The sequence below is a fragment of the Mauremys mutica genome, chromosome 9 (assembly GCF_020497125.1).
Source record: "Mauremys mutica isolate MM-2020 ecotype Southern chromosome 9, ASM2049712v1, whole genome shotgun sequence".
NCBI classification, from domain to species: domain Eukaryota; kingdom Metazoa; phylum Chordata; order Testudines; family Geoemydidae; genus Mauremys; species Mauremys mutica.
Genome location: NC_059080.1, coordinates 67799620 through 67921515, shown reverse-complemented (window position 1 = coordinate 67921515; position 121896 = coordinate 67799620). Strand labels below are relative to the sequence as shown.

Genomic DNA, 121896 nt, shown 5'->3' with positions numbered 1-121896 from the left:
ACCATAACAGGTCTACCATGGGAGTTTACAGGTTTACTGCAGATGGAGGTGGCAATGGATTGTGCAGGTAATGGATGTTTCAAACTTCAAGCCATTCCCCTTCTATGTCAACCAATTTCAAAGATTAATAAAGATGTGACAAGCTACAAAGTAAATAAAACCCACCAGCTTTTGGAAATAAATTTATTTTAAAGTTTGAAGTAAGACTTCTGGAAGAGAACAGTTGGTAGGGGTTGCATAAATCACATGCAATGGAATGCTACAAAAAATAGAAATGTGCACATACTTTATAAATCCAAGCTTAGATCTATATTATAAAAGTTTGATAGCACAGAATAGCCACAGTTCAGAAAAGCAATATTTTAACTAAAACTGTATGAAAGACCCAGCTAAACTTAAGCCACTTTTTGAGTCTAGTTGACTTAGTGTTATGAGTTAAGGAAGCTTCCACTTATTGTACCTTTTTTCTGCTTTAGTCCCTTTTGCTATGACATGAAATAACACCTCTACAGGGCTTCAGATCTTTGCCTTCATGCAGCCCTATATTATAAAACACCTTTATTGGAAGGTGTTTTAAGGTATTTCTTCTGGTGTAGTGGTGAAGTGCAGCTTGATTTAGCTACGGTCTTCTATACATTTTGGTACTGAAGTGTTCATATTTACTAAACGGCTATTAAATTTTGGGTCGGCTGTATGTGTGTACTTAACGCTATATTTGAAATGTCAGCTTGTATCTCGTATTCTCCTGGAGTGGTTCCTAACTTTTTCTAAAAGCAAGCATCTCTTCCAAATCTGCTCAATGGCGAGCAGGGCAAAGCCATACTGTCTGAATACATGAATCTAAAACTAGCCAACACTGGCAATTCACCCCATTTACATTCTTCTTCCACATTTAACGCTGCTCACAAATTAAACATTCATTTTACAGGGGAAGATGGTAGCCTTTGTAATGGCCTAGAAGCTCAAACCTACACAAATTTAAAAAAAAGCAGTGGCCAGTAGGAAAGAGTGATGGCTCTACTTCTTATAAATTATCTAAGAAAAAGGCTCACAGGCCCTGCTTTCAGCTGTAAATGCAGCAGTATAATATATAGATTGGCACATTCATAATGTGATGGGGAAGTGTAGGAGGAGTCAAGGTCTAGCAGCATTACCCATTCTTTTTTTTGTTGTTGTTGAACTACAATCACAGCTGAACTTCTAGCAGCTTATTGGTGCAATTGCTAATACTTTTTAGTGTCCTGGAAGTCACAGCAGCAGCAGCCACCCTTAACTATTAATGGTTAAGAACATGACTATTCTTGTGTACTGATGCATAGAAGACAAATCATAGTGGAGCTTAGCACCAGAAAATTATGGCCATTGTATCAGTGTGTTTTATGGTCACTTGACTATTAATACTCAGCACTTTCCATAATACACTTCAAACACTAATTAGTCCTCACAACATCCCTGTGAGGTAGGCAGAAATTATTGTTGCACTTTTAGGAATGGGGGAGCTGAGGCAAGGTGGATAAGTGGCTTTCCCAAGAGGGAATCCATGGCAGCTGGGATATTGATTTAGGAGCACGTGGCTCCCCATTGTGTGCTCACTTCCCTAGCTGAAGCATAGCCAAGCAGAATTTTTAGTAATACTTCAGTCAGATTTTTGGTATGAAACACAAAAGAAAAAAGTTAGTTTTCTGAAGAATTCCGATAGGTAAAACAAGTCTTAACAAGGCCAACTGTCTGTGTACTGAGAAGACAGATTACATCAAGTAACAAGTACAAAAAGTGTCATAAAATTTCAACGTTTAACAATTAAGAGCAGTCACAAGGGAAACACATACATGTAACCTTATCTCGGTTTATGGTTTCTGTGCATGTTAGTTCCCAAGGGCATCTATTCAGAGAGCCTGACATCTTAGTCAGCAGGACACGTCCACTGAACGCAGGCCAGTTTTAAAGCGCAGCTTCATGGCAGCATCAGGCCCTATGTCATTTCAAGCCATTCTCATTTTGGTTTTGGGTAGCCACCCACTTAGCCAGGCTTACCTCTTTCTGATCACTTCTCATTTCCTGCTGCCGTCCCTGTGGATTTGCCCCCCTCAGCAACTTCTTCCTTTGGCTGCCCAGTTACCCAGGAGAACACAATATTGAGCTGTGATAGGCTGGAGAGTGGAGCTTTAATACTAGGTTGGGAGCTTCTTCCCCACATGAGGCCTCCTCAACCCTGCTGCTCACACATGCACACTTATTTACACTAACCCCACTTCCTGACCACTGTGGAGCTGGTTCTGTCCCGGCAGCAGAATTGCTCTCTTGCATCTGCTACACACTCCATGGCATGCATAAAACAGAATCCCTTACTTGAAGTGTGGGAGGCCATCGGAGATTGCAGGATGCAGTGAGGGAAACCTACCATATCTCCAACCGTGTGAGCATCACCTTTGTGATGCTTCCAAAACGGAGGAGTGAAGTACTGAGGCTGAACCGATAGTGACACAACACTGACACTGTAGCACATGCTAACTTTTTGGAAAGTAAACAAAACACACAGGAGTTCTTGTTTTTGTACTCATCATACTAACCACCTGGATCACAGATCTGTAGCTGTTGGTACAGACTAGCCAGTAATTTCTAATCTTAAATTATTTACATTCAATGATTCCCTGGGATAGTCAATAGTAGATATTTTAGGCCAGTGCAGAAAGGCACAACACATTTTTTGGTCAAGTCTTTTCCTTTGAGTAAATTCTTTGCATCTCCAACATGGTTTTGCAATAAACTATTTCTAACAAGGCATCACACTCATATTAATCCTAATAACTCATGTACTAATGGCACAAGCGCTGTAGCACTGAAGCCAACAGAAGAATATGTTATAAATTTGTAGGGCACTTCTATTTCCAGTCGTCGTCTGGCTTCTAGATCGTTGAGAGAAACCTGGTACCTAGAACACAACACACGGAGGGCCATGCCTTTGATGAAATAACGTGTGACCAAAAGAATAAAAATCCCCACTAAAAACTTTGCCAGCACCACCATCATCATTTCACTGATTGGAGGAAGGCTGAGATGAAGACTTTGGTTGGGATAGTTTGGTGCTGCACATAGGTTATTTAACCAGAATCCTACGGTTGCTCCAGCTCCTGCTCCAAGGACAGTTGTTGTGTCTGCTCGAGTAGGGCTGTAATCCTCTAGTTTGGGATAGTTGTAACATAGGAGAAGGGGCACGACTATGGAAAGTATAGGGCAGAATGGACTGGTTAACATCAAGTGGTCTATGATATCCCATGCAGGATATGTGAGTACAATTAACGCAGCTGAAATCAGAGTTCCACCAATCACATCCTGTAAACATGGGAATTAAAAAAATAACTTGTTAAAACATGGAAGTATAAACAGGTTATCAGACTATCAATCCAATTTTTCAAAAGTGGGGAGTGAATTAGGAAGATGCAGTCTTTACATTTAAATTATCTTTTTTTATTTTTAAATGTATACTCTAAGATTGAACACATTATGGTTTTTTCCACCAAAATACAGTTAACTATGAAGTAAAACATTAATGTAGTGAGAAACAATAGGAACATTAATAGCATCAGGTATCTTATTTTTTCAAATGAACATGTAGCCTGTCCTTCCTCCTCCTCCTCCCCCCACTACAGTGCACTAATAATGAATTACTTGCCAAAAAGAGAGGTGTCAGAATGTTCAGCTAAAAGTGTGATCTAACTGGCTGCAATTCCCTCAGTGCTTCATAAGACTTTATATAGCAAAACAGAGCTTTTATCCTGGCCACATAAAGATTCTACTACCCAATTCCCTCTGCAGTGTCAGTTGGCTAGTGTTTTTCACTTATTGCCCAATGATAAACTAGCATTTCAGTACTCGCTGAAGTCAAAACTGCTGACTTCCAAATTCAGACCCTAAGTACTGAGCTTGCTGTCTTAACCAGCCATCTTATATGTTTTTACTAGACATTTCTGGTCTCCACTGCGTAACAGGCCACCGACTTAACTTCTGACAGTCAGCAATTATTTTCTGAGTTTACTTTCCGTTAATTACTATTTTTCAGTTACTCCATGATGAAACAACACTGCAACATTTAACATTGTTATTCTGGACTTTCTTAGCACACTTCAGACATTGCCATAACCCTGCAAAAGCCCATTGATTTGTGCACTACTTTTTAAACAAGGGAGGTAGGAGAAGCGCTGTAAAGGGCCAATGTACTCAGTGGACAGAGCTTTGCAGGCCCTACATTCTAGAACACTGCTACAGGTGATCTGGATGAACCAGGCTGGCCACATTCAGTGCACATTTCAAACCCCATTTCTTTAGATATGTTTTCCTGCAATACTGAAGTAAGTCAAAGAAACCTTTCCCTGAGCAAAGGAATGTATTGGCTAAAACAGTGTCCCTCTTCAGGCTTAATTCATTGTTGTTTTGTAGCCAGAGTCTAGATCCTATGCTGATGGGTGGATGTATAAACACAGATTAGATACATAGATTTATGAGAGACAAAACAAAGTATGCATTGGCCCTGATCCTTGCCTCACACATGTGAGTATTCCTCTGGATTTCTGAGAGGATTTTTTCCCCTGAGTAGGATAAGCAAGATTTTACCCCTTGTAAACTTGTTTTTTGAGGGCCAGTTAACTTCTGATAATTAATTAAATGGGAGAAACTATTTGCATGACTTAGTTTCAGGGTCTCTATTAAAACAAGTTTAAACAGCAGATTTCTATTAATGCAAACCTTTCCCCACCCATAATCCCAAAGCTAATTTCATTCCATGGCAACAGGATTATGATTTCTTCGTTTGCACAAGCAGGAGAAAGGTTATATGGTTCCTTTAACAAAAGAAACTTTATATTATTAAATTTGAGGGAGGAAACAACTGCAGAGATATGAGACAATGTAAAATATTTAAATGATGCATTTCTCTAGTTTGGCTGGGCACAGGCTCCTTTAGGCAATAACAAGGCATAAGAACTCTTGTTATAGCAGTAATTGAAGTCTGGATTGTTAGTTAATTGCCTGAGGCAAGACCATGGAGGTTAAAACCTAATTTATTAACTGAAATAAATAAGCTGCTTTGAGGACTTTTATTAAGCTGTTGTCAACAGTGATACTGGGAAAGGAGACACATGCTACCCTGTGACAAATGCTCTCACTGAAGTTTTTCAGCCCGCTGCAGGTAGGGAGGTCAAAAGCAATATAGAAACTGGTCTCCTCATAAACACAGTTCTATTATCATTATCTAGCTGAAGAACCTGCATAAATAGCAGACTCAGTGTAATATTGCAAAAGCTCTAGTCAAGTAAATACTAAAAATTCCCTGGGTTCACAAGATCATAACTTTCTGAAAAGTTCTTTATAATTGAAAATTTCTGTGCTTGGTCATAACCCATAGGTGAACTGTTTTTGAGCAAACTCCATTTAGAGTCATCAAGGCTGGATTTTTTTTTTCCCCCAGAAATATTTTGTGACAAGCATGTAATTCAAACAAGGGTGAATTTTAGATGCTGAGAATTTTCACGTGCTAGGTTCAAGCAAATTTGAAATTAAAAAAAAAAAGTAATTCAAAGAATCAGTTTTGCATATGATCAGTACAAGTTTCCCTTAAGGTTAGCATTACAATTACAAGAGAAAGATGTAAACACATAATATTGATGTTGCTTACCAAGATGCAACTTGGTACTGCTGTTTTACTACCAAGGATCCACAGTTCCGTAAGTGTAAACTGTTATCAATAAAGGGATTATTAACACTTAGTATGCTAAGGCTCTACTCGATCTAGCAAAGAGGGTCCTGGCCTGGGAATCAAGAGGCCTGGGTTACATACCCAAGTTCTGACTTGCTGTGTGATTTTCCTCAAGATCACTTCACCTCTTCATGCCTTTCTTTCCCCTCCCATCCTTTGTCTTGTGTATGTAGGATGTAAGCTGTTTGGGGCAGGGACTGTCTCTCATGTTTGTAAAGTACCTAGCACAATGTGGCCCTAATTTCTGTTGCTCAAAATATAGAATTTGATACTGAAATTGCAGCATTGTCTACTCTTGCAATTTTAGTCATCAGTCTTGCAACATTTGATGCTTTTCTAAAAGCTCCAGGTCCTGGAGTCTTGGAATTATCTTAGAATCTCAGCTTTCGTTTAAAAAAAAAAGTGTTTAGGGAAAAAAAGCTTGGAAAAACCAGAAAGCAAATAAAAAGAATCCAACATTTGCTTTAAAAAAAACAAAAAAAAACCCAAAAAAAACTTTTAAGCCAATCATGATTTTGGGGGCATGACTCATGATTTATTTTATTTTTTTTAATACTTGGGCTTGGCAATACCGAAGCAACCATAAAGTCACCAAAGGCATTCAGTAAATTCAATATTGTTGTTTTTAAATAGTTGTGGTTTAATGAATAGCCAAAAAGAGAATCAAGTATCAAAGGCAAACCCAAATTCCAGTTCATTTCAGTGGCATGCATCTCACTCCCTGACCTCAGGTGAATTACATGAAGTTCACGATCATGATCACTTATTGCTGTCAAAGCTCCAAAACTGAATGTATGTGAACACAAGTAAGTGGAGAGAAAATCACCAGAGGACCCCTTACTAACAGATCCTTTTATTAAACAACAATAACAAAACCAAGGTAGGTATGATCTATAAAGGTCTGAGTTAGTCTCGCTTGCCCATGCTCAGAGAGTCTCAGTAGTGTCTGCACAGGGAATGATTAGTCACAGTACTTGTCTGACAAACATGCAGTGACTTTCTGCAAGGTAATAAACACACGTCTTTCTGAGCCATTACGTCACATTAGGGGTGCAAGTCTCTGCTCTAAAGCTGGTGCTTTGGACTGCTATTAAAAGGTGGTTGATAAACTCAGCAATATTGGCTGATGTTGCATTGGCTAATTAACCAAATTCATAAACTGTTAACCAAGAGAATATTATTTACTCATTTGGAACATGGGGTTATTTCAGACAGGGCGTTCCAACTCAGATAACTATATGTGCACCAGCTGCAACCTACATAGTGGTGCAAGCCTAATCTGAACAATAGATGCATGGGAGGGGGAAAGGACCTAATGTGGTATTGACTTTGGCAGCATTCACACCATAAAAAAACTAAAACATTTGCAGTGAATAAACTTCCCTTCCCTCCATCCCCCACCAAAAAGAGAGGCTCTGATGTGGCTTTAAAGGATGGCTATAGAAATCTTAATTCTCCTTCACCTTTTCCTCCTACATTCATTTTATTTGTAGTTTTTCTTTTATGAGTAAATGCAATTTATTTTTGTCTCATTTGTCAACAGTTAACACTGCATAGAAAGCCAGCCCAGATACTAGATTTCAGGGGCTGAGAGGAAGGTGCTGATGGAGAAGGGTTTAACTGGTTGCTTTAAAAAAACTGAGGAAATACTGAATTCAGTTTCTGCATTCAGCTGCTGGTCATTCTGTTCAGAGCACTCTTATTTAGAAATTTCCCTTCACCAATGCCACATTTGATCAGCATCAAGCTGGGTGAAACATCACGGAAAAGAAATCTTAAATTTAAAGATAAATGAGGTACAAGGACAAAGTTATGCACCTGTTTATGGCTCTTCATTAACCCAGACTGCCTTTAATTCGCTAATTAGCTACTTAAACTGCAAATATTAAAGCTTATTAGCACACTTTTAAATCCAAAAAGCTTCTTATACTTCCCAAGGTACGTTTCTCCCTCAGATACTCAGTGGTGACTTCAAGGAATACCTTTGTAAATCTTAGTGTGGATTTCATTGCTGCTATGTGAAGTCAGAGAGTCATTAATTCTTAAATAATACAATGTAAAAAGGAAGGACTCAGCCTTAGTAGAAATAAGTATATGGTAAGATTCATCCATTTTGCATATGAATAGCTTCTCTTTCCAGTTAATACCTATTTTGCTACCTACACTATATGATCACTAAAGACTGCTTACATTTGAATAATAACTCCTGAACAGAGAACCTCTATTTACTGGGTTGATTAGTTAAAGTTTTCCTTTGTGCACATTTTTATTCTGTCAGTCATTTTATAATGGAATAAAAGAGATTTAGGTTTTGTTTCTTATGGGAAATTTGGATTTTTTTTTAATTTGGACTGAAATAATTTGGCATGCTGCACAATAGTGCACATACCAGATGTATTTTCTTCCAGTATACATTTTTGGTGGGTTTAAGTTTTTATGACTAACCTGAGATTTACATACATGCACGTGTGCACACGCGCACGCACAATTACTGCATGACAGACAAAACTGAATCTCCTCTAAAATGATAACAAAGATCTTAACTTGTACATGATTTTTCTATGTAAACAGAGAAAGTTTTAAATTTTGATCCCAAAGGCTAATAATACTGAGTAAAAAAATTTTAAGCACTTAAGTAACTTAGGAACCTTTCAGTGAGTCTTGGGCTCCTAAGTGCTTAAGTCATTTTTGAAAATGGACCTTATGCTCCTAAGTCATGTAGGTGCTTTTGAAATGTTACCTAGAGTCAACAGAAATTTCTTCTAAATATGAGCAATAAACAAGTGGAGCTAATCATTCAAATACATTCTCTAAAAGCTCAACATTGTATATTAAAAAGATGTTTATTACTATTTTGATAATTTTTTATTGGGACAACTTCTATTGGGGGGGAGAGAGATGAGCTTTTGAGCTTACACGGGGCTCTTTTTTCTTAGGTCTATCTTGTGGGGAAGACCCATGTCTCAAGGAAGCTAATCCTATTTCATTTTGGGATTCTTTCGCTTACTTTAATTCCTCTGATTGTTTTGTTTGGATATGATATTCTATCATACTGCCTATCCTAAACGGTTGAATAATATTTGCTGCATACAAATACTGGACTGCCTTTCCACGGTGGGTGAAATGACCCTGATATACAGTTTGTATGTCAGTTTGTAAGCCATTTAAAATCCCTTCAGGACTAATGGTGTTATTGGGGGGGAAAAAACCAAGATGTAACAGAGAAGACAGGTGCACATTGTGGGATGCATATTACAGAACATAATCTGCTTCTTTTCTATGTCTTTGTAATTGTATAATCAGCAATAAATGCAGCAATCCTAGATCTATATTTCTTACACAAATTATTTACTTTGTTTTCAGAGGACAATTTTTCAGAATTAAATAACAAATTACCTTTATACTTCTCCTTATATACTGGCCAATGTTTAGGGTAGTATAAGATATTATTGCTTTTTAAATCATGGCTGTATACATTGTGAACTGCAGTACTGATAACCTGTCGCAAGATTAAATGTGGCTCTCAAGCGACTGTCTGCCTCTACTGTCTCATGTAGCTTCTTGGAGACAGGAACGTGTGCGTTACAGTCAAGGGGAAACTGAGCTCTGCTGTGATCACTAACGCAAAATGGGTTAGTTTGATGCATTAGGAAATTCCCAATGCTGGGGGTTAAAAGGATAAAAGTCTTCCCACTGTGTATTTTTAGTGTCTGCAGTTGTGATGTGGTCAGTGATGTGATTCTTATGCCTCCATGTTATATTGTCCCACCAATGAAAGTCGGCATGCATAGTTTTCAAATCCTAGTAGATGCACATTAATTTTGTCCCCTTCCCCGCACACATTCTACTGATCTTTAGACTGTGCACCAAGTCCTGTTTGCCTCATTTCTGCAATTTAAGTAAGTGATCAAGGATATCAGGAGTTGGCTCAGAGTTTTCAGGCAAAGAATCTGGGGGAGATTTTCATAGATACCACTGGAGGTTGGCCCCAGACTCCCACTGACTCTTGATTGGAGCACCTAATTGCCCTTTATGCTTTTAAAAACCTCCTCCTAATTATAGAATCTCTGCCTCAAAAGTTAATCAAGAGTTTGGTTGTGCCTTTGAGTGACAGTTTCTCTGATTTACATACAGAATGTCACTAATTCCCACTTTGCTAGCTCTTCAGACCTTATAATTTGTAATCCCCCCAAATAGTGGCATCTCCCCACTTTTCAACCAAGGTTCATTATTAGCAGATGTTGTAGAAGGTTCTCATAATAGTAGGGGCTCTGGAACAATTTGTATAGTGAGGGTGCTAAGGGCCATTGAACCAAACTTAAACCTTGTATATGATGGAAACCACTTCAAGCCAGGGGGTGCGGCAGCAGTGGTGACTCTATGTATTTTGCCACCCCAAGCACGGCAGTCAGGCGGCTTTCAGCAGCATGCCTGTGGGAGGGCCGCTGGTAACGCGGGTTTGGCGGCGCGCCTGTGGGAGGGCCGCTGGTAACGCGGGTTTGGCGGCGCGCCTGTGGGAGGGCCGCCGGTCCCGCGCCTTCGGTGTACCCGCCGCCGAATTGCCGCCGAAGCCGCGGGACCGGCGGACCTCCCACAGGCATGCCACCGAAGGCAGCCTGACTGCCGCCCTCACAGCGGCCGGCAGGCTGCCCCCCACAGCTTGCTGCCCCACGCATGCGCTTGGTACGCAGGTGCCTGGAGCCGCCCTTGTGCAGCAGTACCTCCAGCACCCGTAATTCCAGCACCCATGCATATTAGCTTGTTAGTGTAGAGAAGCCCAACTATTCTAGTTAACCATACTAGTTAAAGCAGTACAACCCCCTAAAGTGTAAATTCATTTACTAGTAAAAAGGTGCTTTCACACCGGTATAGCTATACCTATTTTATATGGGGAATAACTATAATGGCATAAGTCACCATAATGGCATCCACATTAGTCCTTTTACAGATATAACTATTTCAATCAAATAAACACACACAAAACCACAGTGCTCCTAACCAAAATACTTCTACCAATAAAACTGCAAGTCTACATCAGACCTTAGATTTCCTTACTTTTACAGCCTATACTACAATATGTTTATTACATTGTGTGCTATTATTAAAACTCAAAGAAACCAAGTAAATGCTGTGTTGCAATATTCTTGCCAATTTTTGTAAATTACATGTGTTCATTCACTTGCTAAATTTGAGAAATTCAGTAAACCTCAGTGAATCAGCATGTTTTGTGTGACTATTTGCTTGAAGAAACTATTGATTTCACTACAGACGTGTTCATGCACCTTCAGTGTTAGTTTTCCATCAATAGTCTAGTGAAAAAATTAGGTGGACAAAATCTTTGAGGGGAGTAAACTGAGCTCAAATGTGATCATTTTGTACCAGAAACATGATTCTAAGAATTATTGTTTCTGCTTCCTGATGAGCATATGATGTGACCTGTGTCCAAACTTGGATTTAGAATACTGAATAATTGCACTGAACTGATTGAGGAGCAGTTTTCAGACAGTTATTCATAGACATTTGGCAAATTGTTTTCAATATTTTACTCATTATTCCATAAGAATCTTAAATTGCAAGTGGACAATTTGTGAACAGAAAGAGGTTTTATTTGTGAAATAATTATTCTATATGAATTATTTCCTCAGCTCCCCTCACTATGATGCCATTTTTTAAGATTCTCTACTGAAATATGTTTTTTGCTGTTAAACTAAGGAGTTGGGGGTTTAGAGGCAATCTGAGATAGGCACAAAGGGCTTTTTCTTCTTTACCCCAAACTCTGTCTGAATTTAGAAAAGTCTCTTTCATTATCATGGAACACCAACGGAAATATGCTAAGAATTTTTACTGATTGACTTAGGGTCACTAGTTAAATCTAGACTGGAGACATCCTCTCTTTTTTAAGACATTGTTTTGATCCAGTAAGGTTGGAAGGAAAGGTCAGGCCATATCTCATGGACAACCACCATTTTATTAGCAATTTCTTTTTTTTACAATGCATCAAATTTATGTCTTCATTACAACTAATACAATTACTTTATTCATAATTTAGAATATACTTCATTACAACTAATACAATATTTCATCATATACTATTAATGATGCATTATGCAAGTTGAAAATATTTTCTTACACTGAATTTCATATTTAGGAAAGTGCTGCACATCTCTGCTAATTACATGCCAATTACCATAAAGCTTCCTGTTATTATGGAGGCCACTAATGACTCCTTAATTAAGGTTTACATTGACATGTGTACTTAACAGAAAAGTGCTATTCCCCTTATGTCATAACCTAACTTAGCTCCACGTACACAAACAGTTTTAACTTAAGTTCTGCCTGCACTGGAGAAATAGAAATAGGTGTCCAGCATGCCTCACTGATTTGGCACTTGTGCACATTACATATACCTCCTGACTAATCAATCCCTACCTAATAGTTCTGAAATGCAACAGGAAACTACCACACACACAATACTGTTAACTTGCTTAAGGACATTTCCTATCAATGCAATCACTGAATGTCCAGGACATCAACAATTAAATCAAGATTCACATTCACACCAACCTCACCTGCCTTTTTACCTGAACACCATAGTACCCAACACTCCACCAGGCTCCTCAGCTGCACAACAAACTCCCTTTCAGTTACATATTTATCAGCCAAAGTGCACACATCCAGATTCTCAAATGCACTGAAATACACAAACTTAACCCCAACTTCAGCTACATTCAGATATCTAGAGGAAAATGTATAATGAGTCATTTGTACATGAAAAAGCATGTGGTCAGAATTCAGGTTGTGCATTTGTGTGTGATTATGAGAAACTGGATGTGTGTATTACGGTTGGTTAGGTATTGGAATTCAAAGGGAGTTTCTTGTGGCGCTGGAGAGTGTGTTTTTGGGGGGAAGGTATGCACAGTGAGGTTGGGTTGGGTGGAAATATTGCTTAACTAACAATTTCCTGGATTTTTAATGATTGTGTTTGATGAGAAATGCATTTGGGAAAGTTTTTAAGTTGAAGTTCCCAATGCTTTGTGCATGGGATAACCACGGTGACGAGCGCTGGCACTCCTCCAGAAGTATTAGCTATTGGGCTAATCTACAGCCACCGTCTACTCGGTCAAACTGTTAATCAACAGAAAGTAGCTTATGACCATAGGAGATAGAGCTTCATGGGAGCGGGACCAACAGTATGGAAGTCACTAGCAGTTAAAATAACCACTTGCCTTTCCACATTCAGAGTGAAATGCCAATCCACCTTTTTGTCCTACTGTTCCTGTAAGAGTACCATGTATGCACTGTCACTGCAATACTATTTCACACACCTAGAGTATGTAAAAAATACCTTTTAAACTATATTTTTACAGAAAAAAATCCCAACATTCCCTCTGGTTGGTAGGGAAGGAAGCCAGAAATATGATTTTTTCCCCCTGCTCATCAGAGTGCTTAGATAGTAAGGGGATGGGTGCCAGTAAAAGAACACAGACAGAAGGACAGTATATCTTTACCCTTACCAGTACAGTGTGCATTCCAGTGTAAAGTCTGCTGAGACACACCAGGGTAGAAAATACAAATGCTGCCATTAGTCCTAACACAAGTGAGTACTGTAGAAAGAAAGAGAAATGTTACCAGCATTCAAATTAAGTACATATATTGTCTGTCAGTACCTAAAATAAATTATCCAATGGCCATCACCCACATGGTAATCTAGAATCGGAACGCGAGTTCTAATGTTCCAGAGAGCTAATGTGTATCAGAGTTATGCATTCAGATACTCTCAGGCTGAATGTTGGCAGCACTGTATCATGCTGAAAGCTATGTTATTACTTGTAGCCTGTGAAGGTCTTAAGGTTCCATTTTCCCCACTGGAAGCTAGGTCTAATGATGGCATGAATGACAATATGGCATCTGTAGGGTTTTTTTTCCTTTCTTTATGTACAATAGAAGATCATCTACAAAATCTAGTAGTTCTTGCACTAAGTGATTATGCATTAGAGATAAAAAGCTTTTTTTCTTAAAAAAAATAGTACAGAGCAGTTGTTCAAGTGATTGCCTGAGAGTGAAATGTGATACCCCTACTGTCTGACACAAACTGTGATCAATAGTTTTCGGGAGTGGGGGAATGAATGGCTAGCCTAAAACTGTAATCCTGTTGTTATAGCAGTCTAACCATAATATCAAACTTTATATAAGGTTTATTCATTTTATTCTTTCTGAGAATTGCCTTACCAACATGGAATCAACTATTTTAAATTATTTGGTAAAGTATTTTCAGATTATAGAGAGGAGAGAAATCCTTGGTAGAGAACTAGGTTAATGTATTAGCCTTTCACCCCTTCTTTCAAATCCTGGCTTAGGTCATCCATGAAAATGAGGCCAGGTCTACACTATGATTTTAGGTCGAATTTAGCAGCGTTACCTCGATTTAAGCTTGGACCCGTCTATACGACGAAGCCCTTTTTTCCGACTTAAAGGGCTCTTTAAATCATTTTCTTTACTCCACCTCCGAGGGGATTAGCGCTGAAATCGGCCTTGCCGGGTCGAATTTGGGGTAGTGTGGATGCAATTTGACGGTATTGGCCTCCGGGAGCTATCCCAGAGTGCTCCATTGTGACCGCTCTGGACAGCACTCTCAGCTCAGATGCACTGGCCAGGTAGACAGGAAAAGGCCTGCGAACTTTTGAATTTCATTTCCTGTTTGGCCAGCGTGACGAGCTGATCAGCACAGGTGACCATGCAGAGCTCATGCAGAGCTTATCAGCATGATGTGCACATTGCCCGGCCTGTACTTTGTGAGAAGTCTATGACCATGTCCCTATTGTCACCACGCTGCTGTTGCCTCCTCGCCTGGTTTTGCTTTTGTAGCTTCTGGTTTTGCGCTGAAAAAAGGCGCGAAACAATTGTCTGCCGTTGCTCTGACAGAGGGAGGGGCGACTGATGACATGGCTTACAGGGAATTAAAATCAACAAAAGGGGTGGCTTTGCATCAAGGAGAAACACAAACAACTGTCACACAGAATGGCCCCCTCAAGGATTGAACTCAAAACCCTGGGTTTAGCAGGCTGTTAATTTCACAAAACAAATTGGGTCAATTTCTTGTTTTGATCCACTCCATCTATCTTTTACATCTTAGGCTGGCAGCAGATGGTGCAGTTTGACTGCTAGCCATCGTCATCTCCTGGCTGCTCGCCAGAAGACGGTGCAGTATGACTACTAGCCATTGTCATCTCCTGGGTGCTCAGCAGAAAATGGGAATGACCTGGCTGAGTCACTCCCATGTCTGCCCGGGCGCCCCTGACCAACCTCACCAAGGTCAGCTAAAAGAGCATCCAGGAGTACGATGATGATGACTACCAATCGTAATGCACCATCTGCTGCCAAAAGGCAATGAGCTGCTGCTGTGTAGCAATGCAGTCCCACGTCTGCCAGCACCCAGGAGATGTACGGTGACAGTGAGCTGAGCGGGCTCCATGCTTGCCGTGGTATGGTGTCTGCTCAGGTAACCCAGGAAAAAAGGCAAAAAAACATTGTCTGCCATTGCTTTCATGGAGGGAGGGAAGAAGGGAGGGAGAGGGGGGCCTGACGACATGTACCCAGAACCACCCGCGACACTGTTTTTGCCCCATCAGGCATTGGGATCTCAACCCAGAATTCCAATCGGCAGCGGAGACTGCGGGAACCGTGGGATAGCTACTCACAGCTACCCACAGTTCAACGCTCCAGAAGTCGATGCTAGCCTCGGTACTGTGGACGCAGTCCACTGACTTAATGCACTTAGAGCATTGTGTGTGGGGACACGCACAATCAACTGTATAAAAACGATTTCTAAAAAACCAACTTCTATAAATTCGACCTAATTTCATAGTGTAGACATATCCTGAGTCTGATGGCCTCATCTTAGCTACAACAGGACATTTATCTGTATAACAAAAATCATCACTCGATTGGCACAATTGACTCAGGAGAGTGCCATGACTAGGTGGATGGTATGGGGTGATTGTAGGTCAGGTCAGAAATGCTTTCGCAGAGCTATACGTTTGACAATTTACTTATGTGGCCCCACAGTCTCTGTTGTATCCAAGACCCTCCTGTGGAAAGCTTGATCTGTGACTGCACACACTGGTCTGATTCCCCTTAATGCTGTTTTCCCTCACCCTCCTGAGCCTCAGTTATCTCCTAAATAGAGTATTCCCAGTTTATTCCTTCCTCCTCACGCAGCTCAGGGGCTGATGATCAATTGCAGCTCTAGATGACATCAAAGGAATGTACCAGTAGATATTTTCTAATGGAAACAATTTAAAAAATTGTTTTATGGTGGTTTGTATTTTACAGTAAGTACAATAGAGCTATTCGGAAGATATAGGTTGCAATATTAGTGCACAAATTCATATATGGGTGAAAATAAATAACTGTAATGACTAAGCTAGTATGGATGTGTACTGCTGTCCTCTGCTGGGCAGGGTCAGACCTGCCTAACTGGGTGCCTTGGCCTGGTACTGCTAACAGATAAAGAAGTTTTCCTTTAGTTCAAGTAGTAGAGTTTAGCACAGGGGTGGGCAAAATACAGCCCGTGGGCCAGATCTGGCCCATCTAACATTTCTGTCCGGCCCGCCATGACTAACATTTCTGTCTGGCCTCTGCCCCCTCGCAATCTCCGAGTCTGGGACACTAAAAGTCCTGCGGCGCAGCGGGCTGCTCAGGCTGCCTGCCTGCCTGCCATGGCCCCACGCTGCTCCCGGAAGTGGCTGGCTGCTGCTGGCATGTCTCTGTGTGCCCCTGGCAGGTGGGGAGGCAGCTCTGCCCCCACCCCCAGCACTGTCCTCACAGCTCCCATTGCCTGGAAACCGGCCAATGGGAGCTGCGGGGGTGGTGCTTGCGGGCTTGGGCAGCACACGGAGACCTGCTGTCCTCCTTCCCCCAAAGGGCACGCAGAGATGTGCCAGCAGCAGCCACTTCCTAGAGTGGTGTGGGGCCACGGCATGCAAGCAGCCTGCCTGAGCCCTGCTGCGCCACCAGCCAGGAGCCACCTCTGGTAAGCGCCTCCTGGCCAGAGCCTGCACCTCGCACCCCCTCCTGTACCCCAATCCCCTGCCCCAGGTCAGAACCCCTTCCTGTACCCAAAGTCCCTCCAAGACCCTGCACCCCAATCCTCTGCCTCAGCCCAGAGCCCCCTCCTGCACCCAAACTCCCTCCCAGACCCTGCATCCCCTCCATTAATATAGTGGAAATGTGCGGCCCATGACAACTTACCAAAATTCATGGAGTGGCCCCCATGCGAAAATTCTTGCCCGCCCCTGGTTTAGCAGGAGTAAGACCAGAGCTCTAGGCATGCTGTCATTATGAACTCCTGGAAGCCATGTTATAGAGCACAGTGGCAAATGTGGAGTTCTAACTGGTCCTAAGTTTGTGACAGTTTCTTCATTTTTATAGAACAGTAGCACATGGCCTGCTTTTCTAAGGTGCTGTGCTCGCACGCCCCTTTGAAATCCATGTTCTGCAGCTTTGCCAATTGGGTCACTATACTAAGATTATGTCCTCAATAGAGCAAGAAGAAAGACATGTTGTGCCTCATGCTCACATTGATTGTACACCCTCACTATGCACTATTCGAGTGAGTTTCTCTAGTTCTTGTCAATATTTTAAAGGTACATGGTAACAAGAAGAGGAAAATCTACACAGTCTGACTCGTCAGACCTGACTTCCCCAATGAGTCTTTCTGATGAGGATTCTCTGAGTAGCCCCCAGTAATAGTGAGTGTGCAGTGAACTAGTAATATTTTCCAGTAATACGTTATAAAATATTTTAACAACTATTAATTTGAAAAGTGCAACAGGATCATTAAAGAGGTTAAATTTTTAGAGGAATTTCACAAAAATATTTCTTCTGCATCCGACATTATCATTGTCAATGGCAGTAGAGAGCCCTTCTGGTGTCCATGGGACTTTGCAATTCCTCATATGCAATGCTGAGCACTCTTAAAACATTAAATGTGTACATTGCAACTGCTCCAATGTAACTATTTCAATGTAACTGTACAGTACAAGACATACTTCATACTATGACTGTTGTGAAGAGTTCCTTCTGAGCGATGCAGTTTAAGTGGTCAGTACTTAGTGAAAACACACAACATTTCCCTGAAGCTTAACATGGTAACAAAACCCAACAATGACACTGAGCTAGTGCCATCCCAAATAAGTTGGGAAATTTTCTACAACAGTTCTTGTCATATCTAGTATTAACCCATTACAACAGTGGAAGGTAGGAGTGAGTGATGATGGAAGTCTTGGTGGGTAAAGGCATTGGACCTTTTCACGCTCGCTGCCCTTCAATGGGATCAGACACATGCTTGTTCCTCCTTACCTTGTTTTGGTTTATTGTTGCAATACAAAATGTGAAGGAAATGGATGTAGCTGCCATGGCATGGGTGGATGGCATTCCATATTCTGCTCTCATTTCCAGCTTCACCACAGGAGGTGAATGAGGACGAGGCCACTTCAGGATATCTTTAGTGACTTGGCCTATGTACATAACAATCTGGGGGGAAACAGAGCACACACTTAGCTAGACCTGTTAAGGCGAGGGAATTCTCACTCCACTCACACAAAGGCCTAATTTCAATCTCAGCTACATGGGCGACTATTGCAGCATATCATGTAAAATCCACTAGTCTGAGATCAGAATTTGTCCCTAGAGTAACTAAAGAGTACTTCATTGTACTCGCACACGAGAGGAACAGTGGTTTTACTGCACCGTGTTGTCAGTGGATCATATGTGGGACCAGAAGGATGTTACTCAGAAGAGGTACAGCATGGATACGCAAGTCACAGTATGAGACAAGTGACTCCCACCCTCCGGCATCATTTGTTTCCTCACCACTAACACATAATTAAACATTTATTTTAAATGTAGAGGTTTCTCCTCCTCCATTCACAACCACTCGACTCTGAGCAAACAGGCAGATTAGAGACTTCCTTATTACATATTTTTCAGGCCCATGAAATTATCATGTTTCATCTTTGAAACATACACTTAATTTTTTTTAAGTTCTCTGCAAGGATCAATTCCACCCTGATGTCTGGCATTTTTCAGTTCTGCCAGCCCTACAATGTGCCATCAAAACACCATCTAGAGGCACCCACAGGCAGTGATGGGTATATTGTTTTGACATCCTTGGGTGGACACAGTGGAGAAAGCAGGATGGGTAGTACTATGTTTGCAAAGTTTCTCCTCCTGCCGGACATCCTGGTAACAAAGTGCTTTCATGCACTGCTTGGACAATTCCAAGTAATTGAGCCACTTTGTAATACCAGAAAGAGTTAGGTCAGGGAACTATTAATATGTTATTAACCACTGAAGCACAGATGTTGTTTGAAATATTTTTATTAATCAAAGGGAAGAAAAAAGTTATCCTCTCAAGCAGTTATTGCTTGTAAGCAGGTAGAGAGACTAAAAGAAAAGACAGAGCTGCTGTCAGTGAAGTCCCCCATCTCCCCAAATGGATAGTACTTGTGATCAGAAAATAAAATAAGTTAACATAGCAGAAGACAAACATAGACTCCAACTTTAGTCTTCAGCTCAGCCCATGGTCTTGGGTGTGCTGTGTGCTCTTCCCAAAAACAGGATTATGAACCGCCACTCTTCAAGCCACCTGAGCATCTGTGTAAGAGGGAGAAGCTAAGCAGAAATTAATTCTTTATTTGTTACGGATCAGGTAGTGCTTCAGCACCCTTTCCCAATTACACTGATGGAAACCTGAAGGCCCCGTGCTCTCTGCACCTCTGACTATGAGGTTACTATATAAAATATTGCTTCTGAAACAAGTCTGTTTAGAACGTTAGTATGTCCTTTGCTGCCGGGTTATCAGCATTTTTAAAGAATGGAAAACAAACTTTCTTTAGCCTTTTTGCCATGAGGATGGTGCAGCTAGAGATATGCAAAGTAAGTCTCATAAAACAAAATAAAAACTCTACATAAAAATTAGATTCAGCTGTGACTGTCTATCATGGAAACTATTCAATTACCGTATATGATTTTTTGTTCTGCCTCTAGCACTGCGTGACGAGACGTTTTCTTAAAAGCATAATTTTTTTAAACTGGTCTTGGTCATGAAATATTTATAATAGTGCTAAGGTTGTTTTTATTTCATTTTCTATTTCAGAAGTGATTTCTCCTTATAAGGTGAGCCTTGAGACTCAGGAACCTGCACTCAATCTACTTTTGAAAACAAAATCTGCCCTATACAAGTTAGCTATGAGGCCAGACCATTATGTGATCAAAATGTCATAACCAAACATCCCCTGAACTTTGGGGAAATAAAGATCTGGGTCCTCTCTCTGTTGGAGGGGACAGACCCTAGTAAAAATGATTCCCTTGAGGTTTTATATCATTTAATCCCTTTGTTGTCTCATGAATTAGTATATATGGCCAATTTAATACCATCAATATGGCCCCACTGATCTTTTCTATTTCACAGTAGCATTCTGGGAGTGGGTTTTAAACAGTCTGTGCCCCAGACTGTTCACAGCATACAGTGGGTCAAAGGGAGATGAAATCTTAGTGGATTGCTGTAGTTTAAAATTCTGTGCCATTTCCAAGCAGCAGAGCATTTCCATGAACCAATTAAATTCCAGAACTAAAAGCAAAAATTCTCTCTGATGGGTCGGGAAATGTATTCCACTATTATTATTGAAGCTACTGTTTTTGGCATTAGCCTAGAGTTAAGGCAGGGCAAGCCATGCTGAGCTGGGTTATTATTGACATGAAATCAGAGGTTGGAAGTCCCATGCAAACGCAATATAATGAATAGAAGTATTAAGTTTCATCTCTAATGTTTTTTAAATGGCAGCATAGACTAGAAAACAAGTCATTTTAAAATTTAAAAGCTCATGCTGCTACCACTATATATTAGGCAGTGGAAGGCATACACTGAGCCTTTGGGCGTGTGCCTAAGAAGTCAATGTGCCTGTACTGCCTAGAACAGTGTAATGAGGACAACAGTGTATCGAGGGCAAAGATACTGCAAGTCTCCCATAATCCAAGCTTTCTTTAGGAAGGTTGAGGGTGATGTGGGTAAGTCAAGATAGGAGGGGTGAGGGGAACCTGGTGGCATGGGAGTGGTAGTACCAAGATAAAAATCTAGACAGCAGGGCACTTCATCTTCAATCCTTGACTTGAATCACTTATTTGCAAAGTGTCTCAGAACGTGATGGCTGTGGAACAAGTTTAGCATCGCTAGAGATGGCCACAACCATAGATCAAGTACTTTTGGGATTGGGTAAGGTCACAAGATCCCAGAAAAGTGTAACAGGTTCCTTTTGTGAAGGCTGGGAATTGGCATTTCTGTGGAGGCTCTCCAGTTGTAGTTCTTTTTTCACTCGAAATAGAAGACGTTTGCTCACACTTCCAGAGGCACCTCAGACTCCACACAAGGACAGCTCTTGTAAGAACTGTAGGTCAGGTTCTGTTCTTGGTTACACTGATATACGTCAGTGAAAGAATTTGGCCAAGAGACAGTCAAGTCTGAAAAATATTCTACATCAATGACCAGCAAATATAGATGACTGCAGCAAGATGGACACGTATGGTTGGTTTTACAATTAAAAAGTATACACCGTAAGAGTAAGCTTTTTATATACTTTCTCAGAGCCTTCCTATGAATTTTCAACATATCTCCCAGTTGTCTTCACAGGAGTGTAGAAAAAATTAGGCTGTTGGTGGGGCTGACTATAAAACATTTCTACTGTTCCTGATCTTGCTTATGGCAAAACTTCGCCAATCTCACAAGAATCTTTAGAACTTCTGTAAGTAAAATCCATTCCAACAGACCCCACATGCCTGCAAAACTTTCCACACAACAATCTCTCCTGGAAAATCTACCTACAGGCCCCCACCTGAAAGTTTAGAAAGGAAAAAGGAACAGGCTTTGAAAAGTTGGGTGAGAAGACAAAATTTGTCATTATACAAATATACAGAAAAAGAATTAGCCAGAGCCTCACAGAAAGAAACCTTTGCCCAAGTGAAGTATCATTTCCCTGCTTTGGTGCTCAATTTTGTTTCTTTTCTGTGTGGCTAGTGTTCAACAGGTAGCTAGGGAACTATGGTTTTGGCTTTAACTGCTTTGCTTCTAAGTTTATTTCTAGGATGCACTCTGTTCTGTTCAATTTCTGAGTGATGCAGATCAATTGCTTTTTTTCCTGCAGTTCTGGTGGAAAACAACATACAGGCAATTTCAGCATAAATCATTTTAATTTGCACATTAATAAGTTTATTTTGTTTGTCTTGGCGTGTGGAATTTGTCTGAACCTAAAGACTCCTCTTTTCCATTACTGAAGTAACAAAATCAAGAAACATAATGGATTGTGCAAGACATAATTAACTTGAGGAGACAGTTACAAAGCAATGCATGGGGATTTAAGTTGAGTGATTCATGAAATGTGGTGGGAGGAGCATGGCTAATTCCCTTTACGTTGTTTTGAAAACTTAAGGAAGTGTGTCTAAATACAAGGTACCTCACAGTATCGAGCTGTTTTGCTTTTACAGCATAGTGTTTTTTAACTCTTTCATGCCTGAATTATTTGCAAGCCAGGTTGCGATGCAAGTTCTTAAGGGGAAAATGGGACTGCTGAGGTTAGTATGGAAACAATAGAGATTGGATGTTGGCAGGAGGGAGGGATGAAAAGCAGAAGGAACTCTGAGGCATCTGGGAAGTGAGAAGGTTGGATGGAGTCATGTCCAAGATCACAGTGGAAGGACTAAGGCAGCTAACGGTTGGGCCAGGTGCATATTCAGAGGCAGAGGGGGAAGGCTGAGTGAGCGGAGTCAGGCTTTTTTTCCTCCTCTTTATACAGTAAGGCACACACAGTACCACTTCTCAGCAGTGTCCTTAACTGCCTCCCTCACAGGGGTGTCATGAGGCCTCATTAATGCTTATCGTGTACTTGAGAGGAAGGATTAGCTTGTGGTTGAGGCGCTGGACTGAGATTCAGGAGATCTGAATTCATTTCCTCTTTCTGGCACAGATTCCCAACGTGGCCCTAGCCAGATTACTTAATCTCACCATGCATCTGTACAATGGGAATAACGCACCTTTTCTGTCTGAGTTTAGCTGGTATGCTCTTCCAGGCCAGGCCAACTCTTACTATGTGTTGTACAGTTTGTAGCACAGGGCCCCAATCTATCATACTACCCCTCAAACTCCTACCCCTCCTTCTCCCAAATAGATCAGTTAAAGGTAGTAAAGAGCTGGACTGAAGAAGAGTATGTTGCAATTACAGCCAAAGAAAGTAGCTGGTCTAGCACACCTTGCAGGACTATAGTATTCTAGGTAGCTTGTTCCATAGTCAAAGCCCGAAGGGATCACAACAATATCCTAGTTCTAGATTTCAACAAGTGGTATCATGACTAGAGACGTACTTTGCCCAGTAGGTGAAATGTCAAATGGTCTGGCCTATATCTTCACTGAAGCTTGAGATTTAGCTTATGACTCCCATAATTCTACTGCTGCAATATTATAGTGTTTTATACTATTAGCACTGCATTTGTACATACTGCTGAGAAGGGGGCCTGCTGAGGGTTACAGGAAAGAGAGTGGTTTTCTCCCTCCCTCTCCCCCAAGTCAAAGTTTTTCAGTCCTCCTGTGAAAAGGAGCTCTGCTCTCTCCATGCTGCAATGCAGGTGTGAAGACACTGAGCACCACATTGCAGTCATTTTATTTTCCTGAAGTCAAAGCATGTTCAGAGTGTTCTTACTGAACATTCATCTCTGCTATTTCAAAGCCAAATTTCTTCAAACTAGCTCTCTCTCACACGCACACACACACACACACACACCCCCCTCCAGATTCAGGACTATGCATGTATTAGGTCTGCACTTTTTTTAAATGAAAGCTGTTTGAACTGGGTGCAAGAAATATGAAAAATTACTTAGGTGAAAGTTGTACCCTTCGCTTCCATTCTGCACTGAGAATTCAAATAGCTGAACTAAGTGAGAGGAACACTTGAAAACTTTCCCTGGCCCTGGGGCCCAGAATGTCTGTCGGTGGGCCTGCTTGATAATGAGCAGCAACAACTAAAGGATAGTAACAGCAAGTCATGCGTTGACACATCCATCACCTCTAGCAGTTCCTACCCCTTCATCTGAAACAGCCACCTGACCAGTGTCAAGAACAGAATGCAACTCCACCGCGATTTGCATTTTTAAATAGTGATACCATGAAGAGTAAATCGGCCTGGATTTGAAATTTGCATTGTTGTAGTCACATTAAGGTACTCTCCTCATCTACATCTGGGGACTTTCTTATCTATGAATGTCCCATTCCTCCACCATTTGTCAGATATCCCAACTGTGAAGTGACCTACTGGTCTACTCAACCCTTATGTGATATGATGAGACCCCAGGAACTCGTCTGCAGAACCATGCTGTTAGATTTTTCAGATGGTGGTTTAAACATTGGCCTAATTCTGTCCCATTTGAAATCAATCAAACTCCCATTCACTTTAATGGAAGCAGAGTAGGACAATGATAAGTACTCTTGAAATCCCCCACCCTTAGAATTTAGCAGTGCTCTAGGCTTTGCATTAATGCCATTCTGCACATACAAACCTTGGAACTCACAAGATCCTCTGCTGTTTTAAGAATTGCTACTTAAAAAAAAAAAGACTAGTGCTAGTTCTAACTAGTAACTGTGAGGTCTGTTGCAAAATACTCCCTATCTTTCAAAATTCAGTAATCAAACCCAGTTCAAACACGAATAACGTAACCCATAATGTACTATTAACTTTGACAACTCTTGTTTTAATACGCAGTGCCTCAGTGCATTAGAAATGGTATTTTGTCTTCAGTAGAGGTTATAAAGCCCTAGAACTCCCTTTATTACATTGCTGCTAAAATGGGAGATATCACAGTGTTTGCTTATGAATTGCTGAGTGTGGGTTTCAAGGCCTACCTCTGTTTTCATATATGTATGTTACACAAAAAGGCACTTATTTTGAATTTCTGTATAACATCCAACATATTTTCTACACTGTATTAAATATGCATTTTGGGGGGAAAATCCTGCCTTGAGATCACCCTTCCCCTTGATCTAGTGCAGCAGGTACATTGTGTGGGAAGACAGGATGGACCCTGAGGGATCCATTACTATGCAGAAGTACTGGTCAGTGCCACATTTTACAGGGGGAAACATAGTGGCTGAGAGAGCCATTACAGCAGCTTAATTTGCAGTAGCAGCTGTCTCCAAAGCTTGAAAGGCAGAGGGTTCCTCCCACCCATGGGTGCCAGAGTTCTCCATGGTGCAGCTGGCTGCTTGACCTTTATGTGGGACGAGTTTTACCACTTCTCATAAAGACAATAATGAGTGCACATCTTTCCATCATTATTTACTTGTAGGTTTTTTTGTGTTTTCAGCATGTATATCAGTGTTTATATCATTTCAGCCCTGCTTTATGTAACCAAAAAAAGGGTTCTCGTGCATCTTAAGTTCATACTCAACTAAATGATCCTGCATTTTAAATACTTCTCTCTCCTATGTCACCATGTCAGTCATTGCCTTTAACTGTTCTTCCTCTGCAGGATGCATGCAAATTGTATCGACACACATGATATCCGTTAAATACCTCAATGAGTGTGAAGTGCTTTTGAGATCTACTAATTTAAAAAGAAGCTATAAAAGAGCTAGGTATTGTATACACACTCCTACACATGTATACAAAGTGTGCGTGTTTGTGTGTGTGTGTGTGTGCGCACACGTGCACGCACACACAATATATGGTGTAGGAAGAGATATGGAGTCCAAGTTCTCATCCCTCATATTGTTACAGTGGTTCCTTAGAATCATCACGAAAGTCCCACTTGAGTAACTATTGAAGGAAAAAAGTCTGAGAATACAATAGAGAAAATAATTTGTCTAGACAGTGGCTTGGTACCTTAATATAATAAGTTGCACTATTTTTGCTGCAGTTTCTTCTGTGAGAATATGTAATTTCTCATTTGACAATATTTGCACGGTATTGCCAGGTTTCTGAAGTTGGTTGTTACATTTGCGAACTCTTAGGTGACTACATCTAATCCTAATCATTCTGTGGTGCAGGCCATTATCCTGATATAAAAACAGCAACCTACTTCTAATTGAGGTCCCCAAGAAAATCTACTGTGAGAACTTTAGTATGTGAGCTAGAAAGGCCCATTGTTCCTCAGATGTCTGAAGACTTGGCAGAGCACTTTGATCAGTCTTTTCTATTTTTATACTCTGAAATATTCTTTTGCTGTCTAACAAAGGAGCCCGAATGCAGCAATTATATTTTATTTATTTTCAGCTTTCTATTTTGAGTTCTTCTTATCTGATCTATTGATCCATTAATGAAAGTCAAGAGAATATACATGGGGTCAATGACATTGGTGAATTTTTCCTTGAGGCTTCTACTTACTCTGGCTGCCTGACTTTGAACCTGTGGGTTTGCCTTTCTTTCTAAAGCATTTGTGTAGACTGGCACCAGAAATCCTGCATATCCACTTTCTTTCCTAGATTAACACACTGCTATTAGCAATCAGACTGCTTTTGTTTTAACATGGCTGTTGTATCTGGACAGAAATGGCATTAGAGCATCAAACACATTGGAGAGTGAAAATGTAAGGACTGGCGTCCTTTGCAAGCGATATTTGTTACAAATAAGCTGTCTAGGAGAAGGAAAGGTAGAAAGACAAAACCCGTGAAAGCAGTATTTATTTTTCAGACTTATAAAATGGATGTCTGACTCTAGGTGCACATACAGAGATTAAAACAAAAATCTAGGATGCATTGTTTTACAGATCACATATCCAGCCTCCTCTGGCAAAAGCCTGAGTGAACAGACGAACCGTGCAACCTATACATTTAACTGCTTAATTCATTGAGAGGGAGACCTGAAGCTGTGGAGAGACTTAGGCCTGGTCTACACTAGGCGTTTAAACCGGTTTTAGGAGCGTAAAACCGATTTAACGCCACACCCGTCCACACTGAGAGGCCCTTTATATCGATATAAAGGGCTCTTTAAACCGGTTTCTGTACTCCTCCCTAACGAGAGGAGTAGTGCTAGTATCGGAATTACCATATCGGATTAGGGTTAGTGTGGCCGCAGATCGACGGTATTGGCCTCCGGGTGGTATCCCACAGTGCACCACTGACCGCTCTGGACAGCAATCTGAACTCGGATGCAGTGGCCAGGTAGACAGGAAAAGCCCCGCGAACTTTTGAATATTTCCTGTTTGCCCAGCATGGAGCTCCGATCAGCACGTGTGGCGATGCAGTTAAAAATCAAAATAAAGAAAGAGCTCCAGCATGGACCATGCGGATGTGATTGCTGTAAGGGCAGGCAAATCTGTTCTATCAGCGCTCCGTTACAGAAGACGAAATTCAAAATCATTTTTAAAAAATCTCCAGACAGACGCCATAGCAGGGACTCAGCGCACTGCTGCGTGACAAGCGTAACGGAAAGCCAAAGAATCAAATGGACGCTCATGGACTGGAGGACTCAAGCTATCCCACAGTTCCTGCAGTATCCGAAAAGCATTTGCATTCTTGGCTGAGCTCCAAATGCTTCTAGGGTCAAACACAATGTCCGCGGTGGGTCAGGGCATAGCTAGGCAATTTACGCACCCCCCCACCCACCCCCAGAAGTGAAAGGGAAAACAATCCTCTCTTGACTCTTTTACATGTCACCCTATCTTTACTGAATGCTGCAGATAGACGCGATGGTGCAGCACTCAACACCAACATCCTTGCTTCCCCCCCCCCACCATGGGTGGCTGATGGTGCAATAAGACTGATATCCATCGTCATCATCAGCCTATTGGCACATGGGGCAGTGCAAAAGGACTGGTAACCATACCAACTAGCATCCGTGAGGTCGATCAAGGGCGCCTGGCCCTAATTTTTCCTGGTAGATGGTGCAGTATGGCTGGTAACCGTCCTCATCATAGCAACAGGGGGCTGAGCTCCATCAGCCCACACCCTTCATGTGTAAAGAAAAGATTCAATTGCCCCTGGACTAGCAGAGGGATGCTGGGCTCCTCTCCTCCACGCTGCTTAATGTCCTGTCTGGACTATCATAGCAGCTGGAGGCTGCCTTCCACTCATTTCTCACTAACAAGTCACTGTGTCTTATTCCTGCATTCTTTATTACTTCATCACACAAGTGGGGGGACAATGCTACGGTAGCCCAGGAAGGCTGGGGAAAGAACGGAATCAACAGGTGGGGTTGTTGCAGGAGCACCCCCTGTGAATAGCATACAGCTCATAATTTCTGCTGGATCTGACACAGAGCAGCTGTGCTCTCTGGTTCTATGATACAGTGGTTCTCTAGTACACTTGCCCATATTCTAGGCAGGACTGATTCTATTTTTAGATACCAAAAAGGAGGGATTGACTCAGGGAGTCATTCCCAATTTTGGCTTTTGCGCCCCTGGCTAAGAGCAGCCAGGGGCACTTATGACAGCAACAGATGGTGCAGTGCAAAAGGACTGGTAACCATGATCATCTTATTACCAATTTACGGTATGGTAGATGGTACAGTATGGCTGGTAACCATCTCTGCTGTCATGCAAAAGCAAAAGCATGCTGCTGTGTAGCGCTACTGAATCGCCTCTGTGAGCGGCATCTAGTACACATACGGTGACAGTCACAAAAGGCAAAACAGGCTCCATGATTGCCATGCTATGGCATCTGCCAGGGCAATCCAGGGAAAACGGGCTTGAAATGATTGTCTGCCATTGCTTTCCCAGAGGAAGGAATGACTGACGACATTTACCCAGAACCACCCGCGACAATGATTTTTGCCCCATCAGGCACTGGGATCTCAACCCGGAAATTCCAAGGGGCGGGGGAGGCTGTGGGAACTATGGGATAGCTACGGAATAGCTACCCACAGTGCAACGCTCCAGAAATCGACGCTAGCCTTGGACCGTGGACGCCACCACCGATTTAATGTGTTTAGTGTGGCCGCGCACACTCGATTTTATACAATCTGTTTTGCTAAACCGGTTTATGTAAATTCGGAATAATCCCATAGTGTAGACGTACCCTAAGGGAGTATATTCTTTCAGGGGTATATCTGGTTCCTTGTGCCAAGCCCAAGAACAAGGGGTTTAGCCTAAGGAGGAAGCCTAAGGTTGTAGACCTGTTGTGTTTTGTGAGTGCACAGCTATTAGTCTCTGCACTGCCTACCGCCCTCCTCCTCAGAAAGGGAATGGCTGGTGGATCCACTTAGGAGTAGATCCACTGAATCCCCAATCATCCACCTACAGATCTCCAAAGAAACAAGCATGGTGTCCTTGTGGACATGTTCTCCATTATACCTGCATAAACCCTGGCATTCTTTCCCCTGCGTGCTTTCCTCTTCCCACCTGCACATCATTCACTCTGCAAATTCCTACATAGGCAGGGCCGTCAGTGGGTGCAGATGCAGCAGGATTGGTCCTTCAGTGCATTGTGCATAACATAAGATATATTGTAACACTAAAGCAGTTAGTTTATTTAAATGGACCAGATCATTTTAGAGACAGACACAGTACTTTGCATTAGGGCGACTAGGTGTCCGGTTTTCGACTGGAACACCTGGTCGAAAAGGGATCCTGGTGGCTCTGGTCAGCACCACTGACCGGCCATTGACTGTCCAGTTGGCGGTGACGCACAGTGGGGCTGGCAGGCTCCCTGCTATGTGGAGCCAGGGGGCTTTGTGACCAATGGGAGCTGCGGGGATGGCACCTGTGGATGGGGCAGCACACAGAGCCACCTGGCCGTGCCTCCACATAGGAGCCAAAGGCAGGACGTGCCACTGCTTCTGGGAGCTGCTTGAGGTAAGCGCTGCCCGGAGCCTGCACCCCTGAGCCCCTCTTGCCCCCCTGCCCCAGCCCTGATTCTCCGCCCTCCAAACCCCTCAATCCCAGCCCAGGGGGGTGGAGTGAGCAGGGCAGGGCCTCGGAGAAGGGAGGGGACATGGGCGTGGCCTCAGAGGAGGGGTGAGGCGGGGGTGGGGCAAGGGTGTTTGGTTTTGTGTGAATAGAAAGTTGGCAACTCTACTTGGCATGAGGGTTTCCTGGTACAGTGATTTCCACAGACTGGCTACTGGAAAAAGCAGTAGTTTCTTTTAAATCAGTTCTATATGCAATGCTCATTATTTTCCTCAGAGTGCCACAGTCGCCTCCACAAAGTTAATTATAATTCACTATTCCTCCTTATTGATCGTACCAATTTTACACACAACTCCCACTTATTACTTCATTCCTCTCTCCCCATCTCATCTCTTCCTTGTTGCCCAAAGCTTTACCTCCTTTTTAAAGGATGATCAGAAACCAACAGTTTTACTGAACCATGTAGCAGTCTCAGACAACTGTGTATTCATCTGCCATTTCCCTCATGCTCTTTTTAAACATGTGCCCTGCCTTACCTGCTTTTTACATGGATGATTTGCAACAAAGAAACAGAGTGCCTAGCAGTTGTTACAGCTGCTGAGACTGCTGGAGCCACATTTCTACAACTCACCCTTATTCATTATCCAAGTTAAAATAAAAAGGCCTGGAAAAAAAATCAAAGTAGAAAAGAAGGGAAAGCACCATTGACTCTTCCAGTAGCTCCAGTTCCCTAACCTTTGTAATAAGCATGGAGTTATTAAATATGATCATTTCATAAGAGGGCTATTTATCACACATAGTAGTCACCATCTAGAGAGGCGGAGTGGCAACCTTTCCATGACCTTTTTGCAAAGAATGTTTTACCACAGCTAACTAAGAGCTTCAGGGCAGTTAACCAGTTCAAACGGTGCAACTATTGCTCATGGTGTCTCTTGAGTTTCCCTATCCCACTGTGAAAGGGTGAACTGCTTTAGGCATAACACTACAGCTTCTGATGAACAGAAGATAAAAAACCAACCACCTTTTTAAGCTACATTCTTTTTTTGGATTCCTTTATTCATGAATCAGAGGTAATAGTTTAAGCAAACACTCTCAAGGGTGTGCAATATATAATCTGCTTCCTGTACACATTTATTATGTGCAGCACAGATAACAAAGCCTATATAAAAGGTTAGCTGACACTGTCCATTATACAACCCTGTTTTCAGTTGCTTATAACTTTGTCAAACCATTTGGGGTGAAAGTCTTCCTTGCTGGGTGTTTGCCTCAGGTATTTTGGTTTTTGTTTGTTTGTTTGAAAAGTTTCAGCTAAAATGGTTCAATTGTTTCTAAGGCTGGTCTACACTAAGAACGGGGGTCGAACTAAGGTACGCAAATTCAGCTACGTGAATAGCGTAGCTGAATTCAAAGTACCCTAGTTCGAAGTACTCACCCGTCCAGACGCCGCGGAACCGAACTCTGCGGCTCCAAGGTCGACACCACTGCAAACGGCGGTGGCGGTGGAGTACCGGAGTCGAACGAAGCGCTTCCGGAGTTCGAACTATCGCGTCTATATTAGACGCGATAGTTCGAACTCCGAAAAGTCGAACTCTCTGCGTCGAACTGGCAGGTAAGTGTAGACTAGCCCTAAGACTAAGTTTAGAAAAAAATGTTTTTGCCCATGGATGCATGTGAGTTTTGGGGTTTTTTAGTCTTCCAGCTCTTTCATTAAGAAACACTAGTATCTCTCTGTGTTTTGGAGTAGGGACTTGAAATTTGGCAGTGAGATCCACCCTCACCTACTCAAGATTTGCTGCAACTAGACAATAAAGGTGTGTCAACACGGGATCAGTTGTATCATTTAGATACATTCAAATTTTTCATCTGAGATTAGCTCATAGTTGGTAAATGTCTTATTCCCCATTTTTCCTCATAAAAGGTGGGAGGAGCGGGAACGTGGCATGCTCAGGGAAGGAAGCGGGGAAGAGGTGGGGCCGGGATTTGGGGAAGGAGTCAGAATAGGGGCGGGAGGGGTGGGGCTGGGGGTAGAGGGGGGTCGAGCACCCACCGGCGCCAGTGGAAGTCGGCGCCTATGAGACCAATGATATAGTTCTGATGCATTAGATCTTGGGTTTACCAGAAGAGCTAAACTCAAAGTAGGCAAGATAACCGGTTTATATATAAAAATAATACTTTTTAACAATCTAAAAGTAAAATATTTCTTAAAAAATACTCACTCTGAATACCGTTTTTATTCCTTAGCTGAGAAAGAGAAGAAAAAGCAGGAGCTATTTTGTGATTGTGTGAAGGAAAGACAAAAATAGAACCCTTCTGCTAAGGAGGCGTTTGTAACTGTTACACCCAAAGTACTGTCTTGGGAAGGATCCGAACAACTATTTCCCGGCTGTACATTAGGGTGGACGCCTAACTCCACTGCAGTCTATGAAAGCATCAACACTGTCTGCAAAAGGGCCAAGATTTCACCATAATGTTATAAGCAAGCAGCCACTACTTTCTGTCCTTGACTTTCCCCAGGGCGTGTGGGGGGCACAGACTTTGGAAGATAAAAGAAAAATACACATTTGCGATATTGCACTTCTAAATTGTGTGTGCAAGATCTGTCCATGACTGAAACAAAATAACCAACCCATTTAGAATCGAATATTTTCCTTCAGGTGTTTGGCTGGCTGGTTCTTGCTCACAATCTAACTGATTGCCATGTGTGGAATTTTCCCTCAGGTTAGATTGGTAGGAACCTTGGGGTTTTTCCCTTTCTTCTGCAGCATGTGGGTATGGGTCACTTGCTGGGATTATTTTGGTATATCACTACTGGTGCACCTTGCTCCCTCCTATTATCTGCCTATAGCACATAACAGTCTCCTGTGGGTAGAGGTGAAAGTAAGCCAGTCCAGTCCAGCGTACTAGTAAGAAAGTGCCGACCATACCGGCAGGGCTGCTGATGGAGGGGTGGGGGGCAAAAGGGGCAGCTGCCCCAGGGCCTGGTGATTTAAAAGGGCCCCGGGCTCCCAGCAGTGGCCAGAGCCCCTGGGCTCCCAGCCCCCACTATTACTACCCCGGGGCTCCAGCAGCGATTTAATGGGCCCGTGGTTCCAGCCTCTGCCGTGGTAGTGGCCAGGGGTGGCTCCAGGCACCAGCACGCCAAGCGCATGCTTGGGGCGGCAAGCCATGGGGGGCGCTCTGCCGGTCGCTGCAAGGGCGGCAGGCAGGTTGCCTTCAGCGGCATGCCTGCAGAGGGTCTGCTGGTCCCGCGGCTTCGGTGGACCTCCCGCAGGCATGCTGCCAAATCCGCGGGACTGGGGACCTCCCACAGGCAAGCCGCCGAAAGCAGCCTGCCTGCTGTGCTTGGGGCGGCAAAATACCTAGAGCTGCCCCTGGTAGTGGCAGCAGTGACCGGGGGCTCTTGCGACAATTTAAAGGGTCTGGGGCTCCTGGCTGCCACGCTTGTGATCGGAGCCCCGGGTCCTTTAAATCGCTGCCAAAGCCCCGGGAGGTGTGGGCCAGGCAGCACTAAAGGGTTGGCTGGGGGATTTTGGCCCCAGCCCTGCCCCTTCTGCCCAAGGCCCCACCCCAGAGTGCCCCCCTCACCTTGCACAGGACCCCGGCCGCCCTGAGTACCAGTAAGTCATTTAAGTTACTTTCACCCCTGCCTGTGGGCTGTAATACTTTGGTCTCATTTCAGTTGTTGGGTTTAGTGTGCACTGTGCAGGTGTTGGTGGTGGCGGCCTGTGATATACAGAAGGTCAGACTAGATGATCTGGTGCTCCCTTCTAGCCTTAAATAAGTTACACTAATTATTACTACATCTAATAAAGCAGGACAAAAGCCATTGTGAGACAAGAGTAAAAAAGCGGGATACCTTCCTGGTGTACTTTGGACAATTCTGAAGCTATCTCTTACTACATAACCCTCTAAAGGAAATTTGGTTTTTTTGAGTTATGCGTCATTCAGTTGTTTCACTTTCTTTAAGAAAGAACATCTTAGTTGTGAATATGAAAGAGTAATTTATCCAGACAATGTGCTCTAACACAGTTTACTCAAAATGAAGAATGTTTTTTAAAAATACAGTCAAACACTAGCAAACTTTGTGTTAAAAATAACTAGATTTCAGATTTGCATTAGATTTGGATATGCTAGTTTTCTTTAGGACACACAGAAGCCATTCAAAACAAAAATGCGAGGAGACTACTGAAATCTGTTAAACTCTGCAAAGACTTTTAGTCTTTAACATGATTTCTGACCTGTCTGATCTAGTAGTGTTTTTAAGCTACCTTGTCTCTGGGACCCTGTATTTCAAAAAACTTCCTCATTTAAACAAGCTTTTCTTAAGCAAAAACAAAAAAAACCCACCTCTTTTCCTAGCCACTCAGATGAGAAATTTAAACAAAGATGAGGAAGGCTGACCTCTAGCTGTGCGGATTTACTTTGTTTGATCAAAGGGAAGAGACAGCTGAGACTAAGTTCTATGAAATGTGCATGTGCAGATTTCTAGTCATGAAGACAGAGAGTCATTTTTCAGATTATAGTAGTAATTCTAAAGAACCAAAATTTATTGTGTGTGTGTCTGTGTCGAGGAGGGCAAAAATGGGAAACATCCCTTAATGTTTCACAGTGATTCTAAAAAGGCCAAACATTTTTGTTTGCAGCATATCCCCTTGGGGATTTTAAATTTAATGTTTAACCAGATCCAAAGTAGAGTCTACTTGGAACCAGGAAAAATCAAAAGAGGAAAGAGTGGCTCTGGTACGCAACTGTATAGCAAGAGCTTGTGAACGCTGCTATTCTTCTGTTCTTTGTTCATTTTAAGGCAGCACAGATCCAAAGTGAGAACTCACTCAAGTGCTTTGCAAGCAGAAGAATAGTCTGGTTCAAGGGAGACTTTTCAGGAGACTTTTTAAAAGGGCTTTCTGTAGAGGATGCCCAAAATCAGACACTCAGACGACAAGCTGAATTTTCACAGGAGGATATGGACACTGCTGCTCTTTGAAAAATACTCATAGTAGTAGATACCCAAGTTGTCTATCAGCTCATGCTTAGCTGGGTTCCCAGACACTGGGCTTTTCACTACCTCACTGGTATATGATGTTATGTTCTCAAGGAGGGTGACCAGACAGCAAATGTGAAAAATCGGGGGACGGGGGGGGATAGGAGCCTATGTAAGAAAAACACCCCAAAATCGGGACTGTCCTTATAAAATCGGGACATCTGGTCACCCTATTCTCAAGGTACTAGTGTTCTCCCCCATGTACCACTGTCTCCCTGTGGCACAAGCTCACCCAGTACTCCTAGAGGATGTCTGCACAATGCTACAAGTCTCTCCAGCATCAGAATGGATAGAAAAGTGTCAGGGCGGTGTGTGTGTTTAAATGACATTAAGGCTATGTCTACACTATGAGCCAAGGGTTTGATCTCCCCTGCTTGTGTACACATGCTTGTGCTCATCTAGTAGCTACTGTAGCATGGCCAGTGGCAGCAGAGACACAGCTTAGCTGTGTTGAGCACAAACACTCTGAAACCAGTGGGTACGTACTCGGCACAGCTAAACTATGTCTCCACTGCTACTGTCTGTGCTACTGTGGCTACGCTGCTATTTATACTCATGCTGGTTCGATGAGAGCTAGGGCGAGTACGTATACATGAGCAAGACAATCACACGCAAGCTCATAGTGTAGTCATGGCATAAAACGATTTCACACATTTGCTGGGCTGGAACATGACTGAGACTGAACATGAAGCAGATAAGGGGGGCATTTCTGCACAGAGAGGCCAACATTTTCAAAAGTTTGGCAGGATCAGCATCACTTAGGAGGCTGAGAGTTGGATTCCCATAAGACTTACAAACTGGCACTTGACCACACTCAAGTTGCCTCAGCACATACTGTTCGATGGGATTTTCAAAATTATTCATGCATTTTACATACGATAGCAAAGCCTGGACACCCCAATGTGATGTGCATTTTTAAAAAGCAGGCTATTTTCAGACACTGCCAAACAGATGATGTCAGAAAGAATGAGGAGGAGCAGTACCTGGAACAGCCCATGAGCAACCTTGGGATTTCCTGAAAATACTGTTTGGGCACCCATTTCTCAGACCACACCTCCACCCTGCCTCCAGTGCAGGGTTCTCAGACTTGGGCATGACCAATACCAACTTTGAAAATTCCCTGGACTGCCACAAAGCCACTTCCCACACTTTTGAAAAATTCAAATTCTTCCAGCTCACAGACCTAGAAATAAACTAGAGGAAAAATTAGGAAATACGGAAGAGAACAGACAAAAGTCTTCATCTATAGATTATTAGATCTGTCTTTCCTTGGGTCCTCTTGAGAACAAACTGGGGACTTACAAAGTCTTTAAAATTCCGTTGCAAAAAGTGATGTGCTACATTCATCCCTGGTGTATTTTGACTGGATTCAGTGGAGTTACACCTAACAATGAATCAAGCTCAACTTCAGGAGAAAGGCTACATAAGTTATTGTAAACCCGGTTTTGTATATTATCTGATCTCTCTCTCAAACTGCAAAACTCCTGCAGTTTGCAGCTCTGGTGAAACAGTGTCTTTTGTTCCAAGAAACTTTTTTTTTCTTTTTTTCTTAAAGAAAAACAAAGCAGGAGCCTGTTCACCAAGGTCTGAATCTCTAGCAAACAGCTTGCTGCACCTCAACACGCTGGACACGCAACATCAGGCACACATTGTATGAAGACAGATAAAGCATTATTTGCTTCAGTTGTGGGAACTTTCGTTGCACTTTCCATTGCGAGCAGATAGTAATTCTCACCACTTGCAGAATCATTTCCAACCCACAGCTTTTTACTATTTTGAAGATAATACTACTTTACTCTATGATCACTTATTTTGATCCCCAAGTACTATGGAAATTTAGTAGTTAACCCAAGCTTGGTATTACTTTATTTTTCTTAGACTCTTCACTTCTTTGGGGAGCTCAAATTTCAAATATGGGCACCAAGGTGGATGCCCAAATATCACATCTGGATGCTCAATACTGCATTTAAGGTATGCAAATGACTATTTACATGCGAGGTGAAGCACAGTTTTACACATTTAAATGCAGGATTTGGATTTCATGTCTGGGGACCCACATTTGAAAATTGGGCCCACATTGTTGAGTGGAAGTGTTTTTCAGTAGCAAACGCAGTTGCATTTATCTGCTTGTGAAAGAGTCTCTCCTATAATGCCGAGGACACATTAATACACAATAAAATGTGTTGGCTTGGCAGAATTCAATCTTAATTTTATTATTTTGACAGATAATACTGGTTTGTCTTTTTAAAAAATTTAAAAGTGATTTGCATCAATTTTACTCTTTCACAGTTGTACAAAATTATGAGTTTTAAGCATTTTTTCTGATTTTTATCTTTTTCACAGCTGTGTGTCTGAAAATAATTATTTAATGATAGTAGATGGTGAGATTCAAAAAGTTAAAACTTTATAACTGTTCAGACAAAAATGTCAGCATCACATGTCAAAATATACAAAGTAAACATCAAACTCTAAATTCTCAAGCAGCGTTTTTCTTACTTTTCCTATCTGTAAATTCCTATCGATGGAAATAAATATATATATGTCTGTGTATGGTGAAATTGACATTTACTGACCAAAACTCTAATCCTTCCAAGCCAAAACATATATCACAATGAAATCACAATTGATCAATAAATAAGTTTTCAAAACGGTGCCCAAGAATCCAACAGCAGTAATGTCAATTGGAACCACGAATACAGTTAAATTCCAGTTTGTTAATAAATATTTACCCTTAAAGTTAAAACACATCATCATTTACAAGTCTTGTAAAAACCAACAGCTTTCAACTACTGCTCCATTGCAAGGCAACATGTCATGCAAACTTTCTCATTAATTCAGAGTGGGAATCCTCCTACCCACCCATAATACCACACCCACAAACCAAGGACCTGGTCCTCTGATAGCATAAATCAGCATAATCTCACTGATTTAAGCATACAATTTGTACAAAATTCTCCAGATAAAAGCTATGTAAAACTAGAAGCAAGATTGAATACGTATCTCTAATTCAGAGGTAAAACATTACAAGGATGGTTTAATTATTGCAAACCCAAGCTTTACACACCCAAGCAATTCAGAGTTAAGGTTAAAGCTAAAAGGAACACAAACAAGTTAAGGTATGGAAATGCACAATTAAGGCACTCGAACTTTAATTCTGTTTGCCACCTTCCTCCTCCCCTCTACCACTTTCTTTGGCACTGCAACATTCTCCTATCCCCATGTTCCACAATGCAGACACTGATTCACCGTTTTCCTTCTCTCCTGTCTCCTGTATTCCTCTGTAGTTCTGGTGCAACAGGTGCTTTTTAAAAAGAAATGTTTCGGATTAATGGTTACTTTTTGCTTTCGGTTATGAAGACTGACAGAAAAAAGCTTTTTCAATGAGCGCTCACAAATATTCTACAGAGAATTCCATAAAGAATTATCTTCACTCCGATTGAGAGCAATAGGAGACAGAAGCAGTCTGAAAGAGGGCAATTCTTAATGAAATTCTTGCAACAAATGAACATTAATCCTAATTCCCCTCTTCATCCCCCACTCACCCCTCTGAAATGTACACAAGAGTTTAGTATACCGATCTGTATTGCTAGTCATGTTGCTTAATGCACTGCTGGAAGGTGCTCAGATACTAGTGATGAGAGCGGTATAAGAACCTACATACAGTAGAGATTAGGTTTGGGCGAGGGTTCAGAATCTGGGTTTGAAGTCAAACTGAGACTAATGGCTCAAGTGTCACATCTCTAAAGTCTCATTAACTATTTAAACATTATTTGAGACCCAAATTGTGGAAATATCTTGCAAGAAATACTGATCTTATGATATCTATACTGTTTTTGGCCCACATCCAAATCAGATATAAAAAACAAGACCACCTGGTTTCAGGCATGTTCAGATCAGGGTTTTGAATCCAAGCCCTCCTAAGTTTACCTAGGGACATAGTGGATTTTTCATCACTTGAACTCTGGATAGCTTTCTAATAGATGTATGCTCTAGTTCAAATAGAATGTATGGGTTTGATGCAGAAATTCTAGATGAGGTTCTATGGCTTGTGTTTTGCAGGAGGCCAGACTAAATGATCCCAATGGTCCGTCCTGACCTGAGAGGAAAATCTATTTTTTTTCTATTAAATTAAATCTATTAAATGAAAGATTTTATCAGGAATTCAGATCTGAAGTCTCAATCGCAACCTCTTATTATACTATGAAAAATAAGTTATTTAATCTAAATAATAAAGCAAAAACCATTTTAAAAAGTAAGTTCATTTTTAATGTGATTTTTGTGGATATTTTTGTTCCAATTTGGCATTAATGATCTTTATTTAATAATCAGTTTATATAAATATGAAGCAGGATTTTCATTTTTGGCAAGTCTGGTCCCAGTCTGCATTCCGAAGGCGCCCGGTCTTGCACCGAACTATGCCCCTTCTGAAAACTGATTCCATTTCTCCAGTTCTACTCATCATAATACATACTGTATACTGATCAGGAAGACCAGCTTGTTCCTGAAATGCCAGCTCTTCAGTAAATACCAGCTTATCTCTGTGACACAAAGGCAATCTCAAACACTCCCCTGGCAAAGTCCACATTGCTCACGTATTCTGTATACTGCCGTAGGTGTCAACATACTACAGGGTCAGAAAGCGAATGTAGTACGTGCACACACACGTATATATGCATTGTGTACATATTATACACCCACACAGGTGCGCACACAACACTCAAATTAAAACACAAAAATAAAAAGTACTAGGGTAACTGAGTTAATGGTCTTCTTTTGTTTTGTTTAAATGGAATCTTGAGCATACTGAATGACAAGCAGGAAGGGGAACGTGTAGCAAAGTAGTTTCTTGATCTGTCTCTGAATGAGCTGAATATGTACCAATATGCAGTGTTCGTGCTGCGAGTAGTGATGGGCACTTTCCCCCCTATAAACTCAAACCTGTGGTGAGACTCAAAGACGTTTAAGCAGGTTTGTTTGTTTGTTTGATATGTCTGCTTCAGCCAGGAATTTAATCTCACAACAAATGCCTTTCAGATTTCCAGCCCAAGCTGTGCAGATTCAAGAGAATTTGGATAAATCAGAGAAGGATTTCCAGGTGGTTATAGCTTAATAATGGAAGTCAAGACACCTGGATTGTTTTCACAGCTCTTCCAGCCTCTTGCTGTGTAACCTTGGGCAAATAATTACCTCTCTCTTTAAAATGGGGATAACACCTATGTATCTAATAGGATGCTGGTGATTAATATTTGTCAAGTCTTTTGAGATCCTCAGGTGGATGGTATTATAGCAGTGCAATGTATTGTTTTACCCTCCTAATGATTGATGGATCATTCAGATGGATGGGTGTCCAGCACATTATCTAAACCTTCCTGTCCTAGAGCATCTTGCAGAAGAACTCTTTGATTTTTTTCCACAACCACCATCAGCCTCATTGTTAATTGCTTGACTGAAAGAGGAGAATTGGTGGAGCTGCCAGGAAGATTTTATCCCTCACTGGCATTCAACTATGAAAAGTATGTTGAAAACTGCACTGCGAATGAGGATGACTTGTGATTAAAGCTGGTCAAAAAAAGAGGAGGTGTGGGGAAATGTTCCAAACATGTCAAAGTCACTGTTCTGCATGTCTCAAAAAGGGACAATTTTTCATTTATTCAAAACTTTTCATGAGAATTGCTGAAAATGTTTACTTTCAATATGTGTGTGTGTTCTTTCCTTCTCCCTTTCTCATCACTGAAAAAGGGAGGGGGAAAGAAAAAACTGAGGAGACCCACTTTTTTGTTTTTCCAATTTGTTGAAAAAAAATGAAATCTTTTTAAAAATTTAACTTTTTTTATGAAACGATTCTATTTTTTGTAAAAGGCTGTTTTTGACAAAATAATATTCAGTTGTAAAATGTCGACCAGCTCCGCTCTTTTGTGTAAAATGCACACTGTGTGGTTTCATCAGCAGGGAGGCACTACATTTACAAAAGACATTGATGATGGTTTTGCAAGATCTTGACACTGTAGGCTGATAACACTACTGTTGCACTCTCTCCACTGGAAATCATGTACAATCTTATTAACTGAGACCTGGAACCATCCAAGGGCAAAACTGAAAAATGATTCAGAGAAGCTACAGATCATTTCAATTTCTTAGCTAATGACTGATCCTGAATATAAAAAGCATAGGTTGGGCATAGAAGAGAAGATGAAATGCTGGAACACAATTCTCAGTGCCTTCCATCTCCTCTAGCATTCAGAATTGAAGATGCCCATGACTGTGTTTGGGAAGGAGGTTTCATCACAGATTGTTGCATCAAAATAGTGGGAAGTTTTGGCAGTAAAATCATGAAAGACAAGACAGTGGGATTTGAAGCTGTCAGCTTTTAAAAGATCTGCACTCCTGCCCAATTAGCTCAACACCAATTGAGTCTGTTTGCTGCATAGTCAGAATGGTTTGGTTAAAACGTTGTAACAGGCCCAGTGCTGAAGGGGATAGTAAGTAGGTAAAAATGTACCATTATCTAGAAGCTGATACAAAAGAGTGATAATCCTAACTAGTTAACTAGGGCTGGAGTCTCAATTAGCATGTCTCTGTTTTACTTACAGAATTGAAAGTGTTACATTTTGGCAACATATGCATCGTTTTTGTGGATTAAACAGGTGGACAAAGTGAATCACATAGTATGTGTATTCTGCATGTCATTTAATAAAACATTAATGTGCTTTTTTCCCTCCTACGAACGGAAATTTATTTTTTTTGGTCCAGTTGCGAAAAAGTAACAACCCTGGTATATCCCATTCCTCTAGGCTACCACAGGCTACAGGAACAAGCACCCCTAGGACAGGTTACAAAGGCTGCAATGAACGTTGTGTATTGTTCAAAAGCTGTATGGCTTCACCACAGACCATCCAGTTGCATCTGCCAAATTGAATATATAATAATGTTCAGTATTCATACAGATATTTAACTCTTCAACTAAATAGAATGAAAATGTTTAAAAATAAAAACCTGTGAAGATCCTTATTTTAAAAGTAAGCTTCCTTTTCCCTTTCATTGCCAAAGCCACTGTGGATCTCACTTAGCAGCCAGAAACAAGCAGTAATGGTAGCCATACAACCTAGCATTCTGACCTTGAATTATCTCTTGAATTCCACAGGGCTAGACCTGGTTAGTACTTGGACAGAACCTGGTTTTCTTTAAAAGCGTCCCATGAGAAGAGATGTTAGCACTTCAATAGGAATCACTCTTCCCTCTGAATATCAAACCAGTACCTATGTGTGGTGTTAGAAAGTATTGTGATGCTGGAAGTGTCATCTTCCAATTGGAGCAGTGGGGGCAAAAAATCTAACTGGCTTCAAGACTCAGCTTAATAAGTTTATGGAGAAGATGGTATAACAGGACTACCTATAATGGCATGTGGCCCATTGGCGACTTCCAGTAGCAAAAATCTCCAACAGCCAGAGATGGGCCACTAGATTTGGAGGGCTCTGGGTTACTACAGAGAATTCTCTCTCTGATATCTGCCTGGTGGGTCTTGCTCACATGCTCGGGGTCTAACTGATCGCCATATTTGGGGTCAGGAGGAATTTTCCCCCAGGTCTGATTGGCAGAGACCCTGGGGCTTTTTTGCCTTCCTCTGCAGCATGGGGCACAGGTCACTTGCAGGTTTAAACTAGTGTAAATGGTGGATTCTTTGCAACTTGAACTCTTTAAACCATGATTGGAGGGCTTCAGTAACTCAGCCAGAGGTCAGGGGTCTATTACAGAAGTGGGTAGGTTCTTGGTCTGCAATGTGCAGGAGGTCAGACTAGATGATCGTGTTGGTCCCTTCTGACCTTAAAGTCTGAGTCTATCTCTTGAGTGAGATGTAAAAAAGAGGCACTAATTACTTATTACAAGATTCTATGGCACTTTTCCAAAAAGAGTGGGAGTATTTCTGACCAGAGCCCAACTCTAATTATATGCTGTCCACCTACTCCTAGTTCCAGTTGGAGAATTTATTTCTTAACTTGCTTTCATAAAATTTATCTATAATTATAGGCAAAGAATGGCTGTTGTCTTCCACTCCTGAAATGGTTGTGTTTTAGTGGAAGACATACATAAGTCAAATTACTTCAGATGATATTTTATGGTGCCTTTCATTCAAAAAATATCAGACTGCCATGACAAAGACATGGAGAACTCCCATCACAAGGGACTTAAACTATATCAGTGGTTCCCAAACTTTTCAGGGTTACACACCTCCTCCCCTCCGCCTCTTACTCCTGTTCACACACCCCTCAGCCAAGGCCAGGAGCGGGGAATGTGGATGGGGTAAGGGAGCCGAGGCTGGGGGCAGGTCTGGGGCTGGGAGCGAGGCTGGGAATGGGGCCAGGTGCAGATCTGCAGATGGTCTGCAGTTGGGGACTGGGGCTGCGGCCAGGGCCGGGACCGTGGCTGGGGGCGGGGACGGAGCAGCACAGGGAGCACAGCGGGCTGACTTGGGCCCTGCTGCACCCTCCTCCAAAATGTCCTTCCATGTCCTTCTAGGGGGGTGCCCCCTTCAGTTTGGGGACCACTGCTATACATCACAGACAAGTTTTCACTGACACTAAATTTCTCCCAAGCTAGTCTGGATGAGTGACCGGATCCACTGATCTGTCTGTAGGAGATACTACAGAAAATAGCTGGATTAAAAAAAAAATCCTCACCTGCAATTAAGCAAACCATTCACAATGGTAAAAGGTGAATTTCAGACCTGGTTCAGCGTCACGCCTAATCCAGATAATACATTTATCAAAAGCTACTAACCAATTTCTTAAATGCTCTACTTTCGTGTTTAAAATGAAAAGATGTCCCTCCCTCCCTCCCTCCCTCCACCCTGATCAGATTACTGCTGTACAAATAGGATTATAGTATTACACAAACAGAATTAACAATATCAACAAAACTGCAGTTATTAATGGGTAACCAGGCACGTTGTTATTCTTGTATTAACTCTTGTTAGCACTAGCCTGCAAATGAAAAACACAAAACACAGTGATGCAAACATCTTCAGAAACTATCAGACTGAAAATGGCATTAAAGCCTGCTCATTTGGGGTATGATCCTATACTGACCCTGCACCACTAGTCACTTAACTCTTTACCACTGACTTCAATGGACACAGAATCAGGGCCCTTATTCTTTGTCCGAAATGAGATTACGGAGATTTCTTTATTCAAATCCAGGCTGTGGATTCTCATTTCTCATGCCTGCACACTGGATTTTTCTAGCATGAGTTGTTGGGTATGAAAAAGGTTAAGTGAAAGAAATAAGGGTAACCGAGAGAAAATACTGCTATATGAACTGGAAGGTTCTTAGACTAATCTGTCATACTGAAAAAGGAATGTTTTCTAGCTAGCCCATCTGGAGAGTCTGTAAAAAGGAAGCAAGTTGGTTATCAAATGGGGGGGGGGGAATAAACTAATTAAAAATGTAATACCTTTAATAACTGGGTGTTGGAACCTTCAAGACAGTGACATTTCCCCCCCAAAATGATACCTACCTCTCTCAAACTTCCCACTACCGTTGCTTCATAAACTTATTGTAATGACTTATTCTGTTTTACATACCATGGTATTTAACCACCTACATGACACATGCAGTACCAATTAGAAACGTTTCTTGGAATTGTTTCTTCAGCTGGCTCTCTTGAGAGAACTGTCGCCCCAGTCTACTTGTTCCAGCAGAGGTCACAACTACACCTATACCAAGTCAGTTCACTACACTAAAGTATAAGAGGTTTCACAAGGGAGGGTAGCGTTGGAGAGTGCAATTCTACTTTAAGTAGGTCTGTAAAAACATCTCCTTACTCAACAGCTCTGCTCCCGGTGTGCACTCAGTCAATCTGATTACTACAGTGACTAAAACATGTTAAAACAGGTATGAACTGGAATCCTTCCCCTCCTGTGCATCAGAAGAATTGCTTACCAGGTCCCCATTAGGGTCAGTAATTTATACCTGTGCAAAGCAATGTGACTGCATGGATATAATAAAAAAACCTCATTTGGCCTCAAGAATCTTTATGATTGGTGATGATGCGTAAGAAGGAAAGAACCCATCTTGACTCTCAGATCCCAGGCTTAGTTTGATGTACTGGCAGTTTGAAAACAACACCAGGTTTTTGCTTGTTGACTAAGTACCCGAGACACAGAATCACTGAGTGAAAATAGACCTGGAGCTCCAAAATGCTATTTTTACAGCCACTTTTACTTATAGAACCCCACTTCTAGAGTGCTGAAACAGCAAAGAGAAACAAGTATGAACATGGCAATAAGTAGGTCTTCACTCTTTGTGGTCTTTGATTAAAATTTGTAGCCATATATGAGCACAGAAGTATTTATCGCTGTCACTCTGGCCAAAACACAAATAATGTGCCATGGGCTGTTGGTGACTGTGGTGACCATGAACTTAAAATCGAGACATCAGATAAGGCTTTATCTATAGCTAGAATCAGAGCAAATTAAGAAGAGCAATATTAAAATGAAATCCAAATGATAATTTCAAGTTTTAAATTAACATCAATGGCATAGCAGGAGCTTGGGGTCAGGGGCGGCTCTATGTATTTTGCTGCCCCAAGCATGGCAGTCAGGCGGCTTTCAGCAGCATGCCTGCGGGAGGTCCGCTGGTAATGCAGATTCGGCAGCGAGCCTGCGGGAGGTCCGCCGGTCCTGAGCCTTCGGCGTACCCGCCGCCGAATTACCGCCAAAACTGCAGGACCGGAGGACCTCCCGCAGGCATGCCACCGAAGGCAGCCTGACTGCTGCCCTCACAGTGACCGGCAGGCCACCCCCCGCAGCTTGCCGCCCCAGGCACATGCTTGCTGCGCTGGTGCCTGGAGCCGCCCCTGCTTCAGGTAGAGAGAAATAGCCAAATATTTTAGACCTCTCATTGCCACTTTGGGGGTAGGAAGAGTGGATGCACTCAATATTTTATTCATAACTTGTGACCACCTCTCTTCCCAGTTGTAAGTGCAACTGTACTTCCAAAAAGGAGTGATACAAGGTTGATTATGTGTCTTTGAAACAGTGTAAATAAAATCCTTTTGTAAAATTAGTTTGAAAAATTACACTTGTGCTTCTGGAAGCACAATTCATCTTACTTTAGTTTTTAATAAAAACAAGACAATCAAAAGCCAGAAGAAGTTGATTATTATGGTGTTACTGTAATGGAATTAATAAATGTTTTAATAATCACATCCGTACTTACACACCACATCATTATCAGCCTCCTCGACACATCGTGATTGATGTTCCAGTAGGTGAATGGAAGGAATGTGATGTAAAAAATCTCTTCACCCAAGGCAGATGAAAACTTGAACAGGTAGTAGTAGAAATAATTCTTCACAACATACTTCTGTGCACAATCCTGAAAGTGAAATGTTTTTAGCATATTTCAGTGAATTTATTGAATTAAGTTGTTAGCAGTGCAATTTAAACTAGGGCTACAAACCAGTTTGCAATTCAGACACTAATTTGTGGCAGTGAGACTCAAGAACTGTACGTTCAGTTTTTCATATAAAAGTGAATTTTATAACTAACTGATACATAGATGAAATGTGTTTCCCCTCCTCCCCTGTATATCATAGATTATGACAAATCTATGATATACAGGAAGACAGACACACACATGCACACGCAAAGGTTCAGACCTGGACTAGTCTCTGTTTTTGGAGGGTCAGATGTGGAACCCTCCTGGCTCTAAATTTAGGGAGCTTACGCAGTTTTAGATAAAAGGAAGAACAATTGCTCTTGACAAAAGCATGTGATGAGACAAAGCAAAACCCCAAAATCAAATAGAATAGTAAATAAAGCAACTTGTGTTTTTGAGATTTGCCTCACTGGCTAGGGAGACTGGATTACCAGTTGCCTTTATACATCCTGAAATTTGCCCTAGGATAGCAAGTGGCATGTCACTTGCTTCATCCCTCCTTAAAAAAAAACACATTTTTTACTTTAAACCTCCATTTTCCCCCAACTCTCTTATCCAGAGGGCCACAAACTCTGCCTCTATCTCAGTGTGGGGATTAAGCAACTGTAGAAAAAGCATCTCCTCTCCACCATATGAGGTGCTGCTGAGTCACTGTAGTGGGACAAGCCGACTGACATAACCTTTTAAAAACTCAATAAATGCTTCATGACAGAGGTAATTTATACGCTAAATTGCTTAAATTTAACTTGATTCAACTTTTTAAAAGGCTGCATGAGCAGATTGCAAAATGAGGTGGGTATTCGTGAATCAAGAGTAAGAAATAGTTCTCCTATTGTTATGTGCTTTAATACTTCCAATTTTTCATCCCTCTCCTACTTTTTGTATGTCAATACGCAACATGATTCTACAGAACAAAACCTTCCAGAGCACCCGTCTCTTATAACAGGTTATTACCTGTAATTGCTCTTTGAAGATGTACATCTTTAATGTTTGTTTATTGCGGTAGTGCCTAAGGACCAACCATGAATGGGCCCCATTGTGCTAGGTGCTGTACAAACATGGAGTTGCAGATGGTCTCTGCTCTGAAGAGCTTACAATCTAACTTGACCAGAGAAAGGCAGGGTGGGGGAAGGGATAAAACAGACAAGCAGAGTGAACAATGTGATGCCAAGTGTCCTATTAGTTCCACCATGGTGCGGGCAGGGGGGAAGAGATCAGCTAAATGGAAAGAAAAGTGATGGGAGAGGGGGAGATGCTGAAGGGAAGGGAGCTGAGGGGGTGGCAGCGGAGAAGAGGGGCAGGTGGGGAGTGAAGCTGAGATGAAGAGACTTTGCAGGGACAGAGGGGAGAGTTGGAGTAAACAGCCAATCAGTGCAGGGCAGAGAATGCCCAGTCAAAACTGAAGTGCTCTGAATGTCCAAAGGTTCCTGCTTTGGCTGCTTGTGAAGCTGCTCCTACCTGCTGGAGTCTCTGCCTAGCTCCTCGACTAAGGCCACGTGGTGAGGGAGGAGGGGAGAAAGGGGTAAGCCCCACCTGACTGCTAGCTTCCCCAGAATGGGGGGTCTCCACTGCACAGTTCTGGGTCCGGAGAGTGCTGGCTGAGGTGTGGCTGCTCAAGACGATCTACTGCCCTAGGCAAAACGTCAGTGTGCCACTCCCCTCCCATAGGCCTAGGGCAGCAGAAATTGGTCCAACCAGTTCTCCATCATGATAGTGGGGCAGCTGGGCCAAATTTGAGTAAGTGGCATTGTGACCTGACACACTGGGTCACACCACCATTCAAACTGGGCCTGGGTGCCCCTCTGTCATAACAGAGAAAACCTATAATAAACAGCTTACATGTAGGTCTAACTTATCAGGCCATCACCCGTCTTCCACATGGAGACCCTGATTGGACTTATAGTACTACAGGCTCTGTCACAGGGCCTGTCACTTGGTCACATTCTTATGTCAGTTCTTGCATTAAGTGTAAGTGACCTCCCTCCTTAGGTCAGGGCAGTCGCTTTACACAGTTTCTAGTCCTTTGTCTGCTTGACTTCTTGACCCAGGTCACACCAGTATATGATATTCTCCCTAAGCATAAAACTTACACAGGTGTATTATCTGCATTTTTTCCATAGTAGGGATTTGCATTAATTATTCCTTGTTGTCTTTAGCTCCTACAGAAGCGCTGTTTAGCTTTAGCTCACCCACTGACAATACAATCACTGACAAGCCCATAAAGATACACATACCTTTTATAAATTTGATACAATAGTCTTTAAATATAACTTCTGTCACATCTCTCCACATAATTGCTGAATATCTCATATCCCCAAAGCATTACATATGTCACACATAGCATCCAAAGCCCCTGACATTTGTCACCAAAACTAGCTTCCAGAAAACAAACTGAGGACTAAATTGATGATCTATCAGTGGATCTGAAATAGTCACGCTATTCTCACTGCATGACGATACAATCCACTGGAAGGGAGAGGTCCACTAGGGGAAGTCCCTGATACTTCCTCAAACTCAGTCCATGATGTTTCTCACCCCTAACTCTGTGGGAAACTGACAAACTTGCCACACTGCAAAACTCTGGAAATAAGACAGTGGACAGTGTAGTCTGGAGACTTAGGACTTGTAAAGGAGAGAATTAGCATGAAAAACAGATGGATGCACAGATTCATTTGAGCAGAATAATGGTCAAGTGTCAGGTGATATTTGTTTTAAAAAGTTACATGAGGGAAATGCACAGACTGAGCAGGCAAAGATGTGCAGAGCTGGGTTAAAAATCTCGTTCCTAACTGGAGTGAAATTAGATTTCAGAAGGGAGATAGTATCTGTGTGCCTTTTATCTATGAAGATTGAGTCAAGTCACTACACATTGCGTAAATGGAGTTGGGCAAGGGAGTAGACGCTATATTTGTGCAGCTGAACTCAGCTTATGTTAAAGGATTGATCAATTATGTCTGAGCAGCCATCACCCACCTATACAAAGTAGGCTTAAACATCTGTGTGGTTGTGAAATGGTATGAGGATCAGTTTTCTGATGGTGGCAAAAGCTAAATAATTTTTCAATAGTCGAATTAGTTGGGAGGTTTCTAATGAAATGATTTTTCATCAGAAAATGCTTATTTATTGAAACCAAAGATTTTGCAGAAACATACTAGTTTCGATGAGACTTTCATTGGGAAAGGTTTCTCAGATACAGGGAGGGAGACAAACAAAGACCGACCCCAGAATAGTCAATAGCCCAGTGGTTAGAGCACTCACTTGCGGTGAGGCCTTTTGGCTTTTCTGGGGTAGGTCTCTCTCAATCTCTCCTGTTTGGAACTGTTCCACTTTCTGTTCATTTACTGAATCTGGGTCTCCCGCATCCCACATAAGTGTTCTAATCACTGGGCTAGTCAACCTCTCTTTGGCTCAATGAATAATTATTTACACAAAGTGGAACAGCTCCAACCTCTAATCCAGGGGTCTCAAACATGCGGCCCGCGAGGTTATTTTCTGAGGCCCACGAGCTCCTCGCACCCCCTCCCTCAGTGTTTACCTAGAATGGTTCCAGCCTGATGTGCACCAGGGGCAGGGCAGGCACCCTGCTTGCCTGCCCTGACCCCACGCTGCTCCGGGAAGTGGACAGAACCTGAGGGAGGAGAGGCGCAGGGGTGTGTGTTGATGTTGCTTCAGGGCAACCGCCCCCCATGGGAGATGCTGGGGGCAGTGCCTGAGGCAACAGCAACACACACCCGCCGTGTCCCTTCTCCCCCATGTTCCAGCCGCTTCCCGGAGCGGCGTGGGGGCAGGGCAGGCAGGCAGGGAGCCTGCCCTGCTCCTGGTGTGCACCGGGCCAGAGCCCGCCCCCCAAACCCGTCCTGCAGGTGAACCCCCTGCCCTGAGCCCCCTGCCGCATCCTGCACCCCAACCCCCTGCCACACCCCTCTTGCACCCTGACCCCCCTGCCCTGAACCCCCTGCCGCACCCCCCACTCCTCCTGCACCCCAATCCCCTGCCCTGACCCCCTGCCACACCCCTCACCCCTCCTGCACCCCACACCCCAACTCCCTGCCCTGAGCCCCTGCCACACCCCTCCTGCCCCTCCTGGGGGCAGGGAGGGGGTGGAGTTGGGGTGGGGGTTTCAGGGAAGGGGTTGAAATGGGGGCAGGGAAGGGGTGGGAAGAGGTGGGGCAGGGACGAGGCCTCATGGAAGGGGTGGAGTGGGAGTGGGGCAGCAGTAGTGCGGCCCTTGGGCCAATGTACTAGTCCTCATGTGGCCCTCGTGGTCATTTGAGTTTGAGACCCCTGCTCTAATCTGTCAGCCACCCAAGCACTCTCCTCGTGGCTATGCCAGCCCTTACTTTGCCTTGAAGGTTAATAATAGGTGCACCTCAGTCCCCAAGTCCCTTTGAAGCATACTTCTGTAGTATTCTGTTTCTTAGCTACTGAACACTCACAGAATTACCAGGTCAGCTGTCGTCAAGGGAACCATGTACACACCAGCTTGAATGATCCAATTCAGGGTCAGCTCCTTGTATAGTACCACAGCACTGAGTTATATTTGTAAGTTCATTATCAAAGATTAAGATTTAAGAGATAGTGAGTAAGGATAATGGAAACAGAAGGGTTACATATAAAGTAAAATCATAGTATGATTCTTAGAGACTAAGCTTTACTTTAAGAGGGGAATCATTTGTCTAAAGAAGCTTATCTCATCCCAAATGTCCTTTGCAGCATTTGCAATCAAAGCTGGTTGGGATCCCATTTTCATGAATGTACATGCGCTGTCCATTTACTTCCTTGGTGCAGGATTAAGGGGTATCTCCTTGCCCTCTACTTTTATTACCAGAGTTCACTGTCTGTCCTCAGAGACAGCAGAACCCATCACTCATTTTTTTCTGTTGATTTCATATCCTCCTGTTGACTTTGTTTGCAAATGACTCCCCACTGTGTAACTTTACAAAGCTTACTTTACATTCGACAGAGAGATCTACCTCTTACTTCCTATCTGGAAGAAACCTGTTTTTCTCTGTGGTCGGTAAGATACTTTAAAGAATATTTTTAGTACATATACACAACTCAAATATCCATACATATATCACACAACGATTATGAGGATCAGTATGACAAGAATTTTTTAGAGACCTCACATGACCTTCTTTGGTGAACTAGAAAGTACATGCCAGACTCAGGAGATATCTGTAACCACTATGCTCCTACTCTGTGTGAGAGGTTCTTGGCACACAGATGGTTTGTGGAAGGTGATGTTTGTGGACAGTAAGTAGTTTAGGTTACAAGCCTATACCATGGCCATAGCTAAGACCCTACAGATTAAACAACTAGAAACTAGGGAGCAGTTCAAAATTCAATTCTGGCAAAGATGCACCTTCTCGATAGTGTTTAGGCTGAGATTTTTAAAGCTCCTACAGAATCCGGACATCCAATTCCCATTAATTTTAAAAAGGAATTAGGTGGCAAAAACCCTTAATCTGCTTTGAAAATATCAGTCTGTGACTGAATGCACCCCTATATTCACACCCTACCCTCTATTGTTATAGTCTTTGTATAAAATAGGCCTTATGAGGTATTTTTTGAAAACTAATTAACTCAATGGTCAATAATATCATGATGAAATGTGTGTAGCAATGTTATATGTAAAGTTATTAATTCTCTCAGAATGATGTTGGTGGCACATGTTCAAACCCACATAACCCCCAAGAGGCAGAACTGGTCAAGCAGGCATTAAACAAGAGAGTGTATGTTTACCTCAATTTAAATAAAGTTGCAAACAGAGTCCTTGGACAGTGAGAGGGGGATAACAGGAAACAAGGAAAATCTGCATTTCAGCAAACAGAGGTAAAAGAAACACCATGAATCCTCTTTCACTACCATGAACCATGTTGCCTTCTTTTCTGTTTAAATAAACTTTGCTTTGAGGAGTTATCTTCAGGAAAATGCATCTCAAAGGGGGACTGGACTAGAAAAGTGAGAGGGAAAACCATGCCAAGTTCTCTCTCCCTATCCATAGCTCTCACTTCTCCCAAGAAGACATAAGAAACAGCCATTAGACTTTGGGAGCAATCCTAGCCTGAGAGTTTGGTCAGCAAAGTTACTGAAAACATGGTTACTTGAACCATGTCAAGATTGTTAAGTTTAGAAAGACTTTAATCTTTATTTTCCTTGTAACCATTTCTGACTTTAATGCCTCATTACTTTTACTCACTTGAAATCTATCTCTCTGTAAATAAATGAACTTATTTTATTCTTTCATTAAAACTAATCCAGTGTTGTGACTTGTTCGGATAACTTCATTTAAGGTAGCAGACTGTTGTATATTGACCTCCTTAAAGGGCAAGGAACCTAACATAACTGGACTGTCCAGGAGAGAGTTGGACAGTGCAAAGCACACCGTTTTGCAGGGAAATCTAGGACTGGGAGTGTGCTGGGATGGAGGTCATTTGCAAGCAGTAACCAAAGCTGATGGAAGCCAGAGTGTGGCTGGTGTTCACTGACAGGCTGCTGGAGTCAGAGCTTCTGGACCAGGGCTATGACTACACGCAGACACTCAGGGTGTGACCTGCATGCAGGCTGGGAATTACAAAGCAGTGGGAGGCACCTCAGGTTGCAGGGCAAGTGGTGAATCAGGCCCTCACTGGTGTGGATTGCACCCTGGAGTGTCATGCAGCTGTATTTCTTTTAGTAATTATCTGAGGATGATAGTAGTAAGACACCTCAAGGAGCCACATCCATTCACCTAGCTAGCCAAAGAAAAGATAATTTATTTCAATTCACTTTAGACAGACAAGAGACAGAAAAGAAGAAGTCAGTGTTCTTGAAACACGAATTTGACTGGCTTATTCCCCCACATATTAGTATTAGAGGTCATATATTAGTAACAGGCATCTCTATAAGTAAACTTAGCAGTTCTGCAGCACTGAGTGAATTAAGAAAGAATCATATTAAATATCTTGAGTCTAGTATGCCAGTTAGAACACAACATGGACTAATTAGCAACTATGGTGCTTTGTGTCTAATATCATTAAACCATATTTGGACATACTCATGCTTATCCCAAAAGAATGCTCACTCCTTAGTGTGCTAATTTTCAAATTAAGCAACAATCTTTGTGTTAGGAATTATGTGCTCATGTGTCTTAAATCAAAAATGAACGGCACACTCCCAAAGTCATTCTATTCTTAAGAAATCAGATAAAGACTATTGTAATTAGAAGTTATTTAAAAACAGAACTGGCCCCAAAATGGACACAGTTCTGTGAAAACTGTTGGTTTTATGGACTTTTCAGGATTTGAAATGGACTCATCTGGGGATTTTTTTCCCCATTATTATTTCCTCATCCCCAGTAGAATCTGCTTGAGGTATTTATTATGTCATTATCTTTCTCACTCTCACACACACTTTCTGACTAACACACTTTAAGATAGAGTAGCATAGGGTATCGGAACTTGTTACTCTGGAGGTTTATTCATCTACTGCACTGTTTGTTACTTTCCTTTATTTAGATAAACATTTTAAGAAAAAAGTGTGTGTGATAGTTCTGGCATCCACATCTGTTTGCTTCCTAGGGAAATGGTAGCTTACAGTAACATGGTCTGTCATGAGTAGTAATAGACTTGAACAAGTTTTGAGCTTTATCAGCAATTTATCACTTCATTAATACTTTACCGGTACTTCTCTGGTGGCCCCAGAAGTTTCAGTATAGGTTAAGCTTTTTAAAAAAAAATAGTTTCTAACCCTTATGGTTATGAAATACTATGAGCATGGGAGGCCCTAAGCAACATTAGATCAGTCCCTTTAAGAGGTGGAACCTTCTCACATTCATTTCCACAGGGTGCTAACTATGGTAACATTTACTATTTCTTGACAATCATTTCAGAATAAAGCTGGGATCATGGCAAAAGCTTTGGTAAAGCACAGTCCCCTTTCTACCTCCGGCACAGGATTTCTGTGGGAGTTAATCACATTTTAAGATAGTTGAAGCACTTGAATCACTACTTTATGCAGAAAGTTATTGCAATTAATTTCTGTGAACATTTGACATTCTCTCATGTTTATAGCAGTTTATCCCTCCAACCTCTTATCAAGAATAGCTCATTTAAATAATTTGTGAGTCTCCTGAGATAGTCTAAAAATTGTTTGTACTTAACCTACTGAAGTAATTTGATGTCTTTAATATTCTATGAGGTATGTTTAATAATTTAGGCCACAGCCCGCTTGCTTCAGGGAGGGAGAGACAGCCAACTAAGTTACAATCGGTTTTGCACAAAGACCATGCGCAAGAGTGTAGTGGAAATGGGAATTTTAAGAACATTTTTGGAAAGGGTTTGTGTATAATACCCCAGGACATTTACAAACACAGAAGACACATAGTTCTATCCAAAACACATCAACCAGAAGACAAAACTGCACATTCATAAGATGCAGTGTTACCTGAATATGTAGCTCTGGTTAAGTTAACCACATTCTAAGAATATTTAAATAGGAACCAATTAACCACTTGAGTCCTTCCTAATTCACTGGCAGGCAGGAGTGGGGAAAATGTACATCTATTTCTGGCTGCAATGCAACACCAGGTAGCTACACTGATATGCTGATGTTCCAGTGGAACATCTTACCCTTTAGTATAAGGTTACTAAATTCTGCCGCTAGCCAGAAACCGTGGCAGAAACCTGCAGGGAAAGGATAGTGACAAAACAAATTCCAGCAGAGCCACATTCAAACCATTATTATAGGCTATCAGGACACACTTGTGTGTGCAAATGGTAAAATATATCAGTAGTCTATAATTAGAGATCAAATATTATTTTCGTCCCTGTTTGTTCAATATTTTCTCCCTAAATTAAAGGATTATAAATGAAATGAAGGCAGCTATTGGTAATGACAATTTGATAGTTTTCCCCCTTCAAAATAAAAAGGTCTTTACATGGGAGCAAGGAGAAAATCTCTGCTATCCATGACTGTAAACCATCTGAAATGTATTATAGATGTAGTTTATTAAGGTATATCATGATTTGGGAAATCTATGTACAACTTATGAATTCCTGTTGAGGATTCTGAACTCTGCATATATAACTTTATCAGTCTATAAACTCCATTTTGAATAATGAGCTTGTCTGCCTTCTCTCTTGTCTTCTAAATTCCATGTTAGACTGAAATTCCAAGGGGTAGTGACACAGGACTAACAATGAGGGTTGCTAAACCTTGATGATCCTCTATTCACGTAGAAGCCTCCTTGGACAAAGAGTTGGCTACCACCCAGAAAAACCAGTCAGCCCAGGTGTGCTGATAACTAAGCAACAAATTGTCTGATGGGGACTGACCACTTGAAAAGGCTGATCAGCAGATCACCTGGCAAAGGGACTGGAGTTTATAAGAGGAGAAAGGGGTTTCCCACTAGCCATTTTAGAAAGAGAGGGAGAACAGACAAGAAGCAGAAAGCTGGCTTACAGGAGTGAGTGGAGAGTCCATGTTCTAAAGGAGAAGCTATATGCAGAAGGAAAGGGTGAGAGGAAAGTTGCTGGACTCTTTAAAATACTCTGACTTGAGCCCAAAAAATGCTCAAGGGTGGTGAGGAAATTGAGACAAAAGCATACAGGTGTTTTGTCTAGATCTGTATATTTATTGTGCTAATTGTGATAGGGCCTTTACAAAGCCTGTGTGTTATGTGCTTCAACTATCACATATCTCTGGAAAGGTAACTGGTAAACCCCAAACCTTGGCGCACTAGGGAAGGGTATACTTATGCTACTGGGGAGGCTGGGGAATCCAGCACTAGTCTCAGGGCCTAGGCAACAGAACTGTGGGTCTCAGCTCTGTGAAAGAGTGCTAGATGGAGGATCTGTCCCCTAAGTGTGTGCCTAGAAACCCAACATCACAGGCAGTTCCCGGACTCTGCTGAGTCTCAGGAAGCCTAAAAGTGCATGGGTCCAATGTGGTAGGACCCAAACAGAGCAGACTAATGAGCGTCCACCAGGCAAAGATTTACCAAGGATGTGACAAGATGTAATGTAGCTACCTAACTAAAATACTTCTGATCTAGGTGTCAGGGATATGTGTAATTATATACGAGGGGATGGGGGAGAAATAGAGCATAGTACAAACTCATCTGGAAATCAAACTAACAAACATTTTTTCTTGTAAATTAAGTAAGTCTGATTCAGACTCATTGATGCCTTTGTGACTAAGACTCCTTTTTCAGCCTAGAATAGAGCTTTATGTTCCACCTGACTGAGATTCAATCAGTACAAATGAAGTGCACATACCCATCATTCAGGGTTAAGCACGTGGTTCAGAAAAAAATCAGGGTTGTGCTGTAGGCTCTCACACCTTGTGGTCTGGCCAACCCTGTAAAGCTGTGACTCTACTGCCACATACATTGTTTTGGGTCTAGATATGCCCAAGATGTCAAAGCATTGTTCTATTTGCAACAATTTAAAAGTTCTTTTCAAACTAAAAATTCAACTGTTACCAGAATGTTTAGGACTTAAGAGCTAGACATTTTAAGACAAATGTAAAAAATCAGTTTCTCCTTTGCTTACGCACCAATGCTAAAGTTTTGTGTGCCAGTGATAGCTTAGCCTGGGGAGGAGAAACACTGACTGTTGAACACTGAATGCAGCTCATAATGCTGTTTTATGCAATTGACTTCAAATTCTTAGGCAGCACAAAGATCCCCATTTGCTACACTTCCTATGAGATGTGTTATCAAATGCTGAGCGAATAACTGATTTTTCAGTTCGGAGCCAGAGTGCCCCCAACTCCCCCAAAATCAGTTCAGTTAAACCAAATATATATTTTTCTCCCTAATATTAAAACAAATAGTTGGGGGTTGAATGAAACATTTTGCTCAACCCAAAAAGAAAATTCAGATTTTCATTTAATTTTGGGTATTTATTTAACTAAATTTTTAAACTGATCATTTTAGCAAGTTAAAACTATTTTGACTTTAAAAAAATCATTTTTCAGCCATATCTATTTGACAAATTCCTTTGGTGCTCAAGAAAAATGTATTTTTCAGCAAATTTATTATTCCCACCTCCCACCCCCAAATCATTCGGTTCTAATTGTCAAAAGTTGTAGCAGAAATGCACTACCCTGAACTTAGCTCTTGGCAGATAAATACCTTTCAGAATTCATCCTGGCTTCTATGCATGTTAATTGAAAGGATTTTTGGTAGGGGGTAGAGAATGTTAAATTTACAAAGGTTTTTTCTTTTTTTAAACAGTGAGTTGAGGAGGGAAGATATGTGTGGAAACATATAAAAAGACCTGTCTGAAATCCTGGAAACATGTATGATAGGAATATAGTTTAGGTGACCTAGCTGGAGTCTGCCAAGTACTTTGGATGATTACAATTTAGGATGGCTGGTCTGAAGGTCGTCAACATTGAAGGCAGGGGCGGCTCTACCTTTTTGGCCGCCCCAAGCAGTCATGCGCGGGAGGCGCCCCGGAGCCGCGGGAGCAGCGGACCTCCCGCGGGTATGACTGCGGAGGGTCCGCTGGTCGCGCGGCTCGGCTGGACCTCCCGCAGCTGCGGACGGTTCGCAGGTCCGGCGGCTCCGCTTGAGCTGCCGCAGTCATGCCTGCGGGAGGTCCAGCCGAGCCGCGGGACCAGCGAACCGTCCGCAGTCATGCCTGCGGGAGGTCCACTGGAGCCGCGGGCCGAGCGTCCCCTCCGCAGTCATGCCTGCGGCAGGTCCGCCGGCCCAGCCTGCCGCCCCCGGGAAAGGGCCGCCCCACGCGCCTACTTGCCGCGCTGGGGTCTAGAGCCGGCCCTGATTGAAGGACAACTTATTCTTTACATGGAAGCCTTAGGGAGACACTGCTAGGAATTTGTGCAAAGAATTTTCAGATGCTTAGTTAACATTTGTCACAGGACTTTATTCTTTGACTAGCAATAACATTAACTTAAATTCAGTTTGAATCTAGCTTATAGTAAACCATTGCTTTGTGCTTACTACGAGAGGGCTGCTGCCATTTATCAACTTCATCCTATTGTACAGCAGTTTGGAGGCAGAAATCAATTCTATCCTCTCACCTACAATATGAGACTCAAGTCACTGTGATGACCATGAAAGAGTAATGAGATGACCCTGGGTAGGTCATCTGCAGCTGGGATCAAACCTCAGACCTCTGGATTTAAAAAAGAGACTCTATTGCTAGAGCTAAGAAAACCAGGACTTTGAGCTCAAAAGCATAAATTATTATGTAGATTACAAAACAATTTGCTGTTTAACATTGAGATCAAATATCTAATGCCAAGATAGATGCTGGACAGCTGAAAGTCTTACTATAAGCGGAGCTGGTATCATAAGTATAGTTATGTTTACCTATCAGTTCCCATGATAAGACCCCATTACGGTTACTTATACATATTCCAGACTTTAACTATTCAGGCTGAAGTTTCCCATGCTGGGTGCCTGCCTCAGGCTGAATGTTTTTGGAAAGTTTCTGTTAAAATGGTTCAGCCATTTCAGAGAATGAGACTAGAGAAAGTGTTATGCCCAGGTGAAATTCTTACACAACCATTTCTTTGGACAGGGCCCTGCTTCGGCGGTAATTTGGCAGCGGGGGGTCCTTCCGCCCTGGAGCAGAAGGACCCCCTGCCACCGAAGACCTGGAGCGGAAGAAGCTCTGGGGGCCCGGGCCCCGCAAGAGTTTTCTGGGGCCTCTGGAGCGAGTGAAGGACCCCGCTCCGGGGGCCCCGAAAAAATCTCATGGGGGCCCCTGCGGGGCCTGGGGCAAATTGCCCCACTTGCCCTCCCCCCCCCGGGCAGCCCTGCTCCCTGGTGGTGTGTGTTAGGGCTGACCAGAAAACAAAAATGCAGTTTTGTGAAAAACCTCTTGAGTTTTTGACACTTTTCTTTTCAATGAAAAATTAAACTAGACTGATTTGTCTAAACTGAAACTTTTCACATAAATAATCTGTTTGAACAGGAAGACTTCTCAGGTCCAAGTTGGAATGTCTGGTCTCACAGACACAGCCTCCAAGAATAGCCAATAGCCCAGCAGCTGCCGCTTCCTGCCTCCCGCATTGGCCTGGGACCGCGAACTGCAGCCAGTGGGAGCCGCGATCGGCCGAACTTGCCGACGCGGCAGATAAACAAACCGGGCCGGCCCGCCAGGGTGCTTACCCTGACGAGCCGCGAGCCACCGGTTGCCGACCCCTGAGCTAGGGCATTCACCTGGGTTCAAGTCCCTGCTCTGTAAGGGTGGGTGTCTCTCTCTTTCTCTGAAATGCCATCTTGGACCAGAGAAGCCTTCCTGACACAAATTTTGTCCAAATGTAAGTGCCTGAAAAAAGTTTGTTTTGACAAATCAATATTTTTCTAATGGGAAAAAAAGCTGAAGAGTTCCCAGCCAGCTTTAGTGCCTGATGTACCCCACAGTCAGACTACTACTGCTCCCAATTACTGTTAGCACAGGTGGCAGAGGTCGGTGCTGTGGAGGTAAAGATCCAAACACAGTTAGTGACCCAGGTTTGGATTCCAGGCAATGGAATTCCTATTTTAGTGTTTTTAAATATTAGGAAACTAAATAAACCCTAAATTAAATGAAAACATTTAGGTTGCAAAGAGAGGCACTCAAGATAGGAAGTGCTAGAACTAAGGTTACCTTAATTTGGTCCTTTCTCTTTCTGTAGTAAAGAGTGAAGCAGAATGCAGGTTAATTTGAACACATAGAACTTTATTAAACCCTGTGGGCTATTCTAATCATGGTATTGAGTTAATTCCAGCCTAACTCCTTGCATTCCCTGGTCCACTGGTGTCCCCTCAATAACAGTCCCTTCAGGGAACATGGGCCTTCTGACTCCAGTTCCACTCATGATGCATCTTCCCTATTTTAGACAGCTTAATATCAACATTAAAACAAATAATTGATGCCCAGATCCCACCTTGTCCCTTTGGCCAGAGGCCGCTAGCACAGAGCTGAGCGGGAGTCTAGTCTTTACCACAAACGCAGCAGGTTAAATAGTCTTTCAGATGGTCTGGTTTCCTGTTGAGGAGACCAAACTAGGAGTGACCTCTTTCAGTCTAGCAAACTCTTGGTAGAGTCTCCTCCCTCTTTGTGGAGGTAGCCTCCAGATGATTCTCTGTCTTTGTTCTGTGGTGATCTCTGTAGGCTTTCTCTGGGTGTTGTCTGCTGGTTTGTAAGTGTCTTCTGTTCCTTAGATCACTTGTCCCTCTTCTATAGTCACCCTGTAAGACCTGGGTGCCACTGTAACCCTCAGGATTCCCTTAGTTCACTTCACTCCTCCTGATGTTTTTTCAATGGCTGGATCCTCACAGGAATTCCTGTCTGCCTGGCCAGTAGATAAGGCTGCGATTTGGTCACGGATTCCATGACTTCCAAAGACCTCTGTGACTTCAGTCAACCCCGGCAGAGAGCTGCAAGGTCCCCTGGTGCTGCTCCAGGCAGAGGGAACCCCTGCAGCTCCTGGCTGCTGCAGGGGGACACCCACCGCTGCTGCTCTCTGGTGGGGGGGGACCCCCAGAGCTCCTGGCTGCTGGGGGGGCAGAGGGGACCCCTGCAGCTCTGCACCTCTGTGGGGGGCAGGAGAGACCCCCCAGAGGGGAGCCAGGAGCAGAGGGGGAGCTCCCAGCCCACCCGCAGCTGTCCAGGCTTCTCATTTTATCATGGATATTTTTAGTAAAAGTTAGGGACAGGTCATGGGCTTCCATGAATATTTCATGATTCACTGTGACCTGTCCGTGACTTTTACTAAAAATATCCATGGCAAAAATCTTAGTCTTACCGGTAGGTCATTGGCTAACCTGTTGTACTTTAGCGCCTGATTCTTCTCATTGTTTTCCATCTCCTCTCAGTGTTATTACCATTGTTCTGGCTGCAACAGACCTCCTCATTCATAGCAGGGTTTTGAGGCTTTGTCCGAGCATTGGACTGCTTTGGTATTCCTGTGTGCCAAAGATGCTCGCAAGAGATCTGAATCAGAAGAAACAGACTTGTGTAACACTCTTAGCAGCTTTCACAGCGGATTCCACCTTTCCATTACTCTGTGAATATGCTGGGGAGGAGGTGTGGTTGTCAAACTCCCATTTTCATGCAAGTTCCTTGAATTCTTCCAAGGCAAATTGAAGTCTGTTGTGGGTGAATACTGTGCCCAGAATGCCATCTCTCTCAGTGAGCCTTCAGTTTCCCAAACACAGACTTGCTTCCAGTATCAGATAGGGCATCAACCTCCCAAAATTTTGAATAGTGCACTGTAATCAAGGTAAATAAATCCATTCTCACTTTTTCCCATGGTCAAGTGGGTAGCTCATGTGGTAAGTCTCTGCTGGTGGCTATCACACAACTGGCAGGTTCACACCCTTCTATCATGAAGTGGAGCTGTGTATTCATTCCTAGCCTGTAAGCATACTCTTGAGCCCACATTAGACCACTGTCAATGCCCACGGGCAAGGCACATATTTTTTGCATTATCTCCTTATATAATGAGTCTGGGACAACAGGTCTCGGTCTTCAAAATATGGTTCCATTCTGCACGCTCAGCTCATCTTTAGTTTGAAAATATGGTTCTGCACCTACTGGTAGGTGGCTTTTGTCTGCTGGCCACACTGCTAGTATCATTATCTTGACTAGTAGTGAGATGTCCCTTTCCATAACTTCTTTCAATTTCATCAGCTTCACCGTTGAAACTGAGAAATAGTGCAGCACATCAATGGATTCCATGTCGTGATCTCCTTCCCACAACTCATGGATGCTGAATATATATGTCCTGCTCAGGGTGTCAACTACCACCAGCAATCATCCGGGACAATATCTGAGCTTCACCTAGTAGTGCTGGAGGTGTATCAACATGTGCTGCAATCTCTAGAGCACTCAGAAGGGGCTTTGCCATGATTGTCTCCAGGGGGTTGTGGTCTGATTGCATTAGTACTGGATAACCATAGATGTTCTGATAGAATCGCTCCTCTCCAAATACCATAGTTCCATCGTTCAATCTCTGCCAGGGCTCTGCCAGCATAAGTGGCCAACTGCTCCTGCAAAAGAGTTATACCGGTCCTTTCTCTAATGCCTCACACTGGAGTGTCAGTGGCTCTCCTAGCAGGCAGTACTTCAGGATAGGGGTATCCGTTATCATTTGGGGCTGCTGGGGACCTGCCCAGTCCCAGTCACCATCTGCGAGCTGATGTATGGATAATGCTACTGCAGCCAGGAGTTGACAGAACTTGGACAGAAATTTTATCATTCCTGTGAAGTGCTGTACCCCTTTTCACATCCACTGGAGCTGGCATATCTGACTGCCTTCATCTTGTTGGGATCTACTTTCAGTTCATCTGCTGTGAGCAGATGTTCAATGTATGTCACCTCACACTGTTTGAGTTGCATTTTTTCTGGCTTGAGGTTTGTTTTTTGTTGAGGTTTTGCAGCACAAAAGCTCGTAGCTTTGTGTCATAGTCTTGTTCTGATTCTGTATCATTGCTCCCTTCACCTTCAGTGAGGGATATCGTATGCAACTATTTTCAGCACAGGCAGTACTTCAGTGCTTGGGTGAGTCTTTTCTGAAACACTGCTGCTGCTGGGCAGCCATCTGTAATGAGCAAATGTTGTTGCAAAGGTTGTCAGTTTGCTGGATTCTTTATCCACCTGTATGTGCCAAAACCCACTCCTCACATCACAGACCCAAAGACTCTGGCTTTGGAAAGTTCTGTCAAAATGCCATCAATTGAGCGCAGTGGATGACTGTATCTTTTCAAAATCCATTCAATGGCTGTGTCTACACAGATGTGTAACTTACCTCATGGCTTCTTTACCACCATGCTACTTACCCAGGTTGTACTCTCCTCTACAGATACAATACCCAGCTCTGCAGACTTTCACATACTGGGTTACATAGTGTCGCTTGAATTTGCTTCTGTAATAAGCATACAGTTTTTTTCACTCTGGGGTCTACATCGAGTCACAGCTTTCCTTCAAGGCAACCATCAGCATTGAAAACATCCCCATATGCATTTAAAATTGTCTCCATTGTCCATGGGACTCCCCTTTTTGCTACTTGCACTGCAGCTATAAAATTCAGACACTGCACCCAGATCAGATCCATGGCTTGTATGTCTATATTCCCCAAGGAGGGTCCATGGTGCTTATCATCCACCACCACAAACTTAAGTAGATATGGTCTTATTTTTCAGGCTATTTACTATGAGGTCACATTTTCCTAGCAGCTACATTGTGCTCCCCTTGTACATTATTAGACTGAGACTGCCCTTTCTTGTGTGTGCATGAGTCCAGTTTACCCCAAAGATTCAAATTGCAGGAGGCCCCACTATCAAGCTGATATCACACAGGGTGTTTTTCCCTATTAACGTTGCATACACAGATGTTTGTTGCTTTCCTGTCCCAACAGCCTGAACCTGATTCATGATGCTGTCATTGCTGTCAGATGTACAAGAGCGGTGTGGCACCAGTCTGACAAACTCTGCTCTTGCACACATTGCTAAAATGGTTCCGCTTACCACATTCCTTGCAATGTGGTCCTGGAGTGGGGCGCTTATTTGCCAGCTCATGCACAGTACATGCACCTCACGCTGGGTATGGAACTCAGGCCACCTGCTTTCCTTTGCTGTTGTCTCACTGCATGTACGTCTGGGCGGTGGGGAGAGGTTGTGCCTCCTAGGGCTTTCATCATCTTGCGGCTTCTGCTGCAGACATGTATAAGCATCCATCTAATGTGAGATTTCCTTCCTGGCGCAGTGCTTTCACAGGTGGTGACCCCAAGTGCTACAGACTATCCTGTCCGGAATTAGTCTGTAAAGTGCCCAAATTTGTATGCAGCAGTCACTGTGCATAAGGCTCTTGCATTAGGGTCCATCCCTTCCCCTTTTGATTGGTAACTAGTGAAAAAAACCTGTGTCCTTCCATAGCTTTGTTCTGCTTTGGAGAGCAATAGGTCCTCAGGGCTTCTAGGACTGAGGCAGTGGTGAGTTTGAGTGGTGCAGACTCACCACTGTCTTGTTCCCCAATAAGGCAAAATAACAGTTTTACTTTCCTGCTGTTATCTTGCAGCATGGCCAGGTCTTACAGCTCTAACTCCTCCTTCTACTGTGGTCCATTGCTGGGCTAGGTTTGTGTCTGCAAAATCCAGGGCTTGAGAGGGTGTCAGACCAAGTTCCATAGCTCATGCTGCCAGCTGCTGCACTTCAGGGAATGAACAGTATGAGCGTGTTTCATTCACAGAGTAAAACTGAATACAGGTTAAGCTGAACAAGTGGAACTTTACTAAACCCTGTGCACTGTTCTGTCCATGTGGCTGAGTTGCTTCCAGCCTAACTTCCCCCATCCCCCACATTTTCTACTTTTCAATATGTAATATTTTCTCCTCTTAATCAGTTCTGAGATTTTCCTTCATTTCTGGTTCCACCAGAAAAAAAACACAAAACTCAGGCCTTCAATGACAAATTCATCCTTGAGCATAGTTCTTTTAGATAGAAAATTGCCAACTGATCCAACATAAAAGCTAAATTTGGAGAAGTCTATAATGATACCAACTATCTCGTCTATCAGGTCATGTGTCAGGCTAAGGACACAGCCTGTGCAAATAAGAACATCCCCCACAGCCACCTTTTCCCTGAAACTCCAGTGTGAAAACAAAGCTATTCAATGGTTTTTTTTTTATTGCTGATTAATAGCAATCTTTTGAATTGAGTTAAAGAAGCTCTGTGTGTGTGTGTGTGTGTGTAGATAGATAGATATAGATATATAGCTGTGTATATTTTTGATAAGCATGGAAGGTGCATCCCTCAGCCTCGTGGGAGGTATCCAATGTGGTGTTTGGGGTCACAAAATTTGAACAACCTTGTTATAGACTGTAGAAAATAGCATTGCAAAGAAGGCTTTCCACATTCTTAAGCACCAATTGGAAGGCAGATGCTTGTTTTGGAAGAAACAAGAAAGGAGTTGAATGATTTATTTGCTCCCTACTTGCCTTGTTACTTCCTTATTGCACAAAAGAACTTCTTCTCTGTATTTTCATTAGAGGAGAAAAACAGGTTTGTCCCATAGGCTGAGGGGTACCAAGGAGCCTACATTTGAAATGTTTTAGCAAGTCTGATTTTCCTCATTCCTCACACTACTACTGTGAGCCAAAACATCTGAAGAATGGAAAAAAACCTGTTTTAAGAAAAAGTAGATGGTAAAAACTTAAGCTATATGGAGAGAGATTACAGCATTAGACTAAAATCCCCATCATCCTGATTTCAAGATATGGCCATCCGAAGAAATTTGTGAACTCAGTTGTGCTCCAGACATCTAAAATGAAAAGATCACCAGCAGCATATTTGGACAGGAAAACTACTTGCCTTAGACCAGTGGTTCTCAATCTATTCTCTAGCAAGACCCCCTCTTCCAGCCTCCCTCCCCACACTCTTTAAATGCCTCTCATCTCACCACCCCTTTGTTTTTATTTTGGCAGGGATTGAGTGGAAAGTTGACTGGTCTATTGTGGAGAGCTGTAAGGCTGCAAGTTACTTGAGGAGAGCCTGAGGGGGAATGCATACACTCGCCTTTTCTAATATGTCCAGGTGTTTGCTATTTCTCAGTTTGTTGGCTTTTTGTGGGTGACACAATGCAACTATGTAAGAGGATCATCTTCATTCACTGGTAGAAAAACCAGCATGCAAGGCAAAGGTTTGGGGGTGGTGGTTGTGACTTTGAGAGAACTTTCTGTATTTAAAAACAAACAATGTTTTGGCTTCAGAAGTCAAATCTAAGCTTGAAATTTCACTATGAAAGTTTGTCATTTGCTACCAACTGTTATGTATATTTAGCCTGTGGCTCAATTAATATTGTTCATTTGCCTATCACACAAGGGTTTTTTTTTCCATGACAATTTGATGAGTGGCACAAGGCAGCAAGATTTCAGAGAAACCAGCAAGGCAAAATTTGATAGTGTCAAATTAGTTACCTACCTGAAAGTGGAAATGTATTTCCTCCACTGTAGTGCAACAAATTTTGTAAGTTCATTGATATGGGTGAGGGGAAAATTGGTTTCCTTTGCAGCTGAATTTAAAATCCTAAATCAAAATATTTTTCTGTGCTTGGACTAAGTAAAGCTTTAACATGGTTTAGGAAGATGGTCGTGGTCCCAGGTAGACTCTCCTGGGCAAAGCCATGTTATTACCAGGTTAGTGAACTATGCTTTAATTTTAGCTGTGACAGTAGCATTGATGTGCATTAACTTCATATACAGTAAGAGTGATCCATTGTTGATGATGGTTATAGACAGCAACATAGGTGCTGGAACTAAAGCCTGGTCTACACTAGGCGTTTAAATCGGTTTTAGGAGCGTAAAACCGATTTAACGCCACAACCGTCCACACTAGGAGGCACCTTATATCGATTTTAATGGCTCTTTAAACCGGTTTCTGTACTCCTCCCTAACGAGAGGAGTAACGCTAGTATCGATATTACCATATCGGATTAGGGTTAGTGTGGCCGCTGATCGACGGTATTGGCCTCCGGGCGGTATCCCACAGTGCACCAGTGACCGCTCTGGACAGCATTCTGAACTTGGATGCACTGGCCAGGTAGACAGGAAAAGCCCCGCGAAGTTTTGAAATTCATTTCCTGCTTCCCCAGCGTGGAGAGCTCATCAGCACAGGTGACCACGCACAGCTCATCAGCACAGTTAACAATGCAGTCTCCTGAGAATCGTAAAAGAGCCCCAGCATGGACTGCACGGGAGGTACTGGATCTGATCGCTATCTGGGGAGAGGATTCAGTGCTAACAGAACTGCGTTCCAAAAGACGAAATGAAAAAGTATTTGAAAGAATTTCTAAGGCTATGACGGATAAAGGCCACAGCAGGGACTCAGTGCAGTGCAGAGTGAAAGTTAAGGAGCTCAGACAAGCCTACCAGAAAACCAAAGAAGCAAACGGAAGGTCCGGGGCAGGTCGAAAAACATGCCGCTTCTACGCTGAGCTGCATGCAATTTTAGGGGGCTGCGCCACAAGTACCCCACCCCTGATCGTGGATTCCGAGGTGGGGGTTGTAATCTCTGCCATGGCTGAGGATTATGCAGAAGGGGAAGATGAAGATGAAGAAGAGGAGGAAGACCTAGCAGAGAGCACACAGCACTCTGTGAGCCCCAGCAGCCAGGAGCTTTTTCTCACCCTGACGGAATTACCGTCCTCCCAGCCCTCACAAGCCACTATCCCAGACAATGACGCCATGGAAGGGAGCTCTGGTGAGTGTACCTTTGCAAATAGCAAACATTGTTTTTTAAGCAAGCCTTTTTTAATGATTGATTTGCCCTGAGGATTTGGGATGCATTCGCAGACAGTATAGTTACTTAGAAAAGTTTGTTAACATGTCCGGGGATTGAGAGGAAATCCTCCAGGGACATCTCGATGAAGCACTCCTGTAGGTACTCCAGAAGCCTTTGCAGAAGGTTTCTGGGCAAGGCAGCCTTGTTCCGCCCACCATGGTAGGACACTTTACCACGCCATGCATGTAGCAAGTAATCAGGTATCATTGCGTGGCAAAGCATAGCAGCGTATGGTCCCGGTGACTGCTGGCATTCAAGAAGCATTCGCTCTTTATCTTGTTCTGTTATCCTCAGCAAAGTGATATCGTTCAGGATAACCTGGTTAAAAATCAGGAATTTAAGTAAGGGGGGTGGCCATTTTTCTACTGGGTTCGTGGACTGCAGCAGCTTAAAAAAAAAACTTTCCTGCACGTAGCGAAGCGGGGGGAGGGGAGGAGTGAAGTGCTGATGATCTTTTCTGTGTTTGGTCACCGGCGATCTTCCCCAAGCTACTAGACACGCAGTGGGTGGGGGGGTGGGAAGGTTGTTGATTAGCAGGGAGCTAGCGTGGTATTAGCCATGCGTTGGGGGGGAGGGGTAAATCACTACAGAAGCTGAAAGACAGTGGCTTACCATGGCCGCATGCAAGCTGAATTCTGATGCCTGGACCTGTGTCTGTGAGATCTGTAACTCCAGAGCTGCAAGCACTCACTATTAAGATGAAAAATGCAACCTTGTAGGGAAATCACATGTGCTAGGTGAATAGTGCTGTTCACTGTGAAAGAGTATAACCATTGTTCTGTAAAATGTATCTTTCTAAATATTTATCTCCCTCATGCAGCTGCAAATTTTTCAACCATCCCTCCTCCATCCCAAAGGCTAGCACAGATAAGGCGGAGGAAAAAGAAGACGCGAGATGAGATGTTCTCGGATATTATGGAAATTACACGCAATGAAAGAGCTCATCTGAATGAGTGGAAGGACGTGGTATCAAATTACAGGAAAGAGGCCAGTGAACGTGAGGACAGGAGGGATGAACGTGAGGACAGGAGGGACAACTGAGATGAGAGGTGGCGGCAGGAAGACCGGCAGGAAAATCAGCGGTGGCGGCAGGAAGATCAGCGGTGGCGGGATGCAACTCTGGGGCTGCTGCGTGATCAAACTGACATGCTCCGGCGTCTTGTGGAGCTTCAGGAACGGCAGCAGGATCACAGAGTGCCACTGCAGCCCCTGTATAACCACCCTCAACCCTCACCATGTTCCACATCCTCCTCACCCAGACGTGTAAGAACGCGTGGGGGGAGGCTCCGTGCACCCGCCCACTCCACCCCCGTGGACAGCCCAACCAGAAGGATGTCGTTACTGTGAATTTTTTTTAATGGCCTTCTCCATCCCTCCTATCCTCCTCCCAAACCACACCCTTACTTCTCTCCCTCTTTTTATAATGAATCAATAAAGAATTCATGCTTTTTAAATATATGTGACTTTATTTGCATAAGTAAGCTGTACTCTAAGGGGGAGGGGGAGTTGCTTACAGGGACTGAGTCAATCAAGGGGGTTGGGTGTTCATCAACAAACACAGCAGTCACACTCTACCCTGGCCATTGATGAAGCTCGTTTTCAAAGCTTCTCTGATGCGCACCGCTTCCTGGTGTGCTCTTCTAATCTCCCTGGTGTCTGGCTGCGCGTAATCAGCGGCCAGGTGATTTGCCTCAGCCTCCCACCCTGCCATAAAGGTCTCCCCCTTACTCTCACAGGGATTGTGGAGAATACAGCAAGCAGTAATAACATAGGGGACATTGGTTTGGCTGAGGTCTGAGCGAGTCAGTAATGTCCGCCAGCGCGCCTTTAAACGGCCAAATGCACATTCCACCACCATTCTGCACTTGCTCAGCCTGTAATTGAACAGATCCTGACCACTGTCCAGGCTGCCTGTGTATGGCTTCATGAGCCATGGCATCAAGGGGTAGGCTGGGTCCCCCAGGATAACGACAGGCATTTCAACATCCCCAACTGTTATTTTCTGGTCTGGGAAGTAATTCCCTTGCTGCAGCCGTTTAAACAGAGTAGTGCTTCTGAAGACGCGAGCGTCATGAACCCTCCCTGGCCATCCCACGTGGATGTTTGTGAAACGTCCCTTGTGATCTACCAGTGCTAGCAGCACCATTGAAAAGTACCCCTTCCGGTTTACGTACTGGGTGCCCTGGCGCTGCGGTGCCAAGATAGGGATATGGGTTCCATCTATCGCCCCCCCACAGTTAGGGAATCCCAGTGCAGCAAAGCCATCCACTATGGCCTGCACATTTCCCAGAGTCACAACCTTTCGTAGCAGCAGCTTAGTGATTGCTTTGGCTACTTGCATCACAGCAGCCCCCACAGTAGATTTTCCAACTCCAAATTGATTCCCGACTAACCGGTAGCTGTCTGGCGTTGCAAGCTTCCACAGGGCTATCGCCACTCGCTTCTCTACTGTGAGGGCTGCTCTCATCTTGGTATTATGGCGTTTCAGGGCAGGGGCAAGCAAGTCACAAAGTTCCATGAAAGTGCCCTTACGCATGCGAAAGTTTCGCAGCCACTGGGAATCGTCCCACACCTGCAACACAATGCGGTCCCACCAGTCAGTGCTTGTTTCCCGGGCCCAAAATCGGCATTCAATGGATAGAATCTGTCCCATTACCATCAGGATCTCCAAAGCGCAGGGGCCCGCGGTTTGAGAGAATTCTGTGTCTATGTCCTCATCACTGTCATCGCCGCGCAGCGATATCCGCCGCCTCCTCGCCTCGGATTGAAGGTCCTGGTTCACCATAGACTGCACGAGAGTGCGCGAGGTGTTTAAAACATTCACGATTGCGGTATTGAGCTGAGCAGGCTCCATGCTTGCTGTGCTATGGCGTCTGCACAGTTCACCAAGCAAAAAAGGCGCGAAACGGTTGTCTGCTGCTCAGGGAGGGAGGGGTGAGGCTGTACCCAGAACCACCCGCGACAATGATTTTTGCCCCATCAGGCACTGGGATCTCAACCCGGAAATGCCAAGGGGCGGGGGAGGCTGCGGGAACTATGGGATAGCTACGGGATAGCTACCCACAGTGCAACGCTCCAGAAATCGACGCTAGCCTCGGACCATGGACGCACACCACCGATTTAATGTGTTTAGTGTGGCCGCGCGCACTCGATTTTATAAAATCTGTTTTACAAAACCGGTTTATGCAAATTCGGAATAGTCCCGTAGTGTAGACGTACCCTAAGAGTACTGCAGCACCCCCTGGCTTGAAGTAGTTTCCATCATATACAGGATTTACAGTTTGGTTCAATGGCTCTCAGCACCCCCACTATAAAAACTGTTCCAGCATCACTGAAAGCAAGTCCTTCCTTCACTCTTAGCAACATCATTAGTGGCTAGTGTAGACCAGCCCAAACTGATTCAAAAAGTTATAGGAAGTGTCACTGAGGCTAAGAGAGCAGTAGTTAGCACCCACTGTCAGTAATGAGTTATCTACCTACTATCTAGAGACCCTAATGATCTATCAACACTGAAGAGAAGCTATTAGAACCACAAATTCAGGCACCTGCAAAGGTGGCTAGACCCTTCACATCCAGGAATGCTCATAACTACACAGTTCTGCCAATAGCACTGAGTGCACCTTCATCAAAGCTTAACAATACATCAATTCACTACACATCAGCATGCTGCCAGGTTCGAGAAAAACTGGCATTGCAGGTGCACTGTTGTAACTGAACCTCCAAGTTCCTTCCCCCGATGCTTAGAGCATTGTATCATCTTCTCCACACAGCAGCTCCTTTCCCCCTTTTAAACAGGCTAATCCTAAAGACGGAACTCTGTCATCACTGAACAGTGCTTATTGGAAACAGACCACGGAATGCAATGCAAATGTTTAATGCATATTTTAATACAGTATAATTGGACTGGTGAAAGCCATGGTATTATCTTCTCCTGTAAAATGAAAAATGACACTGATTAGACTCCTCTTACATACTACATAAAAGAGGGCAGGGAAGGAGAGAATGTAGTTTGATATTGCAACATTAAAAACTTATCTTAATATGAATCAGAACTGGTAGACATCAGGTAACTGACTGCAGCAATTTCCGCATCCCAGACACCTTCCAGAAAAACAACAAAAGGAACATAGCTGACCTCCAGCAAGACAAACAACAAAACTGTCACTAAACAATGACCTACACATGGTTGCGCCAGATAAACTAAACCATTTTTAAACCAGTGCAAATCCCTATATGTAACTTTTATTTATGTTTAAACCTGGATTTAAATTTAACTAGTGTAGGTAGATTTAAATATGCAAGCTACACAGAACTATTTTAAACAGGTGTTTCCTACAAAGGGTTTTGCACCAGATTAAGCTAAATTGTTCTTCGCCAATTTTAATTAAGCCTGGTGCAACTTGTGCATGTGTAAACGAGGCTTAAGCAACACTACCCACCCAACCTTAAGAAATCCTAGACCTCAGTCTTACCAGCAGGTGAGACTCTAGCACTCAGCAATCCTTCCCGAGATGAGTAGTGTCTTGTAGGGACCATTACCACATCTGGCAAGGAGAAAAGAATAACTTGTTGGGGTCAGATGACTTTCCCAAGAAGGTCCTTTTTTCCTCTAGACTTGTCCTGTATAATCCATTTCTGTGAATCTCTGGAATATGGGGGGAGAATGACATATGAGAAACCATTAACTCAGCTACAAGGCAGAAAACATAAGCATAAAAGATTAAGACATTCAGTAAAATTACATAAAAATCAAGTAACTTACCTCCTCCACTAGCAATGCCTGCTGTAATTGTTGCCAGGATTCCAGGACTACAGATTTGGTGTTAGGATGAGAAGACAATGGTGTCCAAGGACAGGAAAGAAGATGAACAATGGCCCTGGCAGTGGTGGACTGTGATGAGTCCACCCTTCAGTAAAGGTTTAGATTACCATACACTTGCCATTGTTACTAGTGTTTGGTAGTCTGACTTTGTGGCTGGTTCACAGAGGATAGCCACCTATGGCTGGTCCCAACTAACAAATTTAGTCTTTTAACTCAACTCATAGAGGTCTGTGCTTTGGAACTAGAGGTCCTGTATTCAGTGCCCACTGACAACCCCTCCAGGGAATTGTTACACACATACTTCCCTTGAAGAATCTTAGATGCAATTCAAGACTTCAATCCTCATGTTCAAAGTCCTCCACAGGACTGGCCCAAGTTACCTAAGGGACCCTCTCCCCTTATTCTGCATGATTAAAACTTCCCATAACAGCTGCTTTCCACAGAAACAATGGAACCATCAACCTTGATGAGAACAAAAATTGGGTACATACCAAAGGGACAAGTTTCCTAAGGAGACACAGTGGGTTGACAATAGCTAAGAAAGGACAGGACGAATAGACAGGTTGGGCCCCCGATTTTCAGCAGTGCTAATCTGCAGGTGCTCAGCAGCCCCTCAGGGGAAAAAAAAATCAGGCACCAGGTTTCTCCAGCAGCACACTCAAATCTGAGGCTGGTTTTTAAAAATGTGGACTAAATTACAGCAGTTGTATCTCCTTGCCCTATCCAGCTAGGGGAGTTTTTCTTTGCTCTTGTTTTGCTGATGGAGCAAGAAAAAGTGCCACATTTGAGGCCTGAAAGCCCATCTTGAAATAAGACCTTTATATAGCAAAGCATCTGTTTGAATTTCAAAAGGGTAAGGAAGTATATTGGGGGAGGACAGATGCTAAAAATCTATTGTGTGTGTATTTAAAAAAAAAAAAAGGCATTTCAGATTCCAAAACATGATCTAGCTACCTTTACATTAAGCAATATCTTAGTCTGCAAGTAGTCATTGATTACTGCATTTATTTGGCTGCAATGCATCTAGCATTAACAGATGTGCAATTTCTTCTAGCCCATTCCAGCTATGGACAGATTTCATCTATACTAAGGTCAACTTACAAGACCCCTACTAAGAGTATATCTTTATCAGAGGTCAGCACTATATTCACTTACCAAAAAAAACAGAGAGAGAGAGAGACAGGCTGCTACCAATATGGAAACATTATACCAGTCAGGAGTCCTTTAGACAATTAATGTATCTACAGAGTAAATATAGATATCCTTCCAGAGTTCAATGAGATGCCCTTGAGCATCTGTTGAAATGTTAAGACATCAAACATTCATTCAAACCATTTATTGGGGATATTTATAACAATAATTTAGGGATATGTAAGAAATATAACTTACAAGAAATGTAGGAAGAACTTTATCTGAGCTTATCTACAGAAGAAGGAATCATCCAGAAATTGGGACACCGTTGGTAAGCAAAGGGAACCTTATTTTTTAAAATGCAGTCAGTTTGTCTAGAGCCTCCATTTGATTTGGAATCTGAACACTTACTTGCAAAAATAACATGGGGCAAGTTTTTCAGAGGATTGTCATGTTTTTGTGTTCAACTGCCAGAGACTTCAGAAAATCTCATGACTAAACTCCCTAAAAGCAAAAAAATTCAGAAATGAATCCTCAGTCTGTTACACTAAAACCACAAAAGGAAATCAGGAACTATTAAAGGTTGGTTGGCCCCGGAGTAATCAAGACTAGGGGCAAGTCTACACTACAGTGCTACATCGGCGCAGCTGCACCACGATAGCGCGTCTGGTGAAGATGCACTATGCCAACGAGAGCGTTCTCCTGTCGGCATAATTACTCCACTTTGACAATAAGCAGAAGCTATGTCATTGGGAGAGTGTCTCCTGCTGGCATAGTGCCGCTGTAGCTTGGGGGAGGGGCTTTTTCACATCCCTGAGCAACATAAGTTAGAGCGACTTAAGCAGTAGTGTAGACCTGACCCTAGGAAATGTTTAAGCACCTCTATTACTAAAGCTCCTCATCTCTTCCAATCCCTTCCAAAGACCACATCCATCTTTAGGTATTTATCTTCATAACGCTTCTGCAAGGCTGAGAAGCACTATTAGCCCCATTTTATAGATGGTGAGGTGATGTACCAAAAAAAAAAGTGAGACTTGGCCAAAGTCTCTCACAGACTGTAGCAAAGCAGGGAACTGAATCCTGATCTTCTACATTTCAGGATAGCATCCTAACTACCATGTTATCCTTCCTCTACCTTTTGTTTGCAGAATCTGAAACAATAAGTCAGAGGTGTGAACTGATCCATTCATCTCAGTGTGTATTAACTCAGAAAACCAATTATTTTAAATGTCAACATAGTTATAAAACTTTCTCTGACATTTAAAATAACTTTCTCTGTATTAACTATTTCTGGAAGGGAGGATCCTATTATAAAGATCTGCATAATTTACTGTAACTGCAGACCATTTGGCACTACAAGTGAGCAGACTTGGAAGAGTACCATGAATGAGTCTTCCTGACCTTCCAATCAAGTAAGAGCCAAGCAGAGACCAATTGGGTAGCTGAGGCCCTCCAAAGGGAAGCTGAGCGCAAGAAGCCTCTAGGAAGAAAAGCCATGCAGGGAGAAATAACAGACCCCACACATTTAGACCCCAGTGAAAGGAAGCTAAGCCCAAAGAACTAAGAGCATGAGTGAGCATACTTGGAACACTTGCACAATTTCAGGTGGGTGAATTTATTTTGTGAGTTGAGCTTGAAAGATTACAACTCCAAGTACACACACTGCCCTTCCTGAATGACCTGTAACAAATCCAGTTTGATGCAATGGGAGACAAGCAAGTCATGAAAACTGTACGTGCACACTGCACCATACTCTTCCTGAACTTTTTGTGTGTGATAATACAAATGCATAAGACTAAATAGGTACATTGTAAATTTCAATATTTCAGTGCTTTTCTTGCTTGGGCAAGAGCAGAGAAAGCAAGGAAAGCACAACCTGTATGCAGCCACACTCATAATGGACAGTGCTGACTAACTTAGACTAATTACACTTTGGGGTTAGCGGCATTGTAGCTACTCCAATGGAGACCTCTAGTGAGTTGTATCAGTCTTGCTCAGTGACCTTAGGCAGTTCTTGCTGGCTGCAATCTAGAAGGGGTCTAGAAGCAACAGGAGTATCAACATCTCTCAATTATAATAATAGTTGGAGGGAGACAACAGCCTTCTTAAAAATTAAGGTAACTCAGACAACATCTCTCCTCAGAATGCTTCTTTTAAATTTAGAATTGGAATAAGAACTTCTTGAATTAGTCTCCCTAGTTAGTGCTGTGCACCTCATTGACTCAGGCTCTATTTTTAATTAAGAAGTCGTCACTCTGATTTTCACTTTAAAAATTCTCCTCTATAATTTGTCATCTATCCCCACTCCAGCTCTTTAGTTCCCTTTTCTGGCTATCACTATTAGAGATTGTGTATATACACATTTGCACTAGTTTAATTCAACCAATTTAGTTGAAGAAAACGCCTGTGCTGAGAGACATTTAACCAATTTTAAAATCAATATCCATTTAGGTTGAATGACTTTACAGGAGCAAGCAAAACAGATATAAGCTGGGTTTAGACTGATGTGTCTACACAAAGTTGCACTGATTTAGCGAAATGTTTAAAAATCACACAGTTAGTTAAACTGGTGCAACTTTGTGTTTAGACCAAACCTTTATTTACATTCTATTCTGTTCTCCCCATCCCCCAGCTGCTTAACATTTATCGTATATCTATATATCAATGACTGGCTTTTTGACCTGTTAGACAACCTCTTACTTATGGGGTCAGATCCTCTGCCATGTAAATTTGCATCACTCTATTGACCTCAATGAAGTTATGCCAGTTCACACCAGCTGAGGATCTGGCCATGATATCTTTCTAACTTCTACACAGAAACCAGCTCTATTTATCTCCTTTCCCAACACCACTTTTTCTTCATAACATCCCCAGTACTTTTCCTTGTTATCCACCTTTCCTTCTTCTGACATAAACTGACAACCTTGGCCATGCTCCACAGATCATATTTTCTTCAAATCTTTTTTAAAAAAAATAGATAAAATGAAAACCAGACAAGTTTTATAAACAGCGGTATCCTTAGGTGATTTGAAGCTTCAGATTCATCAATAACCCCGTGATCTAAGCATAGGCACTATTACCACCTTAATTTCAGGAAGTGGCACTTCAGGGGAACTTTTTACATTTTAGTACGTCCTTCAACTTTTCCACATTTGATGCTTCTTCAGGGGGGTATCCCACCAGCAGCAAGTGCCACAACCTTTCTATTTGTTCAGACATAGCCAGCCAGCATTCCATCTGTTTTGCAGTTTGTACACAGACAGCACTGGTCTTATTTTCTGCTTTAAGCTGTACAGAAGTCACCGCTGTCTTTGATCAGTTTGTATTACTAGAACATTAGCCCTGTCCATGACAACAAATAACAGCATAAACACAAGAAAGCAAATCATGAATGCAAATCTAAACTCTAGGCTGGAATCAACTAAGAATCTGATCATACAATTTCAGATGTGAAATTCATTTACTCATGCTTGTTTTTGAAAGTCACTAGCATAAACAGACCTAGCAAATTATAAGAATAAAGTTTACTTTGATTTAGAAAGTAGTTTGCAACAATTATACAAGGTTTAATATGTACTTTTTGTCTGGGTAGCTAATGACTGCAAGAGTCAAATGACACTGTTTACCTCGTATGTACAAAACTAAGTCACTGAGAGAAATATTAAAAAGCAAATTTCAGTTGTTGTACAAAGGGCCTGATCCTGCAAGCTTAGGCCAGTCATAACTCCCATTGACTTTGCCTAAGTAAAGGCTGAAGGTTCTTCCTAACAGTGTCTGTATTGGTAAATTAAAAGTCTTCCCATGTGCCTCTCCTTGATTTACTCAAGCTTGAATAATTGTGATTTTTTTTCCCCCTCACATTGTTTCCCATCCACTTGCAAATTCATCACCTGTTTCTCCAGGTAAGTTTATAGGAAGGGTACAAAAAGGTCTCTTTTTTTTTTTAATGTAACAATTGCAATCTTAGGCCCTGATCCAATAACTGGATCCATAGGGAGAGCCTTTATGCCCCACACAGAGCCCCACTGAGTTCAAGGGGACTGCCAAAATGAATGCGACTGCAAGATTTAAAGGGGTTACACCCTTTGGTATCAGTGTGTGTAAAGTAGAACTGATCAGACAATGGAAATATAACCAGAACCTCTTTCACTTTCATTTGAAATTTCATTTTCTAACTGTCTGACTCACTCTTGCTTTTAGTGACCCCTACAGTCCCTCAGGGCCCCTTTCCAAAGTTCCCAGGCCCCTAGTAAAGCTTCACCCTTTTAAATCATCATGAATTTCTGCATCCACCTACACGAGAGTAAAGTACCCTCTAACAGCCCAAGGTTATTAAGGAATTCCCCTAAGGGTACAGACCCCCTTTCACTCTCTTTGGACTCCGGAGTAAGGGAGGGAAAGCAGAGAAGGAGATCAGTGAAACACTCCCCTCCCCCCAGATTGCAAGAGAAATGAGGTGGGGGAATATAGAAACCCATAAATATCCCAAAGCCACTGATGCCCCAGGAGGGGGGAGGGGGGTAATGGGACCGCTCCCCTCCCCCCCCTTTACCCCACCAGGGGAAGTGGGGGGCTGAGAAGACGCTGCTGAGCCTGCCGGGCTGGGGCGGGGGCTTCCCTGGTGCCGGGCTGGGGAGTTACCTGCGGCTGGGGGCTGCTCTTCACACCGTTGGCCTCTGGCAGCCGCTGCCGGGCGGGGCTGCCCCGGGGGCAGGTGTCCCGGGCCGGGACATGGTCCCCATCGCCGGCTCCTTCCTCCGCGGCGGGGAAGAGCCCGCAGCAGCGCTGGAAGCGGGCGACGGGCTGGGAGCTGCGGAGCCTGCGGAGCACCCGGGCCATGCTCCAGGAAGCGAGCGCCTGAGCTGTCTGCGCGCCCCGGCCGACCCGGCACAGGCAGCACCCCAGGCCGGCGGCCGCGGGTCACGGAACAGGTGCAGCCGCCTGCCCCGGCCCGAGCTCCGCCCCGCGCAGGTGGCCTCCCCCGCCCGGCCACAGGGCCGACCGCGGCGTTCCAGCCCCGTCCGGCTCCGCACAGGCGGCAGCGCCCGCGCCGCACCCGGCATGGGGTGTGTGCGCCCTTGTCCCAGGCAGCGGGCGGGGCGGGTGCGCCCCTGCGAGCCCCCGTTCCCGGTACTGGGGTGTGTGCGCCCCTCCGAGCCCCCGTCCTTGGCACCATGGGGTGTGTGCGCCCCTCCGAGCCCCTGTCCCCAGCACTGGGGTGTGTGCGCCCCTCCGAGCATCCATCCCCCAGACACCAGGATGTGTGTGCGCCCCTGTGAGCCCCCGTCCTTGGCACCATGGGGTGTGTGCGCCCCTCCGAGCCCCTGTCCCCAGCACTGGGGTGTGTGCGCCCCTCCGAGCATCCATCCCCCAGACACCAGGATGTGTGTGCGCCCCTGTGAGCCCCCGTCCCAGACACCGGGGTGTGTGCGCCCCTCCGAGCCTCTGTCCCCAGCACTGGGGTGTGTGCGCCCCTGCGAGCCCCCGTCCCAGACACCGGGGTGTGTGCGCCCCTGCAAGCCCATCTCACTCCCGCCCCTCACTAGGACCGGGGTGTGTGTGCCCCTCCGAGCCCCTGTCCCCAGCACTGGGGTGAGTGCGCCCCTCTGAGCCCCCATCCCAGACATTGGGGCGTGTGCGCCCCTCCAAGCCCCCGTCCCCGGTACGGGGGTGTGTGTGCCCCTGCGAACCCATCTCACTCCCGCCCCCCACCAGAACCAGGGTGTGTGCGCGCCCCTCCGAGCCCCCGTCCCTGGCACCATGGGGTGTGTGCGCCCCTCCGAGCCCCTGTCCCCAGCACTGGGGTGTGTGCACCGCTCTGAGCCTCCCCCCAGCGCACAGGTATGTGTGCGCTCTCCCATCATCCCACCTTCCCCCACACACACCTGCGTGTGCCCTTCTGAACACCAGGGGCTGTTCCTGTCAGCCCCAGCCATTCTGTGCCCTCTGAACCCCAGCACCTCTTCCCGCCCACAGGTATCTGCACCCCCTCTCACTTCTGTCAGTGCTGATCTTCACTCCTCACTCTCCTACCCACACAGGTGAGACAACCATCCCTCCCCCCCCCCCCACACACACACCCCAACCACCACTTTCAGGTCAGGGCAAGACAAACTTCATACAAGTATCAGAGGGGTAGCCGTGTTAGTCTGGATCTGTAAAAGCAGCAAAGAATCCTGTGCCACCTTATAGACTAACAGACGTTTTGGAGCATGAGCTTTCGTGGGTGAATACCCACTTCGTCGGATGCAAGTAGTGGAAATTTCCAGGGGCAAGTATATATATGCAAGCAAGAAGCAAGCTAGAGATAACGAGGTTAGTTCAATCAGGGAGGATGAGGCCCTGTTCTAGCAGTTGAGGTGTGAAAACCACGGGAGGAGAAACTGGTTCTGTAGTTTACCAGCCATTCACAGTCTTTGTTTAATCCTGAGCTGATGGTGTCAAATTTGCAGATGAACTGAAGCTCAGCAGTTTCTCTTTGAAACTTTCAGCTTCAGTTCATCTATTTCCACTACTTGCATCCGACGAAGTGGATATTCACCCATGAAAGCTCATGCTCCAATACGTCTGTTAGTCTATAAGGTGCCACACCAAACTTCATACAGTTTCCCCTTTAGACCACCGGTCTCTCAGTCTTTCCTGGGTTTTGTTAGAACTGGTCTCCAGCTAACAGCTAGTCTCCTGTATGTGCTGTGAGATCCTCCAGAGGGCAAAGGAAAAGTGGAGATGCAGCTTAAGTACCAGTGTTGCAGAGATGTGAGCGAAGCCTTGGAATCTCTCCACTTTCCTAAGAGATCTCATGTTGATGTTGAAGAGGAAGGGAGATAGGCTGCATGTGAAGACAAAGAGAAGTAGTTGCCCATAGCTACACTCTGAATCCTGGTAGAGAGGACTTGGGAAGTGGTTATAGGCAATTGTGCCAAAATTGAAGTCTTGTGTCCTGGCTGATTCATCGTTAAGCATAGATGATTAGGCAGCATCAATAGTGGGGGGAAGCCACAGTTACAGGCTGTAACTTGCTAGATGTAACTCTTCCTGGATGAGGTCTTGGCCATAGCTATCCATGCTTTTGTCATGTCCAGACTAGATTATTGGCACTCGCTCTATCTGGGACTGAACAAGGATGCAATGCAGAGGCTCCAGCTTGTATGGGAGGTAGTGACTGCATTATTAATGGTACGAGCTGCTGTGAGCACATCACCCCTGTGCTCTTATCCCTTTTGAGCTCCCAGACTGTTTCCATTACTCAGCAAAAGCTTTGGTCCTGATCTTCAAAGCTAACAACAGATTGAAGACTGAGATACACCAGTGTCCAGGCTTCTAATCATAACTGCCAAGACCGCTGTGCTCCTCTGGGACTGTGCAATTTACAAAGCTCCAGCATGGTAGCTGGAGATAAAGTATTTTTGTTCAGCTGGGTTTGGCTGTAGAACAAACTTCTAGAGGGGATCAGACTAATCTAGATCCTGACCACTTCCAGAGCACTCTCAAAATCTTTGTATTTGACAAAGCATTTCTCCCACAACAATGATTGAATATACAGTACCCAAGCAGGGAGAGAAGAAGAGAATGAACCCCCTTGCATTTCACGGAGGAATTTACCTGAAATACATTTAGTGATGGATGTTATAGAAAAAACAGAGAGAGCTCTATGTGTGAGAGAGTCCCAGGCCACACTCTGGCCCAGTATGTCTGCCTCACAAAGATATACCCATACTCCACTCCTCAGCAGTCCTAGAACCTCTCCATCCCGACCACCAGATGTGTACACTCTGCAACAATTCTGACACTGGCTGACAACACTCTGGCCCCACTCTGACCTAGAGCAATCCCATCCCCATACAGGTATGTTTACCACATCTCCCTCTGATACCCCAGGATCTCCCTCTCCCTGTCCAGGCAGGTGCATGTTGCACCCTACTCTGGGCCCAGCATTAACCCTTCTCTGCACATGTATATGCAACACATTCCAGCTTCAGCATCTCCTTCCTCAAACAGGTGTATGCTGGTCAGCATCCCTGTGCTCTGCACTGCACCAGTGTAACATCACCTACATTACACCAAGGTCTGTCTGTTCCCCACACTAGCCCAGGGAAATATTAAGTAGAGGGGTGTAGCCTAAAGCTAACCAGCAATTAGGCACTAAATCCCTTTGTGAATATTTGTGACCTTCTGGGTTCCCGAAACTGAGACACCCAGGTTCTGATCTTTAGAGGTGCTGAGCTACCACAAATCCATCTGAAGTCACTTTTCAGATAGAACTGCATTTTGAATAGTTCATGTGTACTCATCTGCTCTCATGATTAAAGAGTTCAGCTTGCTTGTCAGCATGATTTCCCATTGGCTTTAGGGTGCAGGACATCCATTCAGGCATTATTATGTGTAAAGGCAGGTGTTATGCAAATGATTTTTATGAAATGATCTTTGAGGCTGCGTAATACTTTGGGTGCTTTCATAAATATCTGGGAAAACTGTTTCCCACTGCCTTTTCTCTCTTTAGGACTCAGGAAACCTCTGTGGGGTGGAATATTTAACAAAAGAAATACATCTGTATTTCTCAATTTCAGATATAGGGCTAAATTAATCCCTGGAGTGACTTCAATAAAGTTGCACCAGAGATGAATTTGCCCCATATGTTTATGACTGTTTCTTCGTATTACAGGAAATATCCCCCAGCACATTCCATTCCCATTTTATCCATCAATATGAAAAACTCTGTGAAAAGTTGTAAACATATTGGTTTCAAAGGGTGAAATCTCAGCCCCACTAAAGTCAATGCAAATTTTGCCATTGACATCAATGAGGCCAGGATATCACCCAAAGCTTGCAACAAGAACAACAACAGGGAAACTATGTAATGACAGATAGATATAGAATAGTTTTCAATATTGACAGCATGTGACTGGTGGGACAGTTCTGAACAGCTTGTTTTTTTAAAGCTCTCTTGCAGGCGCACAAAGCCTATATCTATTTGATCGGCCTATCTAAGTATTTAAATTGTCCTTATCAAATATGTAAATGCCTACCAATTATTTTCAAATAGAAATAATAATCCTGACATCCTTACCCAATTTTTGTTCAGTCTTTGTTCAGACAAAATGCCCCCTGAAATCAATGAGAGGCTTTCCTGAAGATAGCCCGCAGGATTTGACCCATGAAATTAAAGGTGAGTGAATGAGCTTGTATAAGAATTGTCCCAAAACTTGTATCTTACCTTTGAACCTAAACTTTGTTTGGGGCTAAAAAGTATTGCACTAATTTATTTATTTTTTAAAAATTATTATTTTGCACTTCTGGTTTTAGCTAAAATATTGCAAGGAAGGCTATTGTTATAGTAGTTCCAGCTAGAAGGAACCCAAGAATTGCTGGATATTTGTGCTTGTGGGAATTCCAGCTTTATGTTGCTGCTGTATTTGTGTAGAAGCTTTTCATTTCAGTTCCTCTCTGGATGGTTGTGGTTGGCTAAGTAGCAGTAGGACTAATTAGGCAGCCTGAAAAGTGGCTCAGTAACTCCAGGGCAAACAGGATGTCTTCAAGAAATATAACTGGAGAACTATTAATAAAGAAAAAGGGAAAAATACATGTATGGGGCAACTACAGAAAGCACAAGCCACTGAAGACCCTAGTAGGCACTGGGGAAAACAAACTGAAGATCCCCTGAAGAAAATGCCTTGGGGGAGGGGGGAGCTGCATTTATTTCCTTCCTACCTTTTCAGCATAAACTTTACTCAGTCTTTGTTTGCCCGCTACTCACTACAGTTCCCCAAGAAATTTGTGTCAAAGCTCTGTTTTGCTTTAGGAAATTTCAAGGTCAAGTTTACTACTGGTGTAAGTAAATGAACATCTACCCACCTCAGTTTCACCTACTTATGCAAGCAGTGAATTTGGTCTGTTTGACCTTTATCTATTTCAAAACAAGACATCACCCATTTTCTTCCCCTTGGGTGTCAGCTACAATTTAAAATAGAGGTGTAGTTAACTGCGGCTATAATTTTGCACCAAAATGCAAATGCAAGTGTAAAATTGTGCTTGCAGTGCTGGAGGCCATTGCTGAAAATGGAGGTTGAAGGTGAAGGGCATAAGGGGAGACTAGCAACTAATCTCAGACATAAAATTTAGGTGGTAATGGTTGTTTTCAAAAACTCTGTTAAAAATGTTTCCATTATTTTAGAATCATAATGGATGCAATGTTTTGTTGCTAGTCAATATTCTACTCTATTGTTTGTGACCAACACAAACATTGCAGGGGAATGTATGCATGCACACGAAGTCATGGCCCTGTAGTCCACAGCAGGAGCACCTCTGGCACTGGACTACAAAGAGGAGAGGAGCTGATGCTGCCAGGAGATGCTCTCCCCTTTGAGTGGATGCAAAGAGGCACCATTGCTTTGCTCTCTCTCCAGGAAGTGGCTGGGTGGGTAGGAGGGGAACAGGAGCTTCCCTGGGAGGGGCCTCCCTTCCCAAGGGGTAGTGAAGTGGCATCATTACAGAAGCCATAGTGATAGTGGGCATAATATAAGACCTCCATGTAGATAGATCCAAGCCGGGCCTTCCCCTGGGTGAGGTGGGGGGAATGAAGAGAAGTGCATGCTCCTTCAAGTCAGTGCAGTATTGGAGTAATGGGGGAAATAACATGTGGGGTTGGGTATTAGGACTTGCAAGTGGCATGTGTTTATGGGTATCTCTGTATGTGTTTTATGTTGTGTGCAGGCAGAGAGGGAGGGGAAAGGCTGTCTGTATGAGTGCTGTGCATGTTGTGGTATGGAGAGCTTGACTGCCTATGTGAGTGTTATATTGTGTTGTACTGTCTGTATACAAGGGGTGGCATTTGTGTGTGGTGTGGAGAGGCTTACCAGAGTGTAGGATGTGGATGCGGAGTGTGTGTTGTGTTTGGAGCAGAGCGCTGTTGAGGGAAGGGTCAGAAACGGAGTGTGGCATGGGTTGTAAACTTATACAGAAACAGGAAGTACAATTTAGAAAAAAAAATTGAGTGGTACAGTTCATTTAACAATAAGCATTTTTTCCCATTCCTAACCGTAATGCACAGCCCTGAATATCTAATCTCCTAGAGCTCTAATAGATGGAGGAGAAGGTGTATGGCTTCCAGAGCAGGGCATGAATATCGACACTGGAAATTTTCAGCATTTTTTCTACCTTTGGTGTAACACCACTGCAGTTCTACTTGTGGTAATGACAGTGGAAGTGCTAGTAAATACACTGGACTCATGCAGTTTTGCTACTATGTTTTCTTTTGATAGACCAACAGTGGCAAAAATGCTAGCTAAAACATGGCCCATGATGTCACTGTGCTGTTGTATGAGACAGAAATCACTACAGTGATTTGCAGAGAACTCAACATATACATAATTAATATTATGGACATAGAGAAAGACAAATCCAGAATTTCAGTCTAAGTAGTAAGATAGGTAGGGAAAACTGGTTTTCAAAAATATGTCAGATTTTCAGAACTTTAGAGCACCCCCTACCTCCATTGAAATCAATGGGAGCTGCAGATATTCAACACCTCTGAAAAACAAATCTTATGTGTAGGATTATTGGCCGCCATCTCCAGTTTAAGCACTGTGTTGATTAGACCTGATCTAAATGGAGTTAGAAACATGGTCAGATTTACAAAGCTATTTAGGTACTTAAAGATGTCTAGTGGGAATGACAAAAGTGTCTAAGCAGGCTATGCTGTCATATACTACGTGCTAGACCATACGCTAAGTAAATGTATTTTAGAGAAAAGCCTTGATGATAAAAACCTCACCCGTACTGATTTTTCTGATGACATCGCTCTGGTTTGTCAAATCAACAGCTGAGCTAGTTGCAACCCCCCCTCCCCCGAAAGATCATCGGCAAAATTTGGCCTGCAAATTAATTGGGATAAATTCTTCCTGTCAGTGATTTTGAACATCCTGAAGGCTCTAGCATCTTAGTGGGTAATCATCCAGGCGAGATGGGTGGTGATTTCACCTCCCTCAGCTCTGCTGTTGATAATATGGGCTGCATTGAGAAAGAATCTAAAGCCTGCATTGCAAAAGTGTCATCAGTAATGGGGTGTCTCATCAAGAATGTTTTTTGTAAATCAAACACCTTGATGACTAGACAAAGCTGAGGATATATAATGCATCAGTGGCCAGTATCTGACCAAAAAATGCCCCCTCACTGTCAAGATGAATGAAGAGATCTGCTTTCTAAATAAACAGGTCCCACTCTCTTAAATGGTTGCCCAGTGCTCTCTAAGGGGGTATGGTCATCTGCCCCAAAAGCCTACCAACTTCCCTGTGAGGATCATCTTTGATTTTGACCCAAGGAGAAAGCAGGATAGAACACACACACCCCGGAACACCTAAACCATGATAGCTGTGGACGGCATCAACAGACACCTGTCCCTCACAAGAATTTTACTCTGTAACACACTAGATTTGGCTTAGAACAGGACATCATGGAGTCACATAATTAGGGCCCTATCACATTCAGGGTCCATTTTGGTCAATTTCATGGTCACAGGATTTTAAAAATAATATATTTTATTTTATTTTATTTCAGCTATTTAAATCTGAAATTTCATGGTGTTGTAATTGTAGGGATCCTGACCCAAAAAGGAGTTGTGGGGAGGTCACCAGGTTATTGTAGGGGAGGTTGTGGTACTGTTACCCTTACTTCTGCACTGCTGCTGATGGCAGCTCTGCCTTCAGAGCAGATCAGCTGGAAAGCAGCAGCTGCTGGCCGGGAGCCCAGCTCTGAAGGCAGAGCTGCCAGCAGCAGCACTGCAGGAGTAAGGGTGGCATGATATGGTATATTGCCACCCTTACTTCTGCACTGCTGCTGGTGGGGTGCTGCTTTCAGAGCTGGGTGCCCGGCCAACAGCCACTGCTCTTCGGCTACCCAGCTTTGAAGGCAGCGCAGATGTAAGGGTGGCAATACCACAACCCTCCTAAAATAGCCTTGTGACCCCTTCCCTGCAAATCCCTTTTGGGTCAGGACCCTCAATTTGAGAAATGCTGGCCTCCCCCGTGAAATCTGTACAGTATACGGTAAAAGCACACAAAAGACCAAATTTCATGGGGAAAACCAGATTTCATGGTCTGTGACATGTTTTTCGTGGCCATGAATTTGGTAGGGCCCTACACATAATGTATTCATTGGCCTCTACGCTGTCCAAGAGACAGTAGTAGAACTAACATAAGCCAGTTATTCACCTTACCCGCTTAGACACTTTTGAAGAGCCCACTATGCACCTATCTGCATCTTTTAGCACCTAAGTACCTTTATAAATTTGGCCCATGGTGGTTAAACTGGTGGTGGAAAGCAGTCACCGGTACACACAATGGCCCCCAATGTCGCTTACACTGAGAATTTTTTGAAAAATATTTCTAATATAGACAGGACTGGAGATTCGTCCACAGAACTCTTTTGCTAGAGCTCTGAAAGTTGTTGCTTCATCACTGTAAGATTTGCCCTTGTTTTTATTCTTTTTATTTATTCTTGTTCAAAGCAAGAGTAGGGATACTTTGTCCTTATTTTGGCAAAATCCTGATTGGTGTTAAGTTCCTGCTGAGTCCCTCCAATTCCCATTGTCATCAATGGCATCTAAAGATGTGCAGCACTGAATAAATTGAGAGCGAATAAAGTGAGGGGAAAAAACTTCAAGATTTGGCCCAGACTTCACATACATAGTACAAGATTTTCCATTATTTAGAAATGAAACTTTCTCCAAATGTATTAAAAACAATGTCATGATGAAGGAATGGCAAGTCTGAAGTATTAAAAAGAAGCTAATGATGTATTATCCAGATGCAAAGAAAACTTTTAAAACTGGAGAAACTACCTCTTTTTAAGTATCAGAGGGGTAGCCGTGTTAGTCTGGATCTGTAAAAAGCAACAAAGAGTCCTGTGGCACCTTAAAGACTAACAGATGTATTGGAGCATGAGCTTTCATGGGTGAATGCCTACTTCGTCAGACACATGTAATGGAAATTTCTAGAGGCAGGTATAAATGTGCAGGCAAGAATCAGTCTGGAGATAATGAGCTTAGTTCAATCAGGGAGGGTGAGGCGGTCTTCTAGCAGTTAAGGTGTGAACACCAAGGGAGGAGAAACTGCTTTTGTAGTTGGCTAGCCATTCACAGTCTTTGTTTAATCCTGAGCTGATGGTGTCAAATTTGCAAATGAACTGAAGCTCGGCAGTTTCTCTTTGAAGTCTGGTCCTGAAGTTTTTTTCCTGTAAGATGGCTACCTTTACATCTGCTATTGTGTGGCCAGGGAGGTTGAAGTGTTCTCCTACAGGTTTTTGTATATTGCCATTCCTAATATCTGACTTGTGTCCATTCATCCTTTTACGTAGGGACTGTCCAGTTTGTACATAGCAGAGGGGCATTGCTGGCACATGATGGCATATATAACATTGGTGGACGTGCAGGTGAATGAACCAGTGATGTAGTAGCTGATCTGGTTAGGTCCTGTGATGGTGTCGCTGGTATAGATATGTACATAGCAGAGGGGCATTGCTGGCACATGATGGCATATATAACATTGGTGGACGTGCAGGTGAATGAACCAGTGATGTAGTAGCTGATCTGGTTAGGTCCTGTGATGGTGTCGCTGGTATAGATATGTAGGCAGAGTTGGCATCGAGGTTTGTTGCATGGATTGGTTCCTGAGTAAGAGTTGTTATGGTGCGGTATGCAGTTGCTGGGGAGAATATGCTTAAGGTTGGCGAGTTGTCTGTGGGCAAGGACTGGCCTGCCTCCCGAGGTCTGTGAGAGCGAGGGATCATTGTCCAGGATGGGTTGTAGATCACTGATGATGCGTTGGAGAGGTTTAAGCTGAGGACTGTAGGTGATGGCCAGTGGAGTTCTGTTGGTTTCTTTCTTGGGCTTGTCTTGTAGCAGGAGGCTTCTGGGTACACGTCTGGCTCTGTTGATTTGTTTCCTTATTTCCTTGTGCGAGTATTGTAGTTTTGAGAATACTTGGTAAAGATCTTGTAGATGTTGGTCTCTGTCTGAGGGGTTGGAGCAAATGTGGTTGTACCTCAGTGCTTGGCTGTAGACGATGGATCATGTGGTGTGTCTGGCGCGGAAGCTGGAGGCATGAAGGTAGGCATAGCGGTCAGTGGGTTTTTGGTATAGGGTGGTGTTAACGTGACCATCTTTTTGTACTGTGGTGTCTAGGAAGTGGACCTCCCTGGCCAGCCGAGTTCAACTAAATATTCACAAGGAAAAATCACCTTTGGGCTGAGAATAAGCATAAAAGATTAGAACTCAGTGGCTTACAAGAAACTACTTCCTTAACTATAGCTAGTGTCATTACTATGATGCTGTAGAATTTTGCCTCCAGCATCAACAAAGCTAACAGCTTAGTACGAATTCCAGAACAGGGGCAGATAATGATGATGTAAGAATTCAGCTCAGTTTTCAAATACCAGCTTGAGCTTGCAGTCCTGGCAGTTAGACAAGTCTTGTTTTGACTTGTAACCTAAAAAACCCACAATATTTCAGGGAGAATAAATATGGATGCCATTTGCTGAGTCACATTTCAGACAGTAACTGTTTTATTAGAGACAATAGTCCTTTCTTATAAATATCAGTGAATATCCAATCCAACCAGTACCATGTTCTCCGGATTCAGTAGCAAGCCTATAGTTTTGGGTTGGGTGAAACCTCACTGAAGCTGTTGGCCATAATAGCCCTCCATTTAAGATAGTTGTAAGACACCAGTAAGCTACTTTATGGAAGTAGGTAGCTGAAACAATAGGAGCACTGCCCAAAATACAGGCATGTGGCATGGCTTGAGTAGAAGCTGAACCAAGTGGCCAAAGAAGTTTCCTTAAGGACCGATATGGCAATTGCAGAGGCTAGGGCATTGATTAGTAGTGGTGTAGGGGGAGGGGCTGGGGGTGTGTGAAAGAGAGAGTGAGAGAAGCACATGAAACAGTAGAAAGCCAAGGACACAGCCAGAACAAGCACTGGGATCATGGTCCTGAGGAAAGCTTCTTGGGCTGAATGCTGGCTGGAAAGGGGCTTGGAACTGTGAACAAAGAAACCCTCTTCTGCTGTTTTATTTCTGCTATGTTTGGGGAAACAGGGCTTTGTAAATAAGCAGGATTGCATCATAGAACATCAGGGGTGGAAGGGACCTCAGGAGGTCATCTAGTCCAACCCCCTGCTCAAAGCAGGGCCAATCCCCTGACAGATTTTTGCCCCAGATCCCTAAATGGCCCCCTCAAGGATTGAACTTACAACCCTGGGTTTAGCAGGCTAATGCTCAAACCACTGAGCTATCCCATGGGATCTTTAGTAGTTTATGCAGAAGAATTGTAGAATGTATAATATGAAAGATGATGTTTAAAATAGTGTGAAATTTAGTGGCTGCCATTCACACGGGAGTGTGAATCTCTGTATTTTCATCCTCATGTGTTCTCACTTCTTAAATATAACTTTGAGCTTCTGATTTAAACAAATCCAAATCTGAACAGAAAAAAATTGATGAAAAACAGTTTTCTATGAAAAATATTTTCCATTTTTTGACCAGCTCTATCCAAATCTCAAAAACTAAACACAACCAGAACCATCAATTTTCACCTAGTTTTGCAGCATAACCAGGGAAAATGTTTAGTTTTTCATGTGTACGATAAAAAAACATAAATAGGCCCAAATTCTTGGTGAATCTCTTAACAAGTTTGATCTCAGTTTTCAGCAGGTAATGACACAAAATCAGGTTGGTTTAGTAACAAAAGTCTTGCACAACTATAAGGAGTCTCAAACCTGCATACTCTGTGTTATGCTTTTTCTTAATAACAATAAGCAAACCCTTTCAGGCAGAATGTCCTCTATTTTAGATTAAGAGAAGAGCAAAACAAGATAGGACTAAACTAAAATCATCATGACCGAGCAACAGAGTGTATGTCCCTCCTAAAACAATCTGCAGTGAACTGAACACAATGTGGCTGACTGTGTGGCTCCACAAAAAGCAAAGTCCTTAAAAGTTTTAAAGGTAAATGGGAAATAAATGTGTATTATATACATCACACCTAAACCTGGCCTTACAGGTAACATTCTGTGAACCCCAGTTCCTGAGTTCCCCAGAGACATCTTTCTGCAGTATCTAGCCCCTATCGCTGGACACTCACTGAAATGACCAAGTCCACTGCCTCCAAAGGGACATCGCACACACCAGTCTGTTAGTTTAGCTGAAGACCCCACTTTATTTTAATACACAGCACTGAGATGGTCTATAGCAGTGTTTATCAACCTTTTTGATACCAGGGACCAGCTTGCTGCTTTCCTAAACCATTTCAGGGAGATCTCTGGGACCGGTGCAGTCCATGGACTGGTCGTTGAGAAACACTGGTCTATAATAAAACTAAGAATAAGTTTATTAATAAAGAACATAGATTTAAGTGATACTGAGCGAGAGAAAATAAGGTTAGGAACAAAACAAAAATAACATGCTTTCTAGTGTCTAATACTTAATGTAAAAAAGCTGCAATCTTTGCCTAAGAACCTTTCTCACTTACATCAAACTGTTGGCATCTCCAGTCCTTTAGGCTGGAGGATCCACCATTCACAGAATCAGAGGGCATTGATCCCTTTGTTCCTTCAGTGGTGGATAACAGAGGAGTCCCCTTTCTTCCCTCTTAAAGCCTTTGAAATGTATCCTTTGAAAAGTAAGCCCAGACAATGTTCCTCTCCCCTGCTGCTTGTTTTTCAAGGTGCAGGTGCCAAACCCCTGTGTGACAGGGTCTGCTTACCCCGCACTAGCCCAGACAGGGTTAAGCCCATGGTATTGACAGCAGAAGTCCCACCTCCCTGGCAAGACTGGGCATACTCCAAGTGCTCTAGTAGTATAAAGGGAGGGAGAGGAGCTCATCCTCGGCTGGAGGCTGCAGGGGAAGGACCTGCCTGGGAAGCGCCTGCGGAGGGCCAGCCACAGCCTCTGACTGCACTGGGAATAGAAGCCGTCCATGGCCCGCCAGCACCCTGGTGACTGGAGGAAACCCTGGAGATGACTGACCCTGCCGAACACAGAGGACCTGACATCTCATGGGAAACCCCAACACAGACTCTGGTAGGAAGTGACCCAGGGAGGGTGACGGAGTGGTACCTCCCACCCAGGGAAACTCAGTGTGTTTCGGTAGGAACCCCCCACCCCCGCTGAGTCAGTGGCAAGCTGCTACGCCACTGTTAGGGCCCTGGGTTGGGGCCTGGTGGAGTTGGGTGGGCCCAGACCCCTCTACCAGGGCTGCCCCACCCCATAAGGGGCACCCCAATGCTTTGTAGACTCTAGATTCTGGCCACTAGGCCATGCTGCCCTGCACCAAAGGGCTGCTTTTTAGACTCTGGCCGCTGGCCGTGCTGTCCTGCACCCAAGGGTGGTGCTGTAGATTCTGGCCACTAAGCCATGCTGTCCTGCACCCAAGGGCGATGCTGTAGACTCTGGCCACTAGACCATGCTGTCCTGCACCCAAGGGCGATGCTGTAGACTGGCCACTAGGTCACGCTGTCCTGCACCCAAGGGCAATGCTATGTACTCTGGCCGCTAGGCAACACTGCCTGCACTGAAGGGCTGCTTCATAGACTGTGATGGATAGGCCACACGGCCCTGACCCTAGGGGTGTGGACCGTCACACCCTTCTTCATCCTCTGGTCAAATTGCTTTCTTTTTTGCCTTGATCACTTTGTTTACCATAGATGCAAATGTACTTTCATTGTGCTTTGCTTGTAATCAAGCCACACTCTTTTCTCATCTGTCTGTTAGCTTGATCCGTGCAGGCAGGTAAATCCATATTCCTTTATCTAGAGCAGACATGTTTGTCAACTGCCTTCAGAACATATTTTAATAACATATTTTCAGCACACAACCCATACATACATCACACAATGATATTCATGACCAACATGTCACCAGTTATCATATGATCCCTTACAAGACACTCTTTGGCTAAATAGTCTGACAATAGTTTGTTGGGTGCATCCTTTGCCAGTTGGCATAACGAGGCTCTTCAGGTCACACCTCCCCACTGCTTGTTCAGGTTTGGTCCCACCACCACTCCATCATGACTCAAATTTGAGTGAGTGGTGCTGAGACCCAGGCACGTGCCTGTGCTTTAATCTGACACTGAGTATAATAATTCTTTATATAATTTTATAAATACACATTATATATTTAGTTCTGAATTTTATTTTTAGGTAACATAGGCCCAAAAGCAGAATGAATTGTAGAACACAGTGGGATGAAAGCACCTTCATGAATTGCTAACAGAGCATGCGTCAAAGCTTCTGCCTGCTGAAAATTTATCTGTCTTGGGTAGAAGTAATTAACTTTCCTGTTTGTAGTGTAAGTAACCAGATAATGCTATGTAATTGCTTGTGATTTGCATTGCTTAAAATGGGATTGCTAATTTCCATTGATGATTAGCATAGCATTTAAATAATTACTCTTCACCAAATGATTTTAATTTTACAAGAAAGTTGGGATGATTCAGTTTCACATAACTCTAATACAGAAATTCCTGCACACTTGCTAACAGTGTACAGCTATTCATAGGATGTTCAATATCATGGCTGTTCTCAGTGTTTGTGGGAAATAACATACGAATTTAATGACAGTGTAGTAAGTAATTATTGTCTTATCCTCTAAGAGAAATACAGATAATGTTATGCTTTTAGAAATGTCTCTAATAGCTACACCATCTGATTTTTTCCAGTTTCTCTCCAATCCCACATCTTAACCTGTATCTCAGACATCTATTTCTGGACAATCTAAGCTCAACCTGAGCTAAAAACTGAGCTCCTTCTTGTTCCACCTAAATCCTTTCCTCTTCCTCCTGTCTCCCTGATTTATAACCAAAGGATCATCTCCAACTTTCCTCTTTCATTCTCCCTACACATTCAAATTGGATCCAAATCATGCTCCTTCTCCCTCCACAACACCTTTCTCAATAGCTAAAACTCTCATTCATTTCCTGATCATTACCTGCACTGACTATTGCAACCTCCTCCTGGTTGACTGTTTTGGCATCCATATTGCCCCTCTCCAGGCATCAGCCAGTGGCAACTTTTGTCTTGATGTGCTTGGAAACATGTGAAATGATTCCTAGAATCTTTCTTTTAGTGGTTCTGATGTTGTCATCTAGCTTAGGCAACCTGTCAGTGCTCGAACTGCAGGGGAACACCACAGAAATGCTGTCTTGGTCAAGGCTAATCTCCTGGATTAGCTCCTTCAGTAGCTCCAGGACTTGGCTTACACTCTCTGTGAGACTCTTGTGGGATGGAAGCAGGAGGATGGTGTAAAGCCAGTGGGAATTCAACCAGACCACAAACAGCTCGGACTAATTCCCTTTGTTTGCTGTGCAGTTAGGGGATATTGGAGAAGGAATTCTTGAAACAGGTGATCAGCTTCCAGCTAATCATAATCAAGTTCCCCATGAATGGTGGTTCTGATACTGCACCACTGACACAGAATTGCAGTGTGTGAGTTAAGGAGCTCTAGCTGTACCTATGTGTTTGTTCTGTTGGCTCCATTCTCTCTGAGCACCACATGGATGCTAATAAACTGCCATTTATTCAGCAGGCTGAGAAATGCCTACAAAGTGGCAGATCCTGGGCAGCTGCTATTGAAAGACACAAAATGCAGCACTTCTTGTCTTCTTATGAGCTCTTGTCTTTCCAGAATGCTGTTAAATCCTGGAAAGGCCAGTGTTGCTTTGTATCTATATGCCAACAGTAAAGAAATAGCATTTTATGTGTGAAAGATATCAAAGATAAAACATTGCTAGCACAAAATTTGTGGGAGGGGAGCTGCTAATGAAGATCCACTACTTTCACAAGCCCCCCAAAGTGTATGACTTCCACAACAAAAATAGATTGGTTATCTACAGACACTAGCTCACCTAGAGCACTGTGGATTTATTTTGCTCTGGGGAAGTTAGTTTCCTAAAGCCTCCGTTGGGTTGCAGAATCTTCCATAGTTCTTTAAATGGGTGAACCTGAGGTTTGATTACTATTCTGAAGATACAATGTTTCGAAGATACCTGCTTGTCTATGTCTCCTTCAGGCAACTCCATGTTTTCTCTTATGTTGCCCCTTATACTTGGGGAAATCTTTCTGTTAGCATTATATAGCTGTAACATTACCTGTTTTAAAAATCCCTCCTTAAAATCTACCGCTGCTATGCATCAAGCATTTGTTATCTGACGCTTCTATTTCTCTGATAAACTCTGTTTAATTATGTCACTCTCCTTCCTTCTTCAACCTGTTTGTCTGTATGACCACCAGATGTGTCCTGTTGGACACCTACACTGTTAGCTTTGTGGAGCAGAGACTGTCTTCTTTGTATGGGGCCTAGCACAATTGGGCCCCGAACCTCGATTGAGGTTCCTAGGTACTACGATAATACACATAAAAACTGTAATAAATAATAATGAATAATGCTGGATTTTTCCAAAGTATCTTGCCAAACCTCAGGGTGCCTGATTTCTCCATGGCTAATGTGGTACATCAGGTTGCCCAGGGAGATTGTAGATATGAATGCCGTGCAGTCATCTTTTGCCGAAGAAGGCCCTGATCCTGCAAAAAGTTCTACATGGAGCCACGCTGACTGTAATGGGACCCGTGTGTGTGTAGGCATTCATCTATGCAGAGCTCTTTGCAGGATTGAAGACATAGGCTCACCGGGCCTGATCTTTACTCTCTGCCCGAGTAATGTAAAAGGTTCTTAGTATAAATGAGAGTCAGACCCACAGAGGAAATCTCCCAAGCAATACTCTGCTTTTTTTTCTTTCACTGTGTACCAAGCAAAGTAGAAATAAAGAGCCTCAAACAAAAAAACTACCTGGTTGACTTCTTTTGAATACTGATTGATCAATCACAGGACTTGGCAGGTATCATTGACATATCATTAACTTATTTGTATTACAGGTGAGCCCAGAGCTTAGACAAGATTTGGGTCTCACTTTGAAAGGTAGTATACAAACATAAAATAAAAAGAGTCACTACTCCCAACAGCTGATTTAATTAGGAATAAGATGTAACAAGGTATACTTTTTTTCAAGGTTGGGGCCTACTAGCCTGCAAATATGCCCCTTGACCCTTGTATAAGCCACATAAAGGCAGGACTGAGTCCACAAACTGATTGGGCTGTTGAATTATTTTTCTACTCCAGCTTTTGTTTCTATTGTACATATTACTTATCCTGATTTTGGAATACAAAAGACATGTTTTTATTTTTATTTATCACTAATATTTTTTAAATGTTCATGACTAATATTTTCATTTGTTCTGAAAATCTTTTACCAGCAATACTGTAATTCGTAGTTTTTATTTTTTGTTTGCACACACAAGATTAGTGTAACTAATATTTTTAAACCAACCAAAAAAAACCACAAATGTTCAGTTGATTCATTTAAATGAGAGAGAATCGCAAAGCTGTCTTTACTTTTCATTCTCAGAAAAGCAGGCAGGTCTGAGCCGCCCACATTACAGATGTCATCTTAAAACAGCCCATAACTAGTGACTTTCAGCTTTCTGTTATTTGCAACATTTGGACTTTTTTTTTGAAAAAAATTAAAATTCTCTTCAATGTCACTGATCCTGTTTAAAAAAATCTCACATGTCAAATATTTTTTTGAACACTGATAGACTATTTGGCAGTAAAAACCATTTTTCGTATATATGTAAGGAAGGTACTGTAGGAAGAACTGGTCATTAGCAAATCTAAAAATGTCAATCCTCGTCCATTAGGAACAATGTAAATCATCCAATTTGATTGTTCATAATAGAATATCAAATGAACCATACAACACAGTAAACCTTGTATACATTGGGAATTTGCCCTGATTCCAGCAAATGATAGCCAGCTAGCACTGTAGTTGGACTGGTGCAGCCTATATATGTAGACAAGGAAAGCTGTGATTTTCTTTGGTGTCAAGAATGAAACCAAGGTAAGTGCCAGTGTTGCAAACTGCAGTTTTTCTTCTCTACACTGGGGCTGCACCAGTGCACCTCTTTCAGTGGCTGGCCATTGATTGCTGGAATTAGGGAAAATTCTCAATGTAGGCAAAGCCTGAGATATTCTCTCCCTTTTCGAACACAGTTTTGCATACTAATGACATCATTCATACCCCTGTAATTAGTGGTTGAAGTAAAATAGAGGGAGGTAGGGGATTTCCTTGCCTCTTCCATCCCCCTCTCTGATAACTGGCCCTGTGAGAGTTGTCTGTTATCCTTGGTTCATAAAGATACTTCCCAGGAGCAAATGTTTTGTCTTTGGAATGCATTCACTTTCACCAAATGGAAGGTATTTTTAGGGTATTTGCTGGATAAAAAATACTACCAGATTCCACTTGCTGGAATGTATCACCTCTCTAATGTGTAAATTGTATCTAAAGTTAAATAATGTCAACAGTTCAGTAACAATCCTTATTTTTTATCAGGTGGGCAGGGCTTTGATGGAAGTGGCCCCTAGCTGGTTCCTTTTACTGGCTGGAGAGCAGTCACAGTGCATTGGAATCTACAAATTCAAGCCATGACTGAGACTCAAGGTCCATATTCTATTATAATGAATCTAGAAAGCCCCTTTGAATTTCAAACAGTTTTGACAAGTTTCTGAAATCTTATTTGACATTTCAGATGTTCAAATAGATAAGACAAGTTTGTAAAAATAAACAAACACTGAAATGCATTGGATCAATGTGTAAAACAATATATCTTGTTGAGATGTTAGAGGAGGAGTGGCTCTAGGCTTAGTGTGCTATATAGGGTCTTGTGGCAGAGGGATGGGAAAGGGCGGATTGGAAAGGGCTGAGAGGAAGAATAGCTTCCAACACATTATGATGATCTTAAGGAATAATTTCCACACATTTGGTAATTTCCTCTTAGTCTGAAGGTCAGTCGGTACAGAGACATTAGAGTCACCAGGTGGCCAACTGAGGCAGGAGCAGATGGAAGCTCAAACAGGCATGGGCTAGAGCAGGGGTCGGCAACCTCTGGCATGCGGCTCGCCAGAGTAATGGGGGCGAATGAGGGCGGCGGGAAGCGGCGCGGGCCGAGGGATGTGTTGTCCGCGGCTTCCCACCACCCCCATTGGCCTGGGACAGCGAACTGCGGCCAGTGGGAGCCGCGATCGGCCGAACCTGCCGATGCAGCAGGTAAACAAACTGGTCCGGCCTGCCAGGAGCTTTCCCTGGCAAGCCGCGTGCCAGAGGTTGCCGACCCCTGGGCTAAAGTAAGAGCAGAAGCAATAGGCATATTCTCAACAAGATAATGATGTTGAAGAAACTAGAGAGACTGTTTCCCTGAGGACCCTATATACCTTTCTTGAATCACCTGGATGTGACCTCGCCTGGATTGGCTGAACCCTGGTTGCATGGCATGGGTCCTAACACAAGACATGCAGGTAATTGCCTCTGATGATTCATCACATTCTCTGGTTCAGGGATGACTCATCAGGCTTAAGCAGGCTCAGATGCAGAGGTCACTCAGGGCTGGTCCACACTACGGGGGGAGATTGATCTAAGTTACGCAACTTCAGCTACATGAGTAACGTAGCTGAAGTTGATGTACTTAGATCTACTTACCGCAGTGTCGTCATGTGCTCTCCTATTAATTCCCATTGTGCTTCTTGTTGAGGTGGAGTACCGGAGTCAACGCTAGAGCGATTGGCGGTTGATTTATCGTGTCTATATTAGACACAATAAATCAACCCCCGCTGGATCGATCGCTGCCCATCGATCTCGCTGATAGTGTAGACATGCCCTCAGGTTTAAACAGGTTCGAGCTCAGAGGCATCACAAGACTACAAAAGAGTCACATTCTGTGTCTCACAGCTAGGCATATGTGCTAATCCCTAAGAGGTTATCTGTGAGCTAACATGAACAATGAATTATCTCTCTCGATTGTTGTGGTTGAGAAAATTGTTTAAAGGTTGTTTTTAAATCATTGCCATGACAGATTTGTTTTCTACTAGTTTTACTATCTGCATATTAATCTTAACCTTAATGCTGAATGGTACTTTAACCTGGCCTCCCATTGTTTTCCTGCAATTCTGCAAGTGAAAAAAATACTGAGTGCATGGCCAGATTCTATACTCTAGATTTTCACCTGTGTGAGTAACTCTAGTGACTTCAATGAAATGTTTGTGGGTCCAACTTGATGTCATTAGTGGCATAATTACCTCATATGCCCTTGCAGTTATTTGCACCCCCAAAATGCCAGGTGCTACATGGGAGGATGTTTATAAAACTCAGGAACTAAATACTCTTCAAAGAAAATAATCTATCATTCAAGTCTAGGGTGTAGGAGACTCTTCCTGAGTCTGCTGGGGCTACATCTTTTGCTAATTATTGGAGAATTTTTCTTTGTAACCTTAGAAACCTTAGTTTTCACTCCCATAAGAAAGTCATTCCAGTTGTTAATTTGGTTTGTATTGGGGTATTTAATATCAAATCAAGCCATTAGAAATAAGTTTCTGTTCTTCATTTCCGATGTGAAATTTAGTGGGCTATTATAGCAGAGTATGCAAGGAATGCATGCCAAGTCTCTGATCAGATGTCCTTCTCCATCCAGAATTATAGACATTCTTGGTGGGAGAGGGTTGAAAAGTTGTTCTGACATTTATTCTGGCAATTTTCAGCCCCTTATAATGTTGGTGTTTTGTTAGCTATATCAGAGTTGCTAGGCTTGTCTAACAGAATCAGAAGAACATTGTTACTCTTACAGAACATGTCTTGGTTTTATAAGGGGTTAAAAAAGGTTAAATTATTAACGTCCATAAAAAGTCATACACTTCTGTAAGGGTGTAACAGGGTGTACCAGGCCCCCTGCCAGAAACCCAGTTGCCTTGGTGCACTGGCCCCAATAAGTGTCCCTTTAAGGAGAAGGGCAGCATGTTTGGACCTCCAGGGGCTACCTAGAAAGGCCTCCCAGGGTCAGTTGCTGGTGGAACTAGCAACACTTGGTCCTCCAGCGACTAGAAGGGCTGGGAGGAGACAGAGGCCAATCAGGGCCCAGCAGACCAGATAAAAAGGTCTGGCTGCTTCTATCAAATGGCAGTTCTGGGTGAAGCCAAGAGGAAGGACCTTCCCACTGCATTAGCACAGGGAGCCAAGTCTGATCAAAGACTGAATGCACTTTGCATTTAGGTCAATGAGAGACTTATGATTTATTTTGTGAACTGTAAGGCCCAGATGAGCAGTCCTAAGTTAAACATTAATTAGACTTCTGAAAATTGGATGAGCCAGTGACATAGGAGTGAAGCAGTGTTTTCTTAATAGCTATGTTTTATGGGAAGCAGCATGGTCTGATGAATTGCCCAGTGGAGTGGGAGTCAGGAGATATGGGTTCTAGTCAGAGCTCGGATATTGACCAGCTCTCTGAACTTGGGCACATAATTTCCCCTCTCTGAGTGTCTGTTTCCACTCCCACCCTTTGTCTCTTTTTGTTAGAGCTCTTCAGGGCAGGGATTGTCTCTTATTATGTTTGTACAGTGCCTAGCACCATGGGCCTGTGATCTAAGTTGGGGCCTTTTTCATTATCATAATAATAATTTAAGACCAGTCATTGGAGAATATCTCCACAGTAAATGGTTTATATGTAGCTTCTCCTGCTGGTCTTTTGTGATGTTTTGGGAGTAGCAATCAGGGGATTAATAAAGTTATATCAAGCCATTATCCTCTACTGATGAAAAGCACAATATCAGAGCTAGAGGGTATTATTATTATTAGCAGTAGTTTGATCCAGACCAAGGTGGTAGTGGCTAAGGGTATGTCTTTGCTACATGGTTAACCCAGGCTTTTACCTGTGTTTTAGCACAAGCCTTGCTACCGTGCACACAGAAATATATCTGAGGCAGATTCATAGAATCTAGGACTAGAAGGGACCTCGAGAGGTCATTGAGTCCAGTCCCCTGCCCTCATGGCAGGACCAAATACTGTCTAGACCATCCCTGATAGACATTTATCTAACCTACTCTTAAATATCTCCAGAGATGGAGATTCCACAACCTCCCTAGGCAATTTATTCCAGTGTTTAACCACCCTGACAGTTAGGAACTTTTTCCTAATGTCCAACCTAAACCTCCCTTGCTGCAGTTTAAGCCCATTGCTTCTTGTTCTAGCCTTAGAGGCTAAGGTGAACAAGTTTTCTCCCTCCTCCTGATGACAGCCTTTTAGATATCTGAAAACTGCTATCATGTCCCCTCTCAGTCTTCTCTTTTCCAAACTAAACAAGCCTTCCTTCATAGGTCATGTTCTCTAGACCTTTAATCATTCTTGCTGCTCTTCTCTGGAGCCTCTCCAATTTCTCCACATCTTTCTTGAAATGCAGTGCCCAGAACTGCACACAATACTCCAGTTGAGGCCTAACCAACACAGAGTAGAGCGGAAGAATGACTTCTCATGTCTTGCTCACAACACACCTGGTAAGGTATCCCAGAATCACGTTTGCTTTTTTTGCAACAGCATCACACTGTTGACTCATATTTAGCTTGTGGTCCACTATAACCCCTAGATCCCTTTCTGCAGTACTCCTTCCTAGACAGTCTTTTCCCATTTTGTATGTGTGAAACTGATTTTTCCTTCCTAAGTGGAGCACTTTGCATTTGTCTTTGTTAAACTTCATCCTGTTTACCTCAGACCATTTCTCCAATTTGTCCAGATCATTTTGAATTATGACCCTGTCCTCCAAAGCAGTTGCAATCCTTCCCAGTTTGGTATCATCTGCAAACTTAATAAGACTTTAAGTCTGACCCAGTTGCAGCAGCAAGTCTCAGAACCTAAGTCAAGGAGGGAGAGGGTTGCTGTGTAGAAATACCCCTAGAGTGTTTCCACACAAAGATCTATGGGATACACTCCCAGACACATGAGTGAGTTCAGAAACCATGAAGACACATTAATGCTGCTAGGGTTTTGGTGTGGGGATGCTTACCTCTGGGCTAGGCTAACCCAGGTGCTCAGGCCCATCACTCAGATTCATTGTGCAGTGAAGACATACCCGAAAGGTTATCACTGTCTGATGATTGCTTAAAGGCAGAGGTGAAACCTTAGTGGTGAAGTTTCCACACCAGCATCATCACTGATACCTACTGGCACTCCTTTTGGCAAGCTCAGCAAAGGCTACGGACGGAGTGGGCATAGAGCATAAATGCTCTATTATCTCGAATCCCTCCAGGTCAGAGTATAGAGAGCCCAGCTCTGTCACTCCCTGTGACCCCCCTTCCTCTTCTTTGGATAGACAGGATTTTAGTCTTCATGATTGACCATCTTTCACTTTTTGTGATCACTAAAAATGTGTTAAAAATAAAGCATTTCAGACATAGGCCTCAATTAACTAACCTCCCCATAATTATTTTGTGAGGTATTTTCTAAAGCCCCTGCGCTCCCCTTTATGTGTGGGAACAAAAGGAAATCAGCCCCTGTGGAGGGCAATGCATCATAAGTAACTGCAGACAGTGTCAAAAGAAATTTGAACATCTTCCCCTCAGGATAATCCAGGATCAGTCACAGTGAGGCAGGAGGGGCTGACAACATAGCTGGTGCAAGGAGCTGTACCTGGGCTAGCTGCAGGGACCTGGCATGGCAGTGCAGAGACTTCAACACTTGCCTTTGGGAGGTCCCGTAAGACCTGCAGACTTGAGGAAGGAACACACACTCCCTAACCTTTTGGAGGTGGGGCAAATCCTGTGTCTTCATCCAACCTCACAACTGAAGAATCAGAAAGGAATGCAGCCAGGTCAAACTTGGGGGCAGGGGAGGGGTTCTCTATGAAGACACTTCTAGAGTACAAAGATAGTGAATTTCTCCAGTATAAAATAGGTTCTCAGAGGCTGATCCAAAGTCCATTACAGTCAAAGGAAAGACTCCCATAACTTCAATACGCTTTAGATCAGGCACTCAGTGCTTAATCCATTTAAAATAATTTTTAAATCTGGTATTTTTTAACATATTGGATTTTTGGTGGGTCAACACAAAATTTTAAAAAACACAAACTGTCATTTCAGCTCAAAACACAGCAATTGTAATTATAATCCCTGACTAAATATGATAGTATGAGTGCAAAAACCCCTGAACCCTTCACTATTTTCTCTCTTTTGGACAAAATCTGGTTGAACATGTGTACATAATTTGTGATCTGACTGGACAAAACATATTTAAAAGAACTGTTTTAAAAAAACCTCTGAATAAATATCTTGGGTGAAATCCTGGCCGCACTGAAGTTAATGGCAAGACTCCCACTGACTTCAATGGGGCCAGGATTTCACCCCAAATATAATTCCTATCAACATTAGTTCAACATTGCTAATGATGGGCAGTGATGATAATAATAGCTGACATTTATGCAGGGCCTTTCAAGCTGAACAATCTACTCGGTGATTACATATAGAACAGCCTCATGCAGCTGAGAAATGTTGGGAGTGGAGACTTTGATGGTGCCTGTATGAAGAGCACTGAGACTTTGATCCTGTACCATCAAAGTCGATGAGAGCTTTGCTATTGACATCAGTGAGTGGCAGTTCTAGCCCCTGAAGGATCAGGCCTAAATCAGTGCCAAAGTGGACACTTAAATGCCTAAAAATACAGGCACCCAAGTTTGAAAATGGGCATTATAAGGATACCTAGCTCTTACCATTAGTAGACCTCCAACACACTTTACAAAGGAGGTCAATATCTTGATCCCCATTTTACAGACAGGGAAACTGAGGCACAGACAGGTGATGAGACTTGCCAAAACTTACCCAGTAGGCCAAGCCAGTAATTAGACCCTGGGTCTCCTAAGTCCCAGTCCAGTGCTCTAGCCACTAAGCTATACTGACTCATTATTACTATTTTAGTGCTGACAGCATCCTTGGTGCTATACAAAACAAAGGGCTGGTCTACACTCAAATTTTGCACCTTTTGAACTAAACTGTTTGAAAAAACTTAATTAAATCAATGCAACCCCCAAGCATGTGGACTCCGTTATACTGATACAAAAGTGTTTCGATCAGTATAGCTTGTTTCAGTAAAAGCTATACTGACGTCAGTGCATTTATGTTAGTATAACTGCATCCCTGTTAGAGAGTTATACCAATGTAACTAAATTGGTTTTTCTACAGTTTTAGTTAAATCAGTACAAAAATTGAGTAGACCAGCCCTAAGACAAACACATGGTCCCTTGCCTCAGGGAACTACTAATAAAAATGTATAGGCAAAACAATGCTTAGGGTCATATTAACTCCTTGCATTGCGTGGCTTAAGACAGTGCAACCCAGTGTGTAGGTCTTCCTCCTCTGCCCCTCTTGCAAATTCTTGCAGTGATGGCTGCAGTCCACATGAAACTATAGTTCTGAGGGGTGAATATTGCTCTATAGCTCATTGGGATGTTAAGTCTTAAACCTAAAGATGACAATCTAAAGATCAGCATTGTTAACTATTCCACTGCCGACTAATACTCAACTTATGTGCTTATTCCACAGTTCCAAACTGCCCCTTGTGACATCTTGGGTGCCATAAACCAAAGCTGCCAAACCTTCCAGCCTCTTCCTCGCAACTTTTGTAGTGTAGTTACGCACTCTCGATACAAAAGCTGTGGCACACTGAACACTGTAAATGTAGGACAGTGTAAAAGAAATGGAATTGAATATCAAAAATTCCAAGGATCACTGTACTGACTGTTTATTGATTTCCATATTTAAATCAATAAACCTTGTCCGTCCCCACCCTCACCCATTTTAATGAAGGTGCTGCAGAATTTTCAGATTGAGGTAGAAATAGGATGGCAGGGGTTGTCACTGAATTTAGGACCCACTTCCTGGGGAGCCTGTGGGGCAATGGGTATGTTGATAGTGAAGAGGAGAAGCTCAAAATTAATGCAGAAGAAAAGGGGAAACCGGTGTAGAAACCTTCAACAATGGAGGAGTGGAATGGTCAGAGTGGTGGGAAGAGTATGTCTATGACTGGAGTGGAGCATTAAAGTTCATTGTGGATGTAATGGCTCAGCTGTTTAAAGGCTATGGCTATTGTGTGTACACAAGACCTAGTGCAAGTATGTGTACATCGTAGTGTAGATCTACACTAGACAGCTTGGAAGGTTCCAAGTTTTAACACTAGGAGAAAAAAAAGGTAATCTTTTAAAGTTCATGAATGTGATGACTCTTCAGCTAGAGACAGGACAAAGCCAAAATAAGAATCATCCAATTTTGAGGAAATTGAGATTTTGATCCAGTTCTGAACTCTGCAGCTCAGGGTCTGTCTCAATCCTTAAAACAGTCTGTCATAACTGAAACACTGGAGCCAACCATCTTTTGTAATAAAGAGCCAAGAGGTCAAACTTTGATACTGAGGTTTTACCTGCACCTGTTGCACTGGCAAAATCCTCATTTGCACATCCAATCCAGTTACTGCATGTGCAAATGGGTACTTATCTGGATGCATGCATAAATTCTGGGGGAACAACTTGCTTCTAAAAACACCCAGTTTAGCTTTAAGTAGCATTTGGAACTTTTAATCTGTTTGTGAGACAACTGATACAGAGCCATATTCAACAGCTACAGTACAATACATAGCTCTGAGATAAGGATCAGGTTTATACTTATACAAGCTTCATCTGTACTTGAATATCATAGTATTTCTCCTAGTCAATGAAAGGAATGACTAATGTTATTTTTTTTAGAAATCTTGGAAAACTGGGGAAATTCCAAAAGCTTGGAGAACTGCCAGTGTAGTTCCAATATTTTAAAAGGATAAAAGGGATGAGCCAGGGAATATAAACTGGTAACCCTCATGCCAGTCCCAGGTAAAATAATAGAACAGTTATTTCAGGACTCTAGCAACAAAGAATTAGAGGCTAATGTGTGATATAATAATAAAAATATAATTAATGCCAGTCAGCATGGTCTCATGGTCTTCTCAAACTAATCTGTTCTCTTTTATTTTGAGAAGTTTACAGGTGAAGTTGATAAAGATAACAGTGCTGATATAATATACTTGGATTTCTCCAAGGCATTAGTACCACATGGTATTTTGATTTTAAAATGTGCATTATAATGGCCCCTTCTTGCCTTAGATTCTGTAAAAGAGGATCTACTATAATGGGGCTATTTGTATGTCTCAAAAGTAAGGCATGAAGTTAGACTGAATTATTGCTAAATTAGGCCCATAGACACTTGCATTCCACTGATTATAATAAAGGAAGTGTCTAAATCTCTTACACTGCAATTAAAATCTCAACCTCAGACTTTAAATGTCAAAGAGGGGTAACTGGGTAAAAATTAATGGAGGTCAGATTAGATGATCTAATTGTTCCTTCTGGTCTTAAACTCTGAAATCTATGAATGACACACAGGATTGGTTATAAATGTAATCTTTTTCTTTCTTTACCTTCCCACCATGGAGTGAAAACATTATTGGAAATTAAAATTCTTTTCTGGCATAGTGCATTCAGTACGCAGCATTTGCACTAGTTTTTGCAACATCTCCAAAAGGGAAAAGGTAGGAAGGCACTCTAACAATAAATTATTCAGGACTACAATGCATTAAGTAAAATGTTAACTTGAAGAAGAAAGCAGGAGCTGATCTCTTAAAGCTTGTGATATGACATGTCATGAAAAACAATACACAGTTTTAGTCAATCCTCAAAAGAGAGAAGGAACTGGATAGGAAGGGGAAATTCAGGTCTTCTTACTAATGTAAATGAATTAGCTGTGTGAAAAGATGGAAGAGAAGTTAAATCTTTACTATGTGAGCCATAGGTTTACTTAATGCAGCCTAGAAATGTAGACAAAGGAATACAGTAAAAAACATTTTTCCCTTGATACTAAAATGTCATCTGTGCACTTTTAATATCACTGGAAATAATTTTTAATTATTAAGGGTCTTATCCAATGCAGATTGAAGTCAATGGAAAAGCTCGCATTGACCTCAATGGGCTTTGCATCTGGCCCTAACTAAACTACTTAATAATTAAAATATTATTTAATTTTTTATTAATTTTAATCATTAAGAAGTTCCGTTTATGAGACTGCCTGCTTTGTTAAAGTGAATGAAAATGTTTTTTTATTTTTTTCTCAGTGTGTTTTTTTTTGTTACCACTTGTGTCATTTATGTGTCTGACAGCACTTATTTTTACTACTGGCCCTCATTCCGAATTGTTGAGACACCATACTGGGTCTGATGCTACAGTCCTAATTCAGGATCAGTACACATGGATTTATCTCAATGGAGATTTACCTGTGTTTGGGCTGGATCAGGTCCATTCTTGGGTCATGTGTTCATCAGTTAGCATTTGCTTCTTTCATATATAAAATAAGCCAGATATCAAACCTAATCTATTTAAATATGTCTATAGTACAACAACATGGAGACTGTGTATAGCTGAAACAATGTAATGATAGATGATTGCTATGGGGATTTATGCCAACACAGACTGGGTGGAAAATGTGACTTCTTTTATTACATTTTGGGACTGATTCACCAAATGCATGACTTCATTTTACACCAATGTAACTCCACTGAGATCAGTGGAGTTACCCAGCATAAAACTGGAGCAATGCACTAGTGAATCAGGCCCAACATTACAATTCAGTTCATCCAATTTGCAGGATGAAAAATATTAAAGATTATTGCAACGCAAACAATCTGTATTTCATTAAAAGTTGTTTGCCACTTCTGCTCAGAATTGATAACAAGATTTATGCTGAATAGCATCCAAAGCCTTAGAGACTGGTTCAGCCAAATGTCAACTCGTCCTTTCTTGTAGATACTTAAATTTTGATTTTTTTCTTCAATTAATATATTTTGCCCCTAAGAACTGGTCTTAACAATCTGAAAGCCCAAATAAAAATAAATAAATAATATAACTGAAACAGGAAAAGAGTGGGGAGCATATCCAACTCTTTAGAAGAAAGAGAGATTCTTGTAGTGCAAAATCTGAAACATTTTCATTATTGTTCAGAAAGAACACTATGGGGATGCAAGCTATGTATGGATCTTTACAATTTTGTGAGAGAGGTTACTTGTGATAGCTTTGACTCCAACAACACTCTTCCCTTTGGATGCGTCAATGGAGCAGCAATAGATGCATCTTGAAAAGCTATGCTCAAAAATTTAGAGAAATACTAACCAAAAAAAAAAGGAGTAACGTTCATTGGTGGATACAGGGATATAGTCACTTTGGATAGTCATGAGACATAAGAAATGATAATTTCCCATGGGTTCTGTATCAGAGTATCCCTATATATACAAGGCAGGGCACTAGAATTGGACTCAGGATACCTGGAGTGAAATCTTGACTACATCGAAGTCAGTGGAAGTTTTGCCGTTGACTTCAGTGGAGTCAGGATTTCACCCCTTAGCTCAATTCCTGGCTCACAGAATTCTTGTTTGATCCTAGGTAAATTACTTAATCCATCCTGTCAGTTTCCTATTGGTAAACTGGGGGTAGCACTTCTCTACCTCATAGAGGTGTTGTGAGGATAAAATCTATTAATGTCTGTGAGGTGCTGAGATGTTAGGGCAATAAAGACTAAGCAAGCAGACAGATAAATATCTGAATTGCAATGTTCCTGTGCACCATTTTTTTTCTTAGCCCTTTAGCTCAGGGATGGCTGCATTTCAGTGGTGGTGTTGCATATAGTCCTTAATCTTGCAAATATTTTCACACACATATGTCTTTACATGTGTGCATAGCCTCACTGATTTCAGTGGGGCTCTCATTTGTGTAACATTAAAGCGTGAGTGTCTGCAGGACTGGAGTCATAATTTATAAAGTATTTTGGGATTATGTGTAATATATATATGTAAAAGATGTTTACTGTGTATCCACGAGTATTGATCTTAGAACCAGCCAAAATAATGTGAAGCAAAAGAACTAGTTAAGTGGAAAGGTCAGAGTGGTATATAAGGAGTCTAGATCAGTAGAAAGAAGGAGAGACAAGTCAGAAGCAAGAAGGCCTGGATGGTGGAGACTCTGGAGCCAGAAGAAGGGCTGGGGAGTGGCCCTGTGGCCATTGTCCTGTATAAGGGGTAGAGAACTGGGAAAGAACCAGAGCTGAAGGAAGCCAAGGGGCTGCAGAACAGTAAAGGGGAAGTTTCCTGCAAGTCTCTGAGTGCAGGAAGAAGGAATGCCCAGGGGAGCACCCTTGTGACTAGTGTCCTGGCTAAGGGCAGACAGCTGGGAAAGCATCCAGGAGAGATCAAGGCTGGGGTGGGTGAACACTGTATGTGTAATTAATTTGTGTGCCTGAACTGTATTGGAGTGCACAGGGATACTTCCCTTTTGAGGGAAGATTGACACTGAAGAAGAGTTAAGCGTGATAAAAGACAAGAGAGCCAGAGGTGTTTGAGTTAAGACAGTTGTTCTTAACCAGGGGTGCACGTACCCCTGTGGGTATACAGAGGTCTTCCAGAGGGTACATCAACTCATCTAGATATTTTCTTAATTTTACAACAGGTTACATAAAAAGCACTAGCGAAGTCAGTGCAGACTAAAATTTCATACGACTTGTTTATACTGCTCTGTATATTATACACTGAAATGTAAGTACAAGATTTATCTTCCAATTGATTTATTTTATAATTATATGCTAACAATGAGAAAGTAAACAATTTTTCGGTAATAGTGTACTGTGACACTTTTGTATTTTTATGTCTGATTTTGTAAGCAAGTAGTTTTTAAGTGACGTGAAACTTGGGGGTATGCAAGACAAATCAGACTCCTGAAAGGGGTGCAGGAGTCTGAAAAGGTTGAGAGCCACCGAGTTAAGATATGCAAGGCCATCCTTAGAATTTATGAGGCCCTACCCAGTGTTATTAAACTGGTGACCCTATTCCCGACTTGCTCTTAGCAACACAAACATAAGCTTACAGTATTGGAAAACTTACCACATGCACTTTATTAAAACCAGTTTAAACAAATTAAGCACACTATAGTGCTGATGGACTATGTCATCCCCCACCCCCATTGCTGACACACACTGAGCTTCAAGCTTTGTATGGAGCAGACGCTGCGGCGGCTGGGGAGGGGAGGGATGAGGCAGCAAAAGATACCGAGCTGCCCTGCTGGTGGGAGGGATGGGGCAGGGGGAACTGGGTCTCCAGTTGCTCCGTGGGGCCCGGGCCCAGGGGGCTTACCTGAAACAAGAAGCACCCACTGGTCGGGGTGTCCATCCAGTGGGTGCCGGTGCCGCCTCCTGCCCAGCATGGTCTGGGAACCCCATGCTCCCCAGCCTCCGCATTCGAATAATGGCGGGGCTGGGGTGGGCGTACGAGGTGGGGGGAGCTGCATGCGCAGCACCCTCCCACCAGTGCTGCCCCAGGCCCAGCAGGGACCCGAGAGCGCAGGCAGGAGGCAGGGGCCTCACCACAGGGGAGACCAGCTGTGCGCGGTGGCACGGCAACCAGAACACCCTGGGCTTGCCACCAAGCCTCTCCCTCCCCTCCTCGCACCAGCAAGTGGTACAAGCCTCTGTGGGGAGGAGGTGGAGCCAGAGCGTAGCCGTAGAGGCTGCGAGCTCCTCTCTGCCCCCCTCACTGGCAGGAGCCCTCAGCTGGCGGCTGGCTGGCGAGAGGAGCAAGTGGGCGGGGGGAGGGAGGAGGCAGCCCTGCTGGGCCCACCGGCCGAGAGCAACTGGGGGGAGGGGCTGGGCCGGAGAGGAACCAGTGCTGCAGCGCTTGGCTGTGGTGCACATGGCTCATTGGGCCAGGCTAGCGCATGGTGCCCTCCTTGGCAGGCCGCCCTGGGCACCCGTCCCAGCCGCCCACCCCAAAAAGGCCGTCCCTGGTCCCAGTGTTGCCCTACGCAGCCATGTATGCCTAAGGATGGCCCTGAAGATATGAGACTTTAGTTGATTCCTTTGAAATGTGAATAATAAATTATCCTGTGACAAGGGTTCTCAGCCCAAGACAGTGTTTGGAGGGACTCTGAGAAGGGAGAAAACTGAGACTGGATGCCTTCTGGCACTTTCCTGCTATCAGGGGCCCTTGAGGAGGGCTGACATATTATGCTTACCAATATCTTTGTTCAGATTAGGGTGACCAGACAGCAAGTGTGAAAAATCGAGGCAGGGGGTGGGGGGTCATAGGCTTCTATATAAGAAAAAGCCTCAAATATCTGGTCACCCTAGTTCAGATTAACGTATGTACTAGTTATTGTGACGCTGGCAGGCCAGGTGCCAGCTCATGCCAAGGTCCTCATATTTCTACTGAACACTGACAGATGCATAGTTGGAATTAGTCTTCTTCATTTGTGGGTTAATATTGATAAGTAGGTATTAGATTTATAAGAAAGTGTTTTGACTCTGTTGAATGCTTGTGAGTTGCTGCATGCATTACTCTTACTTGTAATATTTGCGTTCCATATGGTAATGTAATATTTGAGCAGTTGTATTGTGAGCTTCTGTGACTGTATGCATCGCCATACAGGAGAGGGACATTAACTAGTGTGAAGAGCTACTCTTCTACATAAATTGTTATGCCCCAACACAAAAAGGAGACCCATCAATACCAGATGAGCAACTGTAAACTCCCTACATCTGGATTGAGAAATAGTCAACAAAAGAACTGAAGACTCTTATTGTTCTACTCTTCTCCATTGAAGATAGGTCATGAAAGTGGACTTCTCCCATCAGCTGAGTTGGTAGCTCAGAGCACCTGGTAGGAGGGGGATAAAAACCCCAAACCAAAGGAACTAAGCATGTCTATGCTGCTTAGACTAGGGGGGGAAAGGGGAGGCGGGAGCAAGGTATTTCTAGACATAAGCAAGAGATCCCCAGCTGCTTAGCCTGGGTTAGCCCTAAAAGTCAAATAATGCTTGCTGATTATAGAAGCCTATATTACTTTTTTGACACCTAAGACTGTAACTCATTAGTGTGTCTATGTTTGCTTGCTTCAGCCTTGTAAATAACTCTCATTCCCTTTTTCTATTTAATAAATCTTCTTTTAGTTTACTATAGAATTATTTTGAGTGTTGGCTTTGGTGTGAGACCTAAAGCACAACTGACCTAGAGTAAGTGACTGGTCCTTTGAGATCAGGAGTAACCTGAATATTGCTGTGATTCTTGATGTAAGGGGCCATCTATCACAGCGATATGCTCAGCTGGGTGGCAAGACAGAACAGAAAACCTAGGGGGACTGTCTGTGACTACATGTATAGGCTCCTAAAGATGACTACTAGCAATTTGCATCCCTCCATAGGTGAAAGAATATCCCATAGGTCGTACACAGAGAGATATCAATAGCTAATGTGATTCTCCAAGTTGCTTACATTTTTAATACACTAATGGTCTGTGAGACAGCATGTCACAATAAGCATTGCTTAGATAGAATGTGTCAATACATCATCATAGTATTCACACCAGCAATCATTATAGCTAAGGTGAAGAAGCTTTTACCCACTGAATGCCTCTTTTCACTTGTTTTATCAAGATGTGAATTTTACATATTGCCCATTATCTAATTAGAGTTTCTTTCTGTTGATCTTATAATTATGCCCAAACTTCTCAATTTGTTCCATGTGTTTTTCAAGCCAGAGTTATAACAGGCTTTCCCAAGTTTTAGAGCAAGCATATCCTTATTAGGTGTAGCTTCAGTTGACCTCAAAGCAGATATAAATCAGATACGAGAAATCAGGACATATAGATGAAGGCCAAGCAGTTAAAACAAGAGAATGCAGAAGATAGATCTGGACTTCATTAAAACGTTTGATACAGTGCCTCAAAAAAATCTGATGTGAAAAATTAATTCAAAGTGACTTGGGTTTGAGCACTTTCAGATGGCTTGAAATTAACTGAAAGACAGAGTAATGCAAAATGACAACAATATCAAGTTGGTGGTGTCAAGGATGATTTTATTTACAACTGTATTACAGTTCTGGAAGAATGAAACAGTGCATTACTTGAATGTGCAGATAATACTAAACTGGGAGGTGTCAAGAGCCACAGTGAGGAAGAAAAAGCTATATGAGGAAACCATAAGAATAAATATGTACAGAAAATAAAATGAGATTCACTGTAGGAGAAAAAGTAAGCCAATGCATCTGAGGGAAAATAATCTAAAACACAGATATTCAGTAGAAGAGAGATGCAACACTGGAAAAACAATAATACTAAACAAGACCTGAGGGTGATTACGGATGGCAGATTAGCTACGGGCCTGCAAATCAATATGGCATTTTAGAAAAGTGTGATTGTTGGGACACACATGGGAAACAGCACACTGTGGACTATGAAAGCAATAGTCTATCTCTGTATTGCAGAAGGGAGGCTGAACCTACAAGTCTGTAGAATTCAGTAGAGTGATTTTGAATTTATATCTTGAGGTAAATAAGCAAAGAATATAGCTACTGTTTGGAGAATAATAATATGTAGCTGTTATAGCTCCTTTCATCAGTAGATCTCCAAGTGTTTTACAAAGGTCAGTATCATTATTCCCATTTTACCAATGGAGAAACTGAGGCACAGAGGCACAAAATGATTTGTCCAAGGTCACTCAACCGGCCAAAGCCAGCAATAGAAACAGAGAGAATGAGAAAGGTTAAAGGTTTACAAAACATGCCTTTCATAGTGATGGACTCAAAAAGCTCAAATCAAATTAAGGACTAACTTGATTACAGTCTATACATACCTACATGGGAAACCAATACTTAATAATCGGCTTTTCAATCTAGCCGACAAAGATATAGCAAGATCTAATGTCTGGAAGTTGAAATTAGGCAAATTCAGACTGGCAATAAGGTGTAAATTTTTAAAAGTGAGGGTAATTAACCATTGGAACAATTTACCAAGTGTGTGGTGGCTTCTTCATCACTGGCAATTTTTAAAGCAAGGCTGGATGTTTGTTTAAAAGATATGCTCTACTTCAAAAGGAATTATTTTGGCAGAGTTCTATGGCCTGTATTATACAGCAGTTCAGGCGAGATGATCTCAATGGTCCCTTCTGGCCTTGGAATCTATAAGCCCAGACGTCCTGAGTACCAGTACAGTGTTAAACTGCTTCATTCCTTATATTCAGACTACTCTTTCCTCTACTAAATTTTATCCCATTGCTTCAGATTATGTTATGATCAGTGGCATAGACCCAGGCCAGTTGGGTACAGCAGAGTAGCAGAAGGCAGATATACTGGCCACTGGATTAACAGTTTTCTGTTCCCTGACTGACCAGAGCAGGGGCTGCTCCCGGCTAATGAGAACACCTGACTCCAATTAACCTGCAACGAGTCAGTGAGGCCATTAAGCTAATGTGACCACCTGACTCTAATTAAGGCCCCTCTGATACTATAAAAGGACTCACTCCAGTCAGGCAGAGGAGAGCCAGGGAGCCAAGGAGAGGAAGTGTGGCTGAAGGGCTGGTTAATGAAGACACCCTCAAGTCATTGGTAAGGGAGCCCTAAGGTAAGGGAGAAGCAGGAGAGCTATGGGAGAGTGGCCCAGGGAAATGTAGCAACTCTGGCAGTGAAAGGTTGGCTGCCAACAGCTGCTACCATTAGGGTCCCTGGGCCAGAACCCAGAGTACAGTGCGGGCCCGGGTTCCCCCCAACCCAGCACTACAGAAACACCTCCTGGGAGGGGAAGACAAGCCCCTATCAGGACAGGAGGCTAAACTGTTTTGGTAGGAGCAACAGAGACTGTGGGAGTTCTCTCACCAACCTCCTTGCTGGTTTATGATGAAAAGGGATCAGTAGACTAGGGCCAGGGATACAGAGAGAGAAGGGCTACGTGGAGGGTTGCAGTGAGCCTCTGAAGCTAGCATAAATCGCCTGGAAGCACGGGACCCACGGGGACAAGGTCGGAGCTCTGCCACAACTGGTGTCAGTGGTGAGATCTTGATTGTTCACAGCATGGTGGAACAAAGAGGTGTTTTTTTTTTGTTTGTTTTTTTTTAAGTACACTGGGGTTTTTGGTTTTTTGTTTGCACCACAATGGAGGAGGTGGTGAGAGTGCTGGTGCAAGCCACAGTGGCCCAGCAGGAGGCATCCCAGGCTCAGGTGATGGTGCAACAGGAGTTCATGAGGTTACAGCAGGAAATCAACCAATTATTAATGAGCCAGGCAACCCAAGATCAAGCTCTCCTGAGGGAGGTAGTGGACCAGCTGAAGATCCTCACCACCCAGGCCTGGAGGTCTGATGGGATGCGAACCCTGAGTCCCACTGGCCGTCTGCCAAAGATGACAGCAGAGGATGAAGTAGAGGCATATCTCCTCTCGTTTGAAAGGACTGCTCAGCATGAGGCGTGTCCCCAGGAGCAGTGGGCCAGCATTCTCGCCCCTTTTTTGTGCGGAGAGGCCCAGAAGGCCTACTTTGATCTGCCCACCAAGGATGCCGCTGACTATTCCCGGCTGAGGGCAGAGATCCTAGCATGATCAGGGGTGACGGCAGTGGTACGGGCCGAGAGACTCCAGGAGTGGTAATACCAGGAGAACAAACCGAGGTCCCAACTGTTCAACCTCATACACCTTGCTCGGAAGTGAAAGGCATGCAGTCCGGAGGAGATTTTGGAGACTTTGGTCATGGACCATTACATGCGGGGACTGCCACCAGATCTCCACAAATGGGTATGCCAGAACAATCCATCCACCTACGACGAAATGATCACATTGGTGGAAAGACAGATGACAGCCAGGGAATTGACCCAACTACCCAAGGAAGGCCCCTCACAAAGCAAACACTTGATCCTGACCCTAGAGGGTCAGGCAGCCAAATCCCCATGGAGTACTAGATGGAAGAAGAGGGGGACTGAAAACCATCCGGGAACCCAGAAGGAAGGAAAAGGCCTGAGTAGGGGGGGACCCTGGGACTAAACCCCCTAACCCACGTGATAGGGGAGTGACTAGAAGTAATTATAAGTGTTACGGGTGCGGGGAGTTGGGGCACATAGCGGCCCAGTGCCCCAATGTCGTAGAGTCCATGCAGTGTAACCTGGGGGACGGGGCAGACCCATGCAGCCTACTCAATATTGTAGGGGTTGCAGTAACCCCACATAAATATACAAGGCAGGTAAAGTTGAATGGGGTAGAAACCATGGCACTCATAGACTCGGGGAGTGCTATTACCCTAATTTCAGGTAAATTAGTGAAGCGCAGCCAGTTAATTCAGGCTAAGTGTACGGGGGTAACCTGTGTCCATGGGACTGTTAGTTACTACCTCATCATACCAATGAAAATTTAAATTCAGGGAAATGTCACCAGGGTGAAAGCAGGGGTAGTCCCAAACCTCCCATACCCTGTGCTCATAAGTAGAGATTTCCCTGGGTTGGAAACTTGCTCCCACCAGAGGAATTGGAGGGAGAGGAGCTCCCCGAACTTCAGGAGGCTTCTGCGGAAGAATGTCACCTCCCATTTTTCACGGAAATGACCCAGGAGCTATTCCCTGTTCCGGGGAAAGGCAGGAAGACCAAGAAAGAAAGAAGGGCAGCCAAGGCCTTGGGTACTTGAATCCTGATACAAGGACAGAGGGCCACCTATGTAGGCAGACGTACATGGGCAACCAAAGGGGAAGACCCCGAGACAGAGGAGGGGTCAGAGACCACTTCCAACCCCAACCTCACGGAGCCAGTCGAGAGGGCAGAGATAGATCCCTCAGAGTCAGGGCTGATAAGCCCCGGGAGAGAGACTTTTGGATGGAACCAGGTGGAAGACCCAAGGTACGAGAATGCCAGGAAGGAGTTGGCTGGGATAGATGGGGTACCTCTAGAAGGAAAGGCCCAGGGGCCAAGGCCTTATTTTGTGATCAAGAGGAATCTCCTTTACCAGGTCATGCAAATGCAGGAGCAAGAGGTACACCAGCTCCTGGTACCCCAGAAACACCAGAAGGCAGTATTAAGCCTCGCTCACAGTCACCTTTTTGGAGGGCACCTGGGAGTAGAGAAAACCCAGGTGTGAATCTTACGTAGGTTCTTCTGGCCGGGGATACATGAAGACGTCCGGCGGTACTGTGCCTCTTGCCCTGAATGTCAACTGCACAGCCCTCGTCCACATCTAAGAGCTCCTCTGGTACCCCTGCCGATCATCGAAGTTCTGTTCGAGTGGATCACCATGGATCTTGTGGAGCCGCTAGAGAAAATGACCCGAGGCCACCAGTATGTGCTTGTCATCCTAGACTATGCAACCAGGTACCCAGAAACTGTCCCCTTATGAAACACAACTTCTAAGAGCATTGCCAAAGAATTAGTGGCAATCTTTGCCCGGGTAGGGCTACCAAAAGAAATCGTCACAGACCAGGGAACACCATTCATGTCCAAGTTGATGAAGGACCTGTGTTCCCTGCTCCATGTCCAGACCCTGCGGACCTCGGTTTACCATCCACAGACCGATGGTCTGGTGGAAAGATTTAACTGAACCCTCAAGGCCATGAAAAGAAAGGTGGTAAGCAAGGATGGGAAAGATTGAGACAACCTACTACCATACCTCATGTTCGCCATCCATGAGGTCCCCCAAGCTTCCACCGGATTTCCCCCCTTTGAGCTGTTGTATGGATGCAACCCCCGAGGCATCCTGGACATAGCTAAGGAAATTTGCGAGGAGGAACCCAGTAAGGGGAAGAACTTTATATATCATGTGCTACAGATGAGGGACCGGATAGCCCGGGTCACTCCCATAGTGAGGGAGCACCTAGAGAAGGTCCAAGAGGCCCAGAGAACCTACTACAACCATCAAGCCAAGGTTCGTCAGTTTCAACCCGGTGACTGAGTAATGGTATTGGTACCCAGGGCTGAAAGTAAGTTGTTGGCCCAGTGGCAAGGACCCTACGAAATAGTCGAACCCGTAGGGGAAGTAAGTTACAAGGTGCGACAATGGGGATGTCGAAAACTAGAGTAGATATACCACATTAACCTTCTGAAACCCTGGCATGCGCGAGAGGCATGCACAGTGGTTCGAGAAGTGGTTCCCTGCACCCAGGGAACAAAAATCCTGAACAGGTGAGGGTGTCTCCTGATCTAACGACAGCCCAGAAGAAAGAGGTAACTGAGATGATCGCCCAATATCAAGACGTATTCTCATCAAAGCCAGGTCACACAACTGGGACATATCACCACATCATCATGAACCCTGGGGCCAGAGTAACTATGAGGCCCTACTGGGTGCCAGCAGCCAAAAGGGAAGAAATAAAAGCAGAAGTCAGGAAAATGCTGGAGAGGGGGATCATCGAAGAATCCCCCAGCCAGTGGTCCAGCCCAATAGTGTTGGAGCCCAAACCTCATGGCACCACGAGGTTCTGCAATGTCTTCCATCGACTAAATGAGATCCCAGTTTGATGCCTACCCTATACCCCACATAGACGAACTAGGTTGCCTGGTACTTGACAACCCTAGACTTGACAAAGGGGTACTGGCAGATTCCCCTAGCCGAAGATGCAAAGGAAAAGATGGTGTTTTCTACACCAGAGGGTCTCTTCCAATATACAGTTCTCCCTTTTGGACTACATGGGGCCCCAGCTACCTTTCAGCGCCTTATGGACAAGTTATTACGCCCCCATGCCAGTTATGCTGCGGCCTACTTGGATGATGTGGTGATTCATACCCCAGACTGGGAGACCCACTTGGAAAATGTGGGGGCGGTCCTTGATACCTTCAGGCGAGCTGTCCTTACAGCGAACCCTGTTAAGTGCGCCGTAGGGTTCACAGAGGCCAAATATCTTGGCTACGTGGTAGGAAAAGGTCTGGTAAAACCCCAACTGAATAAGTTAGAGGCTATCCAAAATTGGCCATGGCCGAGTCATAAGAAGCAGGTCCGAGCATTCCTAGGGATGGTGGGGTATTACCGGCATTTCATCCCCAATTTTGCCATAAGGGCAAGTCTCCTAACGGACTTAGTGAAGGCCTATGGTCCTGATCCAGTCAGATGGTCCGATGCAGCAGGGAGGGCATTCACGGTCTGCAGTATCCCCATACTGATAGCCCTGGATTTCACCAATAATTCATCCTACAGACAGATGCATCCGAGGTGGGGTTAGGGGCCATCCTGTCGCACATGGTTGGGGAAGAGGAACACCCAATTCTCTACCTCAGTAGGAAACTCCTTCCGAGGGAACAAAAATATGCAGTGGTAGAGAGTGAGTGCCTCACCGTAAAATGGGCCATGGAAACGTTGCGTTATTACCTGCTGGGGCGCAGATTTATCCTTGTGGCTGCCAACAGCTACTACCATTATGGTCCCTGGGCCGGAACCCAGAGTAGAGAGCAGGCCCGGGTTTCCCCCAACGCAGCACTACAGAAACACCTCCTGGGATGGGAAGACAGGCCCGTCAGGACAGGAGGCTAAACTGTTTTGGTACAAGGCCATAGGAGCAACAGAGACTGTGGGGACAAGGTCAGAGCTCTGCCACACCACCTACTTTAAATATGTTTCTCTCTCCTGGTTTTACCATTCAGATATGTGTAGAGAGTTTTCTAATCTGCCCTTATCATTTAGCAAATAATATATCTACCTTTTTGTTTTAATCTTTTCTGATCAATCAGTCCCTCTGAACAAGTAACAATGTATTTACCTCCCTCAATTCCCTCCAATTTGTCCAAATCTTTCTGGTACTAAAATATCCAGAATTACCAGCAGTATTGTGCATTCTTGAGGAACTAAGTGGCCTGACCCATAATAAAAAGTCAGGGGAGTTACTCTTGGTTTACACAAAGGTAACAGAGCAAAATTGTTTAGTGAGACTGTGGAATATAATCTCATTGGAAGTGGTGAAAGCATCATCATTTTAAATGAGACCAGACAAAGCACTTGATGCTGTAATGCAATGGCGGAATGTGAACAAGGAAACCTTCAAAGCTACTTTCAGCTCCAGATTCCATGATGCATTAAATATCTTGCATTTCCAGCATCCATAAGGAAAGTGAATCATATTGCTCTGTATGTTCCTTAAAAGCAGCAAAGAATCCTGTGGCACCTTATAGACTAACAGACGTTTTGCAGCATGAGCTTTCGTGGGTGAATGCCCACTTTGTCGGATGCAAGAGTGGAAATTTACAGGGGCAGGTAAATATAAGCAAGCAAGAAGCAAGCTAGAGATAATGAGGTTAGATCAATCAGGGAGGATGAGGCAAAACGTCTGTTAATCTATAAGGTACCACAGGATTCTTTGCTGCTTTTACAGAACCAGACTAACACGGCTACCTCTCTGATGTATGTTCCTTGTAGCTCACCAAAAATAAAACTTTGTGTACTGGTAACCAAGCGTTATTTAACAGAATATGTATCTGCAACTGTACACATTATACTAGCACTAGTTAGCCTTACTCAGAGCATAATAAATACTTTTCTAGAAAGCCAGATCAAACCTACTAATTCTAAATTGTACTCCTCGCTGGAGTATCTTTGCCAGAATCAATGCAACATCTTTTAACACAAAGATTGTGAGAATTTATCCAGAATTCTCCATCATGAACATTCTTTTAGATTACTAGAGGTTCAAAGAACCAGATGATTCTTCACATAATGCTAGGCAGTTAGTAAAATGGGTATTGCTAGTAAAGAATAGACCATTTGGCAGTCCATTTGGAATTTTGAAAGCTGATGGGAGGGACATTGGAGGAACAACAAAGATAGATAAAAGTATATAAAAAGGCAAAATTATGGGTAAAAGGGATCATATTTATTGTAGTAAATTTTCTACATGGCTCTTATATGTGGATTTCATGCAACTAACATTTAAATATGTAAATATCCATGACAGCGCCACAAAATATTTGTTTTTTATGAAAATCAATTCAAACCACAAATTGTAAAAAGTAATAGCACTGCTTCCTCTATAAGAACATGGGCCAAATCATACTCTGCTCACTCACACAAGAAGTGCCATTTAAGACTATAATATTACATTCATATGAGTATGGTAAAGAGGATTTGGTCCCGTATTTGGTTCTGGCAGAAAATTATGTGAAGAGTTAGAAAACGTGGCTAGAGCCAAATCTCCTGACTGTGATCTGAAGGGGAAAAAAAATTGGAGCAGCATACCAAGCTGAAGCTGTCCTTGAACCAGACCCACACCCACAAACAAATCAGACTTCCATAGAGGGTCCTCAGTAAAGGCACCTATATTAAGTCAAAAGATTGAAGTAAATGAAAGGCTAGTAATGTGCTTTGGGGGGAAAATCCTATGTAAGGATCTGATACTGCTCTCAGTTAAATCAATAACAAAAATCTAATCGACTTCAGTGGGAACGGCCTCATAATTGTATTTCTAAAACAAAAAAGGAGTACAGTGAGAGAGCACAATTGTTTAAATATGTCTCTAATCTAGTAGTCAATTCCTGTTCTGACTCTGAAAAAGACCCATATCAGGGCTCAGTGCTGGTCTATGCATTAGATCTCAGTTCAATTCTAACAAAGGAAAATCTCCTTCAGAATCAGCAGCAGCAGGACATTTGTAAGAGATCATTGTTTTCAAGAAGAGAGCAAACCCCATTCTCTCTTTACGGTTCCAGCCTGGCCCTGGGCTTCCTAATTACAATCAAAAGGTTAAGCTGGCCTTGTGATGAGTGGGCTTTCGTCCTTGAACACAGAAATGAGCTCACAGCTGATCATGCAGAGGCAACCGCTGGTGCGTGTGTCTGTCTCTCCCCTGCCGCCCGAGCCTGTTCGGAGCAGGAACCCCGCATTACATCACCGGCTCGCTCGCTCGCTTCTGGGGAGGGAAGGAGCAAAGCGGCGACTCCGGGGGGCTGCTGCTGAGGGTGAGAAGGGAGAGGCTCAGGAGCCCAGGGGGCGAGGAGGCTACTGCGGAGGGGCGGCCGCGCACGCAGCAGAGGCTCGAAGCCCGCAGCTGGAGGAGGATGCAAGAGTTACGAGACATGCATTAAAGAGGGGGGAAAGGGGGAGACCAACCCCCCGGTCCAGCCGCCTCCTCCTTCGGCATCCTCCCATGCGACGGTGCCTGCACCCCAAGGGCAGCCGGGCAGCGGGCCGGGGGCTCCTGCTCCCAGGCTGAGAAGAGACAAGCCGGTGGGGGAGGGTCGAGCTTTTCTTTTTCGGTGGCGCTCCCTCCCTCCCCCGGCTGAGAAGATGTTATGGCCGAGCTGGCGGAGAAGGGCAGCGGCAGCCTAGGGACGGCGGGCGGGCGGCAGCAGCAGGATGGGGGGGCGGCGGATGGCGGGGGGCCGGAGGAGGAGGAGGCGGCGGCGGCGGCCGGGGCCGCCAACCCCGCTAACTACGAGGACTACGAGTGCAAGATCTGCTACAATTACTTCGACCTGGAGCGGCGCGCGCCCAAGCTGCTGGAGTGCCTGCACACCTTCTGCCAGGAGTGCCTGAGCCAGCTGCACCTGCGGGCCGCGCAGCGCCCCCCGCCCGCCCCCGCGCAGGCCGGCCCGCCCGGCGCCGCGCCATGGCGCGCCGGGGCCAGCGGCACCATCTGCTGCCCGGTGTGCCGCCACCGCACCGCCCTGCCCGACCAGCGCGTGCACAGCCTGCCCGTCAACACCAAGCTGGCCGAGGCCTTCCCCCTGCAGCTGCGGGCCCGCGACCCGCTGCCCCAGGACCGCCTGCCGCCCGCGCCGCGCCCCGCCGCCGGCCCCCAGCCGCGCCCCGCGCCCCACGAGGCGGGCCCAGCCCCGCGGCCGCAGCGCCCCGGCCCGCGCTCCTC

General features: G+C 43.5%; 2 protein-coding genes across 7 annotated transcripts in view; one reads left to right on the top strand and one right to left on the bottom strand.

Moving 5' to 3' along the window:
• Positions 1–231: 231 nt before the first annotated feature.
• Positions 232–78187, bottom strand: SGPP2 (sphingosine-1-phosphate phosphatase 2). 6 transcript variants are annotated; one of them, XM_045030475.1, is made up of 5 exons: positions 77990–78187; positions 45891–46049; positions 18113–18286; positions 13267–13356; positions 232–3333 (listed from the first exon to the last, which is right to left on the bottom strand). In XM_045030475.1, exons 1-5 carry the CDS (start codon positions 78185–78187, stop codon positions 2791–2793), a joined length of 1164 nt encoding a protein of 387 aa, XP_044886410.1. In that variant the 3' UTR covers positions 232–2790. The 6 variants fall into 6 exon arrangements, with proteins under 6 accessions (XP_044886410.1, XP_044886411.1, XP_044886413.1 ...); XM_045030476.1 differs by lacking the exon at positions 77990–78187 and adding an exon at positions 50482–50523; XM_045030478.1 differs by lacking the exon at positions 77990–78187 and adding an exon at positions 50453–50516.
• A 42500-nt stretch (positions 78188–120687) lies between these two features.
• Positions 120688–121896, top strand: part of LOC123376896 (RING finger protein 223-like) — a 4130-nt gene continuing 2921 nt past the window's right edge. The window contains exon 1 of the mRNA XM_045029156.1: positions 120688–121896. This exon is cut by the window's right edge and continues 2921 nt beyond it. Coding sequence (XP_044885091.1) covers positions 121322–121896 — 575 coding nt within the window. The 5' untranslated portion in view covers positions 120688–121321.

Coding starts and splice junctions, on each gene's coding strand:
- SGPP2 (XM_045030475.1), bottom strand. CDS start 78,187: ATGGCCCGGGTGCTCCGCAGGCTCCGCAGCTCCCAGCCCGTCGCCCGC. Junction 18,287..45,890: donor GGCTGATAATGATGTGGTGT/GTAAGTACGGAT, acceptor GTTTCCCCCCAG/ATTGTTATGTACATAGGCCA. Junction 3,334..13,266: donor CTGGAATGCACACTGTACTG/GTAAGGGTAAAG, acceptor CCATGTTTACAG/GATGTGATTGGTGGAACTCT.